This window comes from Buteo buteo, chromosome 4 (assembly GCF_964188355.1).
Source record: "Buteo buteo chromosome 4, bButBut1.hap1.1, whole genome shotgun sequence".
In the NCBI taxonomy this organism is placed as follows: Eukaryota; Metazoa; Chordata; class Aves; order Accipitriformes; family Accipitridae; genus Buteo; species Buteo buteo.
The window spans coordinates 63,617,099-63,761,277 of record NC_134174.1 but is presented as its reverse complement, the minus strand read 5'-3'; the positions used below and the strand labels follow the sequence as shown (position 1 = coordinate 63,761,277).

At 39.5% G+C, this 144,179-nt stretch overlaps 3 protein-coding genes across 5 annotated transcripts; 1 reads left to right on the top strand and 2 right to left on the bottom strand.

The window, feature by feature from the left end:
* Window positions 1–33,813: 33,813 nt before the first annotated feature.
* Window positions 33,814–62,047, bottom strand: SEC23IP (SEC23 interacting protein). The gene is given in 22 exon segments (XM_075026514.1): window positions 33,814–34,968; window positions 38,309–38,409; window positions 42,338–42,500; window positions 44,554–44,739; window positions 46,125–46,227; window positions 46,965–47,120; window positions 47,778–47,978; window positions 48,153–48,248; window positions 48,637–48,807; window positions 49,398–49,516; window positions 50,206–50,414; window positions 51,747–51,888; window positions 52,603–52,692; window positions 53,018–53,138; window positions 54,444–54,533; window positions 54,879–55,072; window positions 55,586–55,781; window positions 57,229–57,758; window positions 61,535–61,718; window positions 61,720–61,820; window positions 61,823–61,940; window positions 61,943–62,047. Coding segments are annotated over 21 exon segments (3,357 nt in total). The 3' UTR covers window positions 33,814–34,968; window positions 38,309–38,327.
* A 630-nt stretch (window positions 62,048–62,677) lies between these two features.
* Window positions 62,678–79,649, top strand: MCMBP (minichromosome maintenance complex binding protein). The gene is made up of 16 exons (XM_075026516.1): window positions 62,678–62,743; window positions 62,897–62,982; window positions 64,693–64,833; window positions 65,145–65,186; window positions 65,697–65,798; window positions 67,226–67,355; window positions 68,738–68,889; window positions 69,603–69,703; window positions 71,555–71,724; window positions 72,618–72,741; window positions 74,365–74,482; window positions 75,155–75,320; window positions 77,502–77,635; window positions 78,304–78,468; window positions 78,872–78,960; window positions 79,271–79,649. The coding sequence occupies exons 3-16, from the start codon at window positions 64,759–64,761 to the stop codon at window positions 79,395–79,397; spliced, it is 1,695 nt and encodes a 564-aa protein (XP_074882617.1). The 5' UTR covers window positions 62,678–62,743; window positions 62,897–62,982; window positions 64,693–64,758; the 3' UTR covers window positions 79,398–79,649.
* A 1,455-nt stretch (window positions 79,650–81,104) lies between these two features.
* Window positions 81,105–127,666, bottom strand: INPP5F (inositol polyphosphate-5-phosphatase F). Of its 3 annotated transcripts, XM_075026511.1 has the most exons (20): window positions 127,364–127,665; window positions 112,683–112,763; window positions 105,360–105,496; window positions 103,826–103,954; window positions 102,936–103,103; window positions 102,570–102,626; window positions 100,793–100,991; window positions 98,173–98,352; window positions 96,273–96,340; window positions 95,706–95,830; window positions 93,993–94,070; window positions 93,128–93,248; window positions 90,899–91,027; window positions 89,270–89,387; window positions 88,538–88,736; window positions 87,450–87,521; window positions 87,280–87,353; window positions 85,857–85,985; window positions 85,003–85,090; window positions 81,105–83,743 (listed from the first exon to the last, which is right to left on the bottom strand). In XM_075026511.1, exons 1-20 carry the CDS (start codon window positions 127,458–127,460, stop codon window positions 82,609–82,611), a joined length of 3,384 nt encoding a protein of 1,127 aa, XP_074882612.1. In that variant the 5' UTR covers window positions 127,461–127,665; the 3' UTR covers window positions 81,105–82,608. The 3 variants fall into 3 exon arrangements, with proteins under 3 accessions (XP_074882612.1, XP_074882613.1, XP_074882614.1); XM_075026513.1 differs by lacking the exon at window positions 85,003–85,090 and having other exon boundaries at window positions 83,411–83,743; window positions 127,364–127,666; XM_075026512.1 differs by lacking the exons at window positions 100,793–100,991; window positions 103,826–103,954; window positions 105,360–105,496; window positions 112,683–112,763; window positions 127,364–127,665 and having other exon boundaries at window positions 102,936–103,091.
* Window positions 127,667–144,179: the final 16,513 nt, after the last annotated feature.

Genomic DNA, 144,179 nt, shown 5'->3' with positions numbered 1-144,179 from the left:
TATTAGAAATGCAAGTAGTTGAAAAGTGGAAATTACATTAGGGTGTTCAATCCTGTCTCATTTTTTAAGCATTGGGAAAAAAAAAGTTTAAGGATGAAACCAAGTATAATAAATTACTTAACACGAGTACTTTACATTTCTTGAGGCAGTCAGTAAATAAAGCTAATGTCAAGTCAACAGCCAGGATACTTGTTGAGCTTAAGTTCAGTTTGTAGTTCAGCCACTATGCCAAACTGCTCTGCAGTGGATGTGGATGTGTGGTATGTCTGTTCTTCAGATGAGGATTTGTTCTCTCAAATAATAAAATTTCTATAGGTAGAGGCTAGCCTCGCAATGTTTATTCACAGTACTGTAAATACCAAATAGCTAAGAAACCTAAGCACTCATCTTAATTTTGGGGATATTTTATTTTTGAATGCTTAATCTTTGTGCATGTAACTGCTAGCAAAGAGGTTTTGCTCAAAGACTGACCTGTGTGGCTAAAATCTGCAATACGTAGCATCTTTCTTCCAAGAAGGAAGAATTTTACTTTGCAATTTTATACTTCATTTTCTATCACTTGTGTACTGAAAATAAAAACTTTTGGGAAGCAAAAAGATCATTAAACTTGAACTCTATAAAAGTAGAAACAGTTTTAGTACTGCCTGCAATTATAAGACCAGTTATGCCATTGACTTGAACCAAGTAGAGAAACAACATCTCCCAAACTGCTATCAAAGGAACTAACACTACTGAAGACAGAATAGTTTCTATGACAAGGAATCCACCAGCAGCTTTCTATGCTGTTAGACAGCAGTCATAAAATCAGATGGGAAGACTCTTCACATTAGTAAGAACAAACAATTAAGTCACAACCAGCAGCAGGAAAAAAAAAAATATATCTCTATTTAGCACCATGGACATTCAGGAAAGCTGAAACAGCAGCATTTACTGAGCCATCAATAACATAATTGTCAGGCCCATCACAAGAAAGGCCGGGGCATGGCAGGTCTTGCTCCTTCTGCTGCCTGCGGTATGTCCACTTGTCCACCCGTTCGCCTTTTTCAAACCAAGGCACATCCCCCAGGAGGAGACCGTTTCTGATCTGGAGCTGACCTGAAAGAGGCGGGTACAGCCGTGACCACAGCCCCAGCTAAGGCAGAGCCAGTTTCAATGAAGTTCTCCATTTTACACCTGTATTTTCTGCTGATTGGCATCTACAAATTTCTCAGGAGTCGCTCCAGCGCAGAGTGATCCGACTGCATTTTGGGGGTGTGCTTACCCCCCGACCGTGCTTGGCCCAACACCTCCCTGGGAGGAGAAATCAGGTTAAGACTACACTAATCAGAGCAATTAAATCTCTCACTGATCTCTCCTCATGCTGATACACTAGAAATTGGTTTTCAGTCCTGGCTCAAAGCGTGCATCGTGAAACATGATGAGAGAGCTGGCAAGCCTTGGGTTGTTGTTTTGCACAACAAACCTCGGGGTCATAATATGCCGGATATTTTACTTCCAAATGAAAGCAGCTCCATGAAGACTCCTCAAATGAATTAATTTTAGCTTTGAGCTAGAAATGACATGGCTGCAGGTTAATGGGGACCTGAGCAGATAAGCAGTGCTGAAAGAACAAGCCCTCCTGCAGGTCAGCCTTCAAAATAAACCGATGGTCACAGTTGCACATGGACCAACTTTGGCTGAGAAATGCCACGTAGGTATAGTTGTGCTACCTCCCCATTTCTGAAACTTGGAATATCTCATTTTTGCAGCTTCTCAAGTGATCTTTTAAAGCTGTTGATTAAAGACTGTGTATAAGTTCCTCCCCATATGTCTTTTAATTTATTCAGTGTGTAAAAAGGATACATTTCAAACCTTTCCCATTATTCTGTGACTGGCTTTTCAATGCACTAAACCCCAACACTACTAACAAACATACTCTTAAGATCTTTGTTAATTTTCTAAAGAATTTACACAAATACATATGTGCACATGTGTGCGTGTAAATATATATATACACACACAAACAGTACCTCCATGCCTGCAAACGTTTTGGGGATGGGAGAAATTCTGTCTCCCCCCGGAAGTCTATTTTCCTGACTGAATTTTCAGACAGCACAATTTTTTTTCTAAATGTCAGTATTAAACTCACTATATTTTACAGAGCAAATAAAAACCCTACCAGATGGCTAGCCAAGGCTATTACAGGCTGTCATTACATTCCACACCCACCTGTCCCTCCAGATTAGGAAATATGACTGAAGAATTGGTTTTTCCTCGTATGCTTTTTCATAGCGGCATTGCCAGCAGACAGATGATTCCTCGCGGTTATCTTCAGCTCCCCCAGAGCACTCTGCTGCCATTCACTGGGGTTGCTTTGCTCTCCTTTCTCAGAGAAGGAAAAAGTAAGTTATAAAGAAGCATGCCTGCTCGGAGCAAAATGCCATCTGATGGAGAGCGTAGTATTTCACTGCCCGACTAAAATCTGGTTGTGACAGAACTTGAAGAAAAATCAGCTTTATGTTTAAAAATAGACACGTGCCAGAGCCATCGGTATCACACTCCGACAGCCAACTGGAGGCTCCATCTTCTCTGGCTTATGCTGCATAGCATTCATTTACAAAATGGACACATAGGTAGTTGCAACCAGACTCTCAGGAATGTCTCATAAACCAGGCATTTGCGTCCTCATTTCCAGTTCTGTCCTTCTCCCCCCATTGCTTTGCAGAACACTGAAGCACAGCAGCACGTGCACTTCCAACGCGTGGAGGAAAACCCTCAGGCTCGATGGGAACGGGCAGGATGCTCCAAGCTCTGACTAGCAGCAATCCCAACTCATAATTTTGTCTCCCAATCTGATCAGCAAACTGATCTGCATCCAGCTCTGAGGGCACAGACCGGGCCAAGGTCAGCTAATCGGTGTTAACGTAGAGTGCATGGGACTACCCGAAGGCAAATGGCAGCTGCTTTGAGTTAGCATGTGTTTGTCATCAATAAGACATCTATTTCAAATCATGTCATATTTGCTACAGCTGTGTTTCCAGGCAGTTACTACAGATGCTGTCACCTTCTAACTTGTCTGTTCATCTGAGAGCTTAGAGACTTGCTTCATCTGGCTTTTTTTCTTTATTTGCACAGATGTATACATAAAACATAATTTAGTCCTTCTTTTGCAAAGTGCTCCAAACGATATTCCTTAATTTTAGCACGCACAGCAGGGCTGCAAGTCCTGTGAATGCTACAACTGTTTCAACTTAAATCTTGCTCCACAGAAAATGCAAACGCAGTTAAGTGCAAACAAACATCGGCTGAGCAGCAAACAGCAATTCAGTAGAGTTCCTAAAGATGAATCTGAAGGAATATTGTGGACGTGAGTGATAAAGGGAGTTTTAATGCACACGGCGGGTGAAAATCTATTGCTCTTATAAGGATGCAGAGACCGCCTGGGCAGGATGGGGGGAGACAGCGTGGGTCCCGACCCACGGAGCCCACGGGTGATGGCAGCGTGGGCTCCATCCTGAGCACAGGGATGAGCGAGACCGAGCCCGAACGGAGCCCTTCACCCAGCCCAGGGCAGCCGCCAGGAAATAACCCCACCATTCCGGCTGCTAAGGTGCCGTCCTTGGCAGCTTTTAATAACTCTGAGCACGATAAATTCATAAATCCTCTTTTTCCTACCCAAACTTACTGCTCAGTCCAGGGATGCTGAACTTCCCTTTCCTGGCTCGGGGGGGGCAGCCCCTCTCCGGCAGCAGGAGGGAGTCTGGATTAAAAGGGGTGATTAATTCCTGTCGTTTCCAGTTTGCCGTCTTGCTCCTGCACCGCCACTCAGTAATTTAGTGTTTTGTTGGTGGGCGAGAGCTGCCAAACTGCCCTCAGGTTCTTCCTCCTCCTTGTATTTATCTTTTTTTCATTCTGATAGCCAGTTTTAAATTCCAAGTTACTGTGTCGCTGTGCAGCGATGGTGAATGAGAGGGTCCCTAAATTTTCTAAAAGAACGTTTTTACTATCTAATTCCAGCAGCCTGAAGTGATCCTGAAAACTGTTGTGGTGACATGGGAACAGTTTCACTTAGGGGAATGGCAAAGGCAGCTGTCGGCAAAAAACTGTGCTCTAGAGGACTCAGATGTGTATACTCGGATGTGTGATGGATAATTAAAATAATTTCAAGTATTTGTTATGGCTTTCTCTACATTGCAACGCTTTCCCTGCCGTTGAGCTCATATAAATGAAGGATTAACAACCTTAAATTTGGCCTAAAACTTAGATTTTTGCTTTAAAGAACTATCTTTGATCCAAAGAAATGCAACAGTGTATTTCAGTGCAAATTATTTCACAGTAATTAATCCGTTTTTCACTCTTCACCGCCTTCCCAATTTTGGTGTGCATCTGCATGTTACAGTAAAAGCCGGGTGATGGCAGGAGCAGTGGTGGTACAGGTGACAGTACGGGCACTCAGCACATACTAAACCTTCATAAACTCCCTGTGGATTCTGGCTACCCACTCTAGTTAAAATCATTTTTATTTTCATCTCTGCCATCCCTTTGGTAACTGTCCTAGCCACAATACGACAGCAGAGGTATTGTGTAAATACCTACTCCTGTTCAACCTATGGACCAGTCACTGATGATTTTGTTTTCATTTTTATTGATTAAAGACCTTAGGACTAATCCCCGCAGGACGTAATATGAATACATCCACTTGATGATGCTTCCTTGCTTCTGGTTATGTTTTGTGACCTTTTTGGTCGGCCAGATTTTAGCATGTTTTTTAAGGTCTGAGCTCAGATGGTCCGTGACGGTCCTTGTGCCCGCAGCAGCTTTGGGACCAGGGGCAGAAGCCGGCAGCAGGGGAGGTGGTCAGGCTGCTTTGGCCACGTTCGTGTTCCTCAGCGAGCATCTGTGATTAGGAAATGTCAACGGGGTAACAAGGTGGATGTGAGATACATACAACGTCGGAATTAGAAGGATTTCTTTTTCTGTTTTTTCCTCCTCCCCCCCCCCACCATCAGTTCTAAAGGTAAAGTTTACAAAGTCAGTGGAAAATGGCAGAGTTGGCATAATCAGACTAGATGGGGCTTCCACTTGTTGAAAGTGATATTTCAGCATGAGGATTAAGTGCATGTATAAACACTTTCAGAATTAGCTCCCAAACACCAGGCAGAAAGATAATTGAAGTCAACGTAGAAAGTTGCATTCCAAATCATGGATATATCTTTAATTCAGGGTTACAACAAGTACCTTTCATTTGCATTTTTGATCTCAGCTATGATCTCTCTGGGCTTTACCGTGTTCGGTGGTGATGAATCATAAGAAGCGAAGGACATGGCTTAAATTTCAAGTATGCCATTTACAGGGCGAGCGGTAAGGCAGCAGAAATGCTTTTTTGCTTACGAACTGAGCAGACGTGTCTGGGAAGAGTAAAGTGACAAGTAAATACGCCATTTCCCAGTGCCACTCTTAGAGCAACTTTCCAGAACAGAACCGTACTTTAACTTGAAAGCAAAAAATATCTCTGCCAAGTAATACATATTAAACAATGTGATTTTAATTATAGCTCATTAGTTTTTGTTTACTATGTCTAGCTAGCTCAGAAAGTGCCTAGGAGACAACAGCCTGGCCTGACATTCATCAAAGCTGTTGGATGGATTGCCATCAATATTAATGGGCTAAAAAATGATCCCTTGAAAGGCACGTGTTTTAAAAATTTAAGGCATGCTTTTTAATTCCTTTGGTATCAAAAAGTTTTCTTACTTGCATGCTTTTGTAGACCCAAAATTCTTGAGAACAATCATAATGGAGCCACTGTTAGCTGAGTTTAGTGACAGGTACTGCAGAAGCAATTAAAACCTTGAAGTCTTGAGTAGCTGAGAGAAAAGTCTGACTTTCTTTCATGTTCAGAAGGTCACTAAAGTGAATTTGAAGCTGGTATGATAGAACCAAATGGCTTCTAAGTAAGAACCTGACATAGAGTTAGTAGAGTTTGACAGGGAGCGTGGAATGATTTCTGTAGAGCTCAAAACACTGACTTCTGATTATTTATGAAGAAAAGTATCATAAGACTATGGAAGTGCCTTTTCAAAGTTAGACAGTGAAATAAGCTTTAATATTTTAAGCTTATCCGTGCAATAAATACCAAGCAACTTCTAGTCTGGAATTTCTAACCCAGAAGACGTGGCCAACACTAGCTCTGCAGAAAATAAAGCGAGTTGAAGAAAATGCTTTTGATAATAGCAGTGACCTTTAAAGCTCTAAGGACACTCAAAAAGATAACATCGCCTTTTAGAAACTGTTTGAATGCAAAGAAATTGCTGTCACACAAAAGTGAGAATTGGTGCTACCATTTCTCTGTCTTACCCAACCAAGTAGTTTAGAGCTGCTATTCCTGTAACGGGAGCATCACTCCAGAAAATCCTAAAGTAATATTCACAGTCTCCCACCGAGGGTGGGGGAGTGAAATATTACCATGGCAACAGAAGAAGCTGGAATCTAGAAGACGTACCACTTTCAGGTAGGCTGCACCTAATTCTGGGTCATCCACAACCGTGAAAGGCCACTGAGTGAAGAAGGCTGAAACCAGCAGAGTTTTTTCCTCTTTCACAGTCTTGCTCCAGCTGACCACCCCTGGGCTCTGTCACAGCCAGCAGTGGCTTTCACCTACCTGCAGGGTTTCTCATCATTATTTTTCTTGTGCCAGTATGTGAGTTTTCCTTTTCTTGGTCCCCTTAGTCCAGTAGCTGGGGAAAAGTGAGAAGGTAGTGGTGTATCCCATGATAGAAGAATGCAATAAAAAACAGTGCATGCAAGAAAGAGTGGTATCTTCTGTTACAAAAATAATTTGATAGAACGGTGAAATTTTACTGTTTGTTATTTATTCAGGGCTGCTCTGTTTCTATTTTAGTGATACATTTGGTATAAATAAATATAAATTAGTATATACTAAAATGGAGGCATTAAACATTCAAAGGGTTATGATGTGCCTCTTCAAGAGGTTTTGTCCTTTTCAGGTAGTCTTGTATGATCCCAGTGCTGATCTTGCTTCAGGAGTAAATTTACTGGCTGTAGACCAGAATCTCACTCCCTATCAAAAGCTATGACAGTCTGAATCTGCAAGACAGTGATTCCTACCAATACATTCAGAGAGCTGCAGAGAATCATAAAGCAATCCTAAATTATACAAGACAAGTCTGTAAGAGGACTCAAGAGACAGTTCAGTCCATCGGCTATTCCACACCAGGAGAACTCACAGAAGTTAGGCAGCTACAGTTTCAAGAAATGAGTCAAAAAGGCCTGGACTGAATTTGCACGTAGGAAAAACAGAGGGGCAGTTGTTTATGGAAGAAGCTACCTATTCTCATGACTGAAGAAAATATTCTTTCCAACATAAAAACATCCAAAGATTGTGAAGGTCCCAAATCGATACTCGAGACCTAAGCTCCCTCAGAGTTTGATCAAGACCTGAGCTTTGATGAATTAGATCCCTCTCTAGCATTGCAAGCTGCCTATACAAAAATTACAGCATTAACATTTGCACGGACCCCATAAAATAGCCAGTGTCTAGATTGGAAGGAACTTGATTCTTTTCTTCCGTCATTTAGCAATGCTAAGTGATTCCTTCACTTAGAAGTGCAAAAGGTTATCTTACAGTTTTCAAAATACATTTAATTTTCAGGCCGCTTGAATGAGTGTCTTAAAGGATGTGAGCAAATAGGAAGGGATTAAAAAAAACTGTAACTACAAAAGCCCAGGCTATTAAAGGACTTTTTAAAGGAATCAAACTTTTGTGAGCATCACTCTGCTTCCGAACTTTTAATTAGGTCTCTGTTTAAAGTATATCAAAGAGCAGATGGTTTGCAATGTTAATAGACAGCATGGAACCATTAAATATTAGCCATCTATTTCTAATCTGGTTTCTTCAGGAACCTCAAGAGGACATAGTGTAAGGCTGGACCATCTTTCCCAAATGGACATGTGTCTGTATATTTATTTCTAATCTGCAAGAACAACATCAGGGACAGAGAAATATCCAGAGAAGAGCCAAAGTGCTGTTTTTCTGTAATTGGATCTTTCAGCTTTTTCCATACCGAGGGCACGCGTATCCTCCCTTCCAAATGTAGTCAGAAATTAATAGAGGCCAGTATCAATCAAATGAACAGAATTCACTCTTTTTTTGAAAGACGGTATCAGATATAGGACTTTGGAGCAAACTACCTGAAGTACAAACCCTTAATTCCAGGATCTTTTAATGAGCTCTGCATCTCATCCATGTGACTGAAGAAATCTCAGAAGAAACAACCAGGTTCAATACCTTTCCTTAGGATAAGGACTTGCACTTTGATTCTACTTTTCCTTATTAAGTATATACTGCATTGCTGAGCTATACTAATGATCCGGTGGGTTTAATCCCTGTATTACCTAATAACTTAGTAGAAAAGTTCTGCTTAAGTTTAATCGCTGTTTGTGTTCCCTTAGGTGAAATTTTTTTACTCCTGGATTTTTTATTGGGCTCTAAATTAAGTGGTACATAATAACAACCTCTCTCTTCCCTTCAAAATCCTATAGACCTTAATGAAGTTCTCCTCAGTACCAAATAACTTTTCCCCACACTAATGAGAACTGGCTGTGGCCTGACACTGAAAAGGTTCAAAGTCAAAGAATCAAAAATCTCACAGCAAATGCTGAAGACAACGTTTCTCCTCACTGATGTTAGATTTTTTAGCCTGTGATTGATTTATGTCCCTGCAAATTGTGTAAATTCTGTGTGCTTACCTTTTGAAGAGCGGGGTGCACAGTGTACGTGTGCCCCATGGAGTTGTGGCTGTGATGTCCCAAGTCAATATTAATGTGTGCACAGAAAGAGTAGTTTTGCACATTATTTGCTATTATGAGCAGCATGATAGAAAACTGGTAGACTAAAATGAAGATGAAAGAGCAAAAGTCTGTGGGAAATACTATCGTGATATCTCACTGAGGGATCTGATAGTCAAATTTAGAGTTGTAAATGCCATTATTTTCTATTGGCCTTTATTTTGTAATTGTTTTCAGCTTCAACAGTAGGATTTAAATTTGGCTTTATTCATTTTATTATTATTAAACGTACCTAGTTTTGATATTAATGATAAAAGCAGATTGTTTGTTAGTTTGGGTTCATTGTCTTGATAGGGAAAATGGGAGCAGGTTTTAGATGCAGGCTTTGACTTACAAAAACAAACGACTACACTGTGATCAGATCTAGACACTTACCATTATGTGGTGCCTCCCAACGCTACAGTAACTTGCATACTCCAATATGTTCGTACTCTGGCCTTAAAACAGTATGATATCATAGCAGTGACAGGCAGCAATAATAAAGCTGTTATAAGCAGTTCTTTATGTGCAATTTGAAAATAACAACAGAAACTGGACTTTTGATTGATTTCCCTGAAAAAAATCTTGATTGCTTGGAAATATAACAGTATTCAGCTGTGGAACTATGCATTTATATAACTGTACAAAACCAGGGTTGTTTAATCTTTAGAGGGGAAACAGAACACAAAATACTATATTTTTCAAGATAAACTCATTAAAGTCAGTATTTAAGACTTGGACACCTAACCTTTTTTGGTATAGTGATGCCATAGTGATATATATCAATGTTTCACTTTGTTCCACTTACTGATTTTGCCCTTTTCTGTAATTTATGTAGACTGCACCATCTTAGAGACTGGTTTCTTTATATATGGACAGAGGAAAGAGATTTATACATATTTATATCTTTGGCCCTTCATCATCTGCCCCAGTAAAGCAATGACCAGGAATTTCTATGAACACACAGATACCTTGCATTTAAAAATAAACCAAATTGTATTATCTGCCTTCAGGTATTAATAATTACTACTTTTAATAGCTAAATATGCCAGATGGGCATTTTTCATTCTGAGAATAGAGACTATTACAGGTAACATGCTCAGCCGAACTCAGTAGCCTGGTAAACACTGGTGCTTTAATAAAGTGTACTTTCTGCTTTTCCAACTGCTAATAGGGAAATGCTAATGTTTGAAATGAAAAGCTGTCATCAGAGCGGAACATTGTACCGTACACCTGCTATTCTGCTTAGAAATATTTAGCTTTGCTGTTGTCTTCCAAGGTCACTTCTTGCCTGAGTAGGCTGGGTCGGTGGTTAAATGGAGCGCAGATCTCCCCAGTGGTTCTGAGCAGTCCTCTGTTCTTGTTTTAGTCACAGCAGGGCTGGACACAGGCATCCTTGTTTCCTTTTTTTCTTTCTTCAATTGCTTGCTATAGCTGTTTAGATCTGTTTGTGCTGTCGGTGGTAGGGTATGAGAAATGAAGCCCAACAGGTGGTAGGATTGCTAGCGGCAGCTGATTTGTTATCATTAGCTAGTAGAAAGAAAACAGTGTTCAAATAAAATTTTTTTAAAAACAGCAACTGATGGGGCTCTAATCTCTGTACTTGGCATGATTCTTAATTTAAAGAAAGCCTCACAGTAACTATTCATCAAGTTCTTTGCCTGATGAAATTTTTTCTCTGTATACATCCAGAGGATAGAATATGTAGCTCAAAGTTTGCAAAAATTATACCGAATTGGTATCTATTTAGAATAAAAAAGGAAGGAGTGATTCCTTTTCTTCATTCCAGAGTAAATCAAGAGGAATGCAATGATTCCCACTGAGCTACATCAGACTGAGACTAAATACAATAAACACTTCAGTACTTAGCACACTGGTGATAAAATCAGCCTTGTAAGAATTTTATGGATGTTAACGAAAGACACTGGACCCTGGGAAATATTATATCACAGGTTGAGCCTTAGACCCAAAAAAAAGCATATTTAATGAATCTTCTAGGACAGATTTTGTCCGAATTGTGATAAGAATTGTTAGACAGAATTTTATGTTCATTTTCCTTCTTTTTTTAAACCTAGTATTTTCAAATAAACAAATACTTCACATTCAAGAAAGACAATATGAGGCTCATATTTACCCACATTGAACACCCCGTAGCAATAACAACATTGGAATGACCTCAGAGGTCTTTCCAAAGTACAAGGTGAATATATGCCAAGTGTACAAGTGGGTACAAATGGCATTCTTTGGAAAATAAAGACAATTTCATCCTCGAGCGTGCTGTGTTCCCTCAAGTCCTCTGAGGAAATGCAGAGATTTCTCCTTCCACCTATCCCAAGGGAGGGAGCAGAGGGAAAAGCTCCCTGTTGAGCTGCATCCCCCGAGCAGGCAGCCCAGAGCTCGTGGGGACGGATCAGCAGAAAGCAGCTCCATGCACAGCCCTTGACTTGCTATAACAGAATCACTCATACACTGTATTTTAAAGAGCGCGGCAAGAGGTAAACTGTGTGCAGCCTGTGGCCACTAAGGAGTACCAGATCTGCTTTAGGTGGCTACTGGTTGTAAATAACATATGTTGTCTTTGTGATACTGTAAGAAGAGCATACAGAACCCAGATTGGCACATACATGTGGGAGAGTTTATCGATTCACATACACAGGATTGCCTGTAAATAAACCACCGTAACCTGAAGATGGAGCTGATTGAAAATCAAGAAGCTGGTATGTAGTCATGTTGCTGTTCTGACTTCAGAGGGACAAGCTAAAGGCAGATTCCTGATGAGACGCCATCCCTGTCTGGTTTAATTGAGTGTTGTTTGTATAATAACCCATACAATTCCAGTAATGTGGGCAGCAGAAGGCGGCAACTCAAAATTATTTTGGAAATAAGCCATTACTCTGTAATTCTCCAGCTGAATCCCAAACCCTCGATGTCACGATGCAAATTGCCAAAGTCGCCTATGAAGTCACCTATGAATCCAGGTTGGAGAAGCAGCAGGCTATTAATTCAGTGTTGTTTCTCTTGCTAAGTAAGTCCACTGCAGCTGCAAATCCACTACTGAAAACTTCACCCCACTCCTGGATTCGTTAGTATGCTGCTCTGGTTTAATGTCAGCAGCAGAACACGTAGTATATGATGAGTTTAGAGAGAATTTCAGAGTGTGAACTAAAATGAGCTACCGTGAGTGGCACGTGCATTGCTCTGAGTGTCACAAACATTCATTATAGCAATTCACTAGTTTTCTAAATATCTCTCCCCCAGCTTTAATGGCACAGGGGTACATCAGCAAAATTACCCAGGATATTTTGCTGCAACTGCTTCATTTTAATCTCTTCTTATATCATATTGTCTGGGCTTTGGGGCAGCTTCCCACTTCCACTTTTTGATGTTTTGAGGCTAGAGAATGCTTTCTTTAGTACTGAGAATTTGACCAAAAGTCATAGCACCTCAGTGGGATAACTGAGCTGCCCAAAATTATTCCTGAATGAGGAATTCTTGTATTTCATTCACACTAACCTCACTGACAGTCCTACCACTCACTTCCCCAGGCACAGGTAGAGGCTGTTGTAGCCTAAAGAAACAACTGGTGTGCAGTTATCGAGCCAGTGTACAACCTTGGAGTCAACCATGTAACAGATACATAAGCCAAAAAGAGCACCAACAAATTTATTCTGCAGAGTATGAGCCTCAAAATATCTGGACTTTCTGTAACAGACTTAAGAGGTACTAACACACCAAAAGCCATGAGAAACAGAAAACACTACAATGTGCAAACCAAACAAGTATTACGCATTGGAGTGGGGGGGGTTATGTGTTTTCTTGCAAGGATTTCTTCATGTTTTCTTGCAATGAAGAGGATGAAACACAGCTGACTTTGGAGATCTAAACAAACACTTCTGGGACACCTTGTGGGCAACTGCCAGGCAAAGTAAAGTATTCCCCATACGGATGGATCCACTTCATCAGCAGACCACTGAAATTAGAGTGGTTGTTCATTGAATAAATGAGCTTCTTATGACCAGAAAAGCAGCCTGGAAAATGGTGATTAATGAAGGTGCACAATAGTTACGTGAGCTCTGGTTATCCTTGGGACTTATATATCCATGGACTTTAAAGCCAGAAAGGATTATCATCACTGTGGTGCAGGCCACAGATCCCCTCTAGTTTTAACTAAACCTTGCCTTTAAGGATGACATCTGATCTTGACTTTTAGGCTGCCGTGGGGGGAAAATCTCCACCACTACTTAGCATACCATTCCAGTCTTCAAAAATAACCCGTTAACTGTGTACCTCTTACTTCAGCCTGGCTTGGACTCCAACAGGCCAAATACTCTTTAGCAGGTGACAGCATTCTCATCTTCCATTCGCCATTAAGTTTTGAAATGTTGCATTACATACGGTTTACAGGGCTTTTCCTGTGCAGGGAGCACGTAGAAACAAACTACTTGCAAAAATCCATTTAACAACTCCAACGCTTCATTCTCCTTCGGAGCAGTGGTGTCAGGGGAGCTTCAAGTGGCTGGATGAGATCCTTCCTACATAACCAGCAAACTCCTAAACTTCACTCACTCAGAGAAAAAAGCAGTACAAGGAACAGTAATGCAATTCCTTGCCTTTCTTTGTCATTAGGGAAAGACTTTGGTGAATTCTGATTAAGAATTAGTTATTATCTGTATTGCTGCTCATAAAAGCTAGTTCTCAGTGGTCACATGCTTCCAATATTTGTCTTTAACAACTCTTCAGCAACCAAAAAGTTCCCAAGAGGTATCTCCCAAACAACCACTATACCCAGCTTGTGTCCCAAGTTTAAGCTCTGCTTAACTACAGTAAATTCCTAGCTCTTATACCAGTCTTTCCATTTATTGATTTCCATAAGCTTTAAAGGAAGTCAGAAGATGCCTCACCCTTCAAAGATGGGGAAAACAAGGTGAGGAGAAAGAAAGCGACCCGTCCAAAGCCTTCTGCACATCAGTTCAGAAGCGGACCTGGGAAAATAATGCCAGCATACGGCGAGGGCTGGCTGCTCCCTGAAGGACAAGGAGCCACAGGGCATCCCCGGGGCAGGGACCTCACCAGCCAGGGGTCATCTGCAGGAGCCAAGGAAAGCCGAGCCAGAAGTAGCCAGGTCCAACCAAGAGCTCATCTCGCAATGCAATATCACAGCGAGGAGGCAGGTCCTAGGTCTGACTAGGATGTCAATCTATAGGTCAGGTCCAGCCATCACCAGGCAGCTCCATGGTGATAAGACAGGGCAGAGACCAAGGGAGAGAGCAAACCTAGGAGCTGAGGTCAAGACCAAGAAGCTCCATGGCCATGCAGAGCACTTGTGTGGCAAAACTAGAGACACTGCCCAACTAGAGATATTGCCCAGGCTATTACACCCTTGATGTGCCCAGATGGAGCTTAAATAGAATTCTTGAGCCCAGGGCTGGGGGTGGAGGCCCCAGGTGAGGCTGGTTGGTGCCATTAAGGCTTCTTAGTGCCCTCAGGACCCTGACAGGCACTCTCCATCAAGCTGTGTCTGTTATTTGCTTGGAGAAGAGGGCCCACGTGCAAACAGAGCAATCTGGTTGACTCCCGGTGAGAGGGAGCAGAGTAGGTGTGTGATGTGGACCTCCGAGCTGTGTATCCCTGGTCCTCTGATGTAGGAGACACAGCTCTCTGCAGACAAGCTGTGTCAAGTCCTCAGGTGGTGCAAATTAGCTCCGGCGTTGGTTTAGGAGTGATGCAGGCTTCAGCATTTTTTAATTATTTTCCATTGCCTTAATCTGCTCCTTCGCGGGAGGTGAAAGGCAGAGGGAAGGGAGAAGGGGCTGGGACGGACTCGGCACGTCCTCGGGTGCTTCACTTCACTCGCCAAAGGTTCTGCACGTGTCGGAGAGCGCTGGTGGAAATTGTAAATGAACTTGCTAGTTACATAAAGGACAGGAGCAGTCAAAAGAGAGAAGCGGAGCTGATTTGGTTTATATTTTTTGATCTTCCTGCTTTCAAGTCAATGAGTCCCAGCCGCGGCTTATAAAGGTAGCCATATAAGATGCAATTGCCCCTGAAGCTCTATGGCAGCTTTGCTGATGGTTTGTGTTATGGGAAAAGACCGCTAAAACGGTGCTAGGAAAAGGAAGATGGAAATCCCTTTCTTACTTCCTAAGATTGGTTGTGAAAAATTTTGTTAGCTTTAAAAATTTCATAGCATAATGGAATATACTACAGTCCTCTGTGATTTTCATGGTGTTAATAGAAAAGAAAATGAAAAAAAGGTTGCTGATAGTAAAGTGATAGCTAATGTCTTCACAAAGACCACCTACAGCAATTTTATTTGCTGTCTGGTTTGGCTATTCAGTTTGCAGGAGAAAATTGATCTTATTCTACACACTAATATAGCTCCAATTTCAGCAGAATAATGTCCAGAAGGAGGATGCTGGTTGTTGGCAGAAGCCTATCCACTTTTGTATAGACATAGTTACTTTTACGGGAAACTTCCTTAGCGGATCAGATCACAAAGTGGAGCTGGATTGATGCTGTCTGCAGCCCTTGTCTGGAAACACCACGTTGTTATTTGAAAGTGGAATTGTTGCTGCTGTATAACCAGCATTACTGAAAGCTAAGTTTTGGCTGAACTTCTTTTCAGAGCTTCATTTATAAAGGATCTCGAAGGTGGTGCAAAATTACCTTATTCTTCCCTGTATACAAAGATTGCATTTACCGGTTTAGATTGTCAGTTCTGTCACAGCCACTTTGTATAGTTCAGTTTATAGTTTTATGATTCAGCTGTACTGGAGAGCAAATATCATGCTGTGCTGACTGGTAATAGTAGAAGCTGTACTTTCCTCATCAGTGTAAATGTATTTGGGTAATATTTTTTTTCCAAACGGTTTGAGGATTTTATTCTAATTCTTTAGTTACATTTTAATGAGGTATTTTGAATGAAGTTCAATTTTAATATGTTGAGTTTGCTATGTTAATTAGACCACTTCTGTTTATTTCATATAAACATTTTGGAAGTAATTTTATACTTTCTGCAAGAACACGTTGCAACTTCTACATCTTAATTCTTATGAGATAATAGAAATGTCACAATTTCATGTTCTGCATCAGATATAAATGGAACTGTCATGCAATATTCCTTTTCTGACAAGAAACCAATAAGCCAAGAGAAGAAAGAAGGAAAAAAAATCAAAAAAACCCACCCCAACCAAAAGAAGCAGTGATTGATGGGCACGTAACTGAGCTAGGAGTTCCATGAATAATGTTAGTTACACAACATGCCAAAAGACAGAGTTTCCAAAGAGTATGATTTTATGATTAGATGTAAATTGTAATCAGGACCAGAATAGTTCTAGGAATTAAATGCTGCTAAGCATGGAAATGAAGAAAAAGGGTAACCATTCTCATTTTAAACAGGATTTTGTTTTTCTTGGCATCTTATTTTGTGGCAGCTGTCCTGCCTATAAATTATGGATTATTTTTTTTAAATTGACAAGTGAAAAATCTCATTAACACAAAACCCTACCTGTACTGCTGATAATATTCCATGTTATTAAATCTGAAAGAATTTTTTTAAATCTCATTTGCTCTTCAGTAATTTACCACTCACACACTAGATGTCTTGGGCAATAAAAATACCTGTAGTTACTTTGCTTTCTGGGATGTCATGTCTTAACAGGGCTTTGTAACATGTGAAGTGCTGAGAGAGGTTTGTAGGCAAATGTTTCATTCATTTCATTTCAACAAAATGAAAATACAATAAAAGATTTTAATCAATATTAGAGCCTGTAAAATGTATATTGCTTTCTCACAAAACATAAATTATCTGACAACCTTAATAGAGACAACTGAAGTGTTTGAGAAGAAAGACTTCTGAAATTTGGTTTTAGAGGCCGACGTGACAGGATAATTAACACAGGCCATCCAAGCATAAAATTCTAGTACCTGGCACAGGGCTGTGAATGGAAATGGAAATTCAACTTGTTTAAGTCCAAGTCTATGTAAACTCCCAGTAATCCCTTGAGCAGCAAGATGTCTATGGGATGCCTGCAAAGGCGCTGTGACCACCTTACCCTGTTCTTTCTTCTAGTTTTCCACTTCTCTCAAGTGGAAGACCAGACCAAGCCACCAGCATATTGTACGAACACGTGTATGTCTGCAGACACTCGTGTGTGCTTGATAACCCCTGTGTGCACGAGTACCAGGCTTAAGACTCCAGTTATGGAATAAGGATCCAACATGAGCTGAAGGATCTACCCCAGGAAAAGCCAACTTCGGACCGGGGCTATAGTCAGCAAGGGGGCCAGATGCATTGGAGGAAAGGTGTATGTACATCAGGACCACTTCGGAGGAAGTATGTGCAAGATGAAACGTATGGATTGCTGCTGTTCGGAAACGTAAATGGTGATTTCCAGGCAAGAGATACCAAAGAACTTAAGAGGCAGCTGCTGGTGTGCTCTTGGCAGCTTAGCAGAAGCTCCATCCCAGCTGTGGCTTAGGCTTGGGCTGGACGATGCTGGTGGCACAGCAGAAACGCAGGGCAGTAGTCACTTATCCATTGGAGGCTGCAGCCTGACTAGATAAGATCTGGGCAGAAGAGGGGGAGAATTTTAATACCCAGCCCCGTGAAGACTGCAATGGCAGTAAATATGAATCTACTTTAAATTATGAGGGATGTTACTCCATGTGCTCAGCAGAGGGACTGTATCGAGCTATTTTTAAGTAGGCTAATTTTTTTTTATCCTTTTTCATTAGACTTTCAGCCTGTAGTTCTTTCCTTACTCCTTAGAGTTAAAACTAAAGGAGGGGAAAAAAAGTCAACTTTTGGTTTCACGTCTCGCACACAAATTATCTTCCTACAAGGTCAACATTGCATGCGTTGTTCTCCCATGGATTGTCTGCACTTGCTGATAATTCATTCATTTTCTGGCTCATCACCTCTTCCTTCCAAGGGATTAAATGGCCCTCATGTCTCCTCGAGAAACATGAGAGAGCTTGATTGCATAGGGATGACAAGAAGGATGAATGGATTGAATTTCAACATGGCTCTTTCCTTTGCTTCTCTCACTTCTCTGCTTTTTGACAAAAAAATGATCTGCTGCCAGTGCAAACGTGCATGACGGAAGCAGGATAGACCCACCGGGAAATTTTACTCTCTGAAAACCAGCTTAGGGCACATGCTAACAGATGAAATTTCCCTGTGGAAGAATCCCTCTGAACAGGAGGGTCCTGCTGTCTGCTGGGGGACTGGCACAAACCACGCGTCTTTCACACCCGTTCATTTTTGTCTCTGGAAAAAATTCTTGATTGGTCTTTCCTTCCCATGTCAAAGGAGAAATTTTAATTAATTTTCACAGTGGTACTAAAAAGTGTGTTTCCCTATTCCTGAATAAAAATACAGATGATGTCCCATCCCCTTGACATATCTTCTCAGGAAAAATCTGTGTGAGCATACTGGATTTATGCTGCAAAACAAATGATTGCATCAGGGCAAGATAGAGGCATTATTATTTTATTTGACCTCATCTGATTATTTAATGCCAATAAACGCTTTTGTTCCCCTTTACATCTTGCATCTTACAAGGAAGAAGCTGCCACAGTTATTTCACATTCAAATAGGACTTTTGGACGTCTGTTTCTCTTTATGTTTTTGTAAACTGCCTTTGCAGAGGTGTGGACTGAACTGGCCATGGAGAGAGGTTTTCAATAGGACTGGCTCTTCGAAAGCATGCCAAGTCAGATCTGAAGCCCTACTGAAGCACTAACAAGCTCCTCAACCACCTTGTCTGTCAGCAAAAAACATTCTCTTTCAACTGTCTTTCCACTTCTGATACAATTAATCATCATTTTACGTAGGACTTCCCACATTCAGTACTGGGCATGAAAAACAGCTAATTAACTTCTGCTCGAGCACAGTCAGAAAGACAGAATTAAAACGAGCTCTGCAGTATATATTTAATGGCCAATGTGTTACATTAAAGGGTCAGTAGAGTTCCTAAAAGCCATTATTGCCCTGCAGAGGGAAACACCAGAGCTGTAAAACTGCTCCCAGGCTCTTCTGGATACCTGGTGCGGTCGAGTTGGAGGAAGGGGATGAGTCGTCGGTGCTGCGGACACACCAGACGCTACCAGGAGCCATAGGAGGCACTTGCACCTTCACCGAACTCCTAAGGAATTGTTGGAGTTATGCAGAGGCTAGGAAAAAGCTTAAGGTCACGGAGCAAGAGAAGTGCTTTAAAACTGTCTTATTTCTCTCTGGTTTGTGTTTCCGAGCAGCTCGGCCCACAGCCCCTGGGGAGGAGCCTGGTGCTTGCGGGTGCCTCTGAGCGAACGCCGGCTATTATCGGCTCGAGCATCTGCTCGCAGCTCCACGACGTGGAGGAAAGAGTCTCTGAAAAAAGCTCGCTGCTAAACTGGAGTTTTGCCAGCGGTGTCTCCTGTGAAACCATCAGAAGCCGATATCGGAGATCACGCGGAGCAACAAGCACCCCCCGCCACGTTATACAAGTCATTGCCATGCAAACATCAGAGGAACTGGCTGATAGTCATCACACTCCATCCCTTACTCCAGCTGACACGGGTGGTCCCAGTCCAGCTGTGCAACTGCTGCTTATCAAAAAGCGTTTTCAAAGAAAACCTGACTTTTTCCTGTTCAGCATGAAGTCGTCAAGCCACCGCTAGCTTGGCTGGTGAGCGTCGTCCCGCTGCTCCCTGAGTGAGGATTTCTGCAAGTACGGGTGGCATTTCTGCACAGACTACCCAAACCAGCATCAGGTCGTTTTGGTGCTCAGTGCATACCAATTTGCTCTGCTAGTTAGGAGGCAGTGAGTACTACTTTTCTGCCAAGAGATGCAGGGAAAGGCAGTACATCAGCTGCTTGAGGACGTAGCTGAATGCACAGCTAAGCTATGTTTAAGCTAATGAGTATTTTTGCAGTTTGCACCATGGACATATCCACAGGATCAAGGTCTCTTTTTTGGAGGGCAGGGTATCTCATGAATGCAATCCTTGAGTGAAAGGCTTTGTCATTGTCTTTTACTAAGAACGATACTTTGAATCAGTCTCTTGTGTATATTAATAATGACACGCTAATTGAATCTGGAAACTCATCGCTCACAAGCAATGGATTTGGGGCTACTATCAGCATTTTATAGCTTTGGATAGAATGCAAGCGAGGGTCTTGCCAAGGTAAACACAAGGTTTGCTTTTGTTGCTGGCAGACATTGCTAGAGCCCCATTGCTATAGCTGGAGTTCAGCAATACATATCTGCAGAAAGCTTAGCCTGAAGTCTTTATAACTTGTTGCTGTGCTGGAGGTGAAGTCCTACATAATCTGCACTGAAATTCCCTTTCTAAAGAGAGTTTTACAAAATTCCTATGCCCTTTCCCTTCTGAAGGAATCCTTTCTTGAGGCTCAGTATGAAAAGGTAAAAGATCGTGGAGTTCATTGTTATTTTAAAGTGCACTCAAGAGAGCAAGAAATGAGAAATCTATTACCTTTATGTTGCAGGTTGCCACCGGTACATGAAGTTTACCACTGGGTGATGGGGAAGGTTGGACGGAAACACTGTTTATCGGTAGCAAGCCCTTGTTAAAACATTGGCAGCATATGAGAGCCAGACATGGGCAGACATCCCATCAAAAGTTGCAGGGGGCGCAAAGAAAATTATACTATTCTTGTTTGTCCTAGGAAGTGGTGTGCATGACTTCTGTGGTTTATCAGGCATTTAGAACTGACTTTTTTTCTGTCTATATTCCAATGGGATTTTTCAATCACTCTCTTAGGTGCCTCAGAACACATCCATCCAGAGAGCTATGCTCTTCACACAGACCTTGTCTGCATAGCTCTGGAGGCAGGGAGCTGTGGAGCTCTTTAACAAATGCTGGCAAGTGGCATATATTTGTTGCATTTGAAACTTGGTATATTCCTAAGGGAACTGCTTACAAAGATGACAAGCCATCTGTCTCTACTTCTGGTGTTTTCTCTGCTTCCACTTCCGTATGTTAAGGTAGAAATAATGTTTTCAATTCAAAAACCTAATTTGGTCTGTAAATTGCAGATTTGTAATGATCAAATCTAGTTTAAGCCAGACAGTGAAGATTTTTCCATCACCATTTGCTGATAGGAATTCCTTCTTTGTAACACTAATGGCTTGCATGTTACTGCCCCAGTATTTGAATTTAGTATGGTATAGTATATCATCACCAAGTCCACGTTCTGGACTCCTGCTTGTTTCACCCAGATCCATCATCATTTACAGTGACCATTCTGCTGCATCGGCTGCTCTCTCCCGGTGAAATTTCTGTTATAATAAATGTGGGCAGTGTAAACAAAATGTTGCAAAATATTGCTTTGATTAGCAAAGTGCTGCAAGAATGCACTGGAGAGTCTGTGTTACATATGCGGACACCTGGAATGAATAGCAGTAAAAGGAAAATACGATTACCTTTCTCCGCAGACACATTGTGCGTGGGCAAAGCCGATCCTGCAGACAAGATACCTGACTCTGTGACCAAGAAGAAATGAGTTTGGACAAGATGTTGTAGCTTGGCACCAGGCAAGGCAGGCTTTTAGAAATACGGCGTTTGGCATTGGCAGGGTAAAGGGGTAAGAAGCGCGTACGGGAAGCTTTGGGCACTCTTGGCAGCAAGACGGGGGAGAGCAAAAGACATTATCTCCAGTCTTCGCTTCTGGCAGCCCCTGTGGATTTAGTGCATTTAGTGATGGCAGAAACAGCTCTGGAGATGGGCTCCTCGCAGGGGGACCCCTCTGGAGCCTTTCAGGGTGCAGCAGGAGGAAGGGACAACGTGGTGCCGGCCGTGGGCACCCCAGCTCTGCCACCAAAGGTGTCCTCAAAGAGAGGACGTTCCCACCGGTGGTGACCCAGCCACCGTGCCGGGCAAAGACCAGGAGCGGCTCAGCCACAGGAGGGTGGTGAGGAGGGTCCTGCTGCCTGCAGAGACCAGTTTTCTGCAAAGGGTTTTGAAATTTTGCTCCCAAATCCATTCATTTTGTTTTTCTTAACCTTTTTCAGAGGTTAAGGTTGTATGCACTTTTCCTTTCCTTTCCCCTCCTGTCATCAGCTTCAATTTTAAATGAATTTGGTGAACTTCATAATGCTGATGCCCTGGCAGGCAAAAGCATAGGATCTTTCAGGCTTCTCGGGGCTGTGGCTGACACAGCACTGCTGTGAAGCTCATTGAATTTATGCCTCTTTTGAAACACTTCTGTCCTTCCCACCAACTTTCAAAGTTTCACTGGTGGCCAAGCACAATCCCTGAAATGTTGTTAGCCTACAGACTATTTTAACTTGTACTTAGCTGAGCCCTAATTGCTTTACCCTCAACACTTCCAGTACAGCATCTGATATGATTAGCTACGCCATTAATTATTTTGTACTTTAACTATGAACCTCCTGATGAAATCCAAGGAAAGGTCAATGCATATCTAGAGAAAATGGTACCTAACAAGATACATTAATCAGCAAATTAGGCACAATGAGAGTTCAGCACACACATGCAGTCTAAATGGTTTTTACTGGTGTGCTAATGGTACCTGTTATTTGGCTAAGGATATACGCTTGTAGTCAACAGGATACTGTCTGGCTAAAACCTCCCATGGACTTTAGGGTACAAAAATCCTTTATACATTATAACAAGTCAGATTAAAGAATGCAAAAGATATTTGGTAAGTAGTCCAGTCAGCACAAATACTGGCCAAGTGATACCTGACTAGCTGTTGTTACAGATAATAATTGTTACATGTTTTTACCCATAATAATAAAAAAAAAATAGTCAATGTTCACATTTATCACCTATTATCATACACTATTTCTCTCCTGAATGTTTCTTAGCACAGACAGTAAGAAAGAAAGACCTCTGGACCTGAATTTTGGTTCTAAAACGCTGTGACATTTGGATCTAAACACTGTAAGGGACAGTTTTCACAGCAACCTGTTTCCCTGTAGTTACAGATACAGACATGCAACCTTTTTGTTTGTAGTGTTTTCTGAAGCGTTTGGTTCCTTTTTACCCTTGCATCAGATGTGCCCTGTTATCCCTTTCCTTTAAAGAAGTTTAACAATATAACGTTGCAGTCTGTAAATATTTTTAGTAAGTTTCATTTGGTTCATTTCAATTTTCATTGTCACCATCAACATATACGTTCCATATATATTTTCTACAGCTTGACATAACTTTTTACCACCCAAGCCTCTTTTCTTGTTTTCAAACATTATCAGCATCAATGGAGGTATGGTAATTCTTTCTTTTGGCTTTTTCCCCACACAGATGCTACTACACCTTCAGAGTTTGCTTTTGACAGCGTCCTCTGGTTTTGTCCACAGCTACTCACTGACTTCAACTCTTATCTACAATTGCTATTACGGAAATTTGAATAGAACAGGCACACATTTTCCAAAACACCCCCCCAAAAACCATCCCGCTTTCTGTTGCAAAGCCAAAAATAACCTAAGCAATTTGCACATAGGTCTGAAAGCCACCGTGTCCCTTTCACGGGTTCTCAGAAGAGAAGACCCAGGAGCACCTGGAGGGAGAGACGACAGGTCTATAAACTGGATCCCAGTTAGGTTGTCCCCATTTTCATGCAGGAAAAAAATATAGCCCTGTCTAAGATGGACTGAGACCATCGAGACCTGTCACAGCTACTCGGCAGGTAAGCCTGCGGAGCACAGCAGCAAGCAACGGGAACGAATACTTACAAAACGGCTCTGCCGCAGAGCGAGACAGACCTTTCGGCTGCACGGCAACGTTCGCTATCTTGGGCAAGAATACAGCTGGTCCAGCCTGGGACTGGATATACCTGAAGCATTTAAAGTATATGTTTGGGATAAAAGAGCTAGGAATGCGCAAGGGATGATTATTTGCTCCGGCTTAAGGGCAAAGAGCTTCGTGGTGTTGCAGAGGCAGGTGTGGGGAGCTGTGCCGTGCCTTTGTATGGGACATGAGTTTGGAAGAGCCTCTCGTGCCCTGGTGAGGAGGAGTGTGATGCGGTTCCCTCTCCTCTCCATCAGTCGGGGGTTTCGGGGTGGGTGATGCTGGAAAGCAGCGGCTGGTTCCCAGCGTAGGGAGAGCATCCTGCCATTTCACAGACAAAACATCCAGTGAGGGTTACTAGTGCCCCTACGTGTTATTCCCACCTTGTCAATGAAGTTCCTATATTTTTGCAGCACTGGATGTACGCTAACAGACATGGCATGTTTTGGTAAACATAGAAGGACAGAATGGATATTTTGCAAAGTTGCTGCCAGATAAACCTCCCAAGGAACAGCTTGGCAAGCATTTTCTTTTGGCAGCGTTGCTGGCGTAAGTACCCCATCCCCATGCTGTCTCGTCTGTTGTGGCTGAGAAGTTGTTTGATTCACCAGAACCAGGAGCTGAAGCAGATGAAAAAGCTTTTTTTTCTTCTTCTGGGCTACGATTAACCCAAGTCCAGTTCACCAAGCGGCCTCACAACCAGCTGCGCAGACACATCCAACTGGCAGTTTAGTGGTCAAAATAGGGGAAGATGCTCGTAAGGGTGATGTTACTACTTAAAATCTGTCAAAACACCATCTGAGTGGTTGCAGAATTAATTAATAAATTAAGTCCATCGAGTTATGTAAAATTCACACTAGAGTAAAACCGGCCCTGATACAAGCCCTTTGAACACAGCACAAATGTGTTTCCACCCCCACCTTGAATTATGCTGTATAAGTGGTCTGCTGGACCTGGCATTTTGAACTTAATGGCATGTAAAAGACAGACACCATGTCCAAGTCATATTGAAAATATTTTGGGACATGTTAAAATAACTCAGTCTATTTCGAGTCAGTTTATCTTACAGGGTTTATAACTTGTATAATTTCTCTTGGAGGAAAGGTTACACTTGGGATCTATTATCAAAATAAAGGACAAAAGGCTGAAGAAGCAACCCACAGCCCGCACGTGTAATTGGCACTTCACTTTTTCATCTTCCATTTTTTGAGTAATAAAACACCTGGGTGCATAGAACAGTTTTGCACAGATGGTTGATCTTAGGACGACTTGAGATCCAAACCAAACCAGGTTACTGCAGCTCCTACTTGGGCAGTTGCATGTGTCCAGGCACCGAGGCTGCAGCGTGTTCCTGCTTCAAATGTTACGTGGCTTCCAGTGCAAAGAGAAGTTATCGGCAGCCAAAAATCAAGCATTGCTGTTACAGGAAAGATGCCTCTTCTACCCTCAAAACCCAGGACTTTTCAAAAGGGTGCCTCAGTTTCATTCCATTCACTGTGCTTAGCTCAGATACTGTTGAAGAGGACATCACCTTAAGGCTGCGAGAGTCAGACCTGAGAAATCTGGGCAGGAAAGGTTTTACGTAGTCTCAAAGTGTATGTGCAAGCTAACGCTGCTGTGGCAATGTCCTTCTACCTGGCTCCTGCTAGAGTCAACAGAGAAAATGCCTCTTGATTTCAGCGGCAGCTAATCTTGGTGTGGAGATAAAACACAATGACCTTGAATTACCTGGTCAGTCCTGCATTGTAGCAGCCAGGATTTTCACAGAACCTGCCTGTGATACTGCTTTATAACCAGAAAGCTCTGTTCAGATAGATGCTAGAACATAACCTCGTGCTGCTCGAGATTTAAAAAATAACACCGAGCGTTTGAGCACAACAGGTAAGGAATCGCACAGTTGCCTGTGTCCGCAGTTAAGGCTGCCAAGAGCCAGTGTTAGCTTTTACCTCTGAAGAGCATCAGTTCACCTGACAGTGGCAATTTAACAGCCAGAAGGTAATAATACTTCAGCCTTTATTATCACTAGCTAATAATTCTTCAACCTTTATACAGCTTCCTTCTCCTTAGGAGCTTCAAGCCCCTTTTGCAGCCCAGGTGGCCCATAGGCTACCTTCACGTGCGCTTCCCAGTTTTATAACCAGTCTTAGGTTTTGCCTCTTTGCTCGGGCAAGGTTTTCACCCTGAAATTTGCCTTTTCCCTGCTTGCTCTGCTTTTTGCTGTTTTCCCATTCACCCCACTCCCGCAGTGACACTTGTCAGACTGACCCCTGCCACCGTACCCCCGCGCAGCACACTCCGCTAGGAAAACAAGAGGACTCTGCAGCTGTAAAAGGCAATCGGATGTTTCGGAGATGTTTGCGGAGGCGGTGGGATGGCGGTGGGCGTTCGAGCCAGACGCACGCAGGCAACCTTCTCCTCTCCTGCCATCGTGCACCTCGTTCCCTGCACTTCGCTCTTACTTGGGGCGATAGGAGATGAGGGAAGCTCTCGCTCCGCTGATCGAGGAAGATGCTTCCCAAAGCTGTTCCACCGTGGGATCTATGTTCCTTCTCTAAGTGTTTTCCGAGAAATATGATTAAAACTTATCTGGCCTGATCTTACACTGTGAGTTACATTTTCTTAAAGTTTTGATACATGCAAAATCTGAACTGTTCTTCAATTTCATCCATGTTCTAAAAACAAAAACACGATGAAGCGAGACTGGAAGTGATGAGAAACTATCCTGGAGGAGTTTAACATACAAAAATTTAGGTCAGCTGTACTGATATAGGTAGAATATGTCTTTGAATTTTACTGTAAACTTCAGGTTGATTTTTTTCCTGAGTGGTTCTGTGTTTACCACCTAAGTACCATGAAGCTCCACCATACCTGGGGACTAGGTCTTTTGTGCATATAATCTTCCAATCCACCAAAGCTCACTGAACACAGGTTTAAGTAATTTCAAAGTAATTTAACTTTTTTCTACACCTCTGTTTATTAAGATAGCAATAAAGGAAAAACATACTACGATTGCCTGATGTCTGCAGGAGCTAAAGCGCTATAGTATCTCTCATTCTTAATACCAAACACGTGGCCCTAGGCTAATGGGGGTTTAGGGTTCAATTTGGAACTGTTTGTCTTCTAAATTAATATACACAGAATATATAGATCATTTACATACACAAACATGTAAGTAATGTTTATACTAAGTCAAGTACATATATATAAGTAATAGGTACATCAATGTATATATGCATTTATACCTAACTGTTAGTCCTATATAGTTACTATCTCAGTTCAGTTACTAGTTTCTGCTAATAGCTCTTTTATACTATTGTCAGGCACCACTATTTTCTAAGTGGGTGTTCTCCTGAGAGGATTTCACAAATCATTTAATATGAGATGTCATTATATTTCAATCAATAAACTTGTACCGCAATCCTATTAGCGAAGGATTTTCCAGTGGCTAAAACCACATATATTTGTACAAAGGATGGTCTGAAAAACAAACCTAATCTTGTTTATTGACAGCGCTCAGTTCTGGAAAAAAAATGGTCTCTTAACAAATCATTTAGCCTAGATATTTTGCAGAAATACTGCCACCTTCATGAAGAAGGTTTTGAGTTTTGGTTGGTTTTTTTTTACTCTATGGCTGCAACTCCCTTTTCTCACTCAGCAGCACTGTCGTTATTTTCTCCACGCGCAGCTTCCAGTGAGAAGCTAAGGGGAAAAAAACCAGAGAGAAAGTGTTTGTCATAACACAGCTGTGCTCCTCCCCTGGTTTCAGCTGGGACAGAGTTAATTTTCTTTCTAGTAGCTGGTATAGTGTTATGTTTTGGGTTCAGTATGAGAAGAATGTTGATAACACCCTGATGTTTTCACTTGTTGCTAAGTAGTGCTTAGACTAAGGCAAGGATTTTTCGGCTTCCGATGCCCAGCCAGCAGGAAGGCTGGAGGGGCACAAGGAGTTGGGAGGGGACACAGCTGGGGCAGCTGACCCAAACTGGCCAAAGGGATATTCCATACCATGTGACATCATGCCCAGTATATAAACTGGGGGGAGTTGGCCTGGAGGGAATTGCTGCTCGGGAACTGGCTGGGCATCGGTCAGCAAGCGGTGAGCAATTGCATTGTGCATCGCTTGTTTTGTATATTCCAATTCTTTTATTATTATTACCATTATTTTATTATCATCATCATTATTTTCTTCCTTTCTGTCCTATTAAACTGTCTTTATCTTAACCCATGAGTTTTACTTTTTTTTTTCCCAGTTCTCTCCCCCATCCCACTGGGTGGGGAGAGTGAGTGAGCGGCTGCGTGGTGCTTAGTTGCTGGCTGGGGTTAAACCACGACAGCTCCCCTTCCCCTGTGGCTGGCTCCTTTATACCGGCAGAAATCTGAGATCTGTTTCTCCCTCAGTTCCCTTCTACAGTTCCCCTCCCACACTACTTAAGAGACCCTGCCTGAAGGCTGCTAGGGCTAGAGCTTATTATTTAGAAATGCAGAGCTGCATTTTCTTAGACCTTCATGCAGACGGAAAAACTGCGGCTAGGACAATCATATCTGAACATTCTGCAACGCAGAGAACATCATGAATCCCCTGAGCTACAAACAGATGAATAATTTCATGTTTCACAACACCCATAGCAAGCCTTGGCTTAGGAAAACTTGACTTCTGCCTACACTCAGGCAAGCTTCTTCTAGTTTCTGAATAAACCCTTACCCTACTCGTGCACGCAGAGCAGTCTCGAGCTTGCATTCGGTTGCATTCATGAGGCCACTTTAACAAGATTACATTAAAAGTTATTTGAACATTTTTTTGGCAGAAAGGGAGATACAAGGTCAAGTGCTTGCTTTCTTCTCTCAGACCTTTGTTCTCTATTACTGTCTCTTAAACAGACACACTTCACTTTTGATTGCCTGAATTTGTATGGATCTGAAGGTATGTTATTGACATATAAAAGACGTTTCTTCTTTTATAGCCTCAACATGTAAAGGAAGCCTGGAGAGATCTAGATTTTGAGTCGTTGAGCTGAAAGCACCATTCCTCATGCATATTGGAGAACCACATTTTAACTTCAAGAAGGTGCATTTTACAGGGTTCTTGTACCCTCCAAGCAGCTCAGCTGAAGACTGCCGCTGCAAGCAAAACCTGCTCCGATGATCACCTCTGTTCAGGTCACTGAAAACTTCCACTGCAGAAATAAGACAAATACTTAGGTCTTCAGGCTTTGCAACAAAGGAAATAGAAGTTTATGCTTTTCTGTCCATAGGCTGCTTTTGCAGTTAGGAACAAACTCTAAAAGGAAGCACAGACGATGGGAGTACCTGTTGATGGTTGTGCTGCCAGTCAGAGGGACCTCAACAGGCTGGAGAAATGGGCAAAGAGGAGTCTTGTGAAATTCGGCAAAGGCAGCTACAAAGCCCTGCACCTGGGGATAAACAACCCCAGGCACCTGCACAGGCCAGGGGCTCACCAGCAGGAAAGCAGCTTTGCAGAAAAAGTCCTGGAGTCCTGGTGATTGTGTGAATAACATCTACACCCTTGCTTTTTTTAACCACTGTTTGCAACACGCAGCAGAAAAACGCAAGGTTTGCGCACTTTCAGGTTCTCTGGTCAAAACCCCATGTGCAGGGTCAAGGATGCCCTAAATGACTCCCAGTTTTGATGTGCCAGGTCCCAGCTAACTGTAGCGATGTTCACCTTTTTTCCTCAGCCTCCTTCCCTACGCTGTCTTGGAGGCACCCAGGAGCCGTGTGGTACCCAGAACCTGCCTCCTGCTTTCCTTTGCCTCCTTCCTATCCCCATGGGAAAATGATAATTCTTTAGAAGAGACCGCTAGTAATCTGCATCTAAAGCAAATAAAAACCCCCTCACTGACTCTGTGGAAATGCCGAATCCCAGCAGGTCTGTTTGTAATCGTATTTACACTGGAGTGGTTCCATCAGCCTCTGGGAAGCTAATCCTGATTTACAATTACAAAAATCAGATAGAAATCTAGAGCCAAGCTCATATTTTATTTTAAGAGTTGCTGTTACAAGAGTCTGAAAACAACCACCAGACTGCTCCTATTAAATCAAAGTAAGCTGTCAATGACTTACACCATTTCAGTTAAATACAGATACGCCAAGAGTACTGAAATGGGAACAGGCATTTGACATAATATTTCCCACTATTAAGCAAGACTTCATAGGATTTTTTTATTTCCACATTGGGGAACACACCCTAATTCAAAGTGATGATTAAAAAAAGTCCCAGAATACTTAGCTCGGTCTGAGAAACGCAGCACTGCAAAGGGCTGCTCTCCAATGCCCTGTCCTGTTATATGTGAACATTTAGTCTCCACCAACTAGCACCCTGGCACTGGCACCAACTGCTGATCATTTTTAAGGAAAAAAGGAAATGCTAGATTTTATTATTCATCGCAAGAAAAAAAAACCACACACGCATACAGGAAGGAATCGGGGAGAACATTATTATGGAAACAGCATTTTAGACAGAGCTTGTAATACATTTGTCATATTGCAGACACAAAGTTATAAATATTAACATAACATTCATTGGGAAAGGACTAGGACAACTCTAGAAGCACAGTTACTGAAAATTTTCAATGTTATGCAAGACATCTCCTAGCACAAGGAGAAATTATTTGACCATGCTTCTTTTACAAAGAGATGTGCTAGGAGGTGTTCCCAGAGAACAGAAACATTTGCTGCTGGTGGGGGCAACGGCTCCTGAAACAGCAGCAGAGGAGCAGCGGTCAAAAGGTTTTTCAAAAGAAGTAAGTTTGCAATGAAAGATTCAATTTCATTCAAATGGGAATCTTCTGGAAAGGTGCTGGTTTCTTAGAGAGACTTTGATTTTTTTTCCTTGGAATTCATTCATAAAAATTTCCACCTGAAAATTAATTTTCCATGAGGCCTCAATGCAAAACTGGACTGTATCAGAGTCTGAATTAGCATATGAAAGAAGTCACCAGAAAGGTGTGACCTTTCAGTGGAAACCGATTAGTTTTTCACTTTTCTGGGGTTTTTTTTTCAATTTATTCTGCGCACTCTGTACTTTTTCTGTCTGTGCCCTTTGCTTCTTCTGTGGCTTTAGGGAACTCACCAACAACCTTTGGTTCATGCACATGTTCTCTAGTGTAACGCTATCAGGATGAAGTGCTTGTGGAAAAGTCAGTCAGAGCACTTTCATCCTTCAATGAACTTATTTTCAAAAAGACGTGCAATTTAAAAGATTTGTAGATATAAAATAAGATCAACACAATGTTACATATGTGCTTACCTGGAAGCATTGCATGCCATTCAACACAGCAGTTTCCTCACATGAGAGTAAAGGCACTTGCTTTTTGACACTTTCACTAAACGAAGCACTGTACTTTCTCAAAAGTCTTCAGATCTTCACAAATATCTTCAGGCACACATATTAGGGCACGGAGATAGTCTCCCATTATAAAAGTGAAAGTCAGGCTGCATCAGAGCAGCAGAGGGAGCGAGCATCGAGTTCAGAAGATCCTCTGGAGAACACTTAGCGTGAATGTGTTAATTCTAAGAAATATTGATGGAAGTCACTCAGCCAACCTCAGCTGCTGAACTGAGGGAGCCCATCTCTCACCAGTGGGCCAGAACACAGGTGCCATTAGTTAGAGCATCTCATTCACGGCCCCAGGTGACCTGTTTTCTGTGATTGGAGCATTTCCTAGAGCAGCTGCTTGTTGCTTAAAACTTTAACGACGACTACGTGTCCCCAATTTTCAGGAGGAGGAAGGGAGATAAAATGACTCTAGGAAAGTCACAGAGGTACACAGGGTGAGATGAATCTACTTCGCACCCTATCGGGTGGCTTCCGTCAGCAAGAATTAGTCACGCATTTTTATCCTTCTGCTACGAGAGACTTGCAGTCTTTTGTCTTTGCATGAACTACTACACGGTGATCTGTCTCAACGATGTTTTAAGCACTACAGAGTACAACTACCCCACAGGGGCTATCTCTCAGTTTAGGCAGATGGTGCCAATAGCACTTTGTGCCTCACACCATGCTTGTTCCAATATTTCTGAATACCTCCACGAGCCTACTAGCACAATTGCATACAATACAGGACTGCTCATGACTGCAGTCTGTATTTTCACATTAGGCTCATCACCTGTGACAGCTGTAGACACATGGTCAGGGCTGCAGAACACAGCCAATATTTACCCACCTCTCACATTAAAATCTTGAATTGGTTTAAAGACCACAGCCAAAGTGCCAAAAAGACACCATGGGTAGGGGACAGAGAAGGGAATGGGTTCTCTTTTTCTCCACTTACCCCAGCTTAAGTAAACTGTCTCAGCTTCCACTTTCACACTGAAGAACTTAAAATTAACAGCAGAGATGAACTATGTTTTCCAGGGACATCCCAGTGCCTCAGCCTAAGAGTACTGGTGTAAATGCTCTAAGTACCAACATCACAACGGAATCAAGAACTTCCCTTCCACCCCACCACCCCAGCTGCTCCTTCCCCACTTCTGTCTGCTCTTCAGCCTCCATCTATTTTTCAATAAGTTAATTTAGACAGTTTCACCTTAAACTTTCAATCCTCTCTTCTCCTGTAGAGGCTTCAGAGCCAGGATGCAAATCTGAAGCAGTACACCTTTTTTTTTTTTGAGGACACTTTCATATTGACATGGGCAGATGACAAGAAAAGCCAGGGCAGAAAACAAGTGGCAATGGGATGGTTATAATTCCCAACACTAATTTCCCCTCCTTTTCCTGTGCTATTATGCCCTGCTACGCAGATATCGTTATTAAAAAAACAAACAAAAGACCAAAACCCCACAAACTTCTGGACAATTTTTTTTTTAAATGTTTATGATCACTTCAGCACAGATTAAAATATGGCAGGGAAAACTTTGATTTTTTGTATATGGATTACCTAATTAAAGTTTAATTAGCATTGTTTATTCAATTATGGATTCTAATACCTACTACTCTTATTTAGAAAAGTCAAAATAAATAAAAATATAACAAACATAGAACAGCATATATCAGAGGCTGTGCTGTATATGGTCTGCCTAATGAGTTGTTGCAGCATGCTAGGAAGATTTCTGCTGAGGAAGTAATAGGTACATCCGCAGCAGACAAATTCACTCTTTAAACTCCATTTGTTTTACAGTTTTTCTTTGTTTTATATAATCATTGGTTACACTGTTATTTTTCCTTAATGTCTGAACCTTCATTTTCTTTTAAGGTATAAGAATTGCTAGTTACGGTAGTTACAGTCGAATTTTCATTTATATAACTAGAACTGATTTTAATGCTATATTCCCAAAACAATTTCTCTGCTCCAGACGGTCCTCATTCACCTGCAATATCCTCCTGTGCATCCTTCCATTGCAAAGTAAACTCCTTGCTAGCCAGGGTCCCCCATGCAACAATGCTTTTCACACACCCATAAACTTTTACTGTTCCTTGGTAGTGCTGTTCCCTCCCAGGGCGCTGTATCGCAGCCCATCAGCTTTACAGCAAAAGAAGAAAGTGAACAAGATGCTGTCAGAGCTATTTAAGCATATTCATCATATCATTCAGTGTTGTACAGAGCTGATAAATATAAGTGTATAACCTTCCACTCTATGATACTTAAGATGAAAACGAGGTCAGTGGTTGTGGTTTGTGGTTTTTCGTTGGGGGGGGGGGGGTAATGTATTATAACAAAGCAGATTGTAAAACTTAGAAAACTTGGGTCTTCAGAGGTTAATTTACAAAGATACAAATACATTTGGTTTAGATAACAAGTTTCATTTGGCAAACTTGCTTCCCAGAGCAAGATGGACTTTGATAAACCAAAGCAACTCCAGTGGAAAGTCCCAAGATGACTACAGGGTTGCAGCACATGGCACGCAAGAAGATATCAAGGCAAGTGCTCAGTCTTGAGAAGCCAAACAGGAAAATCTTACTGCTGTCCTCCACTATCTAATATGAGAGTACAAGAGCAAACAGAGACATCACTCCTGAAGATGCACAGAGAAAGGACAAGAGGCAATAGGCACAAGCTCCACGTGGGAAATTCTAATTGCATGTTAGAAAAAGATTTGCAATCATAGTAGTCAAACATTAGAATAGGGCCCAGAGAGGTGAAGGATCTCCATCCTTAAACAAGGCCCTAAGCTGCTCCTGCCTTGAGCACAGGAGCTGGACTAAGTAACCTCTCCAGAGGTCCCTCCCAACCTGTTTTCTGTAATGGAATACAAAACCTTCCTGTAAAGACCCACTGGAAATAAGGTATTTTTAATTATAATAACTCAAATATATACACAATAATGTGTATTTTACATATACCAAGAAAAAAAACATACTGCATTTCAAAATTCATTTACTGCAATAACAGAGGCAAATACTCAGTAGTAAGGTTAAGTCACTAATATTAAGAAAAGCCACAATTTGCATGTAAGTTGAAGCCAGAGGAAAGCTACAGAAGCTCAGTATTCAGAGGCATGAATTCAAAGGATTTCATACTACCCAACTCATCTCAACTTCATTACACGAAAATGGAGTCTGGATCGAAGGTCTGGACCTAGTTTCTTCACTAGTACTCATAAGCTTCAGATTCTTCTATTTACTTTGACTGTTTTGAGATACTAAACTGCAAGGTCAAGGTTAAGTATTTTAGTTCTCAACTGCAGCCTAGTTTCACTAAAGTGACCTTAATTACCAGACCAACATGTTATTATAAATTGTTCTTCATTTCAGGACACGTGAACACTGAACTAGCTGTAACAAACTTCTAACATTTTCAAAGTCAAATGTTCATTTTTACTTAAAAAACCCCCACAATAAAACTCTTAACAGAGGCTTAAAAAGGTCTTTATAAAATAATCTCCATCACACTTACAATAGTAAGAAAATGATTCTGATTGCTAGTTTTTAGTAAATATGAACTGTTTTATGTAATCTGTATTAAAGATGGTTATAACTACAGTTCACATTTTATTTTTAAAAGGTGGACCAACAAACATGTCAAGAAAAGCAGATTATTGCTGTTTCTCAACAAGTCCTTTTTTAATAAGGACATGCTGCCTTGATGGGCAAAGCATGTTTGACAGCCAGCTGAGACAGGATAGCTGAAGGAGAGAAGTAATGATTTGCATGCCAAAAAAAACCCTTCTTCGACGATCACTTTATACTTGGCAACTGTACAATTAAACCAATTTAAGATCAAAATTGTGTCATTCCATCCATCTCTTGAATGACAGTGCTGATCATCTCAAAATTTAAGCTTGCTTGAAGTGACACAAGAAGGTAGAATCTGAGCAAGTTCTGGACCAGCAGAAAAAAAGTCTGACGCTTATCCTGTCATCTGTAACTATGAAAATACTAGGCATTCTTCAAAGCGTTTTTCACCAGGTCTGTCGGAGCAACAGGTATGGCTGTGCAGAGAAAACAGAACATGTACATATGGGAAATATGAAATATATCAAGTTTCCTATTCCTGCAGTAGTACTAATAAAATTAAATATGCCAACATTCAATTTCAAGAGGACTCAAAAAGATCTAAAAATCCATACGCATTTTTTATCATTTTTTTAATACGATAAGCTCCTGAAATATACTTCTTGTGGACACAAATGGGCAATTACAATTACAAGCAGAAAGAGCCCACAACTGCTCATAGGATGTCATTCACTATACATTTTAATTAGCTACTAGATTCTTTAACTTATGGTAATAAATTATCCTACTCTAAATAGAGATAGAAATAAAGGTGCAACAGTTTATACATCCAAGTTTTAATATGCTGGTGCATTCTCCTCCCTCACTACAGCCCCCTAAAAAGAGCTGTAAAAATAAGAATAATGTATAGACAGTGTATAGCGACTTGAAAAAATCTTCTAGCCAACACAGTGAAATATACTCCTGTGAATCTAATAAAAAGATCAAGATGCTAGTGGTGGCTATGCTTTACTAAAGAAGGACAAAATTCTCATTTGCAAGTGCCATTTAAAACATCTTAGCATTTTCAGTTTCCTTTCAAGCAAGTTACCAAAATAGATACAGGAAATGAAATTTCCAATTTATGTGTTGAAGTTGTCCCAAGCACTTCTTTACATTGTTTACATGAAACCCTGTATTACTGTTTCACAAAGAACAGCTTTAAGATGATCTAGAAGAGCTAAATCAAGTCACTCATACCAAATAAAAGTAGAACTCAAGAGGTTTTAATACCATTTTTACTATTTTATCAGTGAGTAGAAGCAAACAGATATTGGTAGCTAGTCACCAATTTTAAATGCAACGAATTCTTCTCATATGTAATTTTAGCTAAGACAGTTCACGCTGCTGACTTGACTTAGTTAAGAGTAAGTTACCAGCAGATGTCAAGAAAAACCTCCCAAGACAGAACACTACATAGCTATGCTATGCATTAGATGCTGTGCATCAATGACCCTCTTTGCTTTTAAAATTCATCCTCATATGATGAAGCACAGTGGCCACCTTAGCCCTCTTCTACTTTTAACAACATTGTTTGACCAACTCCTTCCATCTCTCTGAAAGAAAACGATCAGCTAATTCAGACCAGAGATAAAACCAAACATCCAGCTCCTCCCTTAGCTTGCCTCTGCTAAATTTTATCTGCTCCAAAATTACCAGTGTCCCCAAGAAGTTAAAGGGACCTGTACTGGCCAACAGCACCATAAACATCAACATTCCTGAGGAAAGGCAAGCAGGCTAGTACATCTGTCTCTTTCCCCCTGCTGACAGCAGACACCATGAAATTAAACTGGACAGCAAGAGGTAGCTCTGCGCATCAAAGCAGGGAAGCGGTCAGGTCTCAGCGTTCAAATCAATTAACATGAAAAATATGAAGAGAGAGCCCAGAGCTACCTTTGGCATTTACTCTTTCCCTTGAGCAGCCCACAAAGAGAGAGGCTGTTTCTTCAGATAATCTACTTCTAGATAGGTAAATGGATGTTGCTGTCATAGGCACTGCTGGATAATCCATTACTTTCACACTGCCGCCCTTCACATTTGAAGGTCTTAAAAGAAAAAAAAAAAAAAAAGAAAAAACATGCCAACCCTATCTGACTACTGTCTAACACTGGGGGAGAATTTTCCTTTTCCCTACTGCAAGACTTATGCGATATTATTTTAGACAGCATATGTAGACTTATTTCTTCTCATGTAAAAAAGATCCTGGCCTTCTAGTGTGCAGCCTTCCCAAGATATCACTTGTCATTAACTGCATCCCAGTGGGCCCTAACTGACCTCCCATTTAAGCCTCCGGGATTTGAATCCTCATCTCAAGCACTGTTCAGTCAAGCAAGTGGTGAGAGAAGTTCTGAGCAATTCCTGATGGTATTACAATCACACAGATTTCCTTAACTATGCTTTGTTGCATGACATCCTGCTGAACGGTCCTCCGACTGTGTAGTTCTCAATGAAAAATACAATTATACCAGTGTATGCTGAAGCTAAGCAACAAACCCACTAACTTTGTGGTGATAAATTATCACATCCCACCCCCAACCCCCACCAATGAGACCGAAAGTTATTTCTGTAGCAATAAGCTTCATGTGATTTCAGCCTAAGCAGTCATAAAGAAATAAAAGCAGAGAAAAAATTCTGCAACTGTGACTTGAGACTCTGCATAAGCCATTGTGATAACTAATACACCACTGTCAGAGTTGTGCAGCCAAACAGTGCCTTTTTCCTATTATTTGTCCATGCTTTAAAAAAATGCATTTGATCAGCTATGACATTTCATTTTAAAAAAAGATGCTATCAACTGACCATCAGAAGCATTCTGTTACAAAAGACTACTAAAACTGTATGGGACCAGTTAAAGCTATCTAGAATACTCTCTGAAATGTCAAGTATTTCTCTTCATACTGGGTATTTATGTACCTTGACATTATCAGTTTTTCTGAAAAAATTGAGAAATATATTCAGAAAATATCTTGTCATACAATTCCAAAAAGGTAAGGTGCATATTTCTTCCTCCTTGCCTCTCAAAAGAGTATATAGTCTATTCTACAACACCCAGTGATGCAAACTGATAAAATACAGATCCTCAGTTAGGAAACACACATCTTAAAATAAAAATACTTGCAAGTGTATTTCAGACCCAAGATACTTAATTATATTGTGTATTTAACTTCTTTTCAAAGTGAACCAACTTCTATGCTATATCATTTCACTTGTTGTACTGAAATTCTTAGGCTATACAAAGATAATAAAATACTGGCATATATAGAGGTCTCATTCAGTAATTTATCAATATTAATGTTTAACACCTTCTTAGGAGACAAGCAACTTCTTCCCTGGCATACATGTGCACAATTGGTCAACCAATACAACAATATGGACATTGCAACAGTGGAACACTGCTGGTCGTCTTTGATCTACTGCACTGTAAATGAAGTTTCATCATATCCAATATCACCAAGTTTTCCTATACTTGAACATTCATTGAACAACTGAACTGGGGGAGAAACATGATAAAGAGAGATCATATTTTTTCACATATTTGTACTGGCAATTATTATCCCATACCAGAAACTCTAACATCAGATATCTTTGGGGAGCGAAGGGGGGAAGAACTTGAAGACTTCCCCTGCATTTATGTCTGGAAATTGTTTTTGCAATCAAAATGACACTTTGCAGCTTCCCGCTTCATAATTTAAACTTCAGAGGAAAAGAGAAAGTAAAGACATCTAAGTTGCAGCTGAATTTCATATGAGTACATAAGTTATATTAAAACAAACTTACAAATTCATGTTTCCATACATCAGTGCTGTGGCTGCTCAGGATTGATATTCATAGTCCTGTATATTTCTTTGAGAAACAGCAAGGCAGTGTCTTCAGATCCCCTATGAAGAATGTAAATGCATTATTTTAGTACAGTCCATGTTCTAATTCTTGTAAGCCACACTTCATCCCATTCCAGCTCTTTAAAAAGTTTGCCCAACCTACTGCCCTACCACTTACCTTTCGGGAACATGATGCTACCTCTACCAACTTCCTTCAAGCTACAATTCTTCAACAGTTTTGCCTTATTTCTGCTATCAGCCCTAGCCTATGCATTTACCTTTTTCTACTGCGTTTTCCCCCATTCTGTTCCCCCTAACTTACTACGCTGCAACTCAAAATGCCCTTATCTATCCACTTTTTTGATGTTACTCATTTGGCTTAAATATCCTCAAATAATCTATCACTTTTTGTCTGCAATGGGCTCCTGAATATATTCCACCAAGAATACATTCTACTTGTCAAGGCTGTCTTCCTTTACTTGCTCCACTGCATCTATTAGCCCAAAACTCAAAACTCAGCCTTGCCAGTTCTTGCAGCAATATTCTAATTCTTCTCTCCTAACTGGCTGGCACTTTCTTGTAAATAGACTATGTGAAATACCCATAGTCTTCCTCTCTTCCTTACTGCTAAAAAGTAAGGAAGTTCTCAAATAATTTAAAGATTAATATAATTCAAGTGCCATGTTTCCAAGTTGCTGTTTTCCCTCCTCTTTTAAAAATCAAAGCTTCAGGCTATCTGAATTTAAATTTAACAGGGACAGACTTAAATCTTCTTACTCATCTATAAAATGTTATTTAAACACACATGAACAATACCAATATAAAAGAGTAAGAATCGCTGCAAAAAAATAACAAAGTTAAACAGGCACATTTTAACAAAGTTCCAAAGCTGCAAGAGTTGCTAGATAAGGGTAGCTTCCTGTGCTTTTTAAAAGAAATGACGCAGGGAAACAGTAAAGAAGATTTAGATGGTCCAACTGTGATCCTCCAAATGTGAGGACCATCATTTACAGAACACCAGTACAGAGCTAAATGTGCAAGCTAAGGGACTACAGATATTTTCTACAACTGAGTACAGAGATAGTAACCACATTTCTTGATGGTCTCCACTATTAAATGAGCAAGCAAAAAAGAAAGCAGAAGGATCAGCACAGAAGCTCTGTTCTCTCTAACATGCAGAGCATTTCATTTAAGGTTTTCCCCACCACCCCCCTCCAAAAAAAAAAAAAAAACAAAAACCAAACCCACCCCAGCCCCCACGCTCTCATATTTGGGTCAGTAATCATTGTGCTTATCCTCCTTACTTGAATGACAAAAAAGACTATGGGTAGCAAGTTTTTAAAAACCTGGCAACAATCAGCTGCCGCCTTGTAGAAAAGAACTCCCCGTTCCTTCAACTCTACTCACGAAACAGCACTGCCACCACTGGGTCACCAACTGCTCGGGGAGCCCTGCCAGAGCTCAATGCTCAACAGTGCTGGCACAAAGCAGAACTGCAGCCTTGATAATCCCTTCTCTGGCAGGTACTGATCTTTGACAATGTCAGTGATACTGACATTAATAAGATCCTTCAGGTAATGCTTTCAATTCTGTATTTTAACCCCTGGAAAAATGCCTGCTTCTAAAAATTATTAGCTATTGAAAATCAAAACCTTCAAAAATAGTGTAGAGCACTTCTTGTCCAGCACCTGCTAAACTCAAACCAGGAGGCGAGTCACTCCTCCCTCACCAATAGCATTTTGCACAGCTCAGCAACTGACATCCAAGCTTGTCTATTACATATAAAGGTGTGTTGTCATGTCGCCAAATACAGTTTACGCATCCCTTGCTCTACCATTTCACACCTTGTGTATATTCATGTGTGCTTAATTTTATGACAATAATAAAATGTATCCAATAACACACCAAAAAAAGAGAACTCATAAGGGCAAATGCAACAGGTCAATGGTTACTGCTATTCCTTGTGAGAGACTGAAAGATTTAATGTCTCAAACATTGTGGTGGGGCAAGTTCTGCATAACAACTAGCCCAGATGAAAAGAAGTCGATCAGCACAGGTCAGCAGAGGACATCAGCAACAGGACTGGGAAGGCCTGCGGGAGCTCTGTGTTCGGATGCGCTGAGCCGGGCAGCTCACCACGCATGGCCAAAGATCAAACGATGGTCATGCCTGCAGGGAAGAAGTTACTCCCAAGCAACCCACACAAACCCCACAAGACACCTAATTAGACTAATGAGTTTGAGTGCCCGCCCAAAGGAGGGGCAAGGAGATAATAAAAGGACACAAACTGAAGCCCCATGCACATGTGCCCACCAGAACTGGACTCCTTGACTGACTAGAGCAAAGCTGGACCCAGGAATGGTAAAATCTTTCTCTTTTCTTTTCCTCTTCCTCTCTCTGTCTCGCTCTCTCTTTCTCTCTCCTTTTTCATACTCCCTACTCTTCATCCCTTTGGACACAAAACCATTGACCAAGTCTGGGCCTGGGAGTGGATCCAGCCACCCCGGGCTCCTCTCTGAGGAGTCTAGAAAGCAAGGGGGTCTGCTCTGAACCTCCTGACCCAACGGGAGGGATCTCCTTCTTCCCTGAATTGATGTATATGGTTACCCCAGGTTACATGGTTTACTGAGGTAATTTCATGCCAGTTCCTGTTGTGAGAGACCCCACCACCTACTGTTACACCTCCCTAGTTCAGGCTGCTTCTGCCACGAATAAAACGTTCAACTGATCATTTGGTGTTGTTTTACCTTAATTTAGCCCAAGGGAATTCCAAACTCAGCACTACCCCTGCCTGGTCTGTCCAGCCCCGGTCATGACATTCCTATAAATGGAGTTATATCTTTCTCCATTTGAAACATGTAAGCACTGAAAAAAATTGAAACCAAATCCAGATAAGGCAATGGAGTACTGCAGCTCTGACTACACGATGACATCAAACTCTGCTTGTTGTTCTATAAATTGTTCTGTGTACAAGCAACCACTGTACACAAGTGGTAAATCATAACCATCCAAGTTTACAGGAAATTCCACTGTGCCTTTTTTCTTCCTTTTTTTTTGTTAATACCCAGCAATTTCATTCCAACATGAAGAGGTAATAAAAGTTTTACTACATGTTGTAGTCTAATACAATTCCTTCATGAATAGTTTTATTTGAAAAACTACAGCTGTCAAAATGCTCATAGAGCTTTCCTTGTTTTGAAAATGATTGTAGCTAAAGGTGTGCATTTTGAGTGTCAAAGTTCATAAGAACGGTATGCAATGTCTTCATTGTAAATAGGATGATAGATTTGTTTACTTTGTGCTAATGCAGAGTTTTATTTTGAAATGAGATTAGCTAAGGGTGACATCTAGGTGCAACACCTTGAGACTGACACTCCTGGAAAGTCATATATAGTGTTTACTTAATACTCAAACTGTCTCAATTATATAACACTTGAGCATCCAGAGTATAACAAATTTATCTTTACAGTATGCCTGTGTGGGAAGGCAGTATCTTTCCAAACAAGAGGCCATTTCAGAATTAGGTGATGAGGACCTCATATCCAACTTGGCAGTCATCTTTTCCAAACATTTCAAAGATTACAAAGATCCAGAAAACTCAGGTCTCTTAAGTCACATGCATACACATCGACCACTGGAACCACTCCTATTCTGGTAGCTTTATAATTGGACAGTCTTTTTGCAACGTTTTAACTTCTCAAATCAGCAGCAGCCTGAAAAATAGACCTGTGTATATAAACCCAGTTATTTTTGTCAAACTGTACTTGAAGTGGAACACTAGGGCATGATTTTTGACAGACATCACCTGAGTTTTCACTATAAAATCCTCAAGACAGGAAACATGGCTCTAGCTATTATCATATTGGTCATAGGTAAATAACAGACAATAGGAGTAAGATAAATGGTAGGCAAGTCATTACCAACATTTAAAGATACATGGTTATATGAGAAAAGCAGTATCTATAGAATCACAAGTATTTCCTCTTACCAGTAGCACAAATGACTCTGTAAAGCAAAAAGGTATTCATTGAAGCTTTCTATTGGTTTTTCTTGTAGAACATAATCAATACGACGTCCTCCATTTAGCATTCCAACCTTCACTAAAAAATCTTCATCTTTTGGAGGTTCTGGACTTTCAGTGATCTTTTCAGCTAAAATTAAAGAGTTTAAGATTTAAACTATCTTCAAGCACAGCCTGCTTGACTATAATCAAGAAATATCACCTGTTTTCTCTGCTATAATTTCCAAGTGCTTGCGATAAGACAATAACAACAGCCTCAACTGACTAGCACGCCACTGCATAATTTGGAAAGGTTACTGGAACTATAGGCTTATTTCTTTCATAACAGTTTAAACAGAGCTTGTTTGAAGAACAGCTCACAAAGTAGCAGCTAAGCAATTTGAAAAACAAACCCCACTGTTTATACATAGACATATCCAGTCACTCCACATGCAAATAACCTGAAATAATATATTTTTACATCCCCCTTGCATAGAGTCAATCGCTATCCTCAATTTAAACCAGGAGGAATGTTTCATCTTTGTAAGAATAGACAAAGACAGCATTACTAAATACTGACGGATAATTCACAACTGGGAAGCCTGCCCTTGGTATCACTGGGGTAGTATTTATATCCAATAAGTTTATTTTCCTCAACAGCATTTTATTCCGTTAAGAGTACATACTTAAATGCTTCTTAGCTCATCCCAAAAACTCAGCAGAACACTGATGAAGAGAATAAATCTCACAAATATTTATTTGTATTAATTTGCCCTGAAAGGAAAGAAAACACAATGGATTTAAAAACCTGCCCTGCCAACAGAAAGTTGAAAGGTTATACAAACTCAAGCCTAAAATATCCTTCAGTAAAAGCTCTTATCTTTTCCTTTCCTAAAAGGCAAAAAAATTCAGCAGTAGATCTTACATTTAACATTAATACTCCTGTATTGGGCTTGCGTGGCAAGGTTTTGGTACTGGCGGGGCTACAAGGGTGGCTGCTGTGAGAAGCTGCTGGAAGCTTCCACTATGTCCATATGTCTGACAGAGCCAATGCCAGGCGGCTCCGAGACGGACCTGCCACTGGCCAAGGCTGAGCCCATCAGTGACGGAGGTAGTGCCTCTGAGAGAACAGATATAGGAAAGGGGTGGCAGGGGGGAACAACCATGCAGCAGCAATTGCAGCTGGAGAGAGGAGTGAGAAGATGTGAGAGCCCCAGCCCTGCAGACCCCCAGGTCAGTGCAGAAGGAGGAGGAGGAGGTGCTCCAGGCGCTGGAGCAGAGATTCCCCTGCAGCCCGTGGGGAAGACCACGGTGAGGCAGGCTGTCCCCCTGCAGCCCAGGGAGGTCCACAGTGGAACAGATCTCCACCTGCAGCCCGGGGAAGACCCCACACCAGAGCAGGGGGATCCCCAAAGGAGGCTGTGACCCCGTGGGAAGCCCACACTGGAGCAGGCTCCTGGCAGGACCTGTGGATCTGTGGAGAGAGGAGCCCATGCTGGAGCAGGTTTGCTGGCAGGACTTGTGACCCCGTGGGGGACCCACGCTGGAGCAGTCTGTGCCTGAAGGACTGCACGCCGTGGGAGGGACCCACGCTGGAGTAGTTTGTGAAGAACTGCAGCCCATGGGAAGGACCCACGTTGGAGAAGTTCGTGGAGGAGTCTCCTGTGGGAGGGATCCCACGCTGAGCAGGGGAAGAGTGTGAGGAGTCCTCCCCATGCTAAGGAAGGAGCAGCTGAGACAATGTCTGATGAACTGACCCCAACCCCCATTCCCCATCCCCCTGTACGGCTGGATGGAAGGAGGTAGAGAATTCAGGAGTAAAGTTAAGCCCAGGAAGAAGGGAGGGGGTGCGGGGAAGGTGTTTTAAGATTTGGGGTTTATTTTCTCATTATCCTACTCTGATTTGATTGGTAATAAAATTAAAATAATTTTCCCCAAGCTGAGTCTGTTTTGCCTGTGACGGTAATTGCCAAGTGATCTCTCCCTGTCCTGACCTCAACCCACAAGTCTTTCATTGCATTTTCTCTCCCCTGTCCAGCTGAGGATGGGAATGATAGAGCAGCTTTGGTGGGTACCTGGCATCTAGCACAGAGGCCTCTTTAATAGGGTCAGGAAAATCAATAGCAAGCAATCACTAGGATACTCAAGTTTCTACTAACTTGAGATCAATAAGTTATAAGAAAAACAATAATGTGTCCACATACCTTCTACCACTTGCTTTTCTTCTTCCTCTTTAATCTGGTTAGCTACTTTCTCCAGTTCTGCTTGTAGCTGAGTTGAAGATGTATGAGCACGTGCAAATTCATTAAGGGTCTGCCATGCACTCTTCAAAGAGCTAATAAAACCCTGTTTCAGATCAGATCCCATACGAGAGAGAGAGTCTTTCAACTCTAAGAAAAAGTAAAAGTAAAAAAACAAAAAAAATCACCACAGTAGAAGGAATTAAAATTATAAACTAAAACCAGAATGATGAAACCCTGTTCAACAAACATCCCAATTATTAGGAGAAACAGGCTTGCTATGTCACGCGTGTGTGTTTCTTGCTTCTCTATTCCATTCAAAAAGATTAGGTGAAATGCAACTAATACACAATTGGTTTCTCACTGAATGGGTCAGAGTTAAAACCTACTGGCACAGGAAACACTCCAACAGCCTCCAAATCCAGAAGGGTCCACAAAAATAGCTACACCAGCCAATCCCTCAACACCAACACCGTCCACAACCACTCCTAACATCCTACACTAAAGGAAAAGTAGAGAGAGACTAGTTTCAAACTCCAGCACAGCAGAAGAGACCAGAAGAGCTGCCAATGTCTCTTGCAACAGTAGTGAATTTGGAGAAGCACTCCTGGACAACTCTAGCCTGTAATTCTGCTATAGTTTAGTAACTGTGTCACCAGTAACCAAGCTGCCATTCAATACTGGTGAGAAAGTCTGAATGAAGGCGAGCTCTTCACAATAACTGGTTAGAATCACAGCAGTCTGTTAGATCAGGCCTCACAACTGTTCCATGTAACATTCACCTACATCAAAGAAAAAACAGTGAAGAGCAACAGACCATATTTTTCTCCTTTACTATATACACTTTTTGAGAGTTGTAACCTAAACATTCCTTAACAAGTACCTTGTCTAGTCTAGAAAAGCAGACTCCTTCTCTAATGTACCCTTCTAAAGTATAGATGCTGCAGAATTTCTCCATCCAAGTGCCTGAAGACAAGCTTTCAGGAGGGCTCTGTGAACTTGTACAACAGTAATACTGTCAACCGTACAGCAAAACTGACTTTCCTTATCAGGTATGCAAAATTTAAGTATAGCACCTCAATTTGATGTGTACTTGTGAGCAACAAAATCCAGTCCCTGCCCACCAATGGCTATGGAACCACCTTTTTACACAATGTTTCCAATACTGAACAAACACTGGTTAAACACTTCATGGTGGTCATTAGAGACAAGGTAAAAAAAAAAAAAAACAGTAAATTTAGTTTCTGTTTCACATCATCTTAGAAATTAAGGTGAACAAGCAATATACAGGGATTTTAAAATGGAACTTTGGTAATCAGAAGCTCAAATCTGGAGGAATTACTATTATTACATCTGAATGCAATTGTGAATACCCAACTTATGGGGCTGGGAGGAATCCCCTCTGATGTTCAGGAAAAACATGGAGTCAGACATCCAGGAACATTCATTAGTCTCTTGAAATTTTACAGTATTCTAATGCATCAAACGAGTAAATTAGGCATGAGATCCATATATGAAGTAAGTTTTCTTTTTACCCAGGTGAAGCCTTTTTCTGCCTTTATGATGTGGAATGAGAACTGGTTTTAAATCCACGTCTTCAGTGATCATTGGTTCTAACCTGTAAGCTACTGGATCAAGCTGTTAAGAAACAACACGTCGACATTTAGTTATCATAGAAATTATTCTAATTATCATATTTCAGTAAAAAAAAAAAATAATCCCTATTTATGATTAATAGAGAACCACTTCTGAATTCTGTTCTATTTCACTTTACAGAAACTCAGTTCATGACCATTTACTAATTAGGTCTTGCTCCCCTACAGACAGAGATTCTAAAGAGGAAACACAACACTGAAAGAGCAGCAAAATTTTCTTGCACTCTGATGATCTCTACCAACACGTCACTGTTTAATTGTTAAGCAAGATGGGACAGAAGAGGACAAATGTACTGCATGTGCTGCAAAACCTCTAAGGACTTCTAAATTTCCCAGAATCTAAACTGGAAACTCAGAGAAGTCCTGTAAACGGCTCAAATACAAACACTTTATAAAAATCTGCAAGAGTGGCTTGAAATTAATTTAAAAAAAAAAAAAAATCCTTTAAGCTCTGAAAATGAACAGAACAAATATTATCAAGCCAACCCATACCTAGAATGCTAGGTATGGAATCTATAGCCAGCTCTACTTCACTTTTGCAGTAAAGACCACAAATATTTGGAATATGTATTTCAGTTGGGTCATTTTTTTAAAAAGGGTGTTTTGGGAAATGTATGCAGGGGAACGAGAGGTGTAATGCTTAGAGGTTAAAACCTAGTATTCTGCATTTTTGTCATCTGCATCAACTAAAATCAAATCTCAAAAGTACTGCTTACTCACTGGATGATAGATATTGAAGAATCCCTTGCAGGTAGGAAGTCTGTAGTTTTCATCAATCTTCTCCACACCTCTCACAGTAAGGAACACACCAATAGGAGAACCGAGAGCAAAGAAAATATCTGGTTCAAAGTCCAATGCACTGTAAACCACAGAAACCTAACAGACAGAAATCAGATATAAAACCTCTCAGAACTGCCAGCTAGTTAATATAATGATTAGCTAGGAAGGAGAAATAAGTTCTGTATTAAATCAACCACATGCTCACAGTACTTCCAGGAAGCTTCAGCTACATTGCCCTCTTCCATACTAATACCATAGTACCAGTACATATTAATAGTATAATATTTAAATGATTTTTAACGAAAAAATTCAAAAGTATGAAAAAAATTTAAAAAATATATTTAAAACAGGAAGTCTTCAAGGTTTGGTTTTTAAGTTAAGTTTGAGGTAAAACTTAAATATATCAGCATAAATGGATCAACTTAGGCTACCGTGTTAACTGTAAAGCCACAGAACCATTCAATATTATGTCATTCACACAGTTCTGCTTCTGGAACAGAACCATATTTACAGCTCACTCATTGCTGAAAGAAAAAATGAATTGTAGTGGTATCCTTGTTACAGTAAGTTTTGCTTTTCCGTAATCTAACCCACTCTCCCAGCCCTCCCTCCTGCCAAAGGGTAAAGTTCTACGTAAACATAACTTTTGTACATCAAGGGGAGTAGCACAAAGTCACCAACATTAAAAGAAACAAAACCAAGCAAAAGGACAGCATTCTTCCAAATGAATCATTTAAATCTAAGTAGTCTCACCTGGCCAGTTCCAACTTCAAAATACTCATAGTCAATGTTCACAGATGAAACGGATGCACCAACAGGAAGCTTCCTCTTTGGGGGTAGCTGACCAGACTCTGAAGGGGAGACAGAAGCCTCTTTTGCTTTCTGGGCATCTTCTTGAGTTTGCAGTGTGGCAGCCAGCACTGCTTTCTTTTCTGCTACTGTTTTCTTTTGTTCCTTTTGAGAAAAGTTTCAAAATCAGGAAAAAGGTTTATTTCACAGTTGGCAAAATTCCTTTAATAAGCCCATGATGTTAACAAGTGTTTTAAAGAATAGAAGTTACTCCACAGTAAGGAATTCAGTTTCATTTGCTTTACATTTTTCAGGAATGAAATAAAAAGTCATATTTACCTGCTTGGCTGCTCTGTCTTTTACAAAATTAGCTATTTTCTTTCTTGGTCCAAGAGGTATCCCCATTTCCTTCAGGTCATCAATTGTACACATGAGCTTAAAAAAAAAAAAAAAAAAAAAATCAAACACACACATCAAAGATATAAAGTATCTTTTCTAGTAATATATATAATTTCTTATTGGCAATGACTTATGAATTAGATAAGACATTTTATAAAGCTACAGAAATTACAAAAAATTAAAGACATGATACAAAGCGCCTTAACATAATTGGGGGGGATACACCACACCAAGAAAAATAGTCACATGCATGACATGAAGACTAAATGTTAATTACCTTACTTTGTAACTGCTTTCATGCCTCATGGTACACTAAACTCAAAGTAAAAAAAAAAAAAAAGAAAAAAACCCCAAACAAACACAACCCCTCCGCCCCCAAACATACCCTGGGCAATCCCCATAAATGAAGTGAACCTTATTATACCAGAGACTCCATGTCAATTCGCTCCTTTTCAAATGTGCTTGCATAGTCTGATAAACTAAGCATTTCCAGAGTCTTCTGCAAAGTAGGAACATCATCATCTATTTCAGGCTCACAAAGGTCATCACCAGAAGTAGTAATTGAGGAGCCCAAGGAACTGGTATCTTCAGTCATCTTAACAAAACAGCACAGAAATGGAATCACATCATCTAACAGTGAAAAACCAATATGCAGCAAGTAAAAAAAAAGTTTAACTACTTTTTCATAAAAACATTATCACTTAAGCTTTGTAAATTAATGCCCATTCTTAGTAAAGCAGGATTTTTTCCACTAATAATAGACCAGCAAAATACATACTTAAAAATTACTAAGAAAGGCAAAAGCTTTCCAACACTCAGAAATATTTCCTTTTACTTGTCAAACAACTGGTAACTGTTTCAAGCCTGAACACAGGTAGATTCTTTCCCTCTTATGCATCTCCCCCATCATTCAGATATTGTTAAGACTCAGGTTACATGTCCACAAGGGTCAAAGCTGATGTTCATGATCAAATCCCATTACTGGCCTATTTGGAACTTGAGAGAGATGCGAACAGTTTGTCCTGAGAACTGACAATATTTACAAAACTGCGTATTTCCATTAACATGTTAAAATGTACTATCAGAACCCACAACCATTTTTCAGCTAATAAATTTTGAAAACTTAAGAAAAAGTTGCTGAAAATATCATATCTATTTTCCTGGAAAGACTAGCATGCAAATTACCTGTTTATCATGAACAGCCACGTCCTTTACAGTCCCATTAACACCAGTGAATGGTCCAGTATTTACTGATGAAGCCAAGTCCTTCTGGTTAGACAGTATGTCAAATAGAATTAAGGAACCTGGAAGCAGGAATTAAAGTTGCCTTGGGAAAAATGTCAGATTTTCCTATCCCTAAATCCCAAGCATGATTTATATGCAATAGTAATAGCAATGTACAGACTGATTAAAAAAGATGGCTGAATTAAAACTAAAATACCCGCATATTAAATTGAACATGATCATTCTCAGCAAAAAGCAAACCTTTCCTCCCAGCCTCCCCCCTGGTTCGTGCTTTATGTAGTTGCCATGATTACACTATCGTTCCTTAACCATCTTAGACTGCTTGCCAATCTGGAGGAAAAGTTCCAGCCCAAACCAGTATGCCATATGTCGTTCTAACACTAATTCTATGTTCCAAAAAATTATCTTATTTTTACTAAGTGGGGGTTCTGAGACACAGAATTTACCCACCTAACAAGACACCAGATAACCTGTCAACTTTTAAACACAAATTAGACACTAAGTCTTCATGAAGGAAACTAAAGTGGGGGCGGAGTGGGGCAGGGAAATGTACGCATCCATGAAGTACTAACCTTCTCTCAATGCTTTATAAACTTAGTTATTGAGAGGCGTTTGACTTTTAGTCAGCCATATTCTGAAAGACAACCATGCCCTATCAGCTAATTTTAGCCTCACGCTTAATGAAGGTTCCATCTGCCTTAGTGTAGGAATGTTGGTTTTATCCCAAATCAGTTCCTTCGATAAGTACCTAAACTGTGCCCAGCCACAGAGACTCCTCCTTTGAAGTCTGGGTTGCGACTCATGAAAAGTGCATACAAACGATTCATTTCCATCCCTACTTTGTCCACAATCGTCTGACAGTAGGTGGGGCTGTTGTAAAACAGTATGTCAAGGAGTGTTTCATTGGTGAAGTGGCGCAGGCGTCCAATGCTCGGCAAAGTTATTTTTTTTATGTTCCTAGTAACACAAAATCATTAGAAGCATGAATGCCTTTGAAGAAATGCAGATAAGAACTTTGATAAGTTTTGAAATGACAGGTAGTAGAACTGCAATGTAAACACTACAGATATGGTTTCTACATACAGTAAAAAAAAAAAAAAAATACAGCCTTCTGACCTCATTGCATATTCATACGTTAGTGCTATCTGCTGATTGTACAAATTTGAGAAAGACACAGCCCCCCTTTTTCTCTCCAGGCTGAAGGGATGTCTGAAATAATCTCTTCTTTGTTCCAACACTGCTCTCATATAGTAACAGGAAAGTTTTGTGAGCAGATTGGTCAAAGTAGAAGAGAAAGAGAACTCGCATATAAAAATTGAAGGTGAAATTCAAGTAACAGGCAACATAATACTCTTTTTGAAGAAGAAACTTCACATCACCATCTGCCTGCCTGGAGTTAAGACAGCTGCAATGGAATTGCTAGAGAACTGAGACTGCCTTAGCTAGTGTTGCCTGGTTTGATTAACAGAATAAGGATCCTTCCTCATGATAATGCAGTGTTCAAGTGTGAATAAAAGACTAAGACTCTAGGAAAGCAATATGACTTGACTAAGCTAGAACAGTTGGGAGAACACCATCCTGCGCTCTAAATGGTACAGGTTGCTACCCTCGCAATTTCTACTTCCCTATCTCTAAGCCAGAGAAAACAGCTTGAAATGTCAAGCAATAGCAAAGGGACAGGCACCAGGAAGTGATTTTGAACTGATGTAACACTCCTACGCAAACATAGATACTTTGTTTAAAAAAAAAAAAAAAAAAGAAAATCTTAGCTCAACTGCCTAATGATAATTCAGGTACTACTTTAGAACTGGACAGAGGGCTCAATGCCTTCCTCAGAAAGAGGACACTGACATCTAGGGTGAGACTCAATCAGACTGCAGGAAGGTACAAGTGAGAAAACTCCCCACTATAAATTGTACACAGCTGCTGCTGGGCAATACATCATGCTCACCACCTCGTACTTACAATCACTATCTCTACACACTCACTCATCGTCATGTATCAATGCATTAGCCACTTTCATGAAAATGCAGTACTGAAAAACTGTGCGTACACGTATCCTGTCACTCAATGTCATGAAAATAAACAAGAGAAAAATACTCCACATGCCTTCCCAGCTTTCTCTATACTCGTCATCAAAATGTTAACAAAAACCGCGATTCTCTTTTGTAACAGTCGCACATTTATTCATCTAGCTTACAAAGCATATTAACTTCTCTTTTTATCCACTTTACAAAAACTGTAAGATGCAGCTTGTATGAAGTTCTCAACATTAAACGATATACTCACCTGTCTACACCTGTTGCATCTCCATGCAGAGAACTATGCCAGTGAACTGGGAGAAATTCCACCCTGCTCACTTTATGTTCCTCTAAAGATTTCTTAAAGTGAGTCTGCAACAACTTCAGAGAAACAGTCCTAAAATCATCAACTGTAGAGAAGAAGAATAATGAAAATCTGACAGTAGCGGTACTCATGTAGCACACAATTACAAATATTCTTTTTTTTGCCCTCCAACTTCAGACATAGTCAATTATAAATGAAGGAAACTGCGAAGCGGAAAAATGTTCAAGTATTACTCCTCTAACTAGAAGAAAACGTATTTTAGTTTTTTTTAAAGTGGATTTTCTAGCAAGGTTCCATTCATCTCGCAATGAATGCATTTTTACTCCATGACCAGACATGGCCACTCTAATTTCCTCAGTTGTACTAGAGTGTAGTAAAAAAAAAAAACAACAAAAAACAAAAACCAAAAAACCAACCAACCAAACAAAAAAAAAAAAAACACCACACACACAAACAAAAAACCACCCACACAAACACCACCACAAACACAAGCCACACAAAGCAAACACATACATCCACACCACAAAAAAAAAAAAAACACATCCCATACACCCCAAAACCCAAACCATTCTGCAAGTCTAATATTGAGGTCTAATATTAAGACCAGTTAAAGCCATAAGTCTGACAAAACACGGGTTCTGCTTTTGGAAAATAATCAGGAAAAAATTCTACCAGAAATTGAACTTCTTAACATTAGAGACTTTGTTTTTAAAAGGCATGCTTATCTGAATGAGAGATCTAGAGGCCCACAATTAAACAGTCAAGAATACAACTTCTCATTAAACAAGCAAAAACTTACCACATTCAACAATGCTTCTAAATCTCAAGTCACATACAGGACCTATGCCATGAACCATAAATACTAGATGGTCAATTTGGGACATTTCTCCTGTAGAAAAAGAAAAGAAAAAATTCAGAGTACCAATATGTACTGCAGTGGTGACATTTAGAGTCAAGCAACTTTAAGATGTACTTGCTTTATAAAGCCTATTACATAACACAGTTCAGGACATAACATAGCCCACAGCACTCCTTTGATTAAAAGAAAACCCAAACCAGATAACTTCTTTCAAGCAGCTTAGATTAAGGAGTAACTTTAATCTTTAGATTCTAGGCACGAACAGTGCATTGCCACTTCAGTCACTATTGTCCAACTTTTGCACAGAACCGAACGAACTGCTCAAGTTGCAGACCCACATACAGTAATCACATACCATCAGGAATTTCATCATGGTCATCATCAATTCCACGTTTCACTACCCTGGGTCTTGCCTGACCATCTTGAGTGCTGCCCCATTCATCTGGTGTGGCAGAAGGTTGGAACTGAACTATGACCTGAAAAAAATACATTGTCCAATTACAAACACAAAACCTTATGATTCATATTGTTAGTCTGAAAGCATCGCATGGTTTAACACACTTTTTGTTTGATTGCTTTACCTTGCATCTGAGACTCGACTGTTTTCTTCAGTTAGCACATATGCAAAAAAAAGCCTTAGAAAACCCTAGAGCTATTCCTTGTAGCAGTGACAGCTTCACTAGAACTAGATTATAAACTAACACAGGTAATTCTCATTAGTGTGAAAAGCAACCAGATGACTTAAACAAAAGTAACCACTAGTTGAAGAAGCTGGCCTGCTCAGTGATTCTTAACAATTTTAACTCCTTAGACAAGCATTATTCAAGCTCCTCTTTCCTATACCCCAGTATCCACTCTTCCTTAGCAGATAACTGTTTATGTGAGGATACTGAACACTACCCCTACTTACAATTACTCGGGGCGGGGGGGGGGGGGGGCGGAGAAGAAAAAAGAAAGAAAAAAGTGGAGTGCTTTTCAGGGAAGGACAACAACACTGAAAGTAGCCCAGAAACCCCAGAAAGTGAGGAATTCAGTAGCACAGCTGTTTATAAGACTTACACTGACTCAGTATAGTCTGAATTCATATTTACAACACCAAGTGGTTTAAGCACTCCTTCTCCAGGTTTTTACTGGACAGAAGTCCTTAACCAGCATTAATAAGTGCTTAAGGTAGGAGCAACTGTGATCCTTTCTGGCCCTTGGATTATTTTATTTATTTATTAATTACTGCATGTGTGATAAGTGAACAGTCAACAGCGTTGGTCAATAAGGCTAAAGTCCATGTTTTAATCACATGAAACTGTTAGCAGAGTATTTGGAAGAACTTTTATAGCTTTTTTTTGCTATACATTCTCATAGCCTAAAAATAGTTGCAGTGGAAGAGTTCTCATGGCTTAGATACACAAACTAATTCCCTTATAGTTAGATTAATGCTCTTCTCCACATGAAAGCTCTTAGTTTAAATTACTTTCCATTCGGTACAGGCTGTCTGAGGTTAAACTAATTCAAATTGCCTCCTGTTTGCAGCCAGTTATGCTTAGTTGAAATATTTACTATGCAAACCCTTATTCTTCTTAGGTTTCAGAAAGCATTGTCTTTTAATCACGTGACAGCATATCGAAGCAAGGAGCAGTTCAATGTTCTATAAACTTTATCATCTTTAATACACACTTATCCAAAACAATCAAACAAGACTAAGACTGCATTCAGTTTATGCTTCCATCCATCTGCTCATTCACCCCTAATGAATTCTGTGAGAACCAATTGCCAAAGTCTATTACCTTGGGATTATGCATAACAATTGTCTCCCCATTTGGGAATTCAAGCCGCCGATGCCATTGATTTGTCGTTACAGCCCTTTTATATTCTGCCTGAAACAGTAAACAAGTTACACAAAATCAGTATGCCTTCTCAGACGAACTATTTTTTGGCCTTGTGCATCATCTGTAATGTTAAAGTTATAATTTACATAACTTTATTTATACAAAAGTGTCACATGAAGCACTACACAAGTTGATTTTAGGTCACAATGGTGCAGGACCTATGCATGAGCAACATGGCCTTCTAGCCACTCCCCTTTCCAGGATTTGCTTACTTACATTCTAGAAAGTGCATTCTGGAAATCATTTTCATGAAACACAAAGTAGTATTTCTAAGGTCATAAATACAAAGAACTATCAAGTTCTTCATGAAGTTTATATAAAGGTAATACTAACCTCTAGCTTATCACTAAAATCCTCAGTGTAAGGAATAAACCGGCTATCCTTGTCTCCCTTATAAAACCACATGCATCGTCTCACTTCAGAAGGCTCTTCTTCCCAGTAAACAGCTTTCCTCATTCTGTCATACAGGTACACATCATAGCGTCCCCCGTCAGTGCTCAGAACCACACTCTCAGGATCAGGCTGGACTATGACACAAAGTCACACTCGGTTACAATACTAACACATACAATCTTTTTTCTCTGTCGCCCCAGCCCCAATCACTTCTGTGATGAATTAAGGCCATTAAGACAGATAGCTATACCTTGGAAGAGAAGCTTCGTAATATCAGGCAACCATTGTGTTGCTCCTAAAACACTTCTATATGCTCTGTACACCACAAAAAAAAAAACCTTTGAGCACCTCCCAAATATGAATACTTACTCCAGAGCTGACAGAGTTTAACAAAAAGGCAAACCAAGACATGGGTAACTAGGAATTCTATGTGAAAATGCAATATCCACTAGGGATATACATCTTAACACTGACAGCACGAAGCAATAGATAACGTAAGTGAATAAATCAAGTAGCACAAAATACATCTTCAAGATGTGTATTAACATTACTTATTACTGTCATATCACTCTCTCACTGGTGAGTGGCATTACTCTAATATCTTCCTTCTAGTCCTTCTGTTCACCTCTGAGTAAGATATGACTTACCGGAATTATAGACTTCCTCTAGTTTTGCAGAATCCAGAATGCTGAATGGCATCCATATTTGCTTGTCCTCCACCTCCTTACAGTAGAACCAGTGTGGCTGAACGGGCTCATATTGGTTCTGCAGCAAAACAGGAGGTGCCTGGACCAGTGGACCTGCAGGCCTGGGAGCTCGGAGCTGTGACTGAGACTGTGGAAACTGAAAATACATATGGGCTCATCACCTCAATCTCACATAGTTTTTACAGAACTGATCTATACTTTGCTATAGAGAGAACACTCTGAGCCTTTATTTCTAACATTTTTTCTTCCCCAAGAACATTATCTTTCATTATAAAAATGTTATAGACAAGTTGTCTGCTTTATCATGTTTTTGAAAACTTACAACTTTTCAAATTGAGAAAGGATGTGAATTTCATTCCCACAAATACTGTTAAAAACTGTTATGGTCTAGCACCTTGATTACTTAAAACCAGTAAGACTTAAAACATTCTCTTAAATTTTCAAAATTCAGGCTGAGCTTATTTCTTACAGCCACCAAATCTGACATGAAAATTAAAATGCACTCTTCTCATTATTCATTTATACATAATCACACTTTTGCATAAAGATTTGTCAATTTTAACAAGTGGCCACTTCAGAAATAGCTCTCTTCCTGCAAAGTGATCAGGACAGGCAGATTTCAAACTCAAATGCAGCCTCAGGGATGCAAGAAAAGTAACTGATTTTGAAAGGGACTATAGCCTACATAAAGCTGATTTCATACAAATTGTACAAAGATCCCAGTTAGCAAAACTAAAAGCAAGTGATGTCAGCAGTAGCAACTGCTTTGGTTGATAGACTTAAAGGAAAAAAAAAACCTAATATATTGTACAATATATAAAATCAAGCAAACAGAAGTTCTGAAATTCTTCAATCTAAAACTCCAGACTGTTTAGGTTGTGCTGCCTTTGCTATGTTTTTTTGTCATTGTATAATCTTTCTATTCTTTATTCACAATAGCAGCAATATAGCAATAGCTCAGGCAAAATAAAAACAATTTTTGTTGTTTTTAAGGAAAACTTGTCAGGTTATTACTAACCCATTCACATTATTTTAATAAGGCTTTTGTGAAGGTAAAAGAAGACTGGAGATTAATGCTTTATATCACATAAAATCCTCAACCGATGTGTTTCAAAGGGTTTGCTCACAATTTACGTGACTTAGATCATAATTTCAAAAAGTGCTGGCTTCACCAGCAAAACCAGCTTGAAAAGAGTTTTTTAGCCCGTATCTTGCAAATGGCTGAATGACCCGATTTACAGCAGAGGCACAAACAATGCAGCAACACAGCTGAAATGGCAGCAAACTCAGACAGAAAAGAGCAACAGAACTTCACAACCTGGCTTTGTTTCTGACACCAGGGACTCAGGTAGCTACAGCCTCAGGGTACACTCACTTCAAAGATCGGGAAGTTTTCTTAAAGCAACAGTTGCAGTTTAGTTCTAGTGAAAAGATTTTGCTATCAGAAATAGTTCAAGACTTTTTCTGGAGTTTTTTGGGGTGGGGAAAGAAAAATCTTCAGAAGATAAAACATGCAGTTCAAAGAGGACAGTGACTTAAATTGTTTTGTTCTGGTACCAGGACATCAGGAATGAATTATATACCTGTGTCAATGACCCTGGAGGTGTCTGATACATCTGGACAGGTGGTACAGAGGATGGTGGGTGAGCAGCTACGTGACTCTGTTGCAGCTGCGGCGGAGTAAGGTACGGGTTGGCTCTGCTGCTCAGGGTGGTGTGCCGATAAGGGTTATATCCCTGCTGAGATGTTCCTTGGGGAAGAGTAGACGCATTTGCAGGCGGGGGACAGCTCTGCTGAGGAGTCTGATAAGCTGTGATTCCCACCTGTGAAGTAGGTGGTGCACTGTAGGAGGACTGTGACTTAGGAATATGCGGTGAAAAGGCATTTTGCCCATCCTGTGACCCAGGCACAAGTGGAAGTGAAGGTGGAGGCCTGGAGAAGGCTGGTGCTCCAACGGGTGGTGCAACAGTTGTTAAGGGTGGCTGCCCAATACTTCCAAATGGATCACTGCTACTAGGTACTTGAGAGAAATAGTTGAAAGTCTGTGGTGGATTGGGGCTGGCAGAAGTCTGACCCAAGAAGCTGTCCTCTTCACCAACATCCGCAGAATCATCTGCAAAAACAAAAAGATCACCAGAGATATTGGAGAGGTTCAAACCAGTTAGTTACCAAAACTCTGCTGGCCCCCATAAAGCCAAAAAGATTACAAACCTTACACATCCTTGACGATTAAACACATCATAAAGTGAAACAAAAGATATCATGTCTTCAAGAACATTTAAATGGACCATAAAAGTTACTTGGTGTACACAGAGAAAGCAACAAAAATTAAAAATCTGAAATAAGAGACCAAAGTATGACTGAAGTCAGGACCTTCCCAAGTCAACTAGGCAAAGATCCCTGGAAGGGATTTTAGTGCCCTGGAAGCAATTTCCCTTATGCCTACCAAATGCAAGAGCAGCCTTGGTTCATTTTCTTTCACCATGAAAACAGTTACTAAGCATAGGACTTTATGCTCTGATTTTTAAGACTTCCAAGATCAAATTCAAAAGTAGAGCTTAAGGACATTCTCAAATAGGCCAAACCGAGTGGTTAACCAATGCATTCTCGCCTGCTCCTTCAGCAGAGCCCCCGCAAGGTTTCTCATTTTACTTGCAAGGTGGCCATAAGTCATCGCTCCAAGTCATTTGATGAGCAGGACTTATTCCAGTTCTCTCTCAAAATCCTACTCTAGACTGGCACAAGAGCTAAATCTCTGGTGCAGAAAAGTAAGTCCCCATTCTGTGTAATCGTAGGAGAGGGCTTAAAAAGGTGCAAGACAATGACTGCCCTTTCGCAGTGAGAAAATACATAAACCAGGTTCTGGTCAATCAGAGTTTTCTGCTTTGCAGCGACCTACTAACAAGTGGAAAAAAAAGTGGCTTGACATTATCACAGGTCTCACAGTAAGCTCAGTTAAACCTGTGATGGTCTTAGCATTACTGCCTGCCTCCTGAAGGAACAGCACCTTGCAAGCAACCAACACAATTTGCAGAAGTCATAAGAGCGTTGTCATCTGCTCTGGCAATCAAATAATCCCCGGGCTATGGGGAAGAAACCACAGAGCTATCATCGCTTCTCTGCTACTCAATCCCTAGCCAAAGAGAGAGACCAAGCATCTCTGCAGCTACAAGCAGCCAATAACAAATGTCTTTATCCACAGCCAACATAACTGTAATATAGAATATCAAGGGAGCACAGGGGAATCCACAGAGAAGCCTCCCTAGGAAGCTGCTGTTCTAATTAATTAACCATAAAAGAAGCAGCTGCCACGACTAAAATGGACTATTTTAACCGTCTTTTATTAGCAGTCTTTTCAGATGATGTCTGTTTGAGGCATCACCTGCATTTATCAATTTCTCTTACTTTCACCTATAGCATTTTATCCCGCTTTGAGGAACAAAACGCAAAATCTACATGTGTGAACCATCATGTGGAGAATACTAAAACCATTTATAGGCAAAAACCACTATGAAGTCAGGCCTATGGATTATCTCTGAACTACAAGCAGACTAGCCATTTATATTAAATAAGCGGTCTCAACTTCTAAACAATAAAATTCTTCTTCCTTTCACATTTCATAACCATTGTGGAATAGAGAGGAGCATATTGTACACCATGCTGTTAATTCTCAGCTTTCCAAGTAACTGGTAGCAGAGGCAATTCACCTCACCATGTCAGATCATGATAAACATGTAGCAATGTGCTGAAGAGTTTTCAAGGCCTTTACCAAATGCCCGTTCACAGAACAGCTACTCTTCTCCAATTTCGACTAGGTTTCAGAGATTTAGTCTAACTGTACCTTTCCTTGCAAAATGAGGTTGAAGAAGTTCTGCCAAAACAAAAATTATACTTATATGTGTGTGTATATATGTACACACACACAAGTTTTCCAACACAGTACCTTACTTTCTACTTTGCCTTTTTCTAATTCTGCAAAAACTATGTTGGAACATAAGCCTGGACTAGCAGAAAAACTAGCACTTCATACAAATTTAAAAATTTTCTGTGAGTGTACAGCTTTGACATACAAGGGCAGCATTCTTCCCATATACAAAACAGTCTTTCTTCAACCGTGACTGTGTGACAACCTCCTGTATATCCCTCCATATATAACGTGGAACCTTGCCATTCACAGATTGTCACCTGACAACCACAAGTGACACTAGTCCACTTCCTTATTGGGAACACTCCTCTCTGTCTACAGTAAGTATATTGGTTACTTCACCCACACCTGAGCCAGAGAATGTATCTTCTATCATCAAACTGCAAAGCACAAAACACTTATTACTCGCTCTTGGAAACACAAGAATTTTATAACTGCACACAGCTTCCTAATGTTGGCTGTCAGATGTCAAACAACTCCTGAGATCAATTCTTATTACAGTTTACACAATTTAAAATACAAACTCAAGAGCTTGTTCTTTCCTGCTTCAAACTATGATTCAAGATGCAAACTGCTCTACACAGCCAGATCCCTGTGACACCTGGCTGGACAAACAGTGAGCGCAATGGACCACTGAAATAGAACATTTAACAGGACACAGGCCTTACTCAGGTGGACACGGATTGTGGCACAACCTCCAGCACTGAAGTTCACTCCAGCTGCAAAACTATGAATCTGCATCCCATCAAATTTTAAGTGAGATGGAGAGCATATGATTCACCACATTAATGAAATCCCATCAGATTTTCTCCTTGGCTAGCTTCAAACTCTTCAGGAAATTGCCACATGACAGTCATCTGTGCAGAACTACTGGCAAGACTGACACTTAAAAACTACTTTTTTTAAAAAATGAAAACCAATGTATATTTGCAAGAAAGAAAAACTATAAAGATTGCACAATGTAAGTAGTAAATATATCAGCTACCTAGATACCTCAAGTAAGTAGGAATAATATTCTAATGCTTCTAACCCTGCCACCCAAAAAAATGCAGTTGATATAAAAAAATGTTTCAAAGCCATACTTGGCAAACATGTTCTTAAATCTACAGAGATGTACTCCACTGATTTCCAGCTATATTAACACTTGTTTTAGCTAAGATACAACAGCATCGAAATCAAGTCTTGGATTTTGGACTCAACATGTGCTGATGCAGTAAAATTTAAGATAATCTGATTTCTAGTTGTATTTCTAATACTTAAAGCTTAAATCTCAGACTGAACGCATTTCCAGAAAAATCTGTTCCTTTATCTGAAACTATTTGAGTGTCAGATTTTAAGTTGCACATGCACGTGTTTGGAACACCATTAAGGCTTTAGAAGGACAGGGTATTAAAACCACGGTTAAGTTACCAAGGCCATTTAAGGTGCCTGCTTAACATGCTATTTTCACACAGGGAAAATAGAAGATAACATGGCAGAGGAGCTTAAAAAGAGCGAAAACACTAAGTACATCCCTGAATGGAAGTACTGACAGCTGTGAATTGCTGAAACAAATATGCTAATCAATGAACTGAAAACACGACAATCATCCCTTCTCCTTAGACACAGAACTAAAGCCCAAACACTTGAGCACAGGCAGGAAAGCGGAACGCACACATCTCGAGCAGCTCGTCTCTCCTGAAGCATCAAGGCCCGGCAGCTAGCAGTGACAGCCAGCTCAGCCAGCCCTACGGAGAGAAGATTAGGCTCCAACCGACGCGTAGCGGGCCCAGACGCCGACCAGGCCCGCGGCACCCCTCGGCAGGCCCCGGCTCGGTTCCTCGGGTCTCCCACCGAGCCCACAGCCCGTTATCCAGCGGCGCGGAGGGCACAGTCCCGCCGGGCTCCCGCAGAACCCCGCCGCGCCCTCCCGCTTCCCTCACAGCGGCCCCTCAGCAACACCCCCCCCCGGCCGGCCTCCCTACCGGCTGCCAGGAGAGCGGGGCCCGGCGGTATAGCCGGAGCCTGGCTGACCGGGATGAAGGGCACGGTGAAGTTGAACTCGGTAGCGGAGGAAGAGAAGAGCAAGTTGGTGCCGCCGCCGCCGCCACCACCGGCAGCCCCGGGCTTCGCCGCCGCCATGGCTGCACCCCGGCCACGTCCCTTCCCCCGCGGCGGCCCGGCCCTTTCCGCCCTCACCGCTTTGCCCGCTTCTAAGATGGCGGCGGCGACGCGCCCCGACGGCCTCGCCGCGTACGGGTGAGGAGGAGAAGGCGGGCTCGGCCGCCATTGCCGCAGGAAGAGGAAGAGGAAGAGGAGGGCGGAAGCGGGGAGCCCCCGTGCGAGGCTTGCGAGCGGGACTTGGCGGCTGCAGGCTGCCGGCGGTCCCCGTCGTCCCCCCCCGCCTTGCCCTCGTCCCCCGCCGCGGCGAGGCTCGCCCCCGCCATGCCGTGCGTGGCCGACTGGCTCAACAACCCCTTCAGCATCGTGCAGGGCATCTTCGGTGAGCGCGGGCCGGGCGGGGCCGGGATCCTCTCGGCAGCCACCCGGCCGCCGGGAGGGCGGCGGGACGGGGGCTTCTCCTCACGGGGTGGCGGCGGGACGGGGGCTTCTCCTCACGGGGTGGCGGCGGGACGGGGGCTTCTCCTCACGGGATGGCGGCGGGACGGGGGCTTCTCCTCACGGGGTGGCGGCGGGAGAGCGAGGCTGGGAAGGCCCGGGGGAAGCGGGAAGAGCAGCGAGGGCGGGCGGCCGCTTCCTCCTTCCCCGGCGGGAGCGGGCAAGGAGACGCGTTGCCGAGGCCTCCGAGGGGGTGTGCGGCCCTCGCCGGCGGCTGGGGGTCCTGTCCCGGAGCCGTGGCCGGGCAGCGAGGTCTACCTCGGTTTGGCAGGCCGGTTAGGGGGGGAAAAAAAGTGGAAACAATACGCATTGGGGGTTTCAGGAAGAATGGGTGCTGGCTGTGTGGGTTACCGATCAGTAGTAATATTACCAGTGCTGTCAGCTGAAGCTGTTTCTGTGCTAGGCTTGATCTTAACTGAAAGCGTGCCGAAATAAAAATTTCCGCGGTGGACGTAAAGCAGAAAGCGGTACCTCGCCTCCTCCACTTTCTAGCTGGGTGTATTGCAGCGTTTCAGAGCTTTTCCTTGCTTCCAGGGGTGGCTGTGTTCATCTTGGTTTGCCTGGAAGCGTATAAGGTGGGAAGTCAGTGCAATTATAAGGGCATAAAGTAGTCTAAAATGCAGTCATTTGCCCAGAATAGAAGTAAACGTTGAAATGTGTTAGGAGAGCGCTGAATAGAAGTCTGTTACATGAGGCTAATGCGCCTGTAAATGTGTTTTGTTTTGTAGCCCAAAATGTTCCAAACTCTGATTGGGAAAAGAAGGTAACCGAATACTTCAAGGAGAAATTAAAAGAAAATAATGCTACTAACTGGGTGAGATTGTTTTATTCTTTCAGAGTTATGCCTTTCTTAAGTTTCATTCTTTTTACCTTTTAATTATTGCAGTGATATGCTTTTGAGAAGTTCTTCCTTTTCGTGTTAAGTACACTTCCAAATTTTAGGCCTAGACTTTACGATACATTATTTACATTTTAGTTGCTGTAGTCTGTGTGTAAAGCAAAAATTTAATATCGCGACCGTAACCAGAGAAGCCAATCCACTCGTCTTCAGTGTACTGTTTTGCCCTGGGCCGCAACTGCTGAATGCTGCCTATTTGTAGTACAATCCAGTAGATGGCAGGAGTTGACAAATACTGTCATTTTTTAAAGTGCTAATGCCTGCCCTGTCTACTGTGAGTCTGCAGCAAATGTTTGTACTCCACAAGTTTCTGAACTGCTTCTCTCGTGATCTTTGATGCGATGCTGCAGACTTTGTGTGGGTTGAATAAATAGCTGCTTGGGCTTTCAGGTTTTAGTAAAAAATACTTTCTGCTAAAACTGTGCCTTACTGGGCTGGATCAGGCCTGGTTTTTGCAGTTTAGCAAGGAAGCTATGCTTTACATGTAAAAATGAAGCATGCACACTTGAGTTCAAAAGCTGATATATTTCTAAAAGGCTGTGGTGAAAATGGCATCATGGAACACTTCTAAGTGGATTAGAAACTTTCAAATCTGTTATACTTATTGCTAAAAAACAAGTGAAAATTATTGGGTTTCTTTTTTTTCTTCCTCTGTCAGTGAGAGTATTCTGTAATTAATATTTCAATGACAGTTTAAATTGAGGTGTAAATGGCAAAATCGTGTTAAATTTACAACATTAGAAGGAACTGAAAGCACATTTTCTTACTCAAGAGAAACATGAGGGAATATATGTTTGTTTGTTAAAATGCCATTTTCTATAGGGCCACATCTGGTTTTTGTTGCATTTTAATGCTGGATGTGTGTTTTTTTCCGACAAAGAGGTTATCTTCAAAACCAGAAAACTCTATTCTTATTGCAAGTCTCATTATTTCAAGTTATACCACATGCCTAGGCACTGATTTTTTTCCTTCTGTTTTTCCATTGTCATGTAAACATATGTGAAAAAGACTCTCCCAATGTGGACTTGCAAATTAACATACAGCTTTTCCATGGGCTTTTGTTATAAGAAATTGTGCGTGCAATTGCTGTGGTACCACTGGTACATAATACATGGTAAAAGTGCTGTTAAATAGGAATAAGATAAGTAATAAATTCTATTTAATACCTCAGCTGCAATAATTCCCAGTTTAAGAATTACTTTCAAATGATGTACAAGTTTTCATACGGTTTCAATGACTGAAATGCATTTCTTTTATAGTCAAGTAGCAGGATTAAGAAATGAACAGGACTGGTGGCTTAGGAACTGGAAGAATTTGGGAACTGTTACGTGTCTGATAATCATAACTATTATCTGTAACAGCTATTGCAGAAACTTCTGGTGTTGAGGTATACACACTTTGTTACTGCTTGGATTAGGGCAGGAGATGTACTGAGAAAATATTAAGTATGTTAGGCAATTAATCATATCAACAGCAACAATATGGGGTTTGAGGCAAGTAACTGAACAGTAGGACATACTGGATGATCAGAGAATAAGTTGGTGACAGCTTTTGTGGTGGTATTGGCTTACTTCAGAGCATTTCCTAATATATACCAGTTGTTTAGAATAATGTCTTTTTTTATAGGTTCCATCACTGAATGATGTTCCCGTACATTACCTAAAACCCAACAGTTTAGTGAAATTTCGCTGCATGGTTCAAGATATGTTTGATCCTGAGTTCTACATGGGAGTATATGAAACAGTTGACCCAAACACAAATGCACGTGTAAGTGAAATACTGATTTATTATTTTAGTAAATGTTTATAATTTTGTCCATTCTAGTCCTCATATTTCTCTAGTTTCTGAGTTAAACCATGGAGTCTGGGCACTATTTAATAGTAACTGTATGGCTCAAATGGCATCAGTAGTATATCACTTCTTACATTTCTGTTGAGGAATAAAAATCACTAAAATAATGAAAGCTTCGGCAGTATGCCTTTGAGGGACTTTCAACTGCAGTGATTTTGGTATGAGTAATTCATATTCAGGATGCTGTCAGAAACAGAATGATTGCATTGCCTTTTCCTTCTTGACAGGTTTTGCATTTTGGTAAATACAGAGATGTGGCAGAATGTGGGGTAAGTTATAGAAGTTATATGAATTTTGAGATGAAACATTAGGCAGAAAGATGCAGCTTTTAAGCACAGTATAGCTTATTTGGTACTCGCCAATGGATTCCTGGAGACTAATTTTGCATTTTAAGAGCAATCTCAGGTTTGGAAAACAGAGTATTCTTAACTGCTCACGGGCATTCTAAGTAGGCAGGCTTCAAGCTGTTTCTGTTGTATTTAAAATTTGTTTTGCTTGGGGGGCAGGGGGAGCAGAGAAGCGCTCTTGATCTTGAAACTTTCTGCTATGGAAAACAATTTACTTTTGGTAGTGCAGTGCAATGAGAATCAAAGCATTATAGATACAGACTGGATTCACTTATTCATGAGTATTAAGTCTTATATTAAGTATCAAATTAAGTATGTAGTCTTGCATGTTTGTTGTAACTTCTGGCTGAGTAACTGAATCTGTGGGATTAGTTTCAAAAATGAAAACAAACTCTAATCAGATTTTTAACAAAATTTCTTTTGGTATTCTAGCCTCAGCAGGAAATTGATTTGAACTCCTCACAAACAGTCACCTCGGAGAGACAGACTTTCTACTGTGTTCCAGTCCCTGGCGAATCAGCATGGGTGAAAGAAATATCTTTTTTGACTGAGCTAGTGCTCTGTTATAAAAACAATGATCACCAACTAATTCGTTAGATTTAAGGAGATAAGTTTATTTAAAGATTCTTTTCTTTTGAGTGACTCAGGAGAGGTGGTAGGTATAGAAAAAGTAATAGGGAAAAACTGGTGGTGTGCTATATGCACAAAGAGGATGCAAATGAATTTAGGAGCATTGCTTTTTGATTTAGTAGGGATTTAGACTAGATTTTCTTGTTTGCTCGGGAGGGTCTTGTAAATTTCTGTTAATTTCTATTTGCAAATGCTTAGAAAAAGAGAAATTTCAATTGAGCCATGGAGATTCCATTGGCATTTTCTGATTAAACCAGGACTCTGTTATATAGCGAGTGTCTCCTACAAGAACCTGTAAAAACACCTGTAGCTGAGCATGTTAAGACAATAATTCCTAGAAAACTGAAGTATTGTGTTTTTAATAGTTTGACCACAGTATGTCATTTTCTCAGTTAGTATAGGAAACGTTTTGGGAAGAAATAAATCATCTTTAGTTTCTTCTAGTAAATGGAAGTTGAATTATCTGAGTGGAATGGATACAGGATGCTTATTAGGAATTTTATATTCTTTTCTCCTCCAAGGGAGTGGGGGAGAGGTCTAGAAAACCTGAGATATGTTGCACTTTGTAAAAAGATAAGAATTTTATGGTAAATCTATAATTATTCTATATTTCATATTTTGAGTTCAGAATTTAAGAAAACTGCTACTTGTCATTGGCACAGAATGCCAGTGCAATTTTTAAATTAAGCTAACCCAAGTTTTGCAATAAAATGTTTGATAGGAGTTAGTCTTTGAATGAAACTTGCAGCAAAGTACTGCAGCAATGTAAATTTCAAGTGAGACGGACTATTATGAAAATAGCAAACACGATTTCAATCTTTGCCCATCATGCTAAGAAAAGGAAAAGTGTATTAGCTTTTTCAAAATTCATTTACAAGTGTAGTGTTGCTAGTATCTTACAAGTATGTGAACGTTTTCTGTGTGTTTAAAGTAATAATAGTAATTATATCAGCAAGTCTTTAAATACTGCTACAATGTCTGTTCTTTAGGGTTGAGATATGGGAGAGAAAAAATTCTTGAGATTTTGAGTTGTACCTGACCGTAAGCATGTTCTCTGGGCAGAAAAAAAAAATTTTTTTAGAGATTGATAGTGGGATAGCACTCAGTGGTTTTTAGTTTCTATTTTCAACAAAGCCAATGACTGCTGTATACTTCTTAAGCAGGTTATTTATATATCTAAAGATATGATGTCTAGATAACAATTTGAATCATTATTTTAATGTTTTGCTCAAAATAGGATAATAGCATTTTGTTTTTAAAAAAAACAAACAACTTGCTTTGCTTGAATTTTCTCAGCTGAGTCTGTGGTTGTCCTTAATCTGCAATTTTACGCATATATTAGTGCAAGCCAAGCTCGAGTTAGTCCTTCAACATCCTATACACCAAGTCGCCACAAGAGGAGCTATGAGGAAGATGAAGATATGGATCTACATCCATCTAAACAGAAAGAGCAACACATGGGTAATAGTCGTTATTGATGTATAGTTATTATATCTTTCTGGAATTTGCAAAAATTTCGTTTTTAAAAATTGAAATATTTGCAATTGTTTGAATCGGTCGTGTTGTTGCAGCCTTCATAACTAATCCGGTGGCTTTGTTGAAGTCATCAGTGGTTTAAATTGAAGTAGTGTGGGAGAGGCTACACGTGTATATAGTATGACTTGTTGATATTACTTTCTAGAGTTAATTCCTAAAATTATTATTTTGTACAGCAGCACTTGTGTATTGTCTTTTTTATGTAACAGCACACAATTTATAGCAGCAGGCTGAAATTTAGGAGTTCTTGTTTAAATTCCCACTCTATTGCAGATTTCATGGTAATCTGGAGAAAATCGTGTAATCATGTCTCTCTCATACTCTGTGTGTGGATCTTACTGCCTAATTTGAAGCCAAACTATGTGTCAATTAGGTGTCACTTTGCTCAAACAGTAGTATACATCTAAAATACATCTTCCAGCCTTACCTTTTTTCTAATATAATTTACTAATCCAACTTCATAAAGGAACCAGATTAATACCAGACACTTGTAGCATCCTGAAGAAAGCTATTAAACCTTTTAAGAGGACGGTATTTCAAACACTAGCAGTGTTCAGATGGCGTGCAGTTCTTAATTATGTTGTAATCAGTCCGTGAACTACTTGTTTTGATGCTCCTCTGTGGAGATGCCACTTAAACTGGCATGGGGGTTTTCTTGGAGATTTTGGCAAGTCTTCTTTTGAACAAGAGAAAGTGGTTAGCTTAAAATTGTCAGTCCTGTTAAAGAAAAGAAAACCGTAGAAGCTCTTGCTTGCTTTTGTTCGGTGTTCTCTGTCTATTGTGTTCATTAGCTGACTTCACGTTTTTCCTTTTTTATTCTTATCAGTTTGCAAGATAGTTTGGACTGTTTTGTCTTCATACTCAGACCAATCAATTGTAGAAAAGATTTTTACAGCTTTATTACTGCTGAAAATCTACAGAGATTTTTAATGTAAACTGTTTGTTGATGCATACTCTCACCTTTAAGAACTATCTAGTTTCTTAAAATGAGGTGCGGAAAAATATTACCTTTGCAGTCCTATGGAATTTAGAAAAAAATTTTAAGCATTACATTTTGAAAATCAGATTTCTGGCCATGTTTGGGTTTCTAAGACGCATAGATCTTTACCGTTACTCTCACACTTGATAATATAAAATATGCATTTGTGAGATTTTTCTATTCTGTTTAAGAGTATCTTCTGTCAAATACATTGCATTATTAAATATTTTTGTCTTGTTAAATTAGTTTAATTCTGTGTTGCTCACTGAAGAAAGTTGTTCACTTTTGCATTTCTGTTTAAAGAGCCTACGAATCCTGTATTTTTCAGGCAGTGGAGGTGATATCCATGGATGTGTGGAGCCAAAGAGATTAGAAACAGAAGCTTCTGCAGGTCATCATCTCATTTCTCCCAACTGCTCCCCTCCACTTGACTTAAATTTTCCATTGCCAGGAGAGAAGGGACCAGCATGTCTTGTAAAGGTAACAAAAGTGGAGAGATGATGAGCATGGCTGTGGTCTCAGTGAGGCAGTCAGAATCTGAAGTTAGAATGTAAGTAGTTAGTCTTGCATGGTTTATAGGCACAGCAATTGTTTCTTAGGCCCAGAATTTTGTTTCTACAGATAATTACATTGTTTCTCTTCATGAGTGCTGTATTTGAATTGCTGAAATCCTTCAACAGCATTTATTAGAGCTTGCACCTTCTCACTACACTTAAAAAACCTCCATTACTAGGTGCTTGAGCGTGTAGCTGGTATCGACTCCTGGTATTTTGCTTTTAGGGTTTGTCCTCTAAAGGAAAGAAGTTGTGATGGAACAAGCCAACGTTTTTGTGTTATATTTGAAATAGTCTTTGATTCACTAGTATGCTATATTGACTATGAAACTTCCAACACAAAATGTCTATGCTGTTACTGCGTTGAATGCTCTCTTATTCAGCAAATCTTGAAATCAGATTAGAATACAATTATTTACATTTGTGTAGCAAAAGAATGCCAATAGGAAAAAGCATGCAATCATAGAAACTGATTTCTCCAATCTAAGCTTACTGACACTGCGGACTAGGAGAGACCTCTTCACACAAACTGTTCTCAGTCTACAGTTGAGTCTCCTGAGACTTTTTTCCTTTTGTCTCTGTGCAGTCCTGCACCTGGCCCATCTGCCTCCGTATTTTATTATTTTCTCTTTGTGGCAGGTCTATGAGAGCTGGGATAGCTTCAAAGTCAATGACGTTCTGGAGGTATACGGGATTTTGTCTGTGGATCCGGTGCTGAGCATAGTAAACAATGAAGAGAGGTAAGGCTCCCCCGATGTGTGGTCCTGCGATGAAGGAAATTTTTATTTCAATGAGCAAAATATTTTGGCTGTCCCCTTAATACAGACAGGGAAATATGTAAATACATAACAATTATGCTTAAGAGGTGAATTTTGTTGCTTAAAAAAAGCTTGATATGGAAAGTGTTAGATCTGCCATCCTGTAAACTGAAGTCTGTTGTACTCTGGTACGTCCATACCCTTGGATACACAGTGCATCTGTTTTTAGGTCGTTGAACAGTCAATAAAGCAGAAAGTGCTTCTATAGCTAAATGTTTTGTACTCTTTCATGCCTATTAAACTTTCAATGAATGAGTCAATAGTGCACAAAGCTTTCAAATAAGCTTTAAAATTATAAAATGTCCTTTTGAAATAATTTCTAAGTCCATGAAAGTTGTTACCATAAACAGTTCTGAAGAATATAAAAAAAAAAGTTTGCATGTCTGCATGGAGAGTGAAAGTGACCAAAATGAGTAAAAATAGGGTTGATTTTTTTTCATTAGTTCAAGTGTATCATCATGTTATACCGCTGATAGAAACCTCCCATTTCACTTGCTGTTCTGCAGTTAGTTGCTTGACAAAATACAAACTGATTTAGAAGGATGCAAGAAGTCAATTTTTAAAATAAAACTGTTGACCAATCTAACATATGTACTACTGATGTCTTGAACCATTGCGCTTTACATTATTAGTTGGCGATTTTGTTTATCTTTCTGATAAATACAATATCAAGAGTGCAATGCGAATCCTTTATAGTGCCAGCTTCTTAAAAGTTAACTCAGCCTGGTCAGCTGCTTTTGGTTATCATCTGTCTGACAGCTAATCCCAGAGTGACAGCTCAGTTGGTCAGTCATAGGTTGTTGGGTTTTTTCCTGCACGTCATTCTATCGCAAATAGATAAAATGGTGGCATTTAGCAATGTTTTGAATGCAAACAAAAGAAATTTCTTTTAATGGAAAGAGTGGATAGTCTGTTGGTGGACTGCTTTCAGCTTTTAAAACTGGTACAAGTTGATTAAATTTGTACTAAACTTTATTATTATTTGATATAGTCACTTAAGGGATTTTAGTTTCTACATAACAAATTAAAACCACCTGGAAGGAATTTTGTAAGGCATCATCAGGGAGAGCAAAGCTTGTGTATCTGAACTCTTAAATTTAGAGGTAATACCTTCAAGTTTGAGCTGAGGTACCTTAGGATTTATTTACTAATAATTTTTTTTACTCAGCCAGTGATATAGCTGTTATGTGGCTGTTTAGACGATCTTGTTGTCAGGCTCTGGAACCTGGTGGAATATGAAAATCCCACATGTGCATACACAGACAAATGTAATAAATCATTACCTTATTTTCTTAAAAGTTACTGTTTAGGCTTCATTCAGTACATGCTGGACAGAACAGTGCGTAACATTTTATTTGAAGCTACATCTTATTAAATGGTGCAGCAAATAATAAATGTGGGTTTGTGGTTTTGTTTGGGGTGTTTGGGTTTTGGTTTGGGGGGGGTTATGGGCCTCTTTTTCTTCCTTTTTTTTTTTTTTTCCTTTCCAGAAAAGTAAGATAGATTATATTATTTTCAGAAAATAATAAAAAATTTTTGGTCAGGCATGCTTTGGCATTTTGATATCATTATATAATTGTGATTCAGTATTTATGGTGTTTAAAAATCATAAAGAAGATAGTTTGAATATGGGAGGAGTTACCATGAGCTGGAAGCGGATGTGGTTTGTTCCGATGTGCTCTTTTCTTGGCCTGGTTTCGGCTGCTCTTAGTCAGATGGAGAGAAATTTGTGTGGAATGTTTCTAAGTCCAGTTGTGCTGTGCCCTTTCCTAGGGACAGCTCAGCCCTTGATCCTATGGAGTGTATGGACACGGCAGAAGAACAGAGAGTACACAGTCCTCCAGCCTCATTAGTCCCCAGAATCCATGTGATTTTGGCACAGAAATTACAACACATTAACCCATTGCTGCCTGCCTGCCTTAATGAAGAGGAGAGTAAAACCTGTGAGTATCTGAACTTGGCACCTCTCTGTGTAGCTGTAAATGTGCGGTTTCCTAGTGTATCTGAACAAATAGTTCTTTGCTCAGAGGCAAATGCATCGATGGCAGGGTTTGAATTTAAATCTTGTTAAGTGGAGGAACCATTCAACACTACAGAACTGGACAGGATGCAAGTGTTTGTGTTTATGTGATGCTTAACGTCTTTATTTTTCCCAAATAAATGTGATTGATATGAAACTTGATTTTGCATTTTACGTGCCCAAGGATTTTACCAAGTTTTTCAGCCATAAGATTTTATTTGTTTTCAAATGGAGTAGTGAATTGCTGGAAAATTAGATTTGCAATTTAGTATAACAGTGAAAATAAGAAACATACCGACAACATAAAGAATCATAATACTGTGAAGAAAATAAGGCAATTCTGGTTTTAAGCGACTATGCTATTCCCTGTGGCCTATTTGACTGTTATTTTTTTTTTGTCATTGAATTATTGCATGCAAACCTCTAATTGGTATTTATCATTTTCTTCCTTGTGTGCCTTCTATTGGTTGTCCTGAGCTGTGCTATGTGTAAAGGGGTTTTTTCTGCCTTTAATATAGTATGGATAGGCTATCAGTTTTAGAAATTTAGCTCCAAACTTTACAGCCTTCTGCAAATGCATTACACAATATCTAATTAAAAAAAAGAAAGCATTTCCAAGGAAATGTTGAGTGACTCAGGTTATCCAAAGCCAGTAATTGCTCAGCTGGAAAACCAATGAATGTTTATTTTTCCTAGACTGCTGTGGAGTAACCATTTTTCTTCATCAAACTGTAATGGAAAGTAAAATTTATGTAGGGGAAGAGGGTGAGGAACAGCACGTTTTCTGACATTTGTTGTCTTCTGCTCTTTTATCAGTTGTTTCTAATTTCATGTCTGAGCTGTCACCAGTGAGAGCAGAGTTGCTTGGGTTCCTCACCCACGCGCTCTTGGGAGACAGTTTGGCTGCTGAATACCTTATATTGCATCTCATCTCTACAGTGTAAGTATTTAGATGTTTGCTGAGAATTTATATATTTACCTTTTAAAAGAAATCTCCTTTTATGGGGTTCTACACCACTCTGCAAATAAATGGCAGAAATAGCTTAAGTACTTATTCCAGTAGTACTTTGTCCAGCCAGAGTTGTCCTGTCATAATAGACACAGTAAACAGATTTCATTGTGAAATAACAGTAAGTTTTGTTAAAAGGCCAGTTTTGTGGCAGTGTATCCTCTCAGTGTTCTTTGAGAGCTGGACAAAATCTCCAGGATACACTTTTAAACAGAGGTATGGAAACATGTTTTTATCTCTAGCTTCTTTTATTGAATAGGACACGCAGTTGACTTCTTAAAGATGGCATTTACTAACTGCAGTAATTATTCTTTAGGTATTAAAAGATACTGAAAGGTACATTCTGGGAATTTGTTTAATTAAATGTAGACATATGTTTAATGGTAAGTTCAAGTGACTCCCCTTTAGCACGTGATAGAAATATACACCTGAGCTGATGCTGCAGCTGAATGTGCATCCATTGTGATCTGTCTTTGCGGCTGATTAAAGTGGATTTGCTTAATGTTCTCTTACGTTGGTTTAAACTGTCACTGAATGAAAGAGCAGCATCCTTTGACTCATTAAAATTTCAGGTGTGAAACTTCAGACTATGTTTTGATTTGATTAAGTATAGTCGTGAGGCTCAAATTTAATTTTACTCTTTCTTCAAAATGAAAATGGATTCCATTTTCTTAAAAAAAAAAAGTAATCATTTCTTAGTAAATAAACTACTTGTTTTATGGTTTTCAAAAATTCCATTCTGCTACAAAGTGAATAGTACAGCACATATTGTTAAACAGAAGTGTTTACAGAGCTGTAACTGGATTCAGCATGTTACCTTTCTCATACCTGCAACTGAAGTGTAAAAAGCCATAAGAGATTTCTCAGCCTCAGCGAGAGAGGTGGTATCAAGATAGATCCAACCATAATGCCATGGCAGCATAATTATGAGCTGAAAAGATTTATGGTGGGTTTATGTTTACACTCTGCCCTGAACCCTTGTCCTCATATAAATATAAGTACTTCAGTATGCGTTGGTTTTTTTTATTCTGTGCACACTTCTTTCTAGTGGGACTGTGAATGCTCTAACACTTAGACTAGAATGTGTTTTCTCTCTTAGCTGATATCACAAAAAAGTTGAAATTTGTCAAGAATGGGGAGAAGATATACAGTAAGAAGAGGGAGAGGAAAGCTGAGGGCAGGTAAAGGAAATGAACAAGCATGATAAGCAGGGAAATTGAGATTGGGCAACAAGAAAGGAAAAGGATGAAGTGTGTTTACTGAGTAACAATAGAGCACAAGGAGAACGGAACGCCTGGAAGGCACATTGCAGGATCTCAGGCACTATAAATGTACTGCTTTTGTGCAATCCTGCAAAGCCTTCCAAAGCAACCTTCAGCCTAACTTAGCTCCTTGGACACTGGAGAAGGAAAAAAAGGTGGCTATTATTTCTGTATGTATTAGTATTAAAATCCTGCTAGCTATCACAGATACTGCACAACACTCAAACTGATTGATACCTGTATTCACCATGTTAATCAGACGCTTGCCTAACCTGTGTTATTTTTGGTTTAGTTATGCAAGACGAGATGTGCTTCCTCTGGGAAAATTCACAGTCAACTTGAGTGGATGTCCAAGAAATAGCATCTTCACAGAGCACATATACCGCATTATCCAGCAGCTTGTTCCAGCAGTAAGAATAATGGCATTATAGTGCTTTAATGTTTCTGATGGTAGATGTTGGACTAATTGTTCCAACCAGATAAAGAATATTTTAGTTCAAGGCAGGCTTCTTAAACAGAGGCTCCTGCTATCCATGTAGAGAGCAGATAAAAATGGAGATATGGCTTGCCTGTGAGTTGAAGTCTTTATTTACCTAGTCATCTAGGAAGAATATGGAATAAAATCATATCCTCATAGGTATTAAACTGACAGACAGGTGCTGCATACTTTTTGTCTTTCTGGATTGATACATTTAGACATTCAGGTCATTTAATTATCATGTCATTACTGTTTATCCCCAAGTTTGTGGATACTGTTCTGTGGAACATTCATAGTCATTCAGTTTGGGGTCATAATAATTGTACTGCTGCAATAAATCATTTATTGTTGTTTTACTCATCCTAGATGTGCAGAACAGGTGTTAGAGTTCTAAGCAGCATTACTTTCCTTTGGGAAATTATTATTTTTTCTAAAGTATTTAGCATTTGGACATTTGGGTTAAAGTATATTCTATACTGTGGTAACAAGTACTGTTTTACTTACTATGGAGGTTCATGGTTATAGCTCTTGCTAAAGGAGGCAGTAGTTACTAGGGAAGCTGGAGGCAAGGAAATACACTGATGAGTTTCTTTTCTTGTTGCAGTCCTATCGCCTACAAATGACCATTGAAAACATGAACCATTCACGATTTATCCCACATAAAGACTATGCAGCTAATCGCTTAGTCAGTGGAGTATTGCAGCTTGCCAGCAACACTTCCCTTGTAGTAGATGAGACTCAGCTTGAACAAGGACAGCTTGACACAACAGGTAGACATTTTCTGCTGGTTTGTGGTTTTTTTTAAATCTCATCAGGAAGGTTAAAAGTTGATATATTTTAAGACAGTGATGCTAATTGTGTTCCAGTGATAATTTTGTATTACAAAACTGTTTGTGGTTTCCATATCCTATTTCATTGCTTGAACTAGCTTCCTGCTAGTCTGCAGCTTTCTCAGATGTCTTCAGGCTTGATCTCTTGGGGTTTTTTTTCCCTATTTTACTTTGCTCAGAAATGCTTGTGTTGAGTCAAAATCTCTATCCCAGACCACAGATGACCAATGATGAAACAAGGTGGTTCCTTGTTTAGTATAGCTTTGTTGCATTGTAGAGAACTCTGGACAGTGTCTGTGTCACTTAGTGGAAAAGGCCACTAATTTGAATAATTCTTTAGACCAAAATACCTCTGATTCATTGAAATGGCCTTTCAGTTTCCTGTGATAATGAATGAAGAAGTGGGGGAAGCATATGCTGCTGCCTTATGCTTTATACTTTTCCTGTATATATGGAAACCATCCCTGAAAACTGGAGATAAAAAAAGGCTATTACTGTAGGGAACATAGAATGATGATTCTGTCTTGTAAGCTGATGTAGCACTGTGTAGTATGCTTTCCGCAGCTTTAGACAATTTAATTATAACCTACATAAAAGAGGTGAGTTGCAGTACCTATTAAAAGTTCAGTAACTGGAGAATGCATAGTACAGATATCTGTGGTGATTTCAAGGAAAGAATAGGAAATCACTGGAAGTGACTTTATTATAAAATAAAAATGCTATCTTGAGAAACCTGCTAGACTGTGTGATGCTATAAGCCTATTGGCTCTCCCTAATGAGTATCAGTACTCTGTCCCATTCAAGCATTTAGTCTGGCAGAGCTAGTGAGGTTCAGATTTCAGGTTGATTCTATTTAGAAACATAATCTGTTGATGTTTTTGGGTTTTTTAATTACTGCTGTGAAAAGTTGTTCATTGAAATTATTCTCTTGAGTCTTCCGTATTTTTTCTTACTCTGCTTTAGTAAAGTTACAAAAGTTCACTAAAGAAAATAGTAAAACTAGTAGAAATCTTTGCCTTGTCTGTTTCAAAAAAAAAAAAAAGTCCAAACATGAAAATCCAATTTACAGAAAAATCTGGCTGTGCTGGTTTATAGGTTTTCTAAAATGTTTGTCCTTAATGTCTAAAACTTCAACGTTTAATGAAAAGTAATATTTTAAGTATTAAAAGTTGCAGATAAAAAAGATTGTTAATTTTATTTCATTTCTGTTGGTGCGAAGTTGTTCTCTACTGAATTTAGAGTAAAAAAGTAAGAATTTTTAATTTCTAGTAACAATGTTGGGAACAAACTTATTCTTCTCTAGGACTAAATTATCTTCAGATCTAGTAGTTGGTTTGGAATTCTTGGAAGTTTAGGCTTAGAGATTTCAAATGGGTAAATGTCCCAGAAGTAAACCATAGTATTAAATTTGCCTTTATTTACTAGCTTCACCTTTATTTAAAGTGTAGTAAATTAATACTAATTCATTAAAGGCAAAAACATAACAGTAAATGTGTCATTTGACGCAGAACACTGCTGAAGAAAAATTTGAATTGTTGGGTACATGTCAGTATTTCAAAGGGAGAATTCCAAGATTTAACCAGTTAATTTGTCAGTCTTAACTTTCTAGATTTTAAATAACTTAGTTCCAGGTAAGGCAAGTGACTTCTATAATAATTTGGCAAAATAATACTGTTATTCAGCAGTTCTGGTCTTGCTAGCTTATCATCTAATGTGTTCTCTATCCAGCAAGACTTCCCCCCCCCCCGCCCCCTCCTTAAACTGTTAAGGAGGGAAATTACACTTTCTGCCAGATAGTTGGTAGGGTTTTGTTGTCTTTTGAGGAGAGATTTATTTCCTCTGTAAATAGTTGTTTGGCTTTGTAGGACCGATGAAAACATTAGTTATTAACACATACACTAGGCCAGATAAAATTTAGTCTTGAAATCCTTTGAGAATTCTTAATTTTGGTCTTAAGAAATACTTGTGTCTATCTGGAAGACATTGCAGACACAAGAAGCAACAGGATGCTTGCAAGAATTTTTCTATCAGGTGCTCATTAAAAACACATTGGGAAAAAAAAAATTAGGTCTGACATTTGTTTAGGTCCAGTTGTCAGAGAATTTGTTCTTGCTTTTCTAGGTGTACATAATGTGACAGCACTGGGTAATCTGATAACTTGGCAGAAGGTGGATTATGACTTCAATTACCACCAGATGGAATTCCCATGCAATATTAATGTTCTTATCACTTCAGAGGGCCGATCACTCCTACCGGTATGGCACGGTCTTCCTGAATTTGGGGAGTAACTAGAGTTGGTAGCTACTTACTTACTTAGAGCATGCCATTCCAGAGACAAGTGGAGACAGGAAAACTGTCTTGTGACCAGGGGTGGGTATGATACTAGCATTAGTTACTGCCTTCTCACTCGTGGCTGCAGCCAAGCCAAAAACCTGTTCATAGGAAAACCAAGAGCTTGACCTTCCCTCCTCCTTGGCTGAATAGTATTGCGATGGCAAGGCAGTGACTGAAGTTATTAACGGAGACCCCAGTAATGGGTAAAGCCTGCAGATAGATACACCGCTGCTCTCAAAGCCTTTTTCTAGTACAGTAGGTTCTGGGGTGGTGGGCATGTGAAAAAAGAGCAACAGATCTGGCATTAACCTGAGAAACTGAGTAGCCTAAGCTTACAAATACGTGATCTCTTGCATTCCAGCTTCCCATGAACTGAGCGTTTGCTCTCTTGCTTCCAAGTGAAACTGGCTCCTGCTTGAATAAGGACTTCACACTGGTTTTCAAAAAGTGAACTGTTAAATATTTAAAGAATGAATTGTCTTACTTAGTTCTGGGAAATAGTGACTTCTGTTGCTTTAGAGGTGAAATTAGTCTTGGAATAGAAAAAAACAGAATGTGGAAAGAGATGATATGTAATTTTATTTTTCAGTCAGATTGCCAAGTCCACTTACAACCACAGATAATTCCACCAAACATGGAAGAGTATATGAACAGCCTCCTAACAGCAGTGCTCCCTTCTGTGTTGAACAAATTCCGAATTTATCTAAGTTTATTGAGGCTGCTGGACTATAGTATATCTGATGAAGTGACCAAGGTATGGAAGACTTCACTAATGTGTTTTCAACTGTATGTTCAGATAGAAAGCACCTTAACGGAAAGCTGCTGTACTTTCCCATTGCTCTGTCAGTGATTCTCCTTGAAGTTTTCTAATAACCAAACAAAAGTATTTTCTTGTCCTGAATGTGCCTTCAAGGATTTGTACTCAAGTATTTCAGTATATACTTTGCATGTACCCTGCTTTCTAAAACTCATTTTGAAAACTAATTTTTTCAAAGATGAGAAGTAGCCTATTTTTACTCAAGCTTGCTTCCTGACAGCAATGATTTGAAAGGTTTCTCCTGTAATCTAAGGGTAGTTATGGTGCTTAGCTCCTTAAAAGCTTATCGCATAGTGAAGATTCTTTTTTACCGCTTAATTACATGCTGTATTGTGTATAGGCAGTAGAAGAAGACTTTGTAGAAATGCGCAAGAATGACCCTGAGAGCATAACAGCTGATGATCTGCACAGAACTCTGCTTGTAGCAAGGTGGGTAGCACCATTTGTTACACCTGAAGCCTTCCTGGCACTCTGGTAACAAATTAAGTCAATGCTCCTAGTCTGCAGTCTGACTGTAGTCGCATGAGGCTGGCTAGCAATCACAAGATGGAGTCTCCTCTGCCTTTGTTCCTTTTGTCACAGATTCTTAGTTAGGCGAAGTATTTCCTCCCCCCCCTTTTTTCCCATGCTTTCTAGTTCATAGGATACTGCAAGAAAACTGCTTTTGTACTGTATTAGCTTATCATCAAACCTGACGCATGAACGAGCTCTTGTTCCATTGCTTTTTCTGTTCATCCAGGTTCCTGTCTCTCAGCGCGGGGCAGACAACGCTGTCAAGAGAGAGGTGGCTGAGAGCAAAACAGCTGGAGGCATTACGTAAAGCCAGACTTCAGCAGCAAAAATGTGTTAACGGGAATGAACTTTAATATTTTGTGGATGTCGCTATGAAAATTTGTCTAATCCTAGATGGAACCCATACTAAGATTGGAATATTGTTTATACCAGTTTTTGTAGATAATTTATACCAAAAAGTTATGGATATTTACCCTTGCAGTCTGAACACACTTAACTCTGTTCAGCCAGTTAAACATATTTTATGAAATTTTTTTGGAGCCTGTTTTGTAATTGAAAATTGGTAACAATGAGCAAATTGTTTGATATTAAACTTTAATACTGAAGTTGTGTAAACTTATTTCCTTTAATAATATGAAAATGTAACCCAGAAGCCCTTCATACACAGCAGTGGTAGGCTCTATTCTGGAATAAGTTTGTGCTATCATTCTTGAATGGCTGAACTCTGAGGTCTAGAGCTTTCAGCTAGGCAGCAGCTGCAAGGAGCATTGACTTCAGTATCTAGAACTGTGTACTGTTGTTCCCATGAGCTAAGGTGTGTTGCACTCATAGCAGCAGCACAATAGTGATTACAGTGTGGTATAAAGAAGTGATTTGATCTTGGCCATGACAAGGTTCCAGTATGAAACACATCCTTATTGTACTTAGAGAAGACCACGACTAACTTCTCAAATGTCTCTGAGCTTTAATCTGGCACAACTTTTTTTTGGGGGGGGGGGAGGCAGCATTAACTGGAGAATTGGTGATACTCACGTACTTATCCAAAACATCTTACCTTCTACATTATCAGTACTGCAGTGTGTTGAAATTGTTTGAATAATATCAATTAAGCATTAAGAATGGTCTCTATATATCTTATTCATACTGTACAGTTTGAGCTTGTTTTCAGAGGACATACTGCCCCTAATATGACTCACAGAACTCATTTAAACCACCCTTGTTAAGTAAAGTAGGTAGTGAAACATTAAACCAGACAGACAATATAGAAGTAGGGCTGTCCTTGTGGAACCAGCATGCAAGAGTCAGTGATGGAGCTAATTCTAGATTTTGCTTCAATTAATCCTTTTCTGACCCCCCAAAAAAAGCTTCTGCTAAATTTACATTAAGCTGATAGCCACCTTTACTTAGTGCTTTCCCATAACTGAGATTGTGTGAACAGGAACCCCCTTTTTTACTGGTTTTTTTTCCTGTTCTAAGCATGTCAGTCATTGTTTTTTGCTGCAACAGCAGATCTGAAACTGTCCTTTTCATCTCTGCACACTAATAATAATTTGAGTGGTTTTATGATAAACAATTTTCCTGTATCTTAAACTTGAGCCAAGTGTGACACCCTTTCAAATCACTTATAGCTTTTTTCTATTTTTGAACACTAAAGTGAATATTCATGGTTTCATCTGACTTGTGCTACATTAATAGGAAGTGAAGCAACTGAACAAATAGAGGAAGGAAATGAAGCCTCTCTTCAAAAGGCAGCCTGGCTGGAAAGGATAGTTGGTTTGCAAGATTGTCTTTCAGTGCTGCTTAGAGGATAGCTTTATGCATATGGCCATGGATTATGGAGACTATATATCTCCACTATTTCGTAGATATTGGAGAACTAGCCGAGGTGGCCCTGCTTGAACAGGGGGTTGGACTAGACGAGCTCCAGCAGTCCCTTCTGACTTCAACCATTCTGTGACTCTTAAACCGGAGAAAGTCAAGACACCCCACCCATCTTTGAAACTTAAAACCCCACAGCCCTGGAGTACCATGTCCCTTAACATCACATGCCAAAAACAGTCTTCTGATTCCACTTTTTTTATTAAAATATCTCATGTATATTGCTCACATTAAAATACAGTAGTAGTTTAATTTTAAATATAGCCACAAGTATAGACACTCAAAAAACCCAAACCCACATCACTTTAATAAAACAAATAAATAAATCAAAATTTGTTTATCAAAGTTTCAGACCATCAGGGTAGATGATAATCATTTATTTCAGACACACTGGAAGTCCTAAGACACAGTACTACCCTACCCATATGACACTATTTTCTTGGAACACCACGTGCAGCCTACCTACAGTACACAGACTAGAACACAGAGGCACTGGGTCTAGAATGGTGGTTATAGTTAAACCACAGCATAGTAAGATCCTGCTTTACAGTAGCTTTTGGATATGTCCTACACTAGAATGGCATGGCAAGGCATTTCTGGGAAGAGTAATTTAGATAGATTTCATCTTTTGACACACATAGATAAGGGGGGGTTGTTATCCAATGCTTAGCCTTATCCTGCAAGTATGCAAAGCTCAAGCTGGTAATGAATTTGGTTTTGATTAGATACTGACAACAATGCTCTAATGCAACACTGATTTTATGAAACAGTACACTCACCTTCTGTTTTAGAAGTTATTTGCATCTGGACAGTTAGAATATAGTTTAAAAAAAGTCATAGCACAGAGGGACACAATGCCTGAAGGTCAGGTATCTGGCTTGTCTTGCTTCACACAGAGACAAAAAAAATTAGAGCAAGTTGCCAGTGTGTGGAATTCAGAAAAAAGGAAGTAGCTTTAGCATGGGCAAGACAATTAGAGGACATTTGCTCCATTTCCCCTCACCCCAAAACAAGTGAGAAAAAAAAATACAAACTAAATTTGCACTGCAGGATCGTGGATATTTCAGATTGGATCTATATGCTTTATCTTTACTGAAAGTGTCCCAGGGTGTGTGGAAAGAAGAGGACAGCAAAAAGAAATCTTACTTTCTGGTTAACATAATGAAATTCAACTAAACCGCATCAATTCCCATTGTAGAGGCACAATTCATAGAAAGCTGCATCTAAAACTTCAATGGAAGCAAGTAAAAACACCAGTCCAAAAATAAATAAAATGTAATTTACTGGTAAGTTATTTTGCTGGTGCAGTGCAAGGTAAGTAAGGTCATAGAAGTACAGTATCACCTTTTTAGTATAAATACTTTCTACCTAAGTCAGAAGAGCTACAAAATTCATCTCCAAAAATAACTGTGCAACACATTTAAGATAGACAGCATGCTTATTAAATCCCAGTGTCTAAGCTACCTGCTTAAATACAGTTTACCATTCTTTTGTCTCAGCTGCCTGAGGGAATTCTGAAGCTTGGTCAGAACCAAATTCATTTGCATCTCTCACTTCCTGTAAACAAGTTATCTATATTATTGATCCCAGTATTCAGTAGCAGTTCATGCCACAATGAGTCCTGACATCATTTTTTTAGTATTGTATTAAAAGCCACAACTAGAAGAACACTTCCTCAATTAGCAACTAGATTTGAATTATTCGTGTCTGGCATTGTGTAAACATTTCTTTCAGTTCTTTTTGTTTGATTTCATTTATAGCTTCTGGTTCTGCAGGGCTCTTCTGGACCTTTGCCACAGCAAAATTAATCCCTTGAGTCAATCCTGCTTGCGTGATGTTAGCAACCTGGACCATGGAACTGCGAATTTTAGCAAAAGGAGATACAGCTCTGCTGCTGCTACTGTCAGCTGGAGAAGGAGTCATGTGGAGTCCAGTCTCAAGGTTACCAGATACAGATCCTGGGCTTTTATGAGATTTAGTGAAGTCAGTCCCACCAACAGCTAAGAGCTGAGGATTTGGCTCAGAAGACTGTACATCCAACTTTGATGGCCTGGAAGGAATGTCTCTGATGGCTTCACCCTTGGTTTCTGCCTTCTTAGATGTATTATTGCTGGTTTGATTTATTATGTGACAGGGCTCTTGAGAACCAGCCTCAGCCTCCAAAACCTCTGACATCTTATTCTGAGCATCATGCACAAACCTCTGGCAATACACATCAATAGGCTTAGCAAATTCCAACTCCGCGCTGTCAGCAGAAGGCATGGGTACGTCTTCACAGTCAGACCGGCTAGCCTGAGAGACGTGGATCTCAGAGGGAACATGAATGCTAATGTTCATGTCAGTGCTGCTTATAGACTGGGACCGACTGCCCAGCCGTGGAGCTGAGGCAATGATACCACAGCTAGGCAGCACATAGTCTGTCTGCCCTATGTTCTCTAGAGAGTCAGTTAGCTGGGTGTCCTCATCGGATTTAGAATTGGTCAGGAAGTCATCAGAGTGGAATGAATCATTATCTGATACTTCTGTATCAGATTCAGTATGGACTTTAGTATCTACCACTGGATTCTCTAAAGTTTCAAGGCTACTATCTGATTTCCAAAGATTCACTTTCAAATTTGGTTTTAAAAAATTGACTTTCACTTCAGGTTTGGTAAAGCTGCCTAACTTCCGAAGATTGCTGATGTTTACATTGGACTTGGTTTGTTTCACTTTTTGATTGAGAGATGAGAACTTGCTCAGTAAGTAATTCTTGCCTTGGGCCAGGGACCCTCTGTTCTGAGACCGAATGCCAATGATGTCTTCATGAGGTTTACTGCTCTTCCTGGAAGAAAAAGAAAAAATCTCTAGTGTACGATCAATGCAGTCTCATTTATAAACAGCAGGCAGGGTCTACTTCCATAAGAGAGATGGACATTTTTGTTACTAAGTTATCCTTTCCTTATGTAATTGTACCCATATAAGCTAACCAAATTCAAAACAACAAAAACAAAGGAAGGTTGATACAGAACAGTAGCCAAACAAGGGGAAAAGTAAGCTTCTGCAGGCATTTTTAGTTTTAGCTGAAACTGGATTTGAATTCTCTGTATTTGGTAACCCTGGCTTTGTGTATGCTGTACTCGGGAGCCAGATTTAGCAAATTTTCAGTCTTCATAATCTGTAAAGAGCAAGATTTTCTTGCTACACTTTCTACTCAGCTGGGAAAAGAACCTGAAATAGTAGCCCAATAGTCAAATACAGAATAAAGTTTTTTAAATACATGCCCTAATAGTTTTCATTTGACAGTTTACAATTGTGCTACACATGTTTTCTAGTAGTTAATACAGTCTGAGTTGGAAGGATCCGAAATAATGCAATAGATCACGCTTGAACTGGTAAAGCATGCTAAACTTTAGCTAGCCATCCTCTCTTATTTCTACTCCATTGTCTTTTGTAAATGATTTCCTCACCATTAACACCTCACCGATATTTGTAGTAAAGGTTACTTCTGTTTAATTATAGACAATTGAGTTACTAGAGAAAACTATCTAAAAAATTCTAGTAAGTACTTTTAATTCTCAACTATGCTTTCACATGCCTTCTCTTAATGGGCTTGCAAAACAAGTTCTGTGCCATTTTGACTAACACATAGGAGTTCAGAAGTTTAACTTCAGCCATTTCTTCACACAAGACCTGTAACGTTATCTGGATTTGTTAAACATCCAACTGCAGTGGAATCCAAACCAGATTTACACTCCACAGGTCGCCCTCCTACTACAGAAGCAGGCATTAAGTTCAGACAGGAAAAATTAAATTTGACAAACCAATCACGAACCATCTGATCTGCAGTACATTATTTACATTTGTTAGTGTATATTGCCTATAAGCACACATGTATAAAATAGTATTCTTGCTTATACTTTTAGGTAAGCACCTGCAGAGAGTTATTACTAGAAGCAGCGTGCAAACAAATTAACTCCTAGCACAGTAGCTAGATACAGACATTTCTTCTAGGCATTGCGTGTATGACTTACCATGTACTCTTAGCCACTGAGAAGAGAGCAAAAGTAGGACACAGAAGGTTCACATCATTTAAGTACTCACCTCTCTAGCTTTTTCTCAATAATGGGCACATCTAATCCCATTGCTTGCTTTGTGATTCTCAGCATTTCTGCAATGCACTGAAGTGTGTCTGAAATCCAAGTAGCAGCCTGTCAGACCCTTAAAAAAAACCCTTAAAATCCCATATTCCAAAATGTACCAAGAAATCAGTCTAATTTTAACATAGTTAAGTTTGTTTAGTTTTGTTGGTTGGTTTTTTCCTTTCATGCTACAGAATAGTTGCACCCTAACAAGTTGCAATTCTGATTTAAAGCTTACAAAGTAAATGTCAAGAATAGACTCTCCTTAAGCCCTAAATAGTGGGTATAAGGGAATCACTGCCACAATTCATCATTTGTGGAAGGAAAAGAAGCAATTATATTTATTTTAATCCTTGTTGAAAAAAACTCAGTGCTCCAGGTAAGAAATTATATTTTTCCCTTATTAGTGTTCATTTAATTTAGTTAAACAACAAGCAAGAACATTTCTAGGCATTGATTTCACTAAATAAATCAATTTCTTCTGCTCTTTAGGAGCTAATTTTAGGTTTGTTTTATCCTGTTTTGAAGCAGTAAAGATCTGGACATGGAAATGTCTCAATTCTAGGGAGACACGTTGCTTTAAAGCCATATCTGAAACTTCTTCTTCTTGCATTAAAACTGTAACATCCTAGTGTTCACGCAGGAAGCCACATAAAGGGGGTTTTTTGCTGGTTCCCCACCCCACACACCTAGATTATATTAAAATTTATCCTCCTTCAGAAGTTATTTTGAGAGCAATGGAAAAAGTGTTTCCTAGAGACACACTGGTATACTGAAGACACTTTTACGTATAAAACTTTTACATATGAAACAAACCTTTTCCATCTTCTTCTGGGTTGCGTACCACAGCTCTAAGAGTGTGAAAATATCCACTCATTTCTTTGTATTTGTAGTGCAGCCTCATGCAAGAGAACTTGGGTTTGCCAAAGAGAGTAGGCTCCGGCCCTGAGAAAATAAGCGAGGAGGTTAGAAAACTTCTTCAAATAAACACTGAAAGAGAGAATGCAGAGACTGTACCTAAACATATGTAAGCATTGACAATCTTTTTCAGTATAAAAAGCTTTACGTGTTCTTTAGAGTAGGATAGGCATTTTAAATAAGTTTTTCACAATAACTAAACAATTGATTATTTACAAAAAGCAATTAGACTCCCTGTATATGTCTAGTATAACCCAGCCTAATTGTTTATTACAGATCACCCTTTCAAATAGAAGAAAAAAAAAATTCTACACCTATTACATCCTGTGTTTCAGGGTATGCTCCTGCAAGGATTAAAGGGAAAGCTAATATATTTTTACCAAGTGGAAGCAATGTAAGTTTCAAGATTTAGACCAAGTACTTCAACTCCTCAATGCACTGCATCATATCTGTATCATTAAACAGCATGGGGGGGGTTGTTTTTATAAAGTATTCGGTCAAGATGTTTCAACTATATTCTGTACGTCAGGATGTATTACAAATCTCCACAATACACAAGTGAGAGACACCTTTCCACTGAACTCTTAGAAATTGCACAGAAATAGTGAAAGTTACAGTAAGGAGATAATGAAATCACTGTGTTGTGTAATGGAGGATTAAACTCTATCAGTTGTGGGGGGGCGCACACTGGGGACCACAAAATTTCCCTCCCTTCTCTCCAACTGGAAGACTTCTCATCTGTAAAGTCAAAGATATCACATCTTTAATACTTTCAGCAGAAATGCTGGATTTAGCCTGCAGATGTTACATTTTTTAGTGAATAAAATCAGCATAACAAGGTGATTTCATAATAGCATGTTTCTTTAAAACTCTTCTCAAGGTGTGATAAAAGCTATAAAGCAGATCTGAAGTACAATTCAGAACCAGCTGATAGTATTTGTATCAAAGAAAGAGTGCATTGAATGCACAAACCTGTCATTCATTATAGAAGTTGATCAAATTGTTACTGCCATTGGATAAGTGACATTTGTTTTGATGAATCCATGGTTTTAAGACTTTTAAAGAGAGGAAATTTTAGGACCCTACCAACGATCAAAGTTTCCGTTTCAAGCAGTAGCAAAAAACAGGACTGTGAGAGAACACAGACTCAACTCACATCCATTCATCAGCCAGAGAGTACATTTCTACCTATGGTGGGCTACACAGGATATATGCAATACATTGAGGCTTGCCATTTGAATGTGTTTGTAGGATGTTTTGATAAGTGCTCAAGCTATTGTTAAGAGCATTCAAAAAAGATACATGGTGACTACATTCTTACCTATTTCTATTTTTTCCAGAGCTTCAAGACTTAGCCTTTGGTACTGATTCACCTTGTCGATTTCATCATCATAACTAGAAAAAAAAACCCCAGAATTTAATGCTTCCTACTGATCTAAAACAAAGCTTCTAGAAATAAACTACACATAGTAAGAGAAAGTGGTAACTTACTAGGCCACGTAGTAGGCAGAATTAGAAAGTAACAACAGAACATCCACATCCTTATGAGTGGCATCAATGAGACTGAGGAAGAGGAAAAAGAAGAATGAATACAGGGGAGAAGGTTTTATTTGCACAGCTGTAACCCATCCCCAGTGTATTTCAGGAACACTCTTCTACAACTGAAGGCACATTACAACAAGAAGTTTCAGTTATGGTATGTTATCTTGTGTGATGCTGCTACCTCTTCACAGCCACTGAAAAAACAGGTTAGGTGAGACACTTCACAAGCCAAAACACAATGTGTCATTAGACTTACCATACAATAAGTGGATCCATGTAAGCAACATTGTCTCTCTCAAACCTGGAGTTACCTGATAGCTCAAATAGGGCAGCAGCAGGTCCAAAAATAAATAGAAAACCCACAAGCTATTAAAAATGCTAAGAAATGGAAAAATATCTCAGACTCAGTTAAGGTGATGAGTTGGTGCTTTAAATAGCTATCATAACATCCTGGTTTGCTCTTTTTAGATGCTGAAGTTTAAACTGCAGAAGATCTAACCACTATTTTCCTTTTACAAGTTAGTGAACTCTGAACTTGATAAGGAGTCTTATCAGTAAAGTTGGAATTTATGCTCGCTACTTTCATGAAGAGAAATCTAGGCTTTCCTACTACTAACTCATTATACAAGAATTTAATCTGATCAGATATGTCTTTGAAGTCAAATTACACTTTCCCTATAAAACAATAAGGAACAACAGTTCCTCAAACAGCCCCTTCTAGAACTAAGGGTGGTTAGAAGTTCTCTTCATGGCACCTAGCACATTTTGGCAATATTAACTGAATGCATGCAATTCCAGGTGATGTCTCAAAGGTAACTCCAGCATGCACCATTTTTATGGAACTTTGGGGAAAGCACATGTTTAGAGGCCCTTTTCTTTTACAATTACAAGCAATCCCTTCACGGACTTTTGTCATTCTCCAAAACTGCCTATTTGTATTCTGTTAACACATTAGCTATCAAAATCATTTAACATCAGTAGTAATTAACAGAGATGTCATAGTAGCAGCTGATCAATTATGACTGTATTCAGCAAACCTTGGATCACAGTCAATAAGCGCCCATCCTCCATGGAATTTTTCATCATCTGGTAAGAGCAGTTTCATGTAGCTCTGCAACAGCTGGCTGATCAATTCCTGATGGCTCCTCAGGTTCTCCTTGTGCAGAGCTTCATGCTCTTTCTCTTTTGTAAATATGGAGTAAAGATCCTCTGTTACAGGGATACCCTGCATCAAATCTAAATAAAAATCCACAAAACACCAAACAAGAAACCAACAGTTAAAAGTGATATACAGCAATAGTCTGTTGATTACTTTGTAAATTCCTTCCAAATGTTTTGTATTTGAATATACTCTTGAAAAATTTTGAATAGAACATTGCCTGAAACTGAAAACGCAGTAGGTATAACACTATTTTCTCAGTGAAAAGCAAGAGTTAACTCACCATTTTAAGAAACACATGCTACACAAATTTAACTTTGTCTTAAAAGAAAGAGACCTTGCAAGACAGTTAATGCTGAAATGAAGTTAGAAGCAAATTCTACCATTAGTTACACTGCATGTAATCCTTCTGAATTGAGTGTTGTTTAGTTTCCGAATGGAGAATGACTGTAGCACATGGTGTCCACTACATATACATGAACATTATATGCACTCAAGGTCCTTTTAGGCCTCAGAAAAAAAGAAAATCCATCAGAAGGATAAAGCCAAGATGATTTTAATATACTTTTCTAAATACCATAGTTCAGTTTAGTTGAAATTGTATTCTTACCTATGACTGCTTGCCTATAAGCATCCCTGAAACGGTTCAAGTAGTATCTGTTTGCAGAATTAACTCCATCCTTCATTACCCCTGCCAACTTTCTTTCACCAGTCCTTGTGAAGTCACCCTGTTACAAAGAACACGTGAATCATGCACATATGCAACTCTGACATAGCAATCTCAGCTCAAAAGCTTTGGCATTCTGAAATATAGAACTGAATGGATGACAACTCAGAAATTATGTTCAAGTAACTATTTCATATAGAAGTTGAAAATATTGATTTTCAAAGAGCATCTACTTCTCATGGCATTGTTTAACTTTGCAGGGAATCTTATGCTTTTGACAGACATGACTGTATGTGAAGTCCTAATGGAAAGCAGTAATCTGGACATACATGCCAGCTAACAAAGCAGAACTTTCAAGACATCAGTCACTAGGATGCTTGAATACCTCAAAAAAGCCCAAAGCACCACCTTATTTTTTGGCCTTTAATGTAAAAGGAATGCTACTGGAACAATGGGGAAAACTGGAGCTTACTGAAAAATGGTTTTCATCTTCTCTGCTTCTGCTACCAAAACAAGACAAGCATAACATACTGAAAGAAAATAGTACATATCCTCACAAGCTCAGAAACAAAAGAAAGTTTCTAGACCACGGAAGGCTTAGAATTTGAATAAAAAGCAGTTTTGGTAGTTACACTTCATCAGAGGACTCTATTTTCAGAGACTCTCTGAGCATTGGCACAGAGCAGTTGTAAAAGCCACACCAACTACTATGAAGAACACTTAATTTGAAAGTGAAACACACTTGAAGTATCAAACAAAATAAATTTAATCCATGAACCTCAATTGAGTACAGAAATCTTGAAGCAGAATGGCTGAAAATTTAGATCTATAAATTGAGTTCTGTGCTTCAGATTTAAAGTTAAATATTCACAATCAAGACAAGTGTGTCAGGCTCGGCCTTATAATTTTTTTAAAAATATTAATGTAATAGACTAATCAAAGTTCAGTAGAGAGACTTAGAAAGAGATTTAAGTGTTAAGCATTTCCACTGTAAAGGTTTTTCCAATGCCAAATACCATGAATACTAAAAATTGTTCTACCAGTGACTATACACACAGAAAGTAGCTCAAATTCTATGACTTTTCAAAGCAGCAGGAGTGAACAGTAAGGAGTTCCATGCCTGATTTCTGATCTTGGTAGACAGACTGCATTGCAACTAATTAATATCACCCTGCTACCTACGTATCCTGATCTTCAGTCCTTCAGAGTATTTTTTTTTTGGAAGTACTGTAACTGTACTATAGCCATGTTTAAATTGAATTAAAAGTAATGCTTAATATAGATCTTAAACTCTTAGGTCAGCTATGCTTTGTATCTAGACATGAAACCAACAGAATTAAGTTAAAATACAGCCAGCACTACCATAGGACACCTGGACACTCAAGTCTTCTCCAATTCACACTAAGTGTGATACACAATATTCTTCTATTGAAAGGCCTCATATCTCTTCAAGACAAAAACATGCAGAATATTAGGCTAACTTTGTTACATACGCAACAGTTCTCCATTGGACATAAAACCTGTAACGTAACATACTAGTCATCACAACAGGTAACACTCTTCAGCCTTTACCTTTAAGGCTGCTGTGCCAGCATACTGCCGGCTTATGGCATCTCCGTTGTTCGCCCATATTATCTGGTAGATTCTATTGCATTTTACTGGCAAAGGCTGTTCCGGTGGCATCACACCTAGTTTTTTGAGCTGAAATTTGACATACACATTAATATAAGGTTCAAAATTAAAAAAAAATTTAAAAATCATTCTCAATAACAGAGCTTGATAAAGAAAATGGGAACACTTGCCAAGCATTTAATTGTTGCATTTTATATGATCTGAAAAAGGAACCAATTCTGCTAATTTGTCAGATTAAATTAATTGTTAACAATTAATCACTAACTCATTGTTAAACACCATATCACTGGATGCAGCAGTAATATATTAATTATGGATGTAGGAGTCAATCTTCAAAAAAATTAGTTGAAGGAAGACAAGTTACTCTAGATTACTCAAGATATGGGAAATAGTTCTCTATAGAAAATAGAGAGATCAAAAGAACAGACAACACAGAACTTTAACATGGATAAACAAGTTAATGTCTTCTATTGCAAAGGCATTCGTGACCTCAAAAGGTCTGAAAATAAATGGAATCTCTTTCCAGTTACAAGAAAAAGCACACCAGATTCTTAATCTTCTGTTTCTAGACACTAAAGCAAGTGTATTGGCTCCATCTTCAACTTTAATCCTCCCCCAAAATAAAACCTTAAAACAACTTCATATTTTGTGTTTATTATTAATGCTTGTGCATTTTGGACAGTTACTGTTTAACACTGATACTGAACATAAGATATCTTACTCTTCAGAACAACCGGTGCTTAAGTTTTCCCAAGTTAAGTCTCAGGTACAATACAAACTTTAGTCTTTACGCACACTAAATTGGTAAAGCCAGACATAACATAACTGCTGTGTAGTCACTGAATGTTAGGCCAACTGCAGGAATAAGCTTGGACTAAGTCATAGGCAAACCTCAATTTACAAACAATAAAAAATGCTTAAGCACTCTTTGCAAGTTAGATGAAAATGGATACAAGTCTGTTCATTGACTTTGAAAGCCCTATCAAGTTTCTAGCCAAGAGAAACGAGTCCTATGGTTCTAAGTACAAAGGTAAGGCACCTGTAACTCTCAGTCTTCCACTTTATGTCAGTCACCTTCCAATGCTTAGGGCATTTCTCAGTTACAAATTGATTCCAAAGTACTTCAGCTATAATACAAGAATGATGTAGCACATCACAAGCTAATGCTATAGCAATGATTACTGAAGTCCTTCACAAAAAAAAAATCTATGTAACTCTTGATTTTGAAAGGCTGCCTTTGGACCCAGATTTAACATATACAGAAATCCTATTCTAAAATAACAGCTGTGGGATTGCTGGTGCCACCCTTCGTCCCCAGTACTTTTTTCTACGTTGGGAGTTCATAAAAGCAGATAACAGACAGGAACTGCCAGATACAACAATTAGAGCTATTCATTTTTCACCTTAATGAAGGGCCCACTTCATCCTTACCCTTCACTCTAAGCATAGTCAGATTTGTTCATTTTCGGCTGGGCAGTAACTGAGGCTTCAAAGTTTCAGTTACAGTACTATTAAGCCTTCACAAGGGAAGACAATCATCACTGAGCTTCTATATCAAAAAAGCAAATGGGGTGCAGGGCAAAGAGGAGGAAGACTAAAGGAAAGACTCTCAGCCTGCTTAGAAATGCCTTCTCTATGCAGGGAGAACTATTCCAGAGCACAGTAGTCAGCCATCTGGGGTATTTACATCGTGAATTAGTTATTCCTCTACATACAGAAGAGACAACTAATCTCCCTACCTGCTGCACCACAGTATTTCACTTCAAAGTAGCTAAAATAGCATCCAACTTCTAGTTAGATTTTGGTCCTTTAACATCTCATACGGGGAAGGGATTTAGTGGGGGGGGAGGCAGGCAGGGGAGGGTTGTTTTTAAAATTTTTATTATTGCATAACTTAAATTAAAAGGGCTAAATCAAAACAAGAGAATCCTCTAAGATGTGGACACAGTCACTTTCTCTCTGATGGAGGACACTAGGCATCCCTCTTTTAAAATTATTTCAAGTTATTTTAGTTGTACATATTACTTTCAACTTCATAACTCTCCAAGTAGTTTGCAAAGATACTTTTCAGTAGAGATTAGTTTAGTATTTTTCAAACACACAGGTTTCCCTGTGAATAACAAGTTCTGAGGTACTCAGCACTTGAAAGAGTACATTAGTTATACATGCCTGCTGTTCCATGACCACCCTTGCAATAGCAGCCTGCACAACATTGGTACGATCCAGACAGTCCATGCAGTTAACTCGAAAAATTCCTTCCTGTTTACAAATCACACCAGCTTGGTCAACCCTTTCAACAGAAAAATAGAGCAAAAGCATACTGAGACACTTAAAATCCAGTGTAGTTTATCAGCTTCTACAAACAGTAGAAAACTTTACAGGTGGAGTACTATTTATAGTTACACTCATCACCCAGCCACACCCCACTCAGAATTAACTACTCTTGTTCCCACCTATCCCCCTCTTTAGGTTAGATATCCAACATACATCCTATTGGAGCCAGAAACTTGATATGTAATCAGATGTTGAATTTAATTCATACATATATAATACAAGCTTTCAAGAGAAAAGGCATTTAATTTCAAAAAAACATAGAAGCCAACGACAGCAGCACCTCACTCACAAAATGCATTGAACAATATACAATAATTGAAGACTGTAGCCATACCCATTACCAAAATGCATGAACTTTAATCAGTAAAAAATAAAGATCAAACATGCCTACTGTTTTCAATTGTAAGGTTGGCATCCTAAGGTTTGTGGGTCAAATACAAAGTGTTTCATGTTAAATACAAGAAACCCTAAAAATGTTAAATGCAGTAAGCCTCAGGCAGAAAAACAGCATCTGAGAATTTTTGCTGTTACGTGTGTAGAACACCAATACTTCAGAACACAAAAAACTGACACACAAGCTGGGCACCAAGAGAGGAATATAAAATATACCAGTTATGACAAAATCAAGACCTCTGAATATGCACTGCTTTATTTTTTTCTACAAATACTTCATACTAGTCTAAAACTGTTAAGTACCTACCAGCACCACTTCATGTCAAGAATAATATCATGAATGGCATCAGTCAGTGTTTGAACATTTTCAAACTTCATTCCTCGGCTAAAATACAAAATTTCACAGAAGTTAGTTTGAACTAAAGTAGTTATGTTTCTTTACTTAATTATTTGTTATTATTTGTAATGTTAACAAAAATAGCATTTTTGGTTAAGTGGGAGAGACAAACATTCTCTCTTGCAATAAACTTAAAATAGTTCTGAATATTGACTTTTATTTAAAAGTACAGTTCAACATCTAAATCCAAGCCAAGAGCTTCAGATCTTTAACTTCTCAAGAATTTGCATTCTTGAATGCTGCTTCCATAAGGAAGAACAAGTGAGCAGCTATTCAGGCATGTGCAACATTCTGTCCTCATTTTAGGCAGTCTCAACAAAAGTAACCACTATAGATTGGAAATTGGGATGGCCTTCCCTGCTTTACCAGTGATTCTACAGAAAAAACAGCTACAGACATATCATCCCCTCCTCCTCCCCCCACCCCACCAGGTTGTTTTCAGCATTGTTCCCTGTTCACTCACAGTGCAAAAATAAAAAGTCCTGGTCACTACAGCAGTTCTCAGGAGAAAGGCAAACAAACAAAAATGAAAGCTCATTTAAAAGAGTAAGTATCAGATCAATTCAGGATATCAACAGTCCTACAGAAAAGAAGTCTCAAATGCCATTACTATTGTCAGGGGTTTTTCCCTTTTCCCTTCCCCTCTCAGACAATATCTACTAATGACATACTTAGTCAGTAATGCTTTCCCAGGCCAGATGTAATCCCTAGATTAAGTTAGGAAGTGAAGATTAAAACAGTTTTTAGACCCCATATTCGTACACAAATATAGTCTGCTTGAGGGAAACACGAGAAATGCGTGCCTGTGACAGATCACATGCTTGGGCACGTGAACACTGCACTAGACCAAGCTAACATCAGAGTGGAGTCATGAAAACACGAACTATTTCTACCGGATTAAAATAAAACCCAGTTTATTTTATAATGGAAAAACAGCATTAGGGTCCTGAAAGAACCCATCATGTGTTTATAGAAACAAGCAAGAGAAACAAGAAGAATGGCTTGTAGTAAAAAATTAAGAGCAGAATGTTACATAGTTTGAAAAGCAGGTCAGCCACAGCTTTACATTCATAGCATGTTTAAGGAAACCCTCTTGCTTAAAATGCTAACAACTTGTAAGCTTTGCCTAATAAATAACTGCATGTTTAACTGGTCAGGGACACAAGATCAACAAACAGCAGTGTTTGGTTACTCAAATTTGAACTTTTATAGTGCTTTAGTTTACAAAATGTATCATAGAATCATAAAATCATAGACTCATTTAGGTTGGAAAGGACCTTTAAGATCATCACGTCCAACCATCAACCATGCCCAATAAACAATGTCCTTAAGTGCCTTGTCTACACGCTTTTTGAATACCTCCAGGGATGGTGACTCAACCACTTCCCTGGGCAGCCTGTTCCAATGTCTGACAACCCTTTCAGTAAAGAAATTTTCCCTAATATCCAGTCTAAACCGCCCCTGCTGCAACTTGAGGCCATTTCCTCTCATCCTGTTCTTCCTATTTAAAAGGAAAGTGTTTCATGCAGAAGTAGAAATAATAATGGCTTTTCTCCTCCCTTCTAGCCTCCTTTCATGCTAATAAAAAAAGATGCAAAGTGACATTTTTAAAAGTTTTCTTACCAGTGCTCATGGAAGTCAAATGAAACATAAGTCAGATTTGCATTGTTGTACAGAAGAACTTGTTTAAGGTAAGCATCTCCAATAATCTTCTCTCTGCCTGTCTGATCCACCAAATTAATAATAACCTGTTCAAAAGTGTAATTATTTAACACTTGTCATCTGCCACATAACTTGCTTAGATACATAGCATGGAATAACAAATAGTCCAAAAGTTAAAAAATTTGTAGGCAATCTTGCTGAAGTTACAGTCTTTGCTACTTTATACCCAAGATCAAATAAGCACCAACAGTTACCTGCCTACCTGAATTTTTGTACAGAGAAGCTATGAATTCACAGGACAGGTACACAAAAGTGGGGCTTACGCATTTCTGTAAGTTATTGGTGTTTTTTAGAGGTGACTTACAAGAATACTTGAAAAGCTTAGTAAAATTCTATGTACTACCCTTCCAATTGTCTACGAGCTTCTAAAAAAAAAATCACAACCCATATCACCAAGAAAAACCTAAAAACATTAACTTTCACCCCCTGCATTTTCAGAAGATGACTATTTTATCATGTAGTACTCACCTGCTTTTTGTAATTTTTCAGCTGTTCTTCAAAATGTGCACGAAAACAGGACACCGTTTCATTTTCACCTACAAGGCAGAGCAGTGTTAGACAGAAACAGCCTGTTCAGCAACAAGTCCTGTTTGAAGTATTAAATCAAGCCCAAATCTATACTCTAAGAAACCAAGATAGCTTTGCTTAAAGTACTTAGACGTACAACATAACACATTGTACAGAATTACTTGTAAAGGTCTTCCACCAACTTGCTTAACTTCAACATTGTTGTTCTACTACTAGAGTGTATAGGAAACACCATTCTTAAATTTTGCTTTATTTTGCTTTTTGTGCAGAGCAGATTGGACAAAAATTTAACTTCTAATAATCCCGTTTAATCCTTCCACAGGATTACCACACACCCACATAAACATCTTTTCCAAAAAGAAGAGTCCTTATATTTGTTTTGCATCTTTTGAAAAAGCAAACTGAAGTACAAAAAAGGTCTGCAAATTGCAAAGGGGGACATGCAGGATAGGATAATACTGAAAGTGTTACCCAGTTGTCCTAGAGGACAATACTACTTGCAACTAAAAACCAAAAATGCTATCCAGTTGATTCAAGGCATCGCTGATTCCTTGAAGTCTCAATTCCTACCTGTAAGTCTATCAAATCAAATGCAATCCCTCAATTTTTTTTTAAATAATCCTACTAAAAAATAAAAAAAGAAATAAGATGAACAAAAAAAGAACTGCTCAGCTTTATAAACAGATGTCACAGCACAAGCTTATTGTGGGGGGGGGGGGGATTAGGAGGTGTTTTATTTTTGTTTTCCTCACTTTCTGAATTTATTTAAATTTTCATTTCCATGATATGGCAACAAGTCATCCCTCTCCAGTAATCTCCAGGTTATTTGGTATAAAATCACAAGAAACCCAAATCTGTTGATGCGTCTTCTTTAAGTTTGCAATGATCATAACTGCTTGTCAACTTAAAATTATGTGCTTTGCCCAAGTTCCTAAGCAAGATCAAAGGCCCATTTTACTAGGTCTTACTCAAGACACAGAAAAGCAGTCCCTTAATTTTCCAACATCACAGCCCCCTCTGAAAGGGCAAGGTTTTTTTATTTTCAGCCCTAAAAATTGTCTTCAATGGCAGAAGACCAGACCTACTAATACTAGAGGAGAATGTGAATCCAACACACAAGTTGGACTCGTAGAAGTACATACTTACGATCTAGGATGCCAGTCAACCCAATCCAGTGGCAGTCTGATTATACAAGATCATGAGCATACTAGCTTCCTTCCAAGAAGAGTTTCTCTTTTACAATGCTAAACCTCTTAAGAAAGTTCAGGCTATGAATACCTAGTTCATACAAGCATCCAGATTTGCCAGAGTCTCACCAATAGTCTTACATGTTTTGGCTTTTGCATTATCTTTCAGTGGAAAAGGAAGCAATTTAGATCTGACAAAGCCCCATAGATAGGACTTAATTTCAGAGAAGACAAAAGCACACTATAAAACTGTTTTCCCACATTGAAATAGCAGTTCTTACTGCAGACAGAACCTCAGTGTAAGTTAAATTTGTGGACAAAGGTATTTGTAAGACATCAACGTCTAAGCAGGTTCTCAAGAGAAAACCAAATCGTCTCCCTTCCCAACTCAGAAAACACTGCAACAAATGAGACTAGACATAAAACGGATACTTCATTAAATACTGAAATTCAAGGCCTGATGGAATTTACAATGGACAAGAAGTTAGAGCTCTGCATAGTTGCAATTAGAGTAGGAGTTAAGTGGAGTCAAGTCATTACTGTTATTCCTGGCTTCTAGAAAGTGCCACTGAAAGACTAGTAGCAAAGCAACAGTCCAATGAACCTATTTCTAAGGGAACTCTCATCTTTAGGTATTCCACTCAAATACTTACTCTTATCCAGTCGGGGCCGTGGGTTATATCTATATCCAACTTGGCTCCAGAAAACAGGCACAGAGCCTCTTGTTTGTATAAATGAAAGAGTATGATTATGAACATGAATCAGTTGCTCTGTCTCAACATAATTCGCCACATTTCCATTTTTATCAACACCTCTTCGCTTATACCGCATTCCTAGGAGGAACAAGAATGATCAATTCATATTTAAGTATTAGTCTTAAACATTAATAACTTCTGTTACTGTTTTTGACACAGTAACACAGGAGAGTTCTAGCCAAAATCCATGATCAATGGTAAAGGTCACTCCTATCCTACTCTAATCCCAAAAAGTTATGTTGACTATATGGATAAAGTTTATTTACTGATACACAACAAGCAGCAGAAAGTAAGTTGACAGAGCAAGGCAGTCTACTGGCACTGTAAGTCACAGATCTTTCTAGTCCACCCTAAAGGATACATTATTTCCTGTTCTGTCAAGTTTAGCAAAAAGTTTTACTTTAGTGTTCAGTATTTTCCATAAGCCTGAAGGCCACTTTTACTGACAGATGCTCCACTTCTCACAACGAGATCCCACAAGCAGCCCAAGAAGATTTGCACATTCCACAAAACAGAAGACTTCCCCTGCCTTATTTTAACCTGTATAATTAATTCTGCATTTTAAGAATAGATACTGCTCTTCTGACTACACAGTTTTTTTGCCTAGCTGCCTCTGACTGATCATTAAACAGAACAGATAAGTGTTTGCATATGGAGGTTTGCCTAGCTTTTACTCAAAAGAGAATATATCACTATTTCAGAATGGATGCAGGTGGTAGGAAGGGATGGGGAAGGAATAAGTAAAAAGGGTTGAAGAAAGATTCAAGACCATGGTTTATAGCATGGAAATTCAGTTCCACAGAATCAGAACAACTCTGTTCCAAGTAGCACTGGACCAAACTTTTGAACTGAACCTCAACAGCACTAGCTAAGGACTGTGGGAGAGAAGGGAAGAGGTTAGAAATAGGGAAGTGAAAGGAATGTAAAATACCTGTCATAGGGACCTTTGATACAGTCACAAAACATCAGACCAGTATAACAGCCTTTAATCAGACAGGGGCTTTTAGAATAAAGAATCAGTCATCCATTACTTACATCCTGCCACCAATAGTGGCTCTTACACCAAAACCCAAACTAAATCTTTGCACAGGAAACTTCAGCTCCCTTACTTTTGATATCTCAACTATTGCAGACACTAGGCTTTTACTCTCTTAAGCTTAGGAGCGGCTGTCTTTCTTTATCTCACAATACCTTTCCTTAAGGTCTTGGGCATGTTGGTAATTTAGTGCAGTGGTGGTTTTGTTCATTTTTTTTTAAATCACAATCTGCCTGAAAGAATGAATGTCTTCAGCATAGAAGTATATTAGGCTTTCAAATCAGTGTTTCCTCTGGGGTTTGTTGAGGGGGTTAGGTGTTTGGTTTTTGTTTGTTTGGTTTTTTTAACTACAATATTTCAGAAATGCACTCTTTCAAGTCTTGGCTAAAATTACATATTACAGAATGAATTAAACACACAATCCTATAATTATTCTTCAAAATATTGCATCAATTTACTGAAACAATCTTTTTGTGTCACAGGAGAAAGTTCAACACAGTTTATGCTCTGGACTAGCAATCAGATGAGCATAGTATCATTAATAGTAAAAGAGAATCAATAAGAAATTTGCCCTCTGCAATTCAGTTTCTGTATCTGCAAAACAATTTAGTATAAATAAGGCATACTGCAAACTAGATACTACCCTGAACCCCAAAGTATTTATTCTGAGTTGGTTTGTCTGACAAATAATTTTCCTGGGAACTGAATTAAATGCATTGAAGTGAGCTGTGGTACAAAGGTCAGTCCCATATCAGGGTAGGCTTACCAGTTTGTTTGGTTTTTTTTTTGTTTGACATGTTAAAATCCTATGTAGGAAAGGAGCTGGACATGGTGGAGAATATCTTAAAAAATCTCAGACTGAAAAGGCTTAGAGTTGAACAGGACCTACTAAAGTACAAAGTGATTCAATCTTTCCTTCTGTGCTCCTAAGGATGGGGAATATTTTCTGTTTACCTTGCTACTATTCTAATAAGTCAAATAAGGTGCAAGAACAAAGCATGATTCTTATTTCACACCTTGGTCCTGCATAAACATCTCCTGGGACACAGGCATGCAGACACACCTGCCTTTTCAAGTCTCTATTCATCTGCTGTCAAAGCCCTTAAAAGGAAGACTTTCAAAAATTTAACTCCAACCCAGGCCTACCAAAACATATCAGGACAGAGCTGTACACAAGGTCCTAATCAAGGTGTTCTTTGCAAAGACAGAACTTTATCTCAGAACTGCAACCTCCAAAGATGCATTCCATGCTCAAGAGGAGACTAGTGAAGCTCACTTAGTAACTGCCCTAAGTAACAGCTGTGTAATGCTATATGCACTACAGCCTTTTCTTTCCTTCCTGTAAGTGGGAAAGGCTGTAGCACATACTTTGACAAAAGCTGACCATCTGCTGAGCAGCACAGCACTCTTTCAAGTTTTATCTTCTGCATCCCCTTCCAGTGTTCAGGAACAATCCCAATACCTTGAACTCTGTTTGCCTACCAGCTCTGTGCCGACTCCGGCGTGAAATAAGTGCCACCAGAAATGTTGGATGAATGTCATCTACACAAGTTGATTCCTGAGGAGGAGTTTCAGGACTGCTCTTATCATCATCAGAAGATTCACTATAGTTTACTACAAGTTCTTCAATTTGCACAAATCCTTGTATGATGGGTATAATCCAGAAGTCCACTTCAGCATTCTGAAGGTTACAAAAAACATTTACATTCCTGTTGGTTCTACATTACCTACAATGATTTCTGCCATTTCTCATGTTTATAAACAGTTGCTTCACATGCTTTTCATGTTCTACAAAGTTTTTGCCATATCCTTGTCTTATTTCTGTAAGAGGTATCAGCATTTTTCCTACATTAGTCATAGGACTTTTAGATCAAGAGGAAGAAAGCAAGCTACTTAAGATTTTTTTTTTCTGTGGAGATTAAGCAAGCTGAATCAAGGCAAGGCAAAAAGCCCTCCTCTACTCCCAGCTATCTAGGGACAGAAGGAAACCCTACAATATCTAAAAGCTTCTTTTCCAGCTTCCCCAAAGGGACTTTTCAATACAACATTACATCTGATGTTTAAGCACATTAAAAGCTTATAGTAGTAACTTCCCATGTCAAAAATAGATAGTGAGTTCAGATGCAGCAGGAAATAAGGTAATTTATTACCTAGTTTCTGCCTTAAGGCAGTTTTACAGCCTCTATATGGACATATAGTATATTACATTTATGTAGGTAGATAGATAAAAATTTAAAAGTGTAATGTTGTTAGCCTGTTTTCAGCAAAACATATTAGCATAAGCTTTATATGGGCCAACTTAGTACCCAAGCCAACTGGTTCAGTGCCCTGCACATTAGTACTTTGTCACCCTAAACCATCAATTTCTTAAACAGAATTGAGATCCAAATTCCCTACTAATTCAAGGTTATCCACTTATATCTTATAACATGAAAAATACAACTAGTTAAACTCCTATGTTATATGCAACTTTTCACAGAGCATCTAGGTTTACCCTGCTCTGACTCCATAACCAATAGAGTATGTAAAATTATTAATGAAAGAGGTGCAGGGCATAAGGTAAGATGTCCACTGTCATCTTTAAAAGAACCCAAGTCTTGGTCTAAACTGGCATATAGTAGTTAATAACTCAGTCCTTTATCTACAAGGTTCATTTAAAATGAAGTGAGATGATATATTGAAGAAAGAGCAGTGGTTCTATGTTTCTTTGTGTGCTCATTAGCCAGGAAAATGCTTTATCTACTCTGAATAGCTGTTCAGAATAACTTGTTCTACACTACTGTTACATTGATCAGCTACTCTGTTGAAGGAGAAAAACAGTATTCTCTACTTAGGAGGACAAAAATCTTGTCTCAAGAAAACATGGGAATTCAGAGGTTTTTTCTGGCTCCTCCTTATCAAGTTCATCTCTGTCCAGGGATAAACCATTTCACAGACGAATACATCTTAAGTTTACCTGTGAAATCAGCACAAACATATCACATCGAGTTATTCTGCATTGCCTTATTGTAATAAAATTTCAAATTTGGTTGATGTTCATTCATTAGCAATGATCACAGGCTAACTAGAAGGCTGCCAGAAGGCTGGCTGGGGGAAGAAGTTAATGCCAGCTGCTCAGCATCAGAAGGCACAGCCCTAATCCTGACCCATCTGCCAAGCAGGTTTTTAAGTAAACTTCTACAAGGCCTTAAGTAAACATTTCAACTAAAACTAAAGAACAGTTCTCATAATACATGTTATTGTTAGAAGCAAGACTCACATCAATGCTGATGAGATCTTCAATCATATGCTTGTTCCAAAAGAATCTGTCATCAACCTGTTTATAACAAAAAGGGTAGTTTCACATTATTTTACTTAAGGTTCAGCAATATGTTCGGTAAAGACACCAGTGTTATTCACTACAACAGTACATACAAGTCTAGTGTTCACTGCTTTCGACTATAACAGCTCAGTTCAAGACATGACACTGGAGACTGTTTCATTTCCTTGCACTGAAGCTGGTTACAGGGCAAGACCTTCAGTTGCTGTAGGTTATACCCACAGAGAATGTGACCAGTTAAGTTTAGACCACATACATTATTGAACAACACATGTCCCAAAAGAACAAACAAACAAAACAACTTACTTTTCGCCACAGTGGTAAGTTAGTTTTCTCACACGCACTCTGCCTCTGCACAGAATTTGTTAGGTCATAGGTCAGGCTGTAGTAAAAGGAGTCTGAATCCATGAACATTTTGAACAACTCCTCCAATAATCTCTTCTCCAGCTTCTCTTTCTCTTTACTTTCTTTAATCTGAACAAAAAGTAATAGCTTGCTTATGTCTTTCTCTTTGATTGAAAAAGACTCCAGCGATATTTGCTAAATGCCATTTCTAACCTTGTAGACAAACATTTTCCCACTGAGGAGCAGGATCTTAAAATTTCTAGCAGAGATAAACACATGGGACAGCATCTTCAGAAATATCATGCTATTACTTTTAGCAGTAAGAGCATTCAAAGCAGTCAGACACTGAAACTTTTGAAGGTTACATTCAAGTAGTACTTTTCAATCTCAAGAGTTTCCAAGAAATATTGGATCTACCTGTTCTAATTTTAATAAATATTATTTGGACTTTCTAATCCAAGCCATTATTGTGTTAAAAGCATTTTGATAAGATTATATGGTGTTCTCTGAGGAACTGTGCACCAAATTTTATCTCCAATTGCATATTATAAGAGACATGCTTATGCAGAGCAATCTGTAGAAGTATAGAATCCCACTAGAAGCTAATCCTGGTAAGAAGGCACTCTATTAGTAATTCTGCCAAAATTATATAATTACAAAATGAAAAAATCATAGAAGAGCCACAGTTAAATAACTGAAAATCAGATTGATCTTCCAGACAGTAGTTGCATGTTCTGCAGTTTTTCACTAGTTCTCTTTTTAGGTCTTAGTACTCTATTTGATCATCCACAACCTTTGAATTATCAACTAAACATTTTTGGAAAAAACAAGAAAACAGTAGAAAGCTTTACCTTCTTTTTATTTGGAGCAGACACATTTGATTTAATTTGAGTAAGAGTCTTCAACAGAAATTTTGTGTCATCTGGTGACTGTGTAATCTTCTCTGGCTTGTTTATTCCAAAATGGTGCTTTTTACAAAGCTAAATAATGATATTGAATTAAAGCAAATACTTAAATACTCTTTAAAAAGTTCAAGGGAATTTTAATTAAAGTCTACAAAAGCAAGACTGAAATGTCCACAAACCTAGGGGAGACACTCTGGAATAAATACAGGGGGAACATGCAGGTTTCCATCTATAGCAAAGTTTGCCCTCTTTTATATAAAAGGCATTTTCTGCTGTGATTGTGAAAATGTCTGCCTCAATTTGACATGACGTGAGTATCCAGACCCACCTCAACCTCACACCCAAATTACAGTGTAAATTAGTATTACTCACTTGTATTGTTTTTCCTTTACCCATTCTCTTTCGGAAAAAAATTCTGCAACATTTAAAGTAAGGTTTTCCCTTGAAGCCAAGTCATAGAATTAAGATTCCAAAACAGGATGGAAGCAAGAGCATCCATTAAAAAAATACTCTCTCCTGATTCAGAGGGCAAAAGATATGACAGCTTCTTCCCCAAAACACACACACACAAAGCCCTATATTAGAGATATTTGGGAATAACCTCAGGAGTAAGAGTTGAAGTACTTGGGAGAGGGCACTGCAAATCTGAGTTCTTGTACAGCTTTCTAGGCACAGAAACACCTAGCTGATGCAGTACGCTTTTGCCTACATAATTAAGAAGAGGAAGGTATTGCATCTAGGTTTGAACTCACATTCTTGCATCCCAGACCCTGGGAGGTTCTAATGCCCAGACTCCAAAACAGTGCTTCAGTAGCTGTTCATGGTCCTAGAGTTCCACCAAAGCTTTGGAGATTCCATGTTACTCTTTCCCTCTTCAGGGAAGGATTCTTGTGCTGTCATACAGGCACCATAGATACTATCACAAGTCATCCTGTACCCCTATCATCATCCCTCTCTGCCACACACTCAAAGAGAAGCCTGAAGCCAGACTTGTTCTCCCAACAGTCTACTAAACACAGTGTACATCATCTTAGAGTACTAGGATTTACTGGAAGTCTTACCATCCTAGTCATTAAGAAGTAATCAGGAGAGCTTCTTTTTTAAGCAAAAAAACCAAGGTTCCTCTTCTACTCTACAGCTTTGTCCCTTTAGATGATTCCAGTGGATTCAGTTCTGTTCTCAAATGATCTGTTGCTCAGTTACACTAATAAAATTCTGTTCCTGTGTGATATTTTCAAGGGTCTTTATGAAATTTGGCTATAATATTATTATAATTTCCCTCCCCAGCAGAACTTGTGATATCTATTTAAAAAAATAAGAACTTTTAATCAAAAAACAGTATTTAAAAAGCACAAAATTTTCAATACATCCACATACACTAGCAAAAAGAGATAAGAGGCATATGTTTAACTATTATGTTTCACATTTAAATTTCACTGAAGCACAAGCGGGAAAGTCAATTCACTGAAGATAGTCATACCTCTAATTCCAAATCCTGAGGTTCTGTTTCAGAAAGTGGAATCACTGCAATCTTTGTTATTTTGCAAACCTCATGGTCTCCTGGAAGTTTGCCAATCAATGCTTTCTGACGAATTAAAAGTAGCCACCATGGTAAATCTGGAAAAAGAGTAGTAGATGCTTTTATTTGTCTGTCAGACATTTACTTTGATTAGTCTGCCAGAAGCTTCTCCCCAGTGTAAAACCCCTGCCAGGAACCATTTGACTAGAAGACTCCAGTGAATGATGATTTGCTATTGCTGTGTTTTGTTATTATGCATTGCAATTAAGAAAAAAACCCACCTCTACAAAAACAATACTTATTCAGTCTCTAATATAATAAGGAGATCAACTATTTCATAGACTTACCCATTAGAGGTAAAGTTAGCACTGCATCTATAGCAATTAGGCAATCTCTAGGATGATGCACATTCCCACCAACATCACTAATGGCAATACAATTTGAAAAGAATAGCTGGAGCTCAACAGACAGCAAGCTAAGATTTTCCCTTTATACCTTCTGTTGTGTATAAAACAGCAAACAAGACAGACATGGGTAACATCTGATTACAATATTTAGAAGTTAAGAAATGTGGTGAGCCAACATGGACTGCATCATAAAGCAACTCATGTACATTTAAAGCTTCCCAACATCATTCCTGAAGTATGTGCATCTTAGCGGTGTAGAAATTAATGAGCCAAAGATTAATTAAGTTATTGGTAACAGGTGCATTCCATACACACACTCAGTCTACAAAATTTGCAATCATAGCTTCAACACTTTAAAGAGACAGGGAAACAGAACAAACATTCCCACTGACTGCTGAATAGTGCCTGGACATTATTAGCTTCCTAAATTTTAATCCCTTGCTTAGATCACTAGCATGCTAGTAGTATGCTGGGCTTTTGTAAGTCAAAAGTGAAAGTTCTGTTGAGAGATAAAAAAGGCACAGAAAGTCCTAGAGACACACATGTACACTCACAATTTCTCCCAAATGAGAAGCAACCAAGTTTAGCTGAAGAGGTCATATACAGACATTGAAAGCCTGCTATGGTAGACTTAAACACACTTCCACACTTGTGACAGTTGAGTGTCTCATACTTTATGCCTTTGAATAAAATATACAGCCTTTGAAAAATCTATTTACAGGCTTTATAGCAAATACAAAGTCTGTTTTCCTTGTTCAGTAAATTCTAAACAGTATTTTATCCTCCAAGTGCTTAAGAAAAACCCAGGATAACATGTTTAAAGCCACAGGACACCAAGAATTGTTCTCTTTCCCAGATTTTCCAATACACACTCAGCATAGAATTAGAGGTCTATCAAAGTTCCCAATAACTGCAATTAAAAAACCTTGAACACTTCAATCCAAATCTGACAATGTGTACAAGCAGCAGTTTCTTCTATCTAAAGAAATGGAATAATCATTGTAAATAGACTACTGTGCATTATGACACTCCACTCCTTATTTTGCTTTTATATTACTATCTTTAGAAAAGACATGTGCATATGTTGGGTATTAAGAAGCCTTTAAAAGTTACAGATCCTCATAATTACAAATACACTGTGAGAACCAGAGGCTGCACCCGAAAAAGGGAGGAAGGAAAAGGGAATGAAGACATGCAACACTTATTGAATATATGTGATCTTCTAAAGCAAGTCCTGCACTAATTCCTGAACACAACATCAGAAACATAATCTCTATAGGATCACAGAGACAAGTCGGGTCGGAAGGGATCTCAGGATGTCACCCTGCACAAGCAGGGTCAGCTCTGAGGTTGCATCAGGTTACTCAAAGCTGCGACATAAGCATCATCTCCTAAAAACTGGTCAAAGGATAACAAATAAGGGTAAGAGTGACAGCAAATGCCAGTAAGACAGTTATCCTCACTGACAGCAGGCACTGGAACAGCTTTTCTGTATAGGTACAGGCAACACGACTTGGAGAACACCTGCCTTTGCCTCCAACATTCCACCCAGCAACCATGGGGGTAAGGTGGAAATAAGAAGAAGGAAGCAAAGGAAAACAGGACAGATTCTATGCAACAGTGAGAAGACCAATAAGTAGGTAAGAAAATCCTTTTTAAAAGGCGAAAATGAAGTGCTGCCCAAAACACCAGCAACAGATGAAGATGTCTACTGCTTCATCTAAAAAGGCCTACCATTTTCTATACTGCTTTCCAGTAGGCAAGAACAATACAGTCTCTGGAAACCCAGGGCAATCCAAGCTTAACAGAAGGGTAGTACAATCGGATATCCAGACAGATATTCCTGGTGGGCAGTGCTATAATCGCATCTATTCCCACCTACAGAAGGTTAGCCACACAACTTACTGGTATGAGATCACCAGTGTATGTCAACAGAACAGATATTCTTTTAAGAATGGATACCATCTAGAGCTCCAGTGAAATAATCAATATGATTCCATTGGAAAAAAGTATAATGTAAAAGCACTTCCAAGCAGATAGACCTTAGTGAAAACTGGGAAAAAAATTCTCTAGTTTACCTTATATTAACAAACCCTGGTAGCAGTAAACAAGAGTTTAATACAGCCAAGTGAGTTCTGTATCCCTTTATCATTTTTTAAAATGCACCCAAAGTCATCTTGGTCTACATTTCAAAACTCTATTTGTATTATAGCCAGAGCCACAGAACATTGAAAGAAAACAGGAATTCCCCAGCAGATCAAAAGAAAACAGTAAGGAAGTAATTATGCAGATAAAGTATGCCCTACAGTAAAAGCTTCATCAACAGCCAGAGAAGCAGCATATTATAATTGCCAGCAATATCTAAATAACTGAATCCCTAAATAGAGTATGTGCTTGTGCAGTTAAAAAAAGTAGCTCCACAGAATAGCTTTTAAAAAAAAAGATTATTGTCTACTCAATGTGGGAGGTACGGTGCGTACAAGAGAAGAACACTACAGCTATATGTCATTCCAGAAGACCGCATGTTTTAAATCATCTCTTAAGATCAAATGTTCACTTTTAGTGTTTTATGAACTATGGTAGAGCAGATGGCAACAACTAATTTAAAGTACTATATCTAAAGTAAGCTACTACCTCCCATTCCTCACTAAAACAGGAATTTAGCTCTTTTGCTTCAACAGTGTCAGCACACCACTGCTATTTATTTTCTCTAACACTTCCCAAACAATGTAGTATTTAGTTTCCACAAATGCTTTTGCAGTAACTTTTCTTAAACTGTGCATAACTTTACTATAAACACTGCTTTTTGCAAGTATTTTGATTTTAGCCAAGAAATTCCATGTTACTATTTTCTTATTTTTTTGTTACTTGAATAACTTAAAATTAGTTGCATGCAAAAAGAATGTTTTAGGTTGTTGATTGGATGAAGTTACAAATAGCAGCAGTTACATCTCATTGAAGATATTGCAGATGCTGAACCGCTAATTGTTTCTATCAAGATTCAGAGGCATGCTAACAAAAAAAAGTTTTCCTTTCCCGGGGATAGGAAAGAAGGAACTCCACTTCTGTTTACCAAGTCTGTGGAACTTTGCCAGCAGCATTTAATTTGGGTCTTAATTAACCAGCACTGGAAGAGCACACCAAATTGAAATGAGTACAGACATTAAACTGCATAGGAGTATGCTTTGACCAAGAAACAGAAAAATGTGTGGTGGTAATGAAGTTAAGCAGAAGTTGCTGGAAGTGGCTAAGAAATCCAGGTTTGGTTATAGTTAGATACACAGTATTAACCCTGAGCTTATTCTAGCACTGCAATGTTTGATCAACTTGTTCAGTAGTCTTTGATCAAAAGTGATTCAATTTCAGGCTACCATTACCATTTTAGTGGATTAAAGTATCTACTTTTTATTTCAACAAAAAATAACACAACCTCTTCCTAGTTCTGTATTGGGATTTTGATGAAATTGAATGGCTACACTTATATTTTGTATGTATGCACACTAACTGGACCACAAAACAAAATTAATATTCTATAAAGGAGACACTGTTCATGCAAGAGACATGCTTGCCTCTATACGGGAAGATCATGCAAAGACAATTTTAATTGTGCATCTGTACCAAGAAAACGTGCAACATTCTGTTTCAGTAACTTATCTCCACAACATATTCTAAAATCATTTTCCTTCTGTTCCCATTTTTACTCCACATTTTCTTACAAGTCATCTTGGAACAGACCAGAAAAAGGTAAGAGACCATATCCTCACATTCTGATATTCAGCTAAGGTTTTGTTGTTTGGCTTTCTGCCCCACCCCCCATCCCCCCAAAAGCATCTTAATGTTTCAGAAAACTCAGTATTGGGGAAGAACCAAGTGATACTTCAAGTAGACTTTCATCTCCAATGTGAGTGTACAGTTATGTCCAGATGTACAACTGACCATCTCATAGCAAAAATTCTTTAAAGAAATAAAAAATAAACCATGCAATATTAGCTAGCTGGTTTCTATGAGACTGCTTCCCTGCCACAGAAGCTTTCCTACAAATTCTCCTGTACTAGGCCAGCAGCAGAACCAGCAAGATTAAGAATAAATTAAATCCCATCCGTAGTTACAACAATTTGGGAAGGGTATTTTAATGCTAAATTAAGGACAGCCCAAGACTGCCTACAGGGACATTTCAAGGTCATTTTAGGACTACACCAGTATTCTCACATTAAACAAATCTTTCAAGAACTTATAAGCATCTATGCTCAAGACATTAAAGTGCCTATAGACTTAGTTACAGCTTTAGAGTGCACTGGTAGCAACTTCAATACTTTAAAAGGTATTTAAAGTTTCCAGTATTAGTCAATATGTGCTAAGCATTTTTAAAACACACCAGTACTTCTCTCCAACAATAGCTAATAACAAGGTTCTGAGATGGACAAGCCCATACAGGACTCTAGCTAGCCAGAGGAACTTCAAATTAAGTTTTCTGATCTTTATAATCTGGGGCAGGGGAGAAGAAATCAGAGCAACAAGTCTTCCTGTTCCAGATTAGCTCTGGGAGAAATGCATTTCACCCAGCTTCTGCAGCACAGTACTCTTACTAAGTTTGGAGACAATGGTCCAGCAATGTTAAATATTTATACAACTTCTGCTGATAAAGTTTCCAGGTGACAAAGATTGATACAAGAATAAGTAATGAAGACAGGTTACTGTTACAGACTGCTAGATGATTCAGCTAGAAGATTATACAAAACCACACTTGAATATGATCAAGTGAGAGTTCATTGACAGTAATAGGTTTCCAGAGACCTACATAAGACATCTCAGTCAGCCCTCTCATTTGGGCTGCAGCCTGATGGAGGACACTCATCAGCAACTGTCAGCAGATTCAAGGGAGCAGTAGCTCCCAGCAGAAAAGTAAGGATAAATAGCTGGAGATTGTATCCTTTTTCAGACACTTAAAGGTAGAAAACAAATGTCTGTTTACAGGACAGTTGCATCACTAAATACCAGAATATCAACAGCAAGAAGGATAGTCTATGAACAGTTTGTGATGGTATCATCCGAACAAGGCAGAGAGGAAACAAAATGCTTCCACTGGCCTAAGCAGCAACTGACCAGAGTGCCTGGATGAGAATCATTAATTGAGTAGCTCTATAGGGCACATGGAAAGACTCTTATAGGCTCTATTCAGTAGCTCTATAGGACACATGGAAACACTTATTACGTGATAATCTTAATTTACTTGACAACAGCAAGCTGGCACCTGTTGAAATGTCACATGCTGGGGAAAGTTTCAACTCAGCTTTCATAAGCAGAGGAAGTACTTCACAATAAGCACACATGCAAGGATATTCAGTTGCCATAACATTCTAGACCTTCCAGAAAGCATTTGACAAGGTCTACCCCTTCACAGGCTTTTATACTAGACTCCCTAGAGAGAGGGGGGAAGGCCTTCGTGTACCTAAGTGCTTGGTTTAAATAACAAAAAAAACACACACACAACACCACCACACAACACACAAAAAACATGTTAAAAACAATCATTGAGCATTTTCCCACAGCAGAAAGAGGTCATTACTGGAGTTTAGCCATCATTCATCATGAACAGCACATGCTGAACAGCACAGACAACCTGGATGAGAAGAGAAAGTGAGATGGCAGAGTCTGAACCACTTCACATCATCAGATCTGAAAAAAAAGGATGGCTGAATAGATCTGTAGAATGAGCACAGACAAAAATATCAGGTGAAATTCAAAGAAGATGAAGCGATGCAACTGGAAAGAAGACATGACCATAAACTTCATGGAGAGATGGGCTCTGAACTATTCGTCTCAGAAACAAGACCTAGAGGTTACAGGAGCTATGGAGCCAAGCATTTCCTAGAACTACATCTGTCATATGCTCATGCAGTGGTGTACCAGTCCTCATTTTCCTTCCTCCCCTACTGCTAGTATCCCACTGCCATCTTGACTAATCTGTTTCTATTCAATGGACCACAAACATCTGATCCATTTTACCACTTAATCCATCCTGCTATCCTGGAACATGCTTGAAACTTTACCTGTATTGATCATATTGCCAGGCACTACTTTAAATGCAGAGTCTAAGCATTCACAAAAAGAACAGCACACAGTAAGTGAAGCAGAGCTTATGGCTAGCTTTCCTACCTGTCAGTAAAAAGATATCCAGAGCTCTACTGGCAGAAGAATCTTTCCAGACAAAGCTGGTATATATCAAAATAAATATTTATTATGGATACAGGAATCTACAGCTGACTAAAGCTACTTTATTTTACAGGAAAAAGGTACTAGAATCAGTTAGAGACAAGCTTAACATTAAATTACAACACATTCTACACCTGCTTTCGTTTTATAGCTGTCTTACACTTAACTACAAATAAGCTTAAGTGTTCCTTTTACTTTCAAATAGTAATCTACGAAGGTAGTAATTATTCTTCAGGTTTTCACATAGCATTGAGAATTCAAGACTTATTTTTGTGAAAGCTGCCATCATTAGCTTTTGCATTGTATCATAGGAAAACAAAAAAGTTTGAAAGGATTATTCAAAAAGGTGCAACAATTTTACAGATCTCACATGGGGCCTCAGATAGAACTTCAAACACAAATTTCTACTCTTTGTGAACACAGTTCTCTATTTTTAGAGGACAGTGATGAACCAAAATACATACACTGGAAAGTAGAAGGAATTTGCATCTGCAGCTATAATATAATCACTTTGACAAGTTCACATAGTTGGGGAGTACACCTCCATTGCAAAAAGTACTACATAATTCCATTTGAGCTACACAGTATTATTTGTAATATCACTGACTTCAAAACAAAGTGCATTAGCAGTAAAACAAACCAAAAAAAAACAACAACCACATACCTGTATGAAGCTGAACTTTACCAATGACTCCCTCTACCAGGCCCAGACAAATGGGATTCCAAGCCAAAAGAAGATCAGTGGCTGCAAAAAAGAACAAAACTCCTGGTTTTTTTTAAAGTTAACTCAACAGGACAATTAATCCAGTGATGGTCATTCTCTCCACTTTCCCCACCTTGGAGGGTAGAAAATACACCACTATTCCTGCAATAAGAATAAGATACATATGCTGTCCAATTTTTGCTTGTTACCAGGCAGCTATGACCAAATTACGAAGTTTCCAATTTAAAGCCCTACCCCAGATATTTTAAAAAACAAACATAATTGTTTTGGGCTACAGTAATTCAGTTCAATGGAAGCTTAGTCCTTCTAATAGAGATTAGAATTTGTAACTTAACTGATATTGTACATGGTACGGTGGAATTGAATACAGGTCATTGAGTTAATTACATAGCTTCAAAAACCTAGCAGATGTTAACTTTCAGCCCCAGCTCTCTCCCGTACCTATCCAATTACAATTAGTTTGACATCCTCTTTCTATATACATGCACACACACACTTCCTCTTTTCTTAAAACACTCTCAACAACTACACGGAATACTGAAGTACACAAAGTTAGGTTTCAGGTTTATAGTTCTTCTACTGTTAAGAAATTCCAGTGAACCACACAGGAAGAGAAAGCAGGAAGGCAACACTATCACCTTTCTAAGCTGTAAAGGGTACTCCTCTCAACATGCATTCAAGCCATCTCTTGATGCAAGTCAGTAAGACAGTATAAACACTAAGAGTATTCTGTGGTCACAGACACACATTGTTGATACTCAGAAAGAGTTTCTAACTTTGGTATAGTACCTGCTCAAGAGCTCAAGACTGTGGGAACAAATAAATTTCGTAAGTCAAATCTTTTAAATGAAAAGAAATCCTTAAAAGCAATTAATATCCGTGTAGGAGAGAACAAACTTGCAAAGGCAAAGAAGAGAAGGTATTTCTATACCAAGGACAAGAAGCTTGTTATTATCTACCAGAACTCACTTGTTCCAAGGTGGAAGAGTTTCTCCAGTTTTAACATCCAGACAAATTAAATATCTTAGCTTACACTTAGGTGTAAGCAGATGAACATTTGAAAGAACAAACTCACACAGTATCTTAAGATACATAAGGGTACAAATCATCCACCTACACATACTTTATTTACAAGACCTTAATTTCTTCTTGGAAGTCAGAAATCTGCAGGTAACAACTGGTACTCAGTCTGATACTTTTTACATACCTATTTTCAAACAGTGTATTCCTCCTTGAAACATTGCTATTCTAAGAACACATATTTAATCCTAGCTTTCAGCATAACATTTAAATGTAAACCAGACTCAGCTAATTTCATCATTAAATACAAGAATTTACATGAGATACAATAGAAATGGTTTAAGTCAGGATAGATCCAAGTTGAACTCATTTAAAGTGGATATATCACATGTGCTTGTATGCAGACAAGCAAGAACTAAGAGCACATAGCAGCAGAACTTAAAGCTATGTTTGCAGGAGGCAGTACAGGGCTACAATTAATGTGTGTAACCAGGCTGTACCATTTAATGGACTATATCTGCAGAGAAACTCCTGGTTCTTCATGTTTCACTGTAAGAGTGCTACAGAAAGTTACTTGGTCTGCACAGAACCTAGTATGAATCATGCAATAATTAAATGAAGTTCCTAAGGAGACTAATACAGATAGACAAGCACCAGGAAATAAGCAACAGTGGCTATGAGTGTGAACAGTTTGATTTACCCTCAAAACTTGCTGAAGTAGCTAAACTCATCTTGTATCTGTATGCCAAAGACTTGTGCTCATACAAAATAAGCTCTAGGACAGTCTGAGCTCAGAGTTTCAGTCCAAACACGCAAAAGCATCTGTATGCTGAGTGGAAGTGGAAAATCTGCACTATCAAACTTATAGGAAAGAGGAACACAGGCAGGTTTCCTCACTCCCAAGTCTTCCACCTTCTTTCCCAGTTCACCCACACAATCCCCGGAGTCTTGTCTTCACCTCTGAATTTTCCAGAGCTGTATTGTCTCAGACTTCATCTACTTTTTGCTTCTTTGCAGCTGATGTCTGTATTCATAGTCCACTGCAAGAGCTAGAAACCAGCTAGATACATCAAGCAGCCAAAAAAAGCTAGGCACAGGAAGAATTTAAAGAACCAAACCACTGAAGGCTTACCATAGCTACTACAAACCTAGTCATCTAGAATACCATCTAAGTCTTTTTAAACTACTGATTTCCTGCTATGACAAGAGATATTACTAAGAAAGCTCTGGATAGTAAGTGATATTTTCTTCTAGTAGCTTATAATAGATTAAAAAAATGAGAAAACAAGGCTTTGTTTTAATTAGATATAAAGAAACAATAGTTTAGACTTGCCTGCAAGAGGACATAAGGAAACTGGAATCAGTAACCGTAGGACAAGTGGGTCTTATGTAGCTGTTCTATTAGTTTTGTGGACATATGTAGCCGTAGGCATAATCATACAAAATGTGTCCAAGACTTCTACAGGAATACTTCTCCCTCATAGCGCAGAGGCACAATGAGAACTGGCCCTAAACTCTGACTCCTATGTTCACTTAAAGTATAGACAAGCTTTGGAAAAAAAAGAGAATGCATTTGGAGTTAAATGAACATTATGGTTTAAGAGTTTAAAGACACAATATGTGGATCCACCAGCTGGACAGCACTGGCTCTTGAGATAAGTGTGATTATCAAGCTACTAACAGTGAAGGCTGACTGTTTCAAGAAAATTCTCAGTTAAAAGTTTTCGGACAGCATTCATATGAGATGTGGCCACATTTCTGACTGCTGAATGCTGAAACAACACATGGCAAGTTTGAATTTTTTTTTTTTTTTTTTAAGAAATGCCTTATCAATAAGAATTAACTACCACAAGGCTCTATCACTGGACTTCTCTCTACACCCAAAACAGACCAAATGCTTTGAGATATAATGTGAATTACAATTTATCAATACAGTTACTCTTGCTTCCCCACACAAACTTATATTCCTATAGATGTCATGCTCATCTAGTGATCTCTTGAAACTCAAACAGCCAGGAATAAAGACTTAATCTGAAACTGCAACACATTATTGTTGAAACAGACTTCTTACAGTATTGTGTTGGTTATAATGAGCACTGTCAAAACAGTCATTGTCCTTCAAAGCAGAAAGTAGGAAGCTCTGTACAGAAAAAGTCACTACAAGCAGCAAGCTGAGCCCTATGGAAGATCTTCAACTTGGGGAGTTCTCTGGTGTCCTCAGTATGTTTTAATTTGAGACAATTGCTAGGATTTGATAGGCCTTAACACATGCCCTTAATACTCTGAGGTATGTCCTTGCTTACCAAGTTTCCATCCCAAAGTACAAAATTGCTCATTCTTTCCCTTATCCCACCAACTAAATTCAAGCTATTGAAATAAGCATTGCCTCTTTTTGCTGATTCCTGTCAGAGATTAACGATCACTGATGATACATTTATTATTCACAGCAATTGTATCAGCATTGTATTGCAGCACAATAGAACTTCCGTCACAAATCCAGAACAAAACCAGCTTTGATGTGATTACTTCCACCACCACCCCTCAGAGCTTACCAGCAGTGATGCAGGGCTATGCAATGCTAGATAAAGTTTCTTTAATTCTTCATGTTTACACAAGCATAACCCTGAAAAAGTTGATACAAAAGCAACTTGGAAGAGCATCAAAAGCCAAAACTGCTTTCTAGCTCTTTCTCCAGTCTACCACCAGCAGAGTTGATCCTAGGTCAGGCACAAATTCTGATAAGAAAACAAACCATTGCTTTCAGATAAGCCACTTGCTCAATTACAATGACTCTAGGCAAGTCTGAAGAGTTTAAGGAGGCAGGCTGTCACAGCTTCCTTTGGGAAGAAGACAGGAAGAAAAAAATTCATTTGTAATCACTTGAGCCCTTACTACTGAGCCACTACCTGATTCAATCCACCAAATCGCTATAACTATTTATCTTCCAGTCTTGCTGCAGTTCAGGGAGTATACTCCTCTTATCTTCCTCAAACTTCACTGGCTTTCAGGAATGGACTTTGGCTAGAAAGTGTTTCCTGTCAGTGTGCTCAGTACAGAAACACACAAAACATCACTGAACTTCAAAAGCTCAGTTTATATGCAAGTGTACAAACAGACATTAAGTGCATGCTATTTCTCAAAAATTCTTTCCATAGCCTGACAGAGTAGCAATTCTCACAACCATTCTCACCATTCAACACAATCAATAGACATTTATATATATAAAGTAAAAGCCAAGTAACTCACTGTAAATAGCCAAAGTAAGACTTTCAGCTCTGCTAATGTAACTTCTGATAACAAGTGTTAACTTTCCGGAAAAAAACTTCCACGCTATTTTTAAATAGATTTGAGATTTTTATTTTTTTTAAATTGCATCTGCTTTAGATCAAGGACAACCACAAGACTATTATTAGCCCTATTGGACCCTCATGACCTCTTGTGGCTTTTGAAAAGAAAGTCTGCTTCCAAGTTCCAGTTCATCTTTGAATAGTGTTCTGAAATATTAGCCAGGATTAAGAGATTACAAATTAACTGGGAAGATTTAAGACTATAAACTTGAACTTCTTTCTCTTGTAGGAAGTACTACTTATGCAAACAAAACTTAGGCTAATTAAGTTTTCCTTTCAGCACAGATTTCTAAGTTTAAATATAAACTACTATAATTACAGAAAGATGGAGGAGTATTAAGACTTTTAGTATTACAAGTACAAGCTCTTTATTGTCATGAAGTGTTAACTTCATTTACTTGCATATTCTCCCCCAAACTTTAAACAAGTTATCCCTTCAGCTAATTACCTTTTTTAATTATCTTTAATTTGTCATTTATGCAGCTTGCACTGTCTGTGTTAGTCTTGAGCCCTCAATCCCTTAGAATTGAAATGCTTTGCTTTATAAGAGAGAAATGAAATCACCACTACTCCCCAATATGCCTCCCCCCACACACACCCCCCTTAAGAATCCTACAGCTAGGCTACACTAGGAGGATTTAAAAAAAATCCCAGTTAGTCTTCTCACTGCTACTACACCTTACAGCCTCACTATAAGGCCTGCTTATCCTCCACTCTCTGATAACAAGATGTTTTCCAAACAGTAATTCAGTGCAAGTTTCTTAGAGTGCCTGCCTCAACTGTAGAAGCACAGCACACTACAAAGTACGCATCTACCCACTTGTGTCTAGGAAAATGAAACAGTGATTTAGTTTCTTTGGATGCTTTCCTTCAGTATTTCAAAGTTAGACCAGATGAACAGGAACAGTTCAAGTACAATTCAGGTTGTATAGTAACAGATTTAAAGCAATAGGGATGAGAGTATACAAGTTTGTACTATTGCTGCAAAAGCAGGATGCAAGTCCCAGAGAAAGTACCTAACAAAAATGAATCCTTAATACTCATTTTGATAAAGAACACTTCTTTGTATTCTCTTGCAGTCAAAATCCCCTGAGTCACCAGGCATTGCTCAGGAAACTTAAAAACATACGGAAAATGTTCAGTTGTCTGGAGAGTATCCAGTATTACAAGTAACTGCACAAAGAACTCCTGTACTAGAAGTGGTAACAAACTGCGGTTACCGGGTTTTTACCAGGTGAAACATCTTCCCTGTAGACAGAATTTGCCCATGTAGATAAGTGGTCTCCAAACTTTATCACATACCACATTAGTAAAAAAATTTTAGCATACACCCCAAATATATGTACATTTATGAAGTTATACACATGTTCTACTGTACTAATATCACATACATTACAAAAGATACACAAAAATAGAAATTTTAAATGTATGAAATAATTTTAAAATATTGTTTATTTTATCTTCATTGATGGTACAAAATATTTCCTTCCCACACCCCAATGGATTGTCTTGTGCACCCCAAGGTGTTTACACCACACTTTAGAGACCACTGCTGTAGCTGGCTAAATGTGTGGCACCTTAGATGCATTTCAACCTCTTAAAATTAGAATCACCTCCTCACCCGTTCCACAAACCTGTAAATACCATTCAGGTAAGTGACCAGCAGAGACTTTTAAAATGCAAATAGGCACCAAGCCACTGAAGCTCAGTGTTTGGTTCGGGGTTTTGGTTTGGTTTTTTTTTTACTTTAGAATTTCCCTTTATTCTTCTTCTACACTGCTGAACTCTGCTTGTAAACACATACTTTCTCAGAAGTCATACAGGTAAGGAAATATCTTTTATCCTTCCAAAACTAACACCACTGGATTAGTTAATATTATTACAGACTAACACACATTCCCATTTTCAGCTGATATTTCAACAAAGCTCAAGTTGTTTGTGGGTATATCCTTAAAGCTAGGAAAGCAGTAGGGTGTCTGCATTTATTTTTTTTAACCCTATTTACTTTGTAAGAGGGAAATTATCAGAAAGGCAGGAGAAAGATTTTACTCATACCTACTCACAAAACTGACAGTTTAAACACTGTGTTCATGCATTCTGAAGATAAGCTCTTTTAAAAAGTTTGTTCTACAGCTATACTCAAAAAAGAATGCAAGAAAGCTATCCCATCCTCAAAAGATTTAAATACAAACATTGAGCAGAAGGATTTCACAATTATGAAACAGTTTTATTTATCACTGAACTGATTTATGTTAATGCTTCTTAAGAGCCATGAGAGAAATACTGGTATAGCTGTGGTGAGCCAAGTCTAACGAAGGTAAAGTTTTCCCTCACTGTCACCTTTTCTTCTTACTCCATAATTAACTTTCTTCTCTGACTGCTCAACTAATCAAACTCAAAGCAGAAAACAAATTATGGATTGGTGTCATGGTTTAACCCCAGCCAGCAACTAAGCACCACACAGCTGCTCACTCACTTCCCCCGCACCCAGTGGGATGGGGGAGAGAATCAGGAAAAAAAAAGTAAAACTCATGGGTTGAGATAAGAACAATTTAACAGAACAGAAAGGAAGAAACTAATAATGCTAACACTAATGACAATAGTAATAATAAAAGGATTGGAATATACAGAACAAGTGATGCACAATGCAATTATTCACCACTCACAGACCAATGCCCAGCCAGTTCCCAAGCATTGATCCCCCCCAGGCCAACTCCACCCAGTTTATATACTGGGCATGACGTCACATGGTATGGAATAGCCCTTTGGCCAGTTTGGGTCAGCTGTCCTGGCTGTGTCCCCTCCAGCCTTCTTGCTGGCTGGGCACAAGAAGCTGAAAAATCCTTGCCTTGGTCTAAATACTACCTAGCAACAACTGAAAACATCAGGGTGTTATCAACATTCTTCTCATACCTAACTCAGAAACATAGCACTATACCAGCTACTAGGAAGACAATTAACTCTATCCCAGTTGAAGCCAGGACAATTGGGAACAACCATTTCAAACACTAAGTAAGGGAGTTATACTCAAAAATCTGGCACATGTGTTTCAGGAAAAGAAAGTAAAGGATCTCATGCCACATACATCACATATTCCCCCACCCCCTTTTTTTTAACTGTTGGGGACAAATTGACTATTTAATCAAATGTCAACAAGCAATATATCATTTAAACATTACTGGAAGACATGTCAGTATAGGGAAAAACTTAAGCATCAGCCATATGTGGGAAAGTTGCTGGTTTTTTCTAAACTGAGAAACAGACAAGGAGAAAACAAACCATAAGTTAACAATTAATGACAGACCAGCACATCTGCCATTTACATTTTGCAACTACCTCTTGGGCAAGGTCATATACTCTTAAATTTGGCTCAGAATCCTGTTTCACACAACACTGGCATCTTTTATGCCATCTACTTCAGCATCTCAGTACGATCTTGTCTACTATCCCTAACATTTTATCAGAGATAAAGACTTAGTACCTTACTCAAAATAGAGCATAAGTTTTCAAGCTCGAAGTATGTTCAAGTGCCTTGGTTTCAGCTTTTCAAAGACACAGTGTACACTGTTTCAGGGCTTCTATTCAAGTAAGACTTATTCCTTAAAAGGAAAACCTAAGTGTTCAAGTAGAATTCCATTCATTTCGGTTCAGCTTTTCAGGAAAAAAATCCTCTCCCAGCTTTCATTGGGGGAGCAATTAAAGATGTTTGGAACAAGAATACACAACTGATCATTGAGTATTAATATTCCCATTTACTAAAGCAGAGCTTTCATAAAAAAGGTTTTTACACTATCTCCAATTTCCTCCTCTAGAAATCTATCCAACAATTTCTTCTCTTCTTGATACTCTGATCCTATTACTTTGTTTCCTATGACAACACATACAATGCAATTATTTTAACAAATAAGGATATAATAAGAACACGATCAGCTGATAGAACTGATGACCATCAGCTGGAAGTGTTACCACCACAGACAGGAATTAAAGCACTTCACAAAAAGTTTAAACAGATGGAGGAAGAAGAAAAACCCGCACATACCCATAGGCACACCCCTCCTCAGTGGGCTCTGTTTTCATATTCTATCTTACAACAAGTGTTACTTCCTGGTTAAGATTTTTGCAAATGATTCTTGCAAGAGCAAGTGATATGGCTAAATCATGACTGAAGATAAACTGGGGAAAGTTTGTTGATGTTTGTTTAAATAAAGAGTTAAATCATCCTAGATCAAGTTAGATTACCATACAAGGATAGTGGTTTTTCAAGAAATACAGATATAGTTTGCATGCAAATTTCTCCATTAGTATAACTATATGCTGTTTTGTAACAAATCCAGAACATTCAATGAGCAGAACTACTTTTTAAATCATAAGTTTATAGCAAGTTTAACACTTAATGAGAAGTAAATTTTGCGTTTCCAAATTTGTATCTTATTCTCTAAAAACCTCTATGTGTATTAAAAAAATCCATGCTCTTCATAACATTAAACATGAATCATGAAACCTCTAAACACTGACAAAAAAGCTTTTGTCAGTAGCCTCAAACCTTTGAGACATTTGAGGGGAAAAAAAGCACAGTCTGCCAAACTCTGGGCCCTGAGTCTCAATACACAACCCTAACAGAGTGAGTTTGAAACGCACATTCAATATTTAATTAAGCTGTATTTGAGGCCTGTTTGATATTGCACTGAAGAATTTGCTTCTAAAAGAAAATTTTAAACAACCACCTGAGAAGTGTCACAGTTCAAGGGAAGCATTTAGTGGAAGTTATTGCAGAGTCCCTTGACATCGCAAGGCTCCTGTTGCAGCTGCCATGCAGCACAGCAGTTTGTAAGAGAAGCAAGAGAAAGTGTTTTCTTGTTGACTGTCTCACTCTTTCATTACCAGCAAATGCCCCACTGCCCACCAAATCACTTCCTGAAGTCATCCAAAACCTTCCAGGAAGTGTCTTAAAAAAAAAACTCAGGTTAAGAAGCTACAGCATTAAAACAATTCCTCCTGGGGCATAACTTCAGCAACATAAGGTCTCTCCCATATGCTTAATAGTATCAACTGAAGACCATTAAAAAAATCACATTCCAATCTACAATAGTTGTTTTGAAAGAACGTAAGGGGCATATCAAATAAATGCCTTTTACTGCAGTTCAGACAGTTTAAAACTGAAGTCACTTGGAGTTTTAATGTTTCCTTACACATACAGCTGAAATATCACCCACACTGTTAAACTGTGAAAGTACCTAGTAAAAACAACAGTATTCACAGATCGAAAACCCACAAGCCTTTGATATAGATGCAGACCCTTCTTAATTGAAAGGCCTCTACCTGACAGTGCCTTCTGTTCTAAACATTTTAGTTGCAGTTAGTCCACAATTTCTTATTCACGATTTAGTTGATACTAACCCATCAGATGAAAGATGAGTCTAACCTCTGCTAGCAAAATACAAGCCACAAAAATCCACCTGAATTAGATTCATTTTAATTTGGGGGCAGGGGAAGCTTTTTTTTCCCTTTACAAAGCAAATAACCTTCAGATCACAAAAAAAAGCAACAGCATATCAAGCTTAAGAGGTTTTTCATGTATTTATTTAAAAACTAAAGTCATTTCAGTGTGGGCAGGAATTCTAAGACACCTATGCATCTGAGTTGGGACAAGTGTGGCATTTCCAGACCTCTTCATATAAGGAAAAGGGGAAGGCAAAAAAAAAGAGACAGGAACACTCCTGTTATATCCAACTCATCATCTGCTACTAAGACTCAAAAGGAAACTAAACAAGAAACATCTCACCTCAAGATTTATTTAATTCTCACCAGGTTACGATGTAGCATGCTATCAACCCATTTCAGTCTCAGGTTTAGGTTTGCTATGCTCTGTAAAAAGAATCATGGATGGAATTACAAAGTAGACTTATTTAATGAATGTAGAAAATTTATCTCTGGTAAATACATTTTAAGATCTCGCCTCACAGTCAGAAGCTACAAAATTGACTAATGTATGTAATATTCAATCAGATGAAAGATATACAGCAGCCTATCCCTCTCCCCTAGTCTTCTCTCTTCTCTTTTGCAAGACAGAGCAAGCAGTAACAGGGAGCTAACCGCTCAAGATTTTTTAAGCATACATCCTTACTGGGTTGCAGCTAATACAAATCAGTTCTGACATCTGGTTTGTCACATATACCACAAGTATGTTGTGCCGAGAACCAAGAAAGGGTATGGAAAAGAGGGAACAGAATGAGCAGGCAAGAGTGAGAAACAGTTCAGTAACCATTGCAGCTAAAAAGTGTCAAAAAACAGCTTGAGGTTCCTTATGAAGTAATTTGAAACATGGAGAGAATTTTTCTAAAGCTACAACTACCTCCTCTGGAATTCATTTTCCAGAATAGATAGGCAGTTTCTAAGACGTACTACTGAAATTCAGGAAGTCAGTTTTGTTTGAAATACTTAATTCCGTAGCACATTTAACACTCGGGCCGTCATCCCTCAGAGCCAAGCTTAGGACTGTTCTATAGCCTTAAGCCTACCGATACATCTACTGGCATCAGTGGCATTGCTCCTTACACCATTCATTAGCTCAAGGTCTTCACTTGAGCATTTACAGGCATTAGACTTCAAACAAAGGAACTACTCTTCTCCTCCAGTCTACAATCATGAACAGCAGCTCAGGAATTCCAACAAGCAATTTCTACATGACTCCTGTAATGTCTTTGAGGAGTAAGGCAAGCACACATAACTAGAATATTAAATGGCCTTATGATTTGTGGTTCAGAGAAGATTTCACACTATCAGACTAAGACACCTAACCTGAAATCTGTGCCCTGATACTCTGAAAATACTGTTTAGTAACATGTCTCTCATTAAAAGAAAAATATTTCAGAGGCATTGCTTCAGCTGCTGATTCACAACAATTTTCAACAGATGAAAATTAGTACTGTAACACTTATTTCCTAAAGTGTTTAAAACAAACAAATGCTCATTTGCCTCCAGTTATAGGTCCAGAGGTAAGACACCTCTTAACACCACCTTCCTCTTACAGGCAGAGGCAATGGAGTCTTTTGAAAATTAAGTCACCAAAAATTGTGTTAGAAAAATTCCAATCTGTATATCACTCAAAATATCTCATAGTTTGGGGGTTTTTTTCCTCCAGGGTGGTGGGAACCAGCACTACGACTAGTAATAGTTTTAGTAGCAACTATTCCCAATCTTAGTCTGGCATTACTGCCCAGAATATTATCAAGGCCAACGCAATGGTAATAGAAGTTTTCACCCCATAAAATACTTCATTCCTTTTTCTGCTGATAAGAAAATGGTGAAAAGAATTCAATGCCTTCAATACTTTTGCTCTTTTCTATATGTGTATATACATGCATATATAAATACATAATTTATATCAACAACATCAATAAAACAATATTCGTAATCTGTGCAGAACTACCAGTCAGGAACAGCCAAGCAGAGCATAATCAGAGTAAACCAAGAGTGAAATCCCAATCCAAGACCTGATGTAAGTTATTTAAAGCATGGCTGAACTACACATTTTTTCACTGCACTGAAAAAGAGTACAGTGTAGACAGCTAAATTCCTAACAAAATCTATGATGCCCAAGTGATTCATGGATTTCCTGCAGGTGACTCAGTGCTTTCACTTCAGAGAAAAAAACCACAAGAAATATCTTGTAAACATAGACAGACATCCTTCAGACTAGGGTCAACCTCAGGCTTTGCTTATAGCAAATATTTACCAAGTTTTTCTGCCTTTTTTTAATTAAAGCTGTTCACAATTCAAAGAGGTCAGAAATACAGCTTTCAAAATTAGCAAATTTCTGAACATGCCTTTATAGTTGAGGGAGGAGAACATTATAAAGCTTAGCATCAGATTTAGATTCAGACCTATCATATAAAGCAATACTTTGCAAGGTTTGCCAGTATTATGTATTTCAATCCATGAATGTACAAAGATTAATTCAGAGCAGCCTCTGTGGGACAGAATAAAACTAAGGCATCCAGAACCAAGTAAAGATACAGAGTTAGATTATAGCCTTTTGACGGACTATTAAACATGTCAATGAACACAAGTTATGACTTTGTTTATTTTAATATGGGAGTGACTCATCACACAGTAATCTATTTACTCATTTCCGGTCAGTGGCCTTGATTATAAATGGTCAAATGTAATAAAAATCAAACTTGAGGATATTCGGCTTTGTCTTAATACAAGCAAGAGCTATCGATCCAAGCAATACTTCTTGTGAGGGAACTGTTTCCTTCATGGGTTTACTTTCAACATACTAAGGTATTTCATTTCACAGCTCTAGTGCCCACTTTCAATAAAATGATCCACAGACAGGGTTGGAAAAACTAAACTATCAACAGATTGAAATGGGAAAGCATGACTGACAATCAGAGTTTCAAGCAGACTGAGAGACTTCAATATCATATCACCTTTCATTAATCTATAGGTCACACACAACACGGATCACATTTATACTGGCTGAAAATTTAAAGGTAGGCCAAGGACAAAATGCTGCTGAACAGCATGCAGACAGACTGCTGGGTGCTGGCAAAGCCTCCATGAAGTTAAAGGACTTCAAGAAAAAAAAAAAATCACAGCAATGGCTGCCTGAAAACAAGTGATCAACCCTGTTAAAGCTTTCAAACAACAATCTCCTAGAACTACTGTTCACTAGTTTGAGCTTTTATTACTCTGGGTCAAGTAAGAGCTTTTGTGCTTATGCAGATAATTATAACTATGGCAAGTCTAAAACGGGGCGGGGGGGAGGTCCATGAAAACATGGATTTCATTGACTAGCAGTATTGTTTGCTAGCTTGACATCAAGTATTTTGTAAGATGAATTATATTATCAGAGTATTACTAGACTTTCAACGATAAGTGAAGCTGCTAGACAAGAATAAGTCATGTTAATTTGAGGCAGAGTGTAATTTTATCTAAGAGAAACAAACAAATTGCACTGACAAGACATGACTCAAGTATAAAAACAACACAAGACCAGTATGAAAAACAGTTCTTTGGATAAACACACGTAACAACAGTATTTTATGTTTACGTATAAAGTTTTTCCAGCCTTTTAGAAAAAGCTCATGAAACGTACCATACACAGATAGCAAATCCAGTCATATGCACGCTTAACTGGCTTTTTTGGTATAACATGGACCACAATTTTAGAAAGCTGTAACATCTGTGCAACCAGCCACATGTTTGGTGAAACATCCAGCTCTTCATTTTTAACTTACAAGCCAGCACACTATGGTCCTTTACTTCTAAGCTACATATATTACTCAAAGCAATCTAATTCCTAAGGATGGTATTTCATTTTATAGACACCTTTACTGACTAACCTCCCAGATAGGATATTATAATTACCATTGTTTCAAAATTTCCGTTAACACAACTCACTCCACCTACAATTTTTGTTCCCAGTACCTTCTCCGCAGCCAATATTAAACCACGTAGCTCCCCTCTGTAATTGCCACTTATACTACCTATAGTTACTGGAAAAAAAAAAAAAATCTGAGAGCAACTTGCAAGTGTAGGCACCTGTTCAATTTCTCCTCAAAAAGGAGAATACATTTTTTCGAAGACGCAATCACCATTTATCAGAAACGCTGGCGAGCATCACTTATATAAGGCTGGCACCAACACAAGATGGCCCTTTCTTATTTAGCGATGCTCCCGTAAGAGTGACCGGGTGCATTTCAACACCACGAACTATTCCGGTTCGGCACGGGGAGCTCCCAGGGGCAGCCCTCATCTTATTTCGCGGAGAAAACAAACACAGGGTGCCAGAACCGCAGCCCCCCGGTCCGCAGACGGTCCGCGTCTCGCTGGGGGCCGCCAGCGCCGGGACACGCGTGACCTCCCGCACCGCCGCTGGCGGGCCGGCTGCCTCCCGCCGCGGCGGGGACGGCGGGAGGCGGTCACACACACCACCACCCCCGCCCGCGGAGGCCTCAGCCCCCACAGGACCGACCCACAGGACCTCCAGGGAGACCCTCGGCATACCAGCCCTGCCGCCCCCGGCCCTCACCCGGGGGGCTCGGCGCCGCCACCGGGCGCTCTGGGCGGCCGTCGGGGTGGTCCCCGCCACCGCCCTTCCCCTCAGCAACCCTCAGTCAGCCGCCCCCCCCCCCCCCCCCCCATCCCGGTCAGGGCACCCCGGGCGGGTGGGTCCCGGCCCGCCCTTCCTCACACAGGAAACGGGCACGGAGGCGCGCCCCGGCCCCGCCGCGGCGGGGGGCTCACCGGCTCTCAGCTGCAGGCTGCCGTCCCTCCGGCTGCACCACAGCGCCCGCTCCCCGCTCTGCAGGATGTAGTGGTCCTTGGCTTGGAACAGCTCCATCCTCGCACGCCGCCGCCGCACGAACGAACGACCGGCGCCACCGGGAGGGGCGGGCGGTCCCGCCGCTCCCAGGCGGAAAGGGGAGGGGAAGGAAAGGGGGGAACGCGGCGCGCGCTCCCGTGAGGCGAACGCGGGTGCTCGCGCTGCCGCAGGGAGCCCGGCGGGTCCCGGCGAGAGAGCGCTTCCTCAGCCGGGCGCGAGCTCGGGCTCGGGTTCCGGCCCCGCTGTTGCTGCTGCCGCCGCCGCACGTGACGCTGCCAATCAGCCCCTCGCCGCGCTCTTAAAGGCGCAGCGCGGCGCTGGGCGGGGCTTAGCGGAGGGCGAAGGGGCGGGGCTCCGCTTACCCGCTCCCGCCCGCCGGTCCCTGGCCGGTCTCCTCAGCCAACCCGCCGAGGGAGGGAGGCGGCCCGAGGCCCGCAGAGACAGTGAGGAGCGGGGAGGGGACCGGGCTGAGGTGTCGCGGCCGGGAGGGTCGGTCGGTAGGCAGGCAGCGGGACGCCCTGCCCTCCGCGGCGGCGATAACGGGCGATGAAACCCCCCCCCCCCCCCCCCCCAGCCCCTCTCCCGGGGCCCGGCTGGGTCTGAGGGAGGGGCGCGCGCCCCTCCGCCCCTCAGCGCCGGCGCTGCCCGGCCTCGGCGCTCTCCCGCCGGGGATGAGGGGCAGCCCGGCCTGGCTCCGGGTTGGCCCCGGCTCTGGCCGGCCCGTCGTCGCCGACTCTTGGTGACTGGAGGGACGCCGGACCCTCGCAGGGCCTGGAAGGCTTCAGCAGCACAAGCCGCAGGAGGTTATGGCCAGCCACCAGAGACGAGGTGTTAACAACCCAGCCTGTGGCCCTCCAAGCTTTTTCAGCTATTCCCGAGAGGGAGCAACTTTAATAATTGGTGGAAACAGGCAGGAGTTGATACAGTGTATCAGCCAGTGGTGAAGGAAATAGCGCAGGACTCATGACGATTTTACATATTTATACAGAAAGGAGCACCTCCTGATATAAGAGTAATTATAGCCTCTCTCTCTCCTCTCCAGGCAACGCTGGAAAACGTACCAGCACACTCCTCACTGCTGCAGACCCTTCCCAGCCTTACCGGCCACAGGTTTCCAGAGCTTTTGTTTGTTTGCAGAAGCCAAAGTCCCACTCCCTATAAAATTGAAGCGGAAATGGACATAGACAAAAAGCATCCCATCGTGCATACAGCCATTTGGGAGCAGCTCAGTTTGTTGAAAGAACATCTTCAGTATATCTTGAAAATTAACAGTGCATGCAAGTAAGTAGTTTTACATAGTACTGGAAAACCAATTTTCTCATCTTTTTATTTATTTCCATCTACGCTTCTTTATTGAAAGAATGATCTTGGTTTTTTAAAATGTCTCTAGACAGCCTTTATATTATTTTGAATGCAGGTTAAGATTTTTGTTTCAAATATAAGGTCTGACCTCTGATGTTGCTTTTTTCTTTTAAGTACAATTAAATAGTATAGGAACACTATGAGTTGAACTGAACTCTATTTGATTTGATAATAGATGCTAGTATCTCTTAACATTTTCCCCAGGGCAGCTATGCAAAAGGATGCACTATTCTTTCCTGGCTACAGATCCCAATTTTGAAAATGCTATGCCTTGTGAATGGCCTACAGCTTCCAGTGTAGCACTGTCCTGCCTAATTCTTGTATGTAGCAGCAATGCCATAGGCAGAATGCTAGTAATGCTAGTAATTCAGATCACTCCTGCAGGTACTGGGCAAGAGAGGGGTTTAAATGGTTTCTCAGCATTTTAATAAACGTATCTCTTTTGAATTATTTTCTCCTTGATTTTCCCATAAGCACAATGTCACATATTTTCAAAGGCATATCAAACATAGGCAGAAATGCAGTACAGGCATGGATTGGTCCGCGGCTTGTTTCCTAGCAGAACAACGTAGTGCTGTTTTCTCACTCATGAATGAAATACATTTATAGTGCCATAAAATGAAGCCGAGCCCAAGTAGAGAAGGCATTGTGAAATTTCAGGTAGAATGAATGGACAGCAGAGCTGTGATTGCAATAGGACATGTTTTGTGTCTCTCTTGAAAGCTCCTGGTGTGCAAAGAAAGTTGTGTCTTTCTTTCAGTTTTAGCTGCCTAAAGGGAAGGGTGAGAAGCAGTAAAAGCCTCAGGTTTTTCAAATGCTCAGCTCAGTAAAATCCTTGCTGCACTTTCTTCTGGAGAGAGGTCACTCTGTGACCCTGCAAGAAAGCTGGCAATTGACAGCTAAAAGTGATTCTTGAGTTTTGCTCTCCTCTGTCTCTTCCCTGCCTTGCAGTAGGAGCAGGGCAGAGGGACAGTAGTTAGATAAAGCGTTACAAGCAGCAGGCATCTTAGTGGCAGTAGCTGCAGCATTCCTCTTTTCACAGAGAAATGTGTGAAGCCTTAAGGAAAAGAGAAATTTCAGAATTATTTGGGGCCGAGATTTGCTAAGATGGGAGGTGAGACAGATTTTTGACAAGTTAACCCTCCTTAGGTCGAAGGATCTCTTTTAGCTTTCAGTTGTGCACACCTGCCTGCCTGAAATATTTTGTCGTCATTTTCTGGACAGTGCAAATGAACGCCTCAGGCAGTGCTACCATTCCTTCATTTCACTGTGTAAATGTAAGCATTTGACTTTTATATATACATTGACTTAATTATCTGACACACCCATAAAGATTTTAACTAAGATGATTAATATTGTCTTGTAAGAACAAATTATAATCAATATGAAAATGCCAGTAAGAAAGATGTCCTGCGCCTTGCTATGGACTCCACCCACTCAGTTAGAGTGGCTCCATGAACAATTGACTTGGGATTTGTCACACAACAGGAGAGTGAGAATCTCTAGCTGGGGTGTGTGAACTAGCAGCTGAGGGCAGAGATTTCCAGAATGGGTCTGTTCTGTCAGTGGCACATCCATTTTAGGAATTTCCCTCCCCTGCCAGAGGTTTCTGCTTCCCTTTGTCATGTCAAATCAAGAGTTCCTTTGGATGCACTCTAGCTGGGAGCACTGAAGCCTCTGCTGACAGAGAGGGATGGACTACTGGGGAGGTTAGTCTCTTCAACTCACAAATAAAAAGATTCACCAGTTATTATTAAACTACCTACCATTGAACAGCACTACCTTTGTATCAGCCTTGCGTGCAAGGTTTTGGTAGCGGAGGGGCTACAGGGGTGGCTTCTGTGAGAAGCTGCTAGAAGCTTCCCCTATGTCTGACGGAGTCAATGTCAGCTGGCTCCAAGAAGGACCCACCACTAGCCAAGGCCGAGCCCATCAGCGACAGTGGTAGCACCTCTGTGATAACAGATTTGAGAAGGGAAAAAAAAAGTTGCGGCAGCACAGAAACTGCAGCCGGAGAGAGGAGTGAGAACATGTGAGAGAAACAACTCTGCAGACACCAAGGTCAGTGAAGAAGGAGGGGGAGGTGGTGCTCCAGGCGCCGGAGCAGAGATTGCCCTGCAGCCCATGAGGAAGACCATGGTGAGGCAGGCTGTCCCCTGCAGCCGAGGGAGGTCCATGGTGGAGCAGATCTCCACCTGCAGCCCGGAGAGGACCCCACGCCAGAGCAGGGGGATGCCCAAAAGAGGCTGTGACCCCGTGGGAAGCCCACGCTGGAGCAGGCTCCTGGCAGGACCTGTGGCCCCGCGGAGAGAGGAGCCCACGCTGGAGCAGGTTTGCTGGCAGGACTTGTGACCCTACGGGGGACCCACGCTGGAGCAGCCTGTGCCTGAAGGACTGCACGCCGTGGGAGTGACCCACGCTGGAGCAGTTTGTGAAGAACTGCAGCCCGTGGGAAGGACTCATGTTGGAGAAGTTTGTGGAAGACTGCCTCCCGTGGGAGGGACCCCACGCTGGAGCAGGGGAAGACTGAGGAGTCCTCCCACTGAGGAGGAAGGAGCGGCAGAGACAACGTGTGATGAACTGACCGTAACCCCCATTCCCCATCCCCCTGTGCTGCTGGGGGAGAAGAGGTAGAGAAAACTGGGATTGAAGTTGAGCCTGGGAAGAAGGGAGGGATGGGGGAAAGGTATTTTAACATTTGGTTTCATTTCTCATTATCCTACTCTGATTTGATTGGTAATAAAATTAAATTAATTTTCTCAAGTTCAGTCTGTTTTGCCTTTGACTGTAATTGGTGAGTGATTTCTCCCTGTCCTTATCTCGACCCATGAGCCTTTTGCTATATTTTCTCTCCCCTGTCCAGCTGAGGAGGGGAGTGATAGAACAGCTTTGGTGGGCACCTGGCATCCCAGGGATGGGCTACTGGGGACATTAGCCTCTTCAACTCACAAATAAAAAGACTTACCAATTATTATTAAACTACCTACCATTGAATAGTGCTACTTTCAAACCATTCTTTGAAAAGATTGTTTTCTCTCTCATACAATGTTTCTCCTTTAGTGTATTACTCATAAGAGTTATGCTACAAAACATGTGACTAAAGGACTTCAAGAAATGAGAAATCTCCTTATTAAATGTTAACATTCAAGACACAGGCAAGAGCTTGATTTTGGAAGGTACTGAGCATCCAGTCTAGAAAAGCATTTAAGTGTATGCATGACTTTAGATGTGTAAATTAAATATGTTTCATCAGACATTAACATCTTTTGAGATGAGGATATGTTTCAGAACTTTTCTGGTTTAAGACTAGAAAGTGAACATATCAGTGGGTCAAAACATAAGCCTTTATTTTTGCTCCCATCTCTTTCCTCTATTTCTGGGCAGTCAGCACTATCATTTGCTAAATACTTATCACTGCCACTTGCAATATCATCTCTGTTCTGCATGCATTTCCCAAATAGTTCAGTGTTGTAGTGCAATGCATAGGTTTGCCATTAAAATAATTCAAAGCTCCCTGCAGGGATTTCAAGGACAGACTTTGTTTTGCCCTTGTTCACACTTTGATCAAGGCTTTTTTTCCCTTGGGTAGTTTTCTGTTTACATTCAGTGTGTTTTCCATAGATTCACAGCAGAGCAGTGTTTTCATGAGCCTGTCAGCTTTAGTTAGCACAGAAAAAAAATTGGAAATGTAATTTTGCTTTTTTGTAATTCATTGTCAATAGCTCATGGTAAGGAAATCTATAGGCTGACAATAAGTCATGCACTCTCAGTATTACCTGATTGCCCGCAGCTTGATTTCAAGTTTAAATGTTGATTAATGGGAAGTGGTATGATTTAGCAACACTCCATACTTGGAAGTACAATTGACTGGATAGATTGGACAAATACATAACTCTTCCTGGGATGAATGATACCAATTTTGGAAACGACACTGTAGAGAGTGTGAGGATCTTTAGTTCTAAATGTCTGTGATTAAGAAGTAGTGGAATATTTGTTCATTTGTTTGGCTTTCAGGCTCCTGGTAGCTTCCAGACACTTATCAGGAAAACCTTTGGCAGTGAATACACCTACAACGTATTTGAAGCACTCCTACTTGCCTGCATGATATCATTATAGTCAGCTCATTCCTCTTTTGCTATTAGAGATACCAGTTCATAGGTGCAGTTGGTGGAAACTTTACACTATGGGCATTTGCTGCTTTGCTTTCAACTGACAGGTTGAGCCATCACTTATTTAGCTATCCAACAAGTGGAAATAAGCTTTTCTGCCTTATTATTTATTCAAGGTATATTCAATCTAGTTCTTCATGGGATTGTCAAGTGCTATGATAGATGATAAAAAGCAGTCTTGCAGTGACATCAGCCAGCTCCCTCAGCAGTTCTGGATGCATCCCATCAGGTCCCATGGACTTTTCGTATGTCAGCTGATTTAAGTAGTCCCTAACTCCTTCTTCTACTGCTGGTAGGACTTCTGTACTCCAACTTTGCTGTTAGACACAGAGGCATGGGAGGCCTGAAAGCAGATCCTCCAGTAAAATCTGAGGCAAAAAAGGCATTGGCCTTTCCTACATCCTTCATCACAGGGTTGCCCACCCCACTCAGCAGTGGCCTTAAGTTTTCTTTGGTCATCTTTTTGATGCCAAATTAACTATAGAAGCCTTTCTTTAATTTACCTAATCCTTCATCACATATTTGCTAACCTGATAGCTCCCCAACTGTGTGAGATGGTTAATAAACTATGATGCAAGAAGGGCTCTCAAGTAACCTTCCTCTTCTGAAATATTTTTTTGAAAAGGCTTTTGTGTGCTTTCTTTCTAGAGAGGTTGTATTATGCATTAAACAGACAGTCTGAAAAGCCTGAGAAGGAACCTCCTCAGAACAAAAGTAACACAATAGACTCTGCTGATTGGCAATATGGCAGATAAAAAGACATTTGTTTGTGACAGCCAACAGTTCCCACCAAAACTCTTCTGAAGTACCTGTAAATGTACTTTCAATATTAAATACTCCAAAACAAATACTTGTTTGTTGTGGTTTATAACAGAAAAATACAAAACCACTGGCATGAATATTAGCTTTTGGCAAGAAAATGAAAAATTTTCTTAAAAACAGGGAAAGCAGTTCAGCATAAGAATTTTTGCCTGAATTTATTTTTAGCTTGCTTTCCACTGCAATAACTTTTTCATATGGCAGCTGTAGTTGTTATCTCTCAAGGAAGAGGGACTCTGGTATTTCCTCCTTCCCCATGAAAACCTCTTACTTGCCAACGGGAATATTTCCATTGACTTCACTGAGCTTCACTGAGCACATAGGAAAACAATAACATTTTCCCTTCAAAGCAATGTGTATGTGGTTAACATCTGCAATATACTATATGGCTTATGGGTAATGTATTGATTTCCCTCTGTTGCACTTACTGTTAAGATCAAATCAATGAGACCATTTGCAAAAATAAATGAGAATGTTTTGACTGCCTGCTATTCTTTTATTCTACAACTACAAATTTCACTTTGTAGACTACCAAGCTAGTGCAATTCACACATGCAAAGATTCCTTACTGTGTTGTTGGTCTGCCTTCACCAGTTAAAATACTATTTATAGTATACCAAGGCCACATTTAATTTGTAATTTCTGTAAGGTAAATGCCAGGCTGCTCTTTGTTGCCATTGTGATAAAATTCACAGCTAATTTAAAACAGATTCTACTTCCTTTTCCTCATCTGATCACCTAGGCATGCTGCTTTTCCAGTGGTTTTGCATGTGTACAGAGTAGACCAGTTCAGACACAGAAAGTCCTTCACCAAGTAGATTGTAATTTTTGCTCCACAGCCCCATTTCAGTCTTTTCATTGATTAAAGGCTGATTAAGCATTAATCCCATTTGCCAGAAAGCATCAAGGAAATCTACACAACAGAGTCATTTTACCCAAGTGTGGGCTTTTGCATATTTGCCTTACAAGTGACTTTCCTTTCTAGACCTACGTTTGATCAAAGAAAGTTTCAGTGTAGGTGTTTCTAGAACAGGCTTCCTCACAACCATATGTCTCTTTATTAGGGCAGCATGAGGTCCCAATTTGGGCTTCCTTGGAAATGTTTCAAAGACAACTTTGTCTTATTGGTGGTTCTAGCTACAAACCAGTATTTAACTCTGTGTCTTGGGAGTGGAGCAGAATAAATTTAATAAAAAATGGGATGGAAATCCATTAGCAACTCATTGTAGATATATTCAGCAAAATAAGATTTTAAAACAGTGTGAGCAAGTTAATGGTTTTATTACCCTTTGGAAGAGCTTACCTCCCTTCCTTTACTTTTAATTTAGGTTGGTTTCTTTAAGAGCAAAATAGTTCACATTTCGGAAAAAAACCCAAGACTTTTGCTTTTAGAAAGGCTTAAAAGTAAAATCTTAGGTTCACTGGAATTTAATATGTCTTTTAGAAAAAAAAAAAATTTAAAAGTCTGTTTTTTCTGATACCATTTAGCCAATTTGAATCAATTTTGTAAGTAGCTTTCTTGGAAGTTGCTTTATTTTCCCTGATTGTTCTCTATTTTAATATTATAGAAAAAAAACCCATCCAGTTATCTTTGTAATGTTATTAGGCTTCACTGAATCTAGCTTTTCCCTCAAGATTTATGATACTTTCTGTCTCTATGAATATGACTTCTCAGTTTCTTAGTATTGCAGCAATTTGATAGTAAAATAGCAAAATAAATGTATTCCATTCTTTGCATAACTAACTTTATGTGCTGTGAATACTGTTGAGGCTGAGCATCAAATCACGCCTGAAGAACAGTAATGGTTGCCAAGTACTCAAGTGTTACACATTTCTTTTTGTCACTTTTCACCCTGGTTTTGGCTGTCCTATGAAAAAGAAATGTATTAGTTATTCAGTGCAAAATCTCTGTCAGTTGAATGTGATGGAAATAAATGCAGGAAAAGTCTAATCTTCCCTGTTTTTTTTTTTAAATCACTTTCCTCTTGCTCTCCTTTCTCATGGCACTTATTATTTTATACAGTATTTATTAATTGTTATGCATCATTTACATTACTGTTGTGCCTGGGAACTCTAGTTATGGATAAGGACCCCCACTGTGCTAGGTACTGTACAATGCCGGAGCATAATGTCTATTCAGATTCCAGAGATTTAGAACCATTACAAAAGATAAGGAACAATAACAGAATGAGATGTTTAAGGGATAGAACATAAGATAATGAGACATTATTGATCAGCCTGGGAGCCAGTAGTCTCAGCACCCCAGGATTTAAGCATTACCAAGTTGTGATGGAAAACATACTTTAGTACTCCATTCGATTCTTACATTTTGATACAAAATATTTATATTCTATCACTCTAGTTTACTTCATTTTCTATATTGTGATTTACATGCTTTTAAAATAGCATATGTACTTGTATAGTTGCAGCACAAGTCTACGCAATAAATTAATTTGGGGTCAAATTCTCCTTTCCTTACCCCAGAAGATGTTCCAGAGGGAAATTTTCAGAGTAAGGTTTGACATGCTGTGACACTTAGCAACAATACTGCTAAAGCCAGCTTAAATAATCATTTCCTTCTTCCCAGCTGTGTGTTTCTATTCCTGTACCATGCCTGCACTCTATAGCCACAAGCATTTGTGCACCATATTGTGAACTGAATTCAGAGAACTAATGCAGATGCAGAATAACCTACTAAAATATCATTTATGAAACTGGACTCCAAATAACAGTAACCAGAGTAACAGTACCTGGCCCTTATTGAACAGAAGCAGCCTAATCTTTTAGGGTCAGGCTTTACCTTAGTGTCACTCACTTGGCAATTCATTCTGAGTTGCCAAGCAATGCAGAATCAGATCATGTCTCTACTGCAAATGCGCCAGTGCCAACCATGCCTACATAAGCAAGTAGCGCAGTACAATAGGAAAGGATTTGGAGAGCAAAACAGCTGGTGCTGAGGATCCAGCTTCTGCACTATACACATTGCAGGAGCTTTATTTAAGATTAGATCTAGTTTTGTCCTACAGACCCCTTAGCAACTAGAGCAGATCAGATGCAGTCCTGCAGTGCATCTTCTGGTTTTGTTTCAACTGTAAGGAATCCAGTTCATGTGCTCATCCATACTTAGAGCAGCAGAGCCCTGTGATGAGACACAGAGGGTGCCATCCAAAGGAGCTTTTCCAGTGACTGTTACATCACCTTCCCAAATGACATGAGCTGGAACAGTAAGAGTGATCTTCTGTAAGCCTTGCTGTATCTCAACCAGATTGACCAGCACAGATATGCTGGCTAAAGAGGTGATTATTTTTAACACTGCTAGTGAAGCTACTCTAGCAGACATATAGAGCCATAATAAAACCTTGTTGACATACACACCCATCGCTCTCTAATAGAACTCATGTTTACAGAACCTCAACCTCTACGTAAAGCTGCAGTTATACTGCAGATAAACACAGCAGTAAGAGGAGAGATGGGATGTATGAAGTTCTAAGAGTGACACTGAATCCTTTTCTCCCGAGAGCTGCATCTCTAGCTGCTAGGCAATAATTTAGGTCAAAAAACACTATCAGCTTTTCCTTCATCTGTGGCATGTGCATAAAAAAGTCCTGTATAGAATTTGCAGTCCTCAAGCTCTTGATGCTCAGTTAAGTACTGTACCGGTAATTAGAATTCTTTTGACTCTCAAAGGGCTAAACCAGAAGATTAAAAGAACTTTATTTTCCTGTGAGATTGTATGTTCTATACTTGAATAACTAGGATAGATGATCATTGCTATATACAGGCTAAAAGTGTTTATTGCTGGCTTTGCATTTCTTGTGCAATGATATGTAGGTCATTGTAAAACCTTGGGAAAGAAGATAGACATGAGACTGAAAAAGAGGGCTCAAAATCAGAAAATCTGAATCCGTGTCCTATCTGCCTGGCCTTGGATAAATAACTTAAGCTTTCTGTACCTCGCTTTTACATATATGACTAAAGGTAGCATTTCCCTACTGTGCAGAGGTATTATAGCCTGACTATATTGATATGTGTAAAATGTTTTAAACTGCTATGGTGAAAGAGTTTATGCTCATATTTATATGCAGATGAATAAAAGGAAGCTCTATATTTTATGGAAATAATAAGAAAAAAAATTATGTAAGACTATACCTCAGACAAATCAGTTCTGTATTGTTGTTGGAGTCAGTCAGGTTTTGCATTTGTGAAGGGGAATGCCAGTGAGAAGCCAAGGTGGAATCAGAGACACGTGTAAAACTTGGCAATTACTAACACGCTTTTCACTTTGTTTGACATTTTAATTATGCTACAACATATATATATATATATATTTGAACAATATATATCCTGCATATCTGTAATAGCTTTATACTCTAGATCTATGACTATGTGTGATAAATCAGAGAGCTATAACACTATGACTGATATGTAGCTACACAGATGACTCAGCTTTACCAGAAGATGTGTCTGAGAAAAGGTCAAAGCCATTCCTGAACAAAATTTTAAAATGTCCTAGACACTACTTATAAATAGTCAATTACCTCTTTGGGGACGAGGCACACAAAGAATTGCAATGCACCATTTCTTTTATTAAGGCATCATAAGCCTGCCATATACACCATTACACCATACAGAATGTAGGAGGAAATAGATCTGAGTAATTACTGAGGGGAAAAATTACAATCATGTGTTGTTGTTGCAGGAGTCTACACTATGTCATCGATCCAGTAGGACCAGGTGGAGACATGACAACATTGGAGAAGTAAGTACTGATCTTTGAAAACTAACAGGGCATGAGCAAGGCCCCAGAAAACAGAAGTATTTGGGCTTCTAATTTACTGTTGTTTTCCAATGTCTGCAAAATCAAGGGGAGGTTATAGCTTTATATATATTGATGAATCTGTGCCACTATCCTGAGCCTTAAAAAAGGGACGAAGGAAGACTCAGGGAATTTTAGATCAGTCAGAGCCTTTTCTTAAATGAAGAAAGAATAGAAAAATATTATCAAGTATGTACTTTCAAGTACCTGCAAGACAGCAAAGTGTTAAGAAACAGTTAACATAATAAATTTAAGATTGAATCTATGCCATTTCTTCTTATGACAGTCTAGCAGCCCTGGGCGATAGTGTATATCTACACTTAATATGACCTTTGATGCTGTCTCTTGTGATTTTCCCATACCTACTTAAGGAAATATGGTCCAGTTACGACACCTTCACAGTCCCAAATAGTTCGGAAGTTTCTCCTATAGAGTGGTTACTAATGGTTAACTCATGAGTTTGGTACTATCCTATATCTTTACAGATGACCCGAATAATGGAATAACAAGTGTACTTAGTAAATTATCAAGCTAGAAGGGCCTGAAAGCCTACTGAGTATCAGGATTCCATTATGAGATTATTGTGGCAAGTTGAGTAAATTATCTGAAATGGATGAAATGACTGGTAAGAGAAAAATTTCCAAGAGGAATGATCATCTGTATAAATACAAGCTCAGGAACAGCTGGTTAATCAGGAGTTCTGGGGTAATCCTAGATCATAAATTGATCAACCAACCAGTAACAAAAAAAAGTTAAAAAAAATCCAGTTTTACTAAAATGAATACACAGGAGCATTATGTGTGAGACCTATGTAGTAATCCTTTCACTCTACTATGAGTAAGACCTCAATGGGAATACTATATTCAGTTTGATACAACCATTTCAAGAATTATCAACTGAAAACAGGCCAAAGGAAATCAAGGATATTCCAAATTTTAGAAGCTGTGATTTATGATTTGAAGAATTAGGATTCTTTAGACTAGTTTCTCATGGGAAACAGGAAAATAGTCTTGAAATATATACAAAATGCTGGAAAGAGGACAAGAATAACTGGTTTCTTTGTCCACTGCCACTGAATCATAGAATGGTTGAGGTTGAAAGGTACCTGTGGTCCAACCTCTCTGCTCACAGCAAGGTCAGCTAGAGCAGGTTGCCCAGGACCATGTCCAGTGGGGTTATGAGTATCTCCAAAGATGGTGACTCCACAGCCACTCTGGGCAACCTGTGCCAGTGTTTGACCACCCTCACAATGAAAAAGTTTTTTCTTATCTTTGAGTGGAATTTCCTGCATTTCAGTTTGTGCCCATTTCCTCTTGTCTTGTCACTGGACACTACTCAGAAGAGTCTGGCCCCATCTTCTTTTCTTCCTCCCATCAGGCATTTATACACATTGATGAGATCCCCCCTGAGCCTTTTCTTTTAGAGGCTAAACAATCCCACGTCTTACCCCAGATAAGACAAGAAGTAGTGAGCATAATTGCAGGAGGAATGAATTAGACAGAAACAAAGAATCTGATAAGCATGGGAATAGGCTCCTCACTGAAATTAGCTGGGCAATATCCACCACTAGTGTTTGTTTAAGAACAGGTTGGCCAAGACAGGAATGAGGTAATGTGATCTCTTCCTATTCACAACCTATGACGATTTGATGCAACCTTACTTTTTAATCTCAGTCTCTTTGCCCATCTCCACATTCCTTAACCTTTTCATCCACCCCATTCTTTCTTCTCTCGTGCATATATATCTACCAAGTAGTAGCAGAAGTGCCTGTCAAGGCATAGCAACACCACAGAACTGCAAATACTTGCTAGCTAACCAGAAATTGCAACATTCATCCTACTTAACCCACTTTGCTTGCTGCTTTTCTTCCAGCAGGTTCTGAGTGTTCAGAATGATGATCTTGGTTCATGTCCTATGCTCAGGTTTTGTGAGGTTATTTAATTTAATCCTGCCTCATTATAAATAATGTGCAAATTGAACTTAAGCATCCAGATCCACCTGAGAAATGGTAGGCTTTTCAAATTTCAGGCCAACAGATGCTAGCACATCCTTAAGGCTGTAGATACTTCGTCAGAAAGTTTGGGCCATAGCCTCCCAATTTATTGTTTTAATTAAGAAAAAATGCCTCCTTCACAAGACTTTTGTTTTTGTGCTGCTTACCGTTGGTTTTTTTCTAGGCATCTGTTGTCCAAACATACTTTAAAACTTGAGGGAGATTTTTTCAATGTTTTCCAAAAAGGCAATGAATAAGCAATGTGAAGAAAAAGGTTCACACAGACAACAGGAAAAAAGCCTGGCATTCTATTTTTCCCCACTCAGCCATGCTTACTTCTTTACAGAAGCAATAGCTCTGAATGTGCCATAAAAACCCCAACCCCTAAAAATGAGAAACAAACATGAGCAAGTCCCCAGATAACTTTCCTGCTCAACTAAAAGGGTTTGAAATGAGGTGTCTGAGACCAACCGGTGCATTATGCATGCAATTGTTCTGCTTGGCTGATTTGATTTGCCTCAAGCCTCGATGTTAATTATAGTGAAAAAGATAAATACAGACTCTATATAAATTTGCTAACTATCTTAAAAATAGATGCTACTACCCTACTCTTAATCAATCACAGCATCCACAGGCAAATGCAATTTAAAGCTAACAAGAACAGCTGTGGTCACAGGTTTGATTCTCAGTTGGAGTATGTCATTTTAAGTAGCCATGTATCCTTCAGTTTTGTTCAATGTATTTGGAGTCAGCTTATGGAAGATAAAATAAAAAATTATGTCCTGCCACAGCAGTATAATGCCTATGGGAAAAGGATTCAGGAAGGACTGGGAATCAGCATCACTGGGTTATACTACTGATACTGCAAATAATTTACCATTCCACTTGTAAACTCGAATCATAGGCATATGACCTGGCCCTGTGGAGCATTTTATGACTGGAGAGCACTTTGGAATCACATAATTAAAATACTAGATAAGTACACATAAAAGCATGCAAAGTTCCCTGAGATGGAAATTAGGTGAAAAATAATCCCCAACCATTGTGATAATAGGATGAATTTATGTGGACAGTACTCCATTATGCAAAGCCCAATTTTTGCTTTATGCTTTACATGTCCTCTTCTTACAGTCCAATTTGTTCAAGAGAAGGTTGCATCAGCTATCATATCAAAAAGGTTGGAGCAACCCTTAGAGTCAGATGGTTGTGACTTCTTGGCAGATTTTGTTGCTGACATAAGTCACTTTAAAATAGGATATGCAATCACTCTGTCTCAGGGAAAAAGTGGCTTATATGAATTCTGGCCTGGCCTGGCTTATGAGAAATAGCACCCTTGACAAAAGAAAGATTTACTGAATAATTGATTCCAATTTTAATGTCTTGCTCTTTTAAAACGAGTCTTTCAGAAATCAAAGTGTAGATATACCAGTGTTGGTCAGAAGGGACCTCTGAAGACCATTAGTCGAACCTTCCACTTGAAGCAGCACTTTATTAAAAAGCAGAGCTGAAATATTATATTTTGCTGGTCCTCAGAAGCCTCACAGCACAGCTCCCCAGTGCCTTGTAAGGAAAAATCACTCTGAAACAAAGTAGTGGAAGTACTTAACGCCTGCTCTTATTTTGTAGTGAAGAGTTTCAGACACATCTTGCTAGCCTACACTCATAAGAACACCACCTATACTGCACTGAAAATTATGCTTATGTACCATAAGACTGATAGAAACATACCTGCTCTGGCACAGAAGTGCCTACCTCAGTGACTGTCCCTGTTTCTTGTGTTGGTCTCTGATGGGATTTTTTCATATCGTGTTCATATATTCATGTAAAATTGCTAAGTTAGAACAAGAACCTGTATTTCTTAGTGCCATAGCGGAATAAAATCAAGGAAATTAAGGAGTTTCGTTTCTTTCATAGAATTGTTTCTATATTGACAGTAGGTATTGTTAAAAAAAAAAACAAAACAAAAAAAAAAAACCCAAACCAAACAAACGTCAAACCTGGAACTGCTGGTGGTTTTCTGCAAGGTGAGTTACGAGCTGCTGTGGCACAAATCGGTTGTGTCACCTTCTCTCCGCTCATCGTTCCACGCTCAACCCTCTGTGCTTAATTAAAAGCATAAAGTGGCTGCTCTAGAAAGAGGAGCCGAGCCCGTAAGTGCCCCCCCTGATTCCAAAGGCAGGGATCCGGGAGGCAGCGCCCGGTTTTGCCCGAGCGGCTGCAGGAGGGAGGCGGCGGTGGCGGCACCATCCGCGGGGCTCCGTTGCCCTCTGCTGGTGGCTGGGGACCGTTCTCCTCCCGGGTTCGACGTCAAGTTGCTGCTGACGTCATACACAGAGCTAAGAAGGGCATGCAACGGGGACAGGCTGCTGGAATGAACAATTGGGCCGTATTTTCTACTTGCAGTAGTGCAACTGTATCAGGTGGCCCTGAGCAAGACAATGTAAATGCTGGTTTTAGTAATAACGCTGTAATGGCCCGTTTTCTTTACGTAACTGTTGGCTGCATGATGAATGCTAAATTACCGTTTACTGACATTGTTAGTTTCTTCCACTGATTGGATTTTGCCTTTATCAGAGCACCGTGTAGCAAATAAAGTTCGTTAGAAACATATTTCTTGGCTCAAGCCCAAGTAACTTCAGTTTTTTAGATTTTGAATTTGAAAGATTCTCAGAGCTTGGTTTTGCCAAGACGTGCCTTCTGCACATGACCGGCTTTGAATCCCACCTGAAATGTCCATATGAACTAATACACAAATTGGTCTTTTCTTCCTCCATCATTTACAGCAATTTACTCAGATTCTGTTCCAACTTCTGACAACAAAGGACGTTTCAGCTGTGCAATCCTTGAGACAGAAAATCCACCAGGGAGAACAGGGAAAATTGTAAGCACAAAAGGCTGTCTGACTTTTCTGCTCCTGTGTGAGAGTAGTGTTACAGGAAAGGATGCATCAGGAGTGGCTTACACGGATGGATCAGGCTCTGTCAACAACTACTGGAGACTCATGCAGAGTTCACAGCAGAAAAATTGTGGACAAAAATCCAAAAATATCACCATGTGACACTGGGAGAATTTTATCTCTTAATTGAAAGAGCTTGGATGGTACAAAATCTGACTCGATCAATTATAAAAATAAAAGCTTTAGGCCTCCCTGTAAAAATCGGAGAACACATGTTTTAGTTGAATGGAATCAAGACAATCTAGAGTAATTTGCTTGGAGTGGTGATCACAAGGAACAAGTCACTCTCTAAGCAACCAGAACCAACATCATGAAGGTTTCTTCTTCCATCACCCTTCTCTGCATGCTGCTTAGATACAGATCTTCTGCTAAACCAGTGTCAGTGAGTCTTCCTAAGCAGCGTGTCCTGAAGCTAACAAACCACAAGCATATAAGGGGTAGTTTGTACCTCTCAGCTATTGCCCCAGTTAAGCCATGTGTCTGAAAACGCCTCTGTAAGTTATGCACTAGTGCCTTTTTCAAGAACTGACAAAAACAAGAAAGCATGACTTACAGTAAAGAAATAATGTACTGGTTTATCAGAAGAAAGCTCAATACACATTCACAAATAATAAAGATGTAG

What these genes read in the sequence shown, in the direction of transcription:
- MCMBP (XM_075026516.1), top strand. Translation starts at nt 64,759, where the DNA reads ATGGTTCAAGATATGTTTGATCCTGAGTTCTACATGGGAGTATATGAA. An exon ending in ACCCAAACACAAATGCACGT is followed by an intron (nt 64,834 to 65,144) that starts GTAAGTGAAATA and finishes CCTTCTTGACAG; the next exon opens with GTTTTGCATTTTGGTAAATA. An exon ending in TTGCATCTCATCTCTACAGT is followed by an intron (nt 72,742 to 74,364) that starts GTAAGTATTTAG and finishes TTTTTGGTTTAG; the next exon opens with TTATGCAAGACGAGATGTGC.
- INPP5F (XM_075026511.1), bottom strand. Translation starts at nt 127,460, where the DNA reads ATGGAGCTGTTCCAAGCCAAGGACCACTACATCCTGCAGAGCGGGGAG. An exon ending in CTGCTCCAAATAAAAAGAAG is followed by an intron (nt 103,104 to 103,825) that starts GTAAAGCTTTCT and finishes CTTTTTGTTCAG; the next exon opens with ATTAAAGAAAGTAAAGAGAA. An exon ending in CTTGACATGAAGTGGTGCTG is followed by an intron (nt 93,249 to 93,992) that starts GTAGGTACTTAA and finishes TTCTGTTGAAAG; the next exon opens with GGTTGACCAAGCTGGTGTGA.